The following is a 104,373-nucleotide window of genomic DNA, read 5'->3' on the forward strand; positions in this document are numbered from 1 at the left end:
AGGACATCTCACCCATCTTGGTTTCTCTAGCACCTGGTACAGTGCTCTAAAAAAGAATAAAAATACTGGTTCACGTCTGTTATCCCAGCACTTTGGGAGGCAGAGCTGGGTGGATCACTTGAGTCAGAAGTTCAAGACCAGCCTGGACAACATGGTGAAACTCCATCTCTACAAAAAATACAAAAATCAAGGCTGGGCGCGGCGGCTCACGCCTTTAATCCCAGCACATTACGAGGCTGAGGCAGGTGGATCACCTGAGGTCAGGTGTCCAAGATCCCGTCTCTACTAAAAATATAAAATTAGTTGGGCGTGGTAGTACATGCCTGTAATCCCAGCTACTTCGGAGGCTGAGGCAGGAAAATCGCTTGAACCTGGGAGGCAGAGGTTGCAATGAGCCCAGATTGTACATTGTACTCCAGGCTGAGCAACAAGAGTGAAACTCCATTAAAAAAAAAATGTGCTGGGCATTGGTGGTTTGCACCTATAGTCCCAGCTACTTGGGAGACTGAGGCTGGAGAATGGCTTGAATCCAGGAAGCAGAGGTTGCAGTGAGCCAAGATCATACCACAGCACTCCAGCTGAAGGAATAAGACCCCGTCTCAAAAACAAATAACAATGAAAACAGTTGGAGGGGCCAGGCGTGAAGGCTCACGTCTGATATCCCTCGGCCTTGGAAGGCCGAGGCAGGAAGATTGCTTGAACTCAGGACTTTGAGACTAGCCTGGCCAACATAAAAAAAATAGACCTAAAAAAAAAGAAAGATTAGGCTGCTTGTGGTGGCTCATGCCTGTAATCCTAGCAATTTGGAAGGCCGAGGTGGGTGGATCATTTGAGGTCAGGAGTTCAAGACCAGCCTGGCCAACATGGTGAAACCCCATCTCTACTAAAAATACAAAACAAATTAGCCAGGTGGTAGTGACACACGCCTGTAATCCCAGCTACTCAGGAGGCTGAGGTAGGAGAATCACTTGCGCCTGGGAGGTGGATGTGGCAGTGAACTGAGACTGTGCCACTGCACTCCAGTCTGGGTGACAGAGTGAGACTAAAAAAATTAAATAAATAAATAAAATAGAGTAGTCAGGCGTGGTGGACTAGGCCTGTGGTCCCAGCTACTCAAGAGGCTGAGGTGTGAAGATTGCTTGGGCCCAGGAGGTTGAGGCTGCAATGAGCCATGATCACACCACTGCACTCTAGCCTGGATGACAGAGCCTGACCTTGTATCAGAAAACAACAACAACAACAAAAAGACCCCAAAGAAATAGTTGGATGGTGGCCAGGACTCTAACTTCTCAAATAGAGCATCCAAAACTACAAAAAGAGTCAACATTCCAAGAAGCAAAGGAACGAAAGTTTGTAGAACAAATTCACTTTCTATCCCCAAACCATGAACTTGAAAGCAGGGAGAACTTGAGAGGTATGTCAGCACCCAGTTGAGTGCCTGGGTATTGTAAAGGTCTGATAAATATTGGCCAAATTTGTTAAAAAATCATTGAAGAACAGGCCAGGCACAGTGGTTCATGCCTGTAATCCCAGCACTTTGGGAGGCCAAGGCAGGCGGATCACCTGAGGTCAGGAGTTCGTGACCAGCCTGGCCAACATGGTGAAACCCTGTCTCTACTATAAATACAAAACTAGCCAGGCATGGGGGTGCGCGCCTGTAATCCCAGCTACTCAGGATGCTGAGGTAGAAGAATCGCTTGAACCCAGGAGGCTGAGGTTGCAGTGAGCCGAGATCATGCCACTGCACCCCAGCCTGGGCAACAGAGTGACAGTCTGTCTGTCTGTCTCTCTCTCTCTCTCTCACACACACACACACGCGCACACTCACTGAAGAACAAATGCATGCATTACCCAGCTTTTTCTCTGCCTCTTCCTTCTAGGACTGCTGTTTGCCTGGCTTTGTAACCCCTCCTCACGACAGCACTCTAGCAGCTACACAGTCCCCACCACCAGACCCTAGTCCCACACCCAGAGACCATCCTCCACCTTACAACAGTCCCCATTCAACAAGGCCTCATCCCCCAAAAGGACTTTAGTCCTTTTCTCTAATGATCGCAGCAGTCCCAAGCACAGTGGGCTGCCTTGTGAAGCAGCGTCTGTGGATCCTGGCTCGCTGACAAGTGGTAAGGGGAGGTAAACGGGACGGGGGTCTTAACACTCCTTTATTTTTCCCCACTGCAGCTGTAAGAGTCAAAGCTCCTTGCTGATTGTTATCCAGATGACAAAAACAAATCTCTTTTTTTTTTGGAGACAGAATCTCGCTCTGTCGCCCAGGCTGGAGTGCAGTGACACCTGAACCTAGGCACCTCCTGGGTTGAAGTGATTCTCCTGCTTCAGCCTCCCAAGTAGCTGGGACAACAGACATGCACCACCCCGCCCAGCTAATTTTCATATTTTTAGTAGAGATTTCACCATGTTGGCCAGGTTGGTCTTGAACTCTTGACCTCAGGTGATCCTCCTGCCTTGGCCTCCCAAAGTGCTGGGATTACAGGTGTCAGCCACTGCGCCTCACTGAAAAAACAAAACTCTTTACTGAGACTCATAGGCCCCATGTAATTGGGTTCCAGTCTTCCTTTATTATTATTTGTTGTTCGGATGGAGTCTCGTTCTGTCCCCCAGGCTGGCGTGCAGTGATGTGATCTCAGCTCACTGCAGCCTCCACCTTCCAGGTTCCAGTGATTCGCCTGCCTCAGCCTCCCAAGGAGCTGGGATTACAGGCATGTGCTACCACACCCACCTAATTTTTGTATTTTTAGTAGAGAGAGGGTTTCACCATGTTGGCTAGGCTGGTCTTGAACTCCTGACCTCAGGTGATACTCCCGCCTCGGCCCCCCAAAGTGCTGGGATTACAGGTGTGAGCCACTGTGCCTGGCCAAGCCTCCCTTTAAACTCAACTCTTTCCGTCTCTGGCTAGGAACTTTCTCTTCCCAGCCAGGTTCTGCTTTTTACATCCTCTTTCCCAGCTCAGGGCCTCTGAAGGTGCTGTCCTCTCCACACACAGATGCTCTTCTCCACCTACCTTCCTACAGCATTTAACCCCTATCCCTACAGCTTTTTCTGCCATTTATGCTTTTTTTTTTTTTCTTTTCTCAGATTGGTACAGGGAGGTCTCACTGTGTTGCCCAGGCTGGTCTCAAACTCCTGAACTCAAGTGATCTTCCCGCTGGTAGGCAGCTGGAATTACCTACCCATGCTTCCATGCCTGGCTTATACTTCTTTGCTTTTATTTGAGATACGGTCTATCTCTGTCACCCAGACTGGAATGCAGTGGCTTGATTGGGCTCACTGCAGCCTCAGCCTCCTAAGTCGCTGGGACTATAGGGTTGCGCCACCATACCTAACTTTTTAATTTTTATTTTTAGTAGAGACGAGGTCTCACTACATTGCCCAGGTTGGTCTCAAACTCCTGAGCTCAAGCAATCCTCTTGCCTCAGCCTTCTGAAGTGCTGCGATTACAGACAGGAGCCATTCCACACAGTCCTTATTTTTTGCTACTTACTTTCCCACCCCTAAATCATGAACTTGAAAGCAGGGACTGTGTCAGCACCAGGTTCATTACCCAGTTATCGTAAGGATTCAACGACAACAAAAAAGTCGTTGAATTCATTAAAAAGAAAATAGATCATCCATCTCCACCCACTCCTCTACTAACCCTTTCCCAAAAAGTCCCCGATGGTTCCCACACCAAGTTACCCCAGTTCTTCAGTGTCCTGCAAAGACATTCCTGAGTCGCATTCCCCACCACTCACCCTCCATCATCTGCCCTCAAAACTTCCCACCCATAGGCCGGTGACTTGTACCTGTAAGCCAGCACTTTGAGTGCTTGAGCCCAGGAATTCAAGACCAGCCTGGGCAACATAGTGAGACCCCAACTCTACAAAACACACAAAAAAATTAGCCGGATATGGTGGTGTGGCCCTGTGGTCCCAGCTACTCGGGAGGCTGAGGCAGGAGGATCAATTGGGCCCAGGAGGTGGAGGCTGCAGTGAGCCATAATCGCACCACTGCACTCCAGCCTGGGCCACATAGAGAGACCCTGCGTCAAACAATGACAAAAAAACTTCACACCCGCAGAAGTCCCATGAACGTACCCATTTAGTCATTCACCCGTCCGAAGTCCCATGCGTGCCCATTTCGCAGTCCTACTCCCTAAACCCCTAAACCCAACCTTCTCGTCCCAAGATAAGCTGCTGAAAACCCTTCACGCCACTGCTCAGCTGCATAATGCCCATCCAACCCCTTCCGTTTAAACCCCATACATCCCTTAGTCCTCGGGACCCCCCTCCAGTCCTCCTCAAGCACCCGTCAGCCTGGCCTCCCCGCCCCGTCCCCTGCGCCCGCCCCCCTCACTGCCGCGACCCTGCGTGGCCCCCGGCCAAGCCCGCGGGCTGCATCTGGCCTGCGCCTCGTCCAGGCTCTGGTCGGTGATGGCCATGATCTACTGCAGGATGCCGCTCGTGTCTGGGCGCGGCGGAGCCAGGCGGGCGCTGAAGAGGAGCTGTAGGGGACGTAGCGCTAGCGCGAGTGCCGCAGCCAACTGCTGCCATCTGAGCGCCGCGCGAGCTCACTCACTTTCGCGCGTAGGCCACGCCCGCCGCCGCTGCCGCCAGCCTATCCGTGTCCCGAACCGTCTACAGACACGCCCCTCCATCGCCGTCAGCCAACTGGGGACATGTACCCGCCCCGGGACACGCCCCGAACTTCTCCCCTCCACGGGCAAGGACTCGGGTAGGGGTTGCCGAGGCAACAGCACTTCTCACCCGCGCCCTCCAGCCAGAGGGAGAGCAGCGCTGGCTCAGCTCCAGCCAGAGGCCCCCATCTCCCGCGGTGCACGCCTCATTCAGCGCCACTCGCATCTCCTCAGAGCCCCCTGCTCCTCCTCAAAGCCCTCGGTCCTGAGAGATCCTCACTCCTTAGAGCACCCCAACTCTTCCGCCAAGCCCTCCCCTCCTCCACAGAAACCCACACCTCTTACAGCTTCATCGGCAGCCCCCATTCATTTCCAGAAGCCCCAAGCCCCAGACCCCTACTCAGTCCCCCTAATACTCCCCACAGCCTCAGCCTCATCAGGTGGGCCACTGGGGCCCCTGGCTCTTCCTCTAGAACTTTCCACGCCCCCTACACCTGGCCAAGGGGCGCAGGTGTGCGTGGTTGATGGCAACAAGGTCAGAATGGAATAGTTTTCTCCACTGCAGAAATCAATTCCAGTCACCTTTCAAGGCCCAGTTGAAGAGTGACCTCACTTGTTTATTGTCACAGTTCTGGGCTTAGAAAGTGCTAGCACATGGTTACCGAATAAAGGAAGGATGTTTACTGAGAGCCTCCCTTGCAGTGCACCCCAAATCAGAGCGAATCCTCCATCTTTGTTTCTAGCCCTTAGGACACAGCATCAGAGGCCCTTAGTGCACAAGAAAAGGAACTGGGTGGTAGCTCAAGCCTCAGCATTTTGGGAGACCGAGGAGGGAGGATCACTTGAGCACAGGAGTTTGAGACCAGCTTGGGCAACATAGTGAGACCCCATGGTGGCACATGCCTGTGGTCCCAGCTACTTGAGAGGCTGAAGTGGGAGGATCACTTGTGCCCAGGAGTTTGAGGCTGCAGTGAGCCATGATTGCGCCACTGCATTCCAGCCTGGGTGACAGAAGGAAACCAGATTTAAAAAAAAAAAAAACAAAAAAGGAATGGACTGGACATAAATCTCTTCTCCAAAGTCACAGAATCTCCTGGAGCCTGTTTGCTTGAGGATAGACTCCAGATGTGGGCTCAGTAAAAGGTCCTCAGCCTGCTGACCGGGCCCCTCCCAGGGGAGGCCCATGTTCTCTCCATTGCTGCTGGAGAGCAAATTCAAACACCATCTGGTATGGCTGGATTGGAGAGTGTGGGGAGACTCCAAAGAGGACGGCAGGGAGTGAAAATGAATGACTTGACCGAGTGTCTGAACAATAGGGAATGCTCTCTAATGAAGGAAACCGACCCTTGTCAGGAAGTAATAGATTGCATGGGAGCCACGGAGACCAGAGCCTGTACAAAAGGTCACCTGCAAGCGCAGTACTGCCCAGGAGGCCTGAACAGTAGTAGCCTTCAGGCTGGGTGTGATGGCTCATGCCTGTGATCATAGCACTTTGGGAGTCTGAAGTGAGAGATTACTTGATCCCAGGAGTTTGAGACCAGTCTGGAGAATATAGCAAGACTCCATCTCTACAGAAATAACATAAAAAATTAGCTGATCTGGCTGGGTGCGGTTGCTCACGCCTGTAATCCCAGCACTTTGGAAGGCCGAAGGGGGCAGATTACGAGGTCAGTAGTTCAAGACCATCCTGGCCAACATGGTGAAACCCTGTCTCTACTAAAAAGACAAAAATTAGCCGGGCATGGTGGCACGTGCCTGTAATCCCAGCTACTCGGGAGGCTGAGGCAGGAGAATCACTGGAACCTGGGAGGCGGAGGCTACAGTGAGCCGAGATGGCCCCATTGCACTCCAGCCTGGTGATGGAGCGAGACTCTGCCTGGAAAAAAAAAAAAAAAAAATTAGCTGATCATGGTCCCAGCTACTTCGGAGTCAGAGGCAGGAGTATCTGTTGGACCCAGGAGGTCGAGGCTGCAGTGAGCTGTGTTTGTGCCACTGCACTCCAGCCTGGGTGAGAGAACAGAACCCTGCCTCCAACCCCAACAAAGTAGTATCCTTCAGAGAACTTGCAGGGGTGGGCATTGAAAGCTTCAGGGACCAGCAAAGACAAAAATCTGAAGCCACTTGGTGGAGAGGAGAGATTAACGGGAAATGGAACAGAGTCTCTAAGGAAACCTGAGGGATGCAGGTTAAAACCTGGAGGAGCTGATGAGAGCAGCCAGCTCAGAGCACCTTAGAGTTGCCTCTTTTTTTTTTTTTTTTTTTGAGACAGGAGTCTTACTCTGTAGCCCAAGCTGGAGTGCAGTGTCTTGATCTCAGCTCACTGCAACCTCCCCTTCCCAGGTTCAAGCAGTTCTCCTGCGTCAGCCTCCCTAGTAGCTGAGATTACTGGTGCCCGCCAACATGCTCAACTAATTTTTGTATTTTTAGTAGAGATGGGGTTTCACCATGTTGGTCAGGCTGGTCTTGAACTCCTAACCTCAGGTGATCTGCCCACCTTGGCCTCCCAAAGTGCTGGGGTTATAGGTGTGAACCTATAACTGCACCCAGCCAAGCCTATTTAACATAGAAGGACCTGGGAGTTTTGGGTTCTTTGGCAATGCATACTTTGGTGGTTTAAGAATTTGGCCAGTCTGGCCAGGCATGGTGGTACACACTTATAATCCCAGCACTTTGGGAGGCCAAGGTGGGCGGATCACTTGCGGTCAGGAGTTCGAGACCAGCCTGACCAACATGATGAAGCCCTGTCTCTAATAAAAATACAAAAGTAGCCGGGTGTGGTGGCACATGCCTGTAATTCCAGCTACTCTGGAGGCTGAGGCAGGAGAATCGCTTTAACCCGGGAGACACAGGTTGCAGTGGAAGAGACTGCCTCATTGAACTCCAGCCTGGAAACAAGAGTCTAACTCCATCTCAAAAAACCAACAACAACAACAAAAAACAAAAAAAGAGAATTTGACCAGCTGGGCTTGGTGGCTCATGCCTGTAATCCCAGCACCTTGGGTGGCCAAGGTGGGAAGATCACCAGAGGTTAGGATTTTGAGACCAGCTTGGTCAACATGGTGAAACCCGGTCTCTACTAAAAATACAAAAATTAGCCGAGTGTGGTGGCGCATGCCTGTAATCCCAGCTACTCAGGAGGCTGAGGCAGGAGAATCACTTGAACCCAGGAGGTGGAGGTTACAGTGAGTCGAGATCACACTACTGCACTCCAGCCTGGGCAACAAGGGCGAGACTCTGTCTAGAAAAAAAAAAAAAGAATTTGGCCTCTCTAGCTGGGTGCAGTGGCTCATGCCTTCATGCCTGTAATCTCAACACTGTGGGAGTCTAAGGCAGGAGGATCACTTGAGCCTAAGAGTTCAAGACCAATCTGGACATCATAGTGAGACGCCATCTCTAAAGAAAAATATAAAAATTAGCCGGTTGTGGTGGTACACACCTGTAGTCTCACGTACTCAGCAGGCTGAGGCAGGAAAATGGCTTCAGCCTAAGTGATCGTGGTTGCAGTGAGCCAAGATCATGCCACTGCTCTCCAGCCTGGAAACAAACAGACCCTGTCTCAAAAAAAAAAAAAAAAAAGAAATTTGGTCTCTGAGTTACCTGGGTTCAAATTCAGCTGTTAGTCAGCACGGAATCAAATGTAGGGACATAACCCCATCTCCTCACTGGTGAGGTGGGAACAGAGAACAAGACCCTGGCATACATTGTGCCTTGGAGGGGCCTCCCTGAGCATCTCAGAGGAGGCTCTTCGTGGGTCTGGCACTCATGAGTTGGGTGCTGTGGGGTGAGGTAGGGAAGGCTCAGCTGAGCTTGGGACCAACTCTGGGCTTTGTAGGAATCTGAAGTCCCTTCCGCAGGGGTCTCTCTGGTCCCTCGAGGCATGTATGTGCCTTTTCCAAGCTGTGCTAATCACAGGCCAGATCTCAACCTGAGTCAGTGTTGTCACATGAAAATAAGACCGGCTGGGCGCAGTGGCTCAGCCCTGTAATCCCAGCACCTTGGGAGGCCAAGGTGGATGGATCACCTGAGGTCAGGAGTTCGAGACTAGCCTGGGCAACATGGTAAAACCCCATCTCTAATAAAATTCAAACAATTAGCTGGGCATGGTGGTGTGCATCTGTAGTCCCAGCTACTGGGGAGGCTGAGGCAGGAGAATTGCTCAAACCCAGGGTTGGAGGATGCAGTGAGCCGTGATCATGCCATTGTACTCCAGCCTGAACGACAGAGTGAGACTCTGTCTCAAAAAAAAAAAAAAAAGGCTGGGTGAGGTGGCTCATGCCTGTAATCCCAGCACTTTGGAAGGCTGAGGCAGGTGGATCATTTGAGGTGGTCAGGAGCTCGAGACCAGCCTGGCCAACACGGTGAAACCCCATCTCTACTAAAATACAGAAATTAGTCAGGCATGGTGACAGATGCCTGAAATCCCAGCTACTCTGGAGGCTGAGGCAGGAGAATCACTTGAACCCAGGAGGCAGAAGTTGCAGTGAGCCAAAATCGCACCACTGCACTCAGCCTGGGTAACAGAGCAAGACTTCCTCTCAAAAATAAATAAATAAATAAATAATAAAAATACAAAGATTAGCCGGGCATGGTGGTGCACACCTGTAATCCCAGTTTCCCCTGAAGCATGAGAATCTCAAACCTGGAGGTGGAGGTTGCAGTGAGCTGAGATTGTGCCACTGCTCTCCAGCCTGGGCTACAAAGTGAGACTGTCTAAAAAAAGAGAGATGGAGTAACAGCCGGCCAGACTGAAGAAGAGCGAGCACAGGGCCAAGGAGATACCATGCTGAAAGATACTTGCTGGACCTGAGCCAAGGTGGGCAATTCTGGGACACAGGGACAGATACACTGTCTGAACTGATAACAACAAATGCTTTGGAGACCTCAGAGTGAAAAGGTTTACTCCTTGTATCCTGCCCTCCCGGTGGACTGCTTCGATTCTAACGGGGACAGGCCAGCCCCTGGAGGCTGCAAGGAGCCACAAACCTTTCCCAGAGCTCACACTCTGCACCCCTCAGTCTCTGCTGCTAAAGAATCAGCCTCAGGAAAATGGGGTGTCCACAGTATGTCCTCATTACCCAGTCACACCAGGTAGCATGGCCCGAGAGAGCCCTCATCTCTCCCCACCTTAAAACCCTCAGCATCACGGCAGGAACCAGTCCACAGGGCTTACCAGTGGGATACGCAGTGAAAACAGAAAAATGACTGTTACAAATTCCCTAAACCTGAGATGACTGAAGAGCCAGATTCCTACACCCCATCCGACTCCCCCAGGCAGTAGGAGATGACCCCAAACCCCCGTGCCCTGGGCAGAGTGGTGTGCCTGGGGAGGGCTGGCAGTGGTGCTGTGCTGTGCCAGACCCTGGCCTGCCGTTCAGTCAGTCCCGATGGTTGGGTTAAGCCAGGAGCACCCACGAGTCATTAAGGGCTGCGGATTTGTTGCTTGCTGCATCCTGCTGAAGTCCAGGCTAGCTAAAGGGTGGAATCCATCAGTGGGTGGCCGTTCTCGGGAAGCATGATGCGAGTGCTGGCATGTCCCCGGGCAGAGGAGGCATCGTGGGCAGACTCGTGGGGGGACCGGCGGAGGCATGCGCAGCAGAGGAGGCGGCGGAAGGTGCGGCGCATCTCAGCATCTCGGCAAGAGTACACGGCAGCATTGACCAGTGAGTTGGCCTCGGCCAACAGGAGGAAGTACTTCTCCACAGCCAGGACATTGCAGGACTGGCAGCCCAGACCATCCAGGAGCAGCACCACCTGGCCTGGTGTCCAGCAGACCACAAACGCCCCTGTGGGATAGAGGCGGAGGTGAGCGGGGCAGCTGTCAGAGGCCCGGCACCCACAGCTCAGTTTGGGGTTGGTCTCCAGAGCTCAAGCAATAATGGTGTAGTTTGCAGTGCAAGAGCTGCCTGCTTTGCTGATTCTGCAGTGTCACAGGAAGACCTGCTAAAAGGTGACATCTATGCTAATTGGTACACAGTGGCCAAGGCACTGGACATTTTGTGTGTTTTTTTGAGACAGGGTCTCCTTCTGTCACCTAGGCTGGAGTGCGGTGGCAAGATCAGTCAGCACCTCGCTGCAGCTTTTGAGAGACTGAGGCAGGAGAATCACTTGAGGCCAGGAGTCTGAGACCAGGCTGTGCAATATGGTGAGACCCTGTCTCTACAAAAAATAAAAAATTATCCTGGCTGGGCACAGTGGCACATGCCTGTAGTCCCAGCTACTCGGGAGGCTGAGGTGGGAGGATTGCTTGAGTCCAGGAGTTCTGGGCTGTAGTGAGCTATGCTGATCAGGTGTTCACACTAAGTTTGGCATCAATATGGTCACCTCCCGGGAGCGGGGGACCTCCAGGTTGCCTAAGGAGGGGTGAACCAGCCCAGTTTGGAAACAGAGCAGGTCAAAACTCCCGTGCTGATCAGTAGTGGGATCCCGCTGGTGAATAGCCACTGCGCTCCAGCCTGGGCAACATAGCTAGACCCTGTCTCTAAAAAATAAAAACAAACAAAAAAGAAAATGAGCCAGGTATAGTGGTGCATGCCTGTAGTCCCAGCTACTCAGGAGGCTGAGGCAGGTGGATCGCCTGAGCTCAGAAGGTTGAGGCTGCAGTGAGCTATGATGGAGCCACTGTAATCTAGCCTGGGCAACAGAGTAAGACCCTATCTCTCTTTCTCTTTTTTTTTTTTTTTTTTGAGACAGAGTTTCACTGTTCTTACCCAGACTGGAGTGCAGTGGCATAATCTCGGCTCACCGCATCCTCAGACTCCTGGGTTCAAGCAATTCTCCTGCCTCGACCTCCTGAGTTGCTGGGACTACAGGTGCGCACCACCATGCCCAGCTAATTTTTGTATTTTTAGTAGAGACGGGGTTTCACCTTGTTGACCAGGATGGTCTCGATCTCTTGACCTCGTGATCCACCCACCTCGGCCTCCCAAAGTGCTGGGATTATAGGTGTGAGCCACCACGCCTGGCCAAGACCCTATCTCTTAAAAAAAAATTGAAATGTTCTTCCCTACTCACCCTGGAAAAAAAAAATTGAAATGAAAAAATATGTATAGATTAAAAAATAATTTAAAGGCTTTTTGTTAAACCAGGCTTAACATTGCTAAAAACGCTTAAGGGCTTCCCACAAAACTCAAAATAAAATATTACTCCTGTCGGTGCCCCTTAAGGCCTTGCTGAACCCTCCTCACAAGTCAGCTTTCCTCTTAGAGGCTCTGGCTTGGTACTGCCTTGAAGTTTTTACTTTGTGTCCCCTCTGCCTGGAACTCTCTGTTCCTATCCTCAGCATTCAGGCCTCTGCTCACAGATCACCTCCCTAAAGAACATTCCCCACCTAAGTCAGCCACCCATCACCCTCTATCAGGCAGCTTGCTTTGCTTGTTGCTTCATAGTGTCTTGTGGGAAATAGGGGGAAGCAGGGTCCCACTCACCCAGGATGATGACAACAGTCTTAACCAGGCTGAGCGTGGTCTCTCGGTATCGGGGGTGGCAGCTGACATGCTCCGCCATTCGCTGCACTCGCCGCCGCACATAGAAGAAAATGCGGGTGTAGACAGCCACCATGAGCAGGAAGACAAGCAGGCTCGACAGAGCCCAGACGGCCAAATAGGAGCGGCTGAGCAGGGGTGCCATGCGGGAGCAGCGGTCCAGGGCACAGAGGCAGTGCCAGGAGTGGGCGGGTAGCAGCCCCAGGCCCAGGGCAGCCATCCACACGCCCACAATGAGCATGACGACGCGGCCACGAGGCAGGCGGCTATGCAGCTGCACGGCCATCACGCTGCGGTGCCGCTCCACCGCGATGGCCAGCAGTGTGGCCACCGAGGCCGTGAGGCTTGTGTCCAGCAAGCCCTGCCGTAGGAACCAGCCCTCAAGGGAAAGTCGGGCTGTGCGGGGGCCAGTGTGGAACATGAGGAAGAGGTAGGCCACGCCTGCGAAGAGGTCAGCCGCGGCCAGGTTGCCCAGCAGGTAGTAGATAGGCTGGTGGAAGCGGCGGTTGGAGGTGATGGCTGCTATGACCAGCAGGTTGGTCAGCAGCACCAGCACGCTGACAGTCAGCCCCAGTGCCACCACGACTATATCCTTGGGCCGCCAGTGGGAGCTGAGCTCCTTGCCACTGTTGTTATAGAAGAAGCCAATGGTCTCGTTGTAGTAGCACTGGCCCATGGTGACCATCTGGGGACACACAGAGATCAGTGCATGTGGGCTTCTTGGAAGGGCACAGGGAGGGGTGGTAGCTGCAGAAGAGGGTCAGCACAGGAATGGGAAGGGTCTCAAATTCAGATGCCTTGGAGCAAAGTGGCAGTGGTGAGGACCAGGGTGGCCTGGAAAACGCAAGCTCCTTGGGGCTCAGGTGGGGGTTGACGAGCAGCTGTTTCTTATCTACTAATAAGACCTGTGTGCACGACATCACAGAAGTCAATGGGTTTTTTAACCAGAAGCAGCGAAACAAAACCCATCCGTGGTCCAATCCCAACTCACCTGCCGCCACTGTGTGATCCGGTTTGGGTTGTGGGGAGAGGAGGGTTAGGGCAAGACAAAGGGGTGTGAGCTGCGGGACGAGATGAGGAAGGGTCACTTTGGTGCCGGAGTGAGTGTAGGGAGCAGAGACCCCGTGGCGTGTGCGCACAAGGGTGAGGTCACTTGCTAAGACCCTGCGAGGGGGCGGTGCCGAGATGTGGAGGTGATCGGAGTGGGCAGAGAGGCGGCCCCAGAAGTTGCGCGACGGGATTTGGGCGCGAGTGCTTCCCAAACGGGCGGGGCACTGGGCTGTTCCGGGTGGGACGGAGGACATTGGCGGTCTCTGGGACAAAGACAGCGGTTGGGGAAGGGACGGCTGGCCGGGCCTCCAGGCGTCTCCAGGCTGGGGAAGGGGTAGGGGGAAAGGGATCAGGGGGCGGCGTCCTGGCCCCGCAGGCACGTGCCGCGCCCTACCCCCGGGCCCAGGCCCGCACCCGCCCGCCTCCAGTCCGTGCCGGCCTCACCTGGGCCACCCGTCACGCTGCAGACGAGGCAGGCTCGCGGGGGGTTGGGGAGGGTTCCAGGCCCATGGCCCGGTAACCTCGGCGGGAGCGGAGGAGCGTCCGGGTACGCCCGGCGCGGGCTGCAGAGAGGGCACAGGAGGCGGGGTCTCCCCCGGCGCCCCGCCCCGGCCACCTGGGGAGCCCCGCCCCGCCACCTGGGGAAGCCCCGCCTCCGCGGCCGCGTCGGGGGCGGAGTCGCCCGGAACCGCAACCCTCCAGTTTCCTCCTCGCGGCCCCTCGGTCGCCCCTCTCTATTTCCGGCGGGGACCCCCAACCCGGGTTCTTGCACACCTCACGCGCCCGCAGTTTCGAGTCTGCGGGGCTGAGTCATTCGGGCGACCCGAGAATTCCCACCGTGACCTCGCGCCGACCGGGTGTAGTTCTAGGTGGTCTAGGGTCCGCGCCCCGGGTCCGGACCCCAACCCTCGCAGCCCCACCCCGAGCTCTTCTTCGTGTCCAATCAGCCGCCGAGTTACTAGCCACTCCCTGATCCGACTCGGCTCCCACTGCCCGGACCCCCGCCCAGCCTCGGCTTTCCCAGCTTGCAGCTACCGGACGCCGCGGCCTCCCGTGCAGGGCCCATCTCTGTGGCCCCAGCTGATCCTGGGCAAGTTAGGGTTTTGCAATCCCGCCCCCGCACTCCCCCACGCTGGGACGGCGCTGCCCCCTGCACAGCCCGGCCCTGCCCTGCCCTGCGGCTTCCTCCCTCGGCCCCCCTGCAGCGGCCCAGGGCTCCCACGGTCTGGAGCACACAGCCCCATTGTCCCGGTTATCTGCACTTTGTTATACTGTATTTAGTTATGCAGGACCGGATCGGGGACGCAGAGCTCCGGGAGGGCCGGGCCGGTGTGACTCAGCCGGGTGCTGTGGCCCAGCTCCAGATGCCTTTAGGTAGGTGCACCAGCCTGTTTGACGATGTGAGAATGAGGCCTTGAGGCTGAGCGCAGTGGCTCACTCCTGTAATCCCAGCACTTTGGAAGGCCGAGGCAGGCGGATCAGATTGAGACCATCCAGGCCAACAGGGTGAAACCAGTCAATACTAAAAATACAAAAATTTAGCTAGGCCTGGTGGCACACGCCTGTCGTCCCAGCTACTAAGGAGGCTGAGGCAGGAGAATCACTTGAACTTGGGCGGCAGAGGTTACAGTGAGCCGAGATCATGCCACTGGCACTCCAGCCTGGCCAGAGTGAGACTCCATCCATCTCAATAAACAAAAAAGGAGGCCTGGATTCCCCTGATTGGTAAATAAGGGGCAAGGAGTGCTGTCTACACTGGCCTCTCCCCTGGCAGAGACGCACCCAAGGGCATCCAGGACACAGTTTATTAGAGGCCATCAGACCCCAGGCACCACCAGAATGTGGAGTCTGAGCTGCCCATCTCCTCCAAGGTCACTTGGAGTGGGAGGAGGCAGGCAGGTGTTGGGGAGTGACCACAATGAAAGTATAAAAGGCACCCCTGTCCCAGGGGTCAGAGGCTAGGGTGGACTCCAAAGATCTCATAACCTATATTGACCCTGAGTACTGACCCTGAGTGACCTCTGAGCCCGAGTGACCCTGACGCTTGGCAATGAGCTGTGTCTAGTGGGGGGATTCTGGGACATTGCCGCCAAAAGGGTTTTAGGCCTCCCCCAGGCCATGTATTAAACAGTTTTTCCTGATAAGAACCCTCTTGACCTCCCAACATTGAACTCCTGGCTGGGTGTTTGGCCTCCAGGTGGCGGGAGGTGGGAGATATGGGTCTGTCTTCTCAATCCTGGGCCTCTTCCCTGCCGGGGTGGTCAGAGATGGTCCTCGGTTTCCTCAGGCTGGATGTCTGGGCAGCAGGTGGCCCTGGGCACAGCCTCGCTGTCCAGTTTGGAGAGTAGCCGGGCTGTCTCCTGGGTGATCTCAAAATGCTTGGGCAGCGGGGTGCGGCGCAGGGGGCTACCCTCACGGGAGGTGGCTGCAGGGCTGGGCCCCCGCCCCCGCAAACTCCCTCTGGTCAATGATGTGATGGGGGTCTCTTCACACAGCTTGGAAGCCACCAGGGCCAGACTAGACAGCTGGTGGGTGACAGGCCGCACACCGCCCCGGGGATACTTCACTGGCTGTCGGCTGAAGTGGCCACGAGACTGTGTCCCCAGGAGTAAGTCCTCTGGGCCTTGGCTGGACACTGTGTGTGTGGGTGAGTGGTCAGCGCAGAGTACTCCCAAGTTCTCTGGACATCCCCCCACCAGGAATCACCTTTTAGCCAAGCCACCCTGGGGCCAGGGCAGCCTTGGAACCTCTCCCTAACATACTCACCTTCCCCTCCTCCATCTTTGATGTCTTCAGCCATTTCCTCTCTCTGGTCACTCTGTGGAGTTGGAATCTGCAGGGAGAAACCCAAGAATGAGACCCTAACACTAAAATCCCAAGATGGAGTGAGACTCCATCTCAAAATAATAATAATAGTAGTAATCCTAGCACTTTGGGAGGCCGAGGCGGGTGGATCACAAGGTCAAGAGATCGAGACCATCCTGGTCAACATGGTGAAACCCCATCTCTACTAAAAATACAAAAAATTAGCTGGGCGTGGTGGCGCATGCCTGTAGTCCCAGCTACTCAGGAGGCTGAGACAGGAGAATTGCCGGAACCCAGGAGGCAGAGGTTGCGGTGAGCCAAGATTGTGCCATTGCACTCCAGCCTGGGTAACAGGAGCGAAACTCCATCTCGAAAATAAATAAATAAATTAATTAATTAATAATAATAATAAGTATACTGCTTGCCCTTCCAGCACAGAGCAGTGTCATTCATTGAGTCTGAACTGTGAGCTCCATGAGGATGGGAAAACCCTTGTTTAGCAGAGGGCCAGCCCAGGGAGTGGCTCAGCCTTCTCCACATTAGGACCCGGTAGGGCCTCTGAACTACCATCCTGGGCTGCTCTCTGCAACCTTACCAACCTTACTGTGCCATTTTTAGCTAAATGGTTGGCAGCTTGGGTTCCTTCTACACATCAGATACTGTCCTGAGCACTTTATGAGCCATTCCAGCTCTCAGAGACCCTCAGTTCACCAGCAGCTGCTTCTCAGCTCTGGGCCACTGCAGGAGAGATCCTTGCTCTCAGGAATGGCAGGTGCAGCAGGATACCAGCAGCTCAGGCCTTGGGCATGGACTGTTCTAGCAGTCTGGAGCAGCGGGTGCTGCTGCTTCCTGGTTCACAGCTGAGCTCTGGATCCAGACTGGTGACCTTTGGTAAAGATTCTAGGCCAGGCACAGTGGCTCACATCTGTAATCCCAGCACTTTGGGAGGCCAAGGTAGGCGGATCACCTGAGGTCAGGAGTTTGAGATCAGCCTGACTAACATTATAAATTCCATCTCTACCAAAAATAAAAAAATTACTTGGGCGTGGTGGCACGTGCCTATAATCCCAGCTAGTCAGGAGGCTGAGGAAGGAGAATCGCTTGAACCTGGGAGGCAGCGGTTGCAGTGAGCCCCTGGGCAACAGAGTGAGACTCAGTCTCAAAAAAGAAAAAAAAAATTAGCCAGGCATGGTGGCGCATGCCTGTAATCCAGCTACTTGGGAGGCTGAGGCAGGAGAATCACTTGAACCCAGGTGGTGGAGGTTGCAGTGAGCCAAGATCACGCCATTGCACTCCAGCGTGGGCAACAAGAACAAAACTCTGTCCAAAAAAAAAAGATTCCAACTGCGGCCAGGCACAGTGGCTGATGCAGGTGGATTACTTGAAGTCAGGGATTCAAATAATCATGTGCCTGTAGTCCCAGCTACTCCGGGGGCTGAGGCATGAGAATCAATTGAACCTGGGAGGTGGAGGTTGTGGTGAGCCAAGATTGCTCCAGCCTGGGAAACACAGTGAGATTCTGTCTCTAAAAAAAAAAAAAAAAAAGATTCCAACTGTACAGCTCCCATTTTAGGGCCATTCATTGCTGAGAGCCTGCACTGTTTCATCTGTAAATGATTTTCACTATCAGCACCTGCTTCTCAGGATTGTGGAGAGGACAACAGGAAGCCTCTGTAGCATCCCCTGCAGAGCAGGTGCACATTCAATGGTGATCTGTGCCCGGTGCATAGGAGTGCTCCGTGGTGTTCCACATCCTGTGCATAGCAGATGCAAGGTCGGGGTGGCTGGCGGAGCCACCTGAGCCCACTCCTCTTTCGTATCACTTCCTACCACCTTCCCCTTATTCATTACAGAGTGGAGCTGCGCTCCTACCTCAGGGCCTTTGCACTGGCGATTCTCTTTGCCTGGAACACCCTCACCTGATCTTCACGTGGCTGGCTCACCCCTTCACGTCCTTCCAGTCTTTACTCAAATGCTCAAATCTACCTGCTCTATAAGACCTGCTCCTACCATCCTCCTTAGTGCTACAGACTGCCCTCTACGTTCCCACAGTGCTGCTTCCCCGTGTCCTGTGTCTAAATTTTGTTTTGTTTTGTTTTTTGGAGAGGGAGTCTGGCTCTGTTGCCCAGGCTGGAGTGCAGTGGTGCCATCTTGGCTCACTACAACCTCTGCTTCCCAGGCTCAAGCGATTCTCCTGCCTCAGCCTCCCAAGTAGCTGGGATTAACAGGTGCACACCAACACGCCTGGCTAATTTTTATATTTTCAGTAGAGGCAGGGTTTCTCCATGTTAGTCAGGCTGGTCTTGAACTCCTGACCTCAGGTGATGTGCCTGCCTCAGCCTCCCAGAGTGCTGGGATTACAGGCACGAGCCACCATGCCCAGCCATTACTCTATCTTGTAATGATCCATTACCCTTATCATCATCACCTTATGACATCCCTGATGACTGACTTAGTGTCATGTTTATTGTTGGTCTCTCCCCACTAAAACACAGGCACGGAGAGGACAAGGTCTTTGAATATTTAGCTCATGGATGTATCTGCAGTGCCTACAACAATGCCTGGCACACAATAGACGTTCAATAAATATTCTGTTGGCGGCATGAATGACCACCCATGTTAGTACCTCTGCAGGGCTGTCCCCTCTTGTTACACCATCTCTGCCCACTGCTTATTCCTCACTATTCCTTCCAGAATGAACACAAGTTAAATGAAGAAGGGAGGAGGAGAATGAAGGAAATTTTCAAATTTTCGAAGGAAGATGAAAGAGAGGATATGGGCCCAGTGGGTTCCTACCTCAGTGGGTGTAGCGGTGAGATGCTGCTCCAGGTCACTGTGGGGCTGGGGGTCCGAGCCAGGGGCCGAGGCTAGGACTGGGGGCTGGGAGTCCGGGTCAAGGTGCAGGGGTGGTGGTTGGGGGCTGGTTGTAAGGAACCCAGGGGCTGGGCTGGAGTCTCGGGGTGGAGGCTCGGTGGCCTGGGGGAGCTCATCCATCCCGAAGATCTGCTCGTAGTGCACTATGAGGAACTCCACAAGCTGGGCCTGATGCCCAGAGTCCAGCAGGCAAGTGACAGGGATGGCGCCGGCTGCCCGAGGGCCATCCGGTGGCCGCAGCAGTGTTGGCCCGAACACAATGCCCAGATTGTTGGCAGACATCTTGTTTTCCATAAACCGTGCAGCAACCCTGGGGATGGTGTGAAGAGAAAGTTCAGGGTACAAGGTGCAAGGTCATTGGTCTGAGGGCAAGGGTAGGACCTGAAGGCCAGCTTAGTGGTGACTTGCCCGTATCACAGGTGTAAGTCCTCTGAGACCAGCAGCCACATATCCAGGGTTGGGGGTCAGGGGTCAGTAGCCAAAGTTATGAATCATGGATTACGGTTCAGAGTTCAGAAAATGTGGGCCAAAGGTCAGAGGTCACTGTCAGGGGTCAGCCAGGGAAGTCAGTAGTCTGCGTCCAGGGAGGAGGGTGGCGTTTCAGGGCTCAGGGGCCTGTGCACACCTGAACAGATGGGCCACCAGGTGCCGCAGGGTGTTGTAGTTAGAGGGAGGCAGCTGCGCCAAGAGGGTCTTGAGCGAGGGGATAACCTCAGGGCTGCGGCTGGGGGTCCTGCGGTCGTCCCCAGGGTCTGCATGCAGGGTCTTAGCCAGAGAGATGAAGGCGTCGTAGAGGTGGAAGGGGATCACGGGGTCGGTGAGCTGGGGGTGGAACGGAGGGCGCGATACGAGTGTGGGTGGGCTGCGGAGGGCCCCTGCCCACGTCCCCCTCAGTGTCCTGACACCCACCTCCTGAAGAAATCGCTTGAGGACACTCGAGACGTCATGAGGCGAGTTCCCCGACAGCTCCACCAACGCTCGGCCATTCTCGAAAGCCTGGCACAGACGCTCCACACGGACCCGGGACCCGCTGACCCGGTAAATGCCCTGCAGCGTGAGGGGGAGAGACGGACGCCTGGTTCGTGATCAGTCCATTGATTTGTTCAGGTCACTTCTGGGGATGATGAAGGGTCAGGACAGCACCTGCACATCCAGGGCGCGGTGTTCTATCTCAGCTGTGCACCTCGTGACCACAAAGGGTACCTCCTCCGGGAAGTCTCTGGGGAGCTGCAGGAAGTCGACCCCAAAGATGGGTGTCCGGGCTGGGAGCCGCCTGTGTCCACAGAGAATCAGCAGAGTCTCCAGGCAGCGCTTGTGGCAGGTCAGGAAGCACTGCAGGGAAGGTCACAAGGAGGGGGGTCATTAGGGATTAGTGGGGGAAGAGGAAACAGGGATCCTCAAGGAATGGGGGCTTATGGGAGACATCAGATTAGGGTGGGTCCTGGGGGCAGAAAGGTTGTAGGAATCTCAGGTTGGGGAGGTGATCAGGGGTCAGCAGAGGTCATTTGGTCATCAGCCCAGGCCATACCTCCTCACACTCCGTCCCGCTGACCATGAAGGCTTCACACTCGCGGCACTTGGCTGGGCCCCGCAGTCGCCGCAGCCGGTGGGTCTGAGCCGCGCTGGACAGTGTCCACTTCCTAAAGGGGCTCCCCAGCCCATTCTCCAGCCCGTCTCCCAGGTCTGCAGGGAGACAGGGTCAGGGGTGGCTGATCCACCTCCTGCCCTGCGCTGTCCCATCCTGCCCTACCCTGTCTGCTTCCAGCCTCACCAGGGTCTCGCTCCTCAAAGTCATCTGAGGACTCAGTGCCTGTGGATGAAGCCTTCACCAGCCTTCGCCTGCCAGCGCCTGGGATCAGAGGAATCATGGGAGATTCCTGGGTTATGGAGGCACTTCTGCTTTATTAGGGCTTCCAGAACCACCCACTAATTCCCAAGGGGTCAGAGGTCAGGAGAGGGATTAGACAGGTCAGTGGTTAAGGGTTGGAGAATTGGGTCAGCAGCCCGGGGTGGGGGCAGGGAGTGGTTCAGAAGCTGGATCAAGAGGTTGAGGAAATAGGCTGGGCGTGGTGGCTCATGCCTGTAATACCAGGACTTTGGGAGGCCGAGGCAGGAGGATCACATGAGGCAAGGAGCTTGAGACAAGCCTGGCCAACATGGCAAAACCTCTTCTTTACCAAAACTACAAAAATTAGCCAGGCATGGTGGCGGGTACCTGTAGTCCCAGCTATTCAGGAGGCTGAGGCATGAGAATCGCTTGAACCTGGGAGGTGGAGGTTGCAGTAAGCCAAGATCGCACCACTGCACTCCAGCCTGGGCAACAAGGCAAGACTCTGTGTCAAAAAAAAATATTTAAAGGTCCCATCTCTCGGCTTTGGAGACCCCTCCGTCTCTGTACAGGGGAGCCTCTTCTTTCTTTCTTCCCCCTTCTTTTTTTTTTTAAAGATGGGGTTTCACCATATTGGTCAGGCTGGTCTTGAACTCCCAACCTCAGGTGATCCGCCCGCCTTGGTCTCCAAAGTGCTTGGATTACAGGCGTGAGCCACCACACCCAGCCTTTCTTCTCCCTTCTTTCTTGCCTATTAAACTCCCTGCTCCTTAAAACTAAAATAAATAAATAGATTAAAAGGCTGGGTGCGGTGGCTCACACCTGTAATCCCAGCACTTTAGGAGACCGAGGCAGGCAGATCACCTGAGGTCAGGAGTTTGAGATCAGCCTGGCCAACATGGTGAAACCCCATCTCTGCTAAAAAATATGAAAATTAGCTGGTGTGGTGACTCATGCCTGTAATCCCATCTACTCTGGAGGCAGAGACAGGAAAAGCGCTGGAACCTGGGAGGCAGAGGTTGCAGTGAGCTAAGATCGCACCACTGCTCTCCCCAACCTGGGCGACAGAGTGAGACTCTGTCTCTAACAAATAAAGAAATAAAAATGTAAAAAGGTGAAAAAAGAGGTTGAGGAAATAGGGGAATAGGATAGGTCAGAGGTCAAAGGATAAAGATTGAGGGTCAGAGCTTGGCCAAGGGCTGGAGGATGGTCACAGGTGGAGTGTGGGTCAGGACCGGGTCCTATCCCTACCTGGGCTGGAAGTAGGAGAGTCCAGGGACCGAGATTCACTGCCGCCGCCCACGCTGTCCACATCACTGCCCAGAGTGGGGCCTGGAGTCCCTAGGTGGGACAGGTCAATAAGAATGGTCTCCTGCTCCCAAACCCCGCTCCTGCAACCCACCTATGGTGCAACGAACTCCTGGTGCCACTCCCACCCGGCCCTCATTGCACTCACCTTGCCAGCGCCAGCCTGTGCCCGGGTCCTCCCAAGGGCCTGGCTCAGCTGAATTCTCGTCCAGCCTTGGAGGTAAAGGCCCGGAGAGCTTCTTTCTGATGTCCAGAGGGGAGCTGAGAAGACAGGGGCATGAAGGTTTGATCCCCAGGAAACGGGCCTGGGGTGATGGCACCCAGGCATCATGTTTAGGTACCAACTCCAAGCACTTAGGTCTGCAAGCCTGATAACTATGGGCATTGTGGCCCCCTGAATACAGTAACCCCAAATTCCTGCCCCTGCCCCTAGGACTGGGACAACCCATCCACGCTCCTAAGATCCCCAAGAGCCTGGAGTACTAAATTCCACTAAGGCTTTGCGTTCTCTGACCTCAGTACCCAGCCCCGCGGTGCCAACATCCTGGCATCGGGATTCCAGGGCTCATTCCTGAGACCCTGCTCCAGCGACTCACCTGTTAACGGAGTGAATGATCTCCTGGAAGGAGAAGAGGGGCGGTGGGGGCGGCGGGACCTCGGGCTGCAGCACCCGCACGAACTCCTGGTAGCGCTGGCCCGGCTCAAAGGGCGCACAGCACTCGGCCAGGGCGGCGAAGGCGCGGGGGCCACGCTCCGCCTGTGCCCCCCGCAGCCTGAAGAGACCCAGGGTCACCTGCAGGGTGGCGAAGACAGGCTGGGGAGGGGAGAGGAGCAGGCGGAACCTGGGAGCCTGGGGGTGGGGCCAGAACTAGGGCGGGGCCTTACCCTTAGAGATGCAAATGTATTTCGGATTTGGAAGGCATCTGGGCTGCTTAGGAACTAGGGCAGTCGGCCAGGGGACAGGGCATGGTCAGAGCACGGCCCGGTCATCCAGAGGACAGGACCCCATGAGGGTGGGGCCGGGACAGTGGGTCTGGGGCGGGAACTGGCTGCAGAGGGAAATGGCCTAGCCCTGGTATCCCCAGGGTGGCTTAGGGGGATGAGAAGTGGGGCACTCAGTCGGGGCCCCAACAGGGTGAGGGGAGGATGGCCTTAGGGATGGGCCTCACCCGCCTCAGCAGTTCGTCCCCCTGAAACACCAGCTTGCGCACGTGCGACACGATTCGCTGCTTGGCTGTCTCCAGGTCCTGCTGCCGCGCGTTGGCCTCGCGGATGCAGGTGTGGTACAGCACCTCGGCCTCCTGCACCTGGGGAAACGGAGGCCGGGGGCGGGGTGGGCCCAAATTCCTGCCCCTGCCCCTAAGACTGGGATGTGTGGGCGAGAGCGGAGGGCAGGGGGCGCCAAAGCACAGCAGGGGCTCGAGGCCGGCTTCCCACCTTGGCCTGGGCCTCCTCTCGTGAGCGCCGCCGCCGCTCCTGCTGCTTGCTAGGTCCCGGTGAGGCCTGGGGGGCCGGGTCCTCAGGGGACCCCTGGGAGCGCACCCGCAGGTCTTCGCTGCGTTGCACATACTGCAACTGGGCACGCCGAAGTGCCTGCACCGCCTCATTCTGGGGGATGATGAGGAGAAGGTCAGCATCCAAGCCTCGTTCTCAGCCTACCCCTCTCCCCATTCCGAGCCTCACCATCCGCTTCTGCTCCTTCATCCACTGCTCCTTGAACTCCTTCCGCCACTTCTCAATCTCAGTCCGTTTGGCGGCGAGGGGCTGGCAAGGGTTGGGATTGGGAATGGGGACGCTGCCTTAAGGCCACTCCAGAAGCACCCACCCAGTCCTTCCATTCCTGTGCCATATGCTTTGCCACCTCTGGACTCTTTTTTTATTTTATTTTTTTGAGATGGAGATTGCCCAGGCTGGAGAGCAATATGCATCTCAATTAGCAATCTCAGCTCACTGCAACCTCTGCCTCCTGGGTTCAAGCGATTCTCCTGCCTCAGCCTCGTGAGTAGCTGGGATTACAGGCATGCGCCACCATGCCCAGCTAATTTTTTGTATTTTGAGTAGAGATGGGGTTTCACCATGTTGACCAGGATGGTCTCGATCTCTTGACCTTGTGATCCACCTGCCTCGGCCTCCCAAAGTGCTGGGATTACAGGCGTGAGCCATCGCGCCTGGCCAAAACAATTTTTTTTGTAGAGACAGGGTCTCCCTATGTTGCCCAGGTTGGTCTCAAACTCCTATGCTCAAGCAAATCCTCCCTCCTTGGCCTCCAGAAGTGCTGGGATCACAGGTGTGTGCCTGGCCAGACCCTTTCCTGAGTCAGTATTCTCCTCCTGGAGTCTTCTCCAGACCTGCTCTCCCCCACCCCTGTCCCAAAGCCTCAAGTGGTCACCTCACCCTTTCCCTGGATCCAGAGACACGAAAACTTTCCTCCTGAGAACACTCAGCACCTCGTGCCCTCCCCATGAATGAAAACAGGGTTTTTGGCTGGGTGTGGTGGCTTATTCCTGTAATCCCACCACTTTGGGAGGCCAAGGTGGGTGGATCACCCGAGGTCAGGAGTTCGAGACCAGCCTGGCTAACATGGTAAAACCCTGTCTCTACTAAAAATACAAAAATTAGTCAGGAGTGGTGGCACATGACTATAATTCCAGCTACTAAGGAGGCTGAGGCAGTTGAACTGCTTGATTCTAGGAAGCAGAGGTTGCAGTGAGCCAAGATTATGTTGCACTCCAGCTTGGGTGACAGAGACTCTGTCTCAAAAAAGAAAGAAAGAAAAGCAAAGTTTTGCAATTGCACAGGAAGCCCAGCTTGAATCTTCGCTAGGTAACCTTGGGCAAGTTCCTGAGCATCCCTGGGCCTCAGCTTCCTCATCAGTGAAATGGTGATGTTGGTAGCCGGGCCTTCCTCCCAGCTTGCTGGGAACTGAAGGGATCAGGCCTGAAGGACAGCAGGACAGCAGGGTGCCCTCTGGAATATTCCACCCCTCTGCCTCACCTGGTAGTAGTCTCTTTTCTGCTGGGCCAATGTCTCCATGGCCAGGGCTCCCAGGTTGAGGTCGTGCTCCAGAAACAGAGTGTAGATGTACTGCAGAGGCATGTGGCTCTGGGGGACACAGAGTGGTACAGGATACTGAAGATCTGTGGGGGCAAAGCTGGGGTTCTGGGGGTTTGGGCCCTCTGGGGGTCTGGTCATGACTACCTGCTGTTGAATGGACATCTTGCCAGCTTCAGCGATCTTCATGGTGCTTTTGGCAAACTCCAGCTCTGGAGGAAGAGAGGAGGGCTCTGGGTCTGGCTGGGGTCTGGGGACTACCTGGTGCCTGGGGCTGGGCGGAAGGGGTCCTCACCGTAGCTGGCTCTCTTTTCAGTCCAGGCAAGCAGCTCCTTGGCATAGCGGCTCCAGGTCTTGGCATATTCCAGGGCTGCGTCTACACCCCCATTGGTCCGAATGAGCCGCAAATCCAGTTCTTCCCCTGGGGAAGATGGATGGACCTCTGACCTCTGTATCCTACTCTGCTATGGATGTCTTCTTCCCTAAGCCCCCAGACCAGACCAGTGGCCCCTAACCTACACCCTCACCGCTCCCTTAACACTGCTTTGGGATCATTTATCCTGGTTGCAATTTTACAGATTCTCTGTTTTTGTTTTTTTTTTTTAGACAGGGTCTTGCTCTGTTACTCAGGCCGGAGGGCAGTGGTGAGATCATATCTCACTGCAGCCTCAAAGTCCTGGGCTTAATTGATCCTCCAGCCTCAGCTTCCAAAGTAACTGGGACTACACGACCATACCCAGCTAATTAAAAAAACAATTTTTTTTTTTTTGAGTCAGAGTTTCGCTCTTGTTACCCAGGCTGGAGTGCAATGGCACGATCTTGGCTCACCGCAACCTCCACCTCCTGGGTTCAGGCAATTCTCCTGCCTCAGCCTCCTGAGTAGCTGGGACTACAGGTGCACACCACCATGCCCAGCTAATATTTTTTTTGTATTTTTAGTAGAGACGGGGTTTCGCCATGTTGACCAGGATGGTCTCAATCTCTTGACCTCGTGATCCACCCGACTCAGCCTCCCAAAGTGCTGGGATTACAGGCATGAGTCACCGTGCCTGGCCCTAAAAATATATATATATATATATATATTTTGGTAGGGATAGTATCTCACTGTTGCTCAGGATGGTCTCAAATTTCTCGCCTCAAGTGATCCTCCTGTCTCAGCCTCCACCCTGCCTGGCTATTTTACAGATTCTCTACCCAGGCGACGGGGGTCTCCCTAAGGGCTGGGACTGGGATCTGTTGTGTGCAGTGCCTTAGTGCCAGAACCTAAACAATGCCTGGCAAGGAAGAGAGGGTCAATGGTGACTTGCTGAAGGAAAGACTTCTTTCTATCCCCACTGTCCTGGCCTCCAAACCCCCCTACCTGTGAGGGGTGTAGGACCCTCTGGGGAGGGGCCGCTCCAACAGCTGGTTTCATTGGTCTGTGGGAAAGAGAGACAGTATCAGAAGCAAACAGGGCAGGGACCTTAGGCCCCCTGTGCCTGAGGCCTTCCTCCCTGCTCCCCTAGTCCCCACTCACGACAGTGGCTGTGGGGGTCTTGTCAGGTTCTGGGTCTTCTGAGAGTAGAGGGTCTCCAGCCAGCATCTCAAAGGTCCTGGGAGGTAAAGATGTGTCAGGATGCCACCTTATACTCGGTCTGTCCTGCAAGGGGTCTTGGGGATCCTAGGGCTGTTTGTGGCAAACATCACCGCTGTGGCATCTCTTATACTGGGAGGTCTGAGGAATGGTACTATGGGGGAATCAGGTGAGTTTTTTTAAATGGGACTTGAGAAAGAGTCTAAAGGGCCCCAGGGAACTTTGGGGTTCATAGAGTAGGATTACAGGGATCACAGATGTTTTAAGGGGTTACAAGAAGGATATGTAGGGGTTCTAGGACCACTTTGGGAATTTCCAGTCAATTTAGGGGGGCACTTATGGGATACCCAGGCATTTGGAGGGTTCCATTCCTAGATTTCTCTGGCCATTAGGTATGTGGCTCCAGATGTTACAGGATCCAAATGGGACTTCAGGGCACCTAAATGGTTAGGGGCTTGGGGCATCTTGGCAGGATATGGGGGTGACCCAGGCTCAGACTCACACGTTGCCCAGTGAGATTTCAAGATTGTCCAGGCTCCGGAAGATGTCACTGTACCTCTTCCTGCCCTCAGGAGCCGGGGGGAGGCCTGGGGGAGGGGAGTATAATACATGGGCTAACCACTGCCTCCCTTCACCCACGACATCTCAACCAGTCTCACTGGAGGGGGTGGAAGAGAAAGGGAAAGAGAGAAAGAGAAGGGTGTGGGGGCTTGGTTGGGGCCAACTTGAGGCAGGCAGATGGACTCACACACCACGAAACAGAGACCAGAGACAGCTGCTCAGGGAACAGAGACACCCACACCCTGGGTCTGCCTGGACCCAGAAGCAAACTAACAAAACAGATGCCCCAGATGCAACCACAGTGTCCCGAGAAGAGAGCAGGCCTGACAATGGAACCACATGGACTCCAGGCTAGACAGATGGAAATACACAAGGGGCAGCCAGGCAGAGCCTGAGGCAGAAACACACATGGAGAGACTGAAGCCATGAGGGACATAAAGACCGAATGACAGGACATACACAACACAGACACAAAGACGGCCGGAAACGCCAAGTTGGGCCCTGCCACATTTCTGCTGCCCCCATGCCTGCCCCTTCTCCTAGGGGGCCCAGACCAGCACTGCCCAGCTCCTGGGGGCTACAGAGGAGCCCTGCGGGGATCCTACCGCGTTGCCCTCTCCCTCAGCAGTCGTGACACCCTGCCCCCATCACAAAAATCAGAAGTAGAAGCGGCCACTTCCCCTTCCTGGGCCCCCTCCCCCAGGCATCCGGGGTGAGAGATCAGAAAAGAGAGAGGGAGCCAAGGGCTAGTGTTCCGAACCCCTCCAGGCATAGAGGTCCCCACAATGGAGGATCCCTGTGTCGTTCCCATTCAGGAACTCCTCTCCTGGCTCTCGGGACAAGTGTGTCCCCTCAATATAGGAAGCAGAGGACGGTCAGGGGAGGCCCCTCCTGAATTTCCGATCCCCTACCCGGCTCTGCTGCGTCCATGCCTGGGCCTGGGGATCGCTCTGCGGGGACCGGGATGGGGATAGGGTCTCGCGCCGGCGGGGCCGAGCCCCGATTTCCTGCCGCTGCTGCCGCCGCCCGGGTTCCGCGTTGCTCCGCCCGCGGGAGACCACGCCCCCACATCAAACCACGCCCCAAGTGGCCACACCCCCAAAGCCCAGAAGCCTTTATGGCACCCTCCTCTACCTGAGCCGCCTGAAGCTGGGTCGGGCCAGTGCACCGAGCGACCACCCAGGGCTGCAGTGCCCCGGCCTGGGCATCCTAGGACTTCATCTAGACCATAGTTTCCCTCCCAGATCTTTGTGCCGCCCCAAATCCCACGGAACCCCAGCGCCTTCCTACTCGAATGGCTGTAGAGTCCACCCATCCTGGGGAGCCTGTCCCAGGAACTCCCACAATCCACGACCGCAGTGATCCCCTTGCCCAGGGATCTCTCGGAGTCCTGAAACCACCTCGGCCTCAGTGGAGCCATGGCGCCCCGTAGTGGAGACCTGATATTCTGCCCGATTCCAACTGAAATTCTAATACTCTGGGGCTGGAGAACCCCTAGCCTGGGGAACCCCCAGTGACCCTCAAAGCTGGATCAGGCTCCAAGCCCCAATTACAGCAAAGCAGGAAGCAGCCCTTTTAGGCAGGGGGTGGAGGTTTGTCCAGAAGCGCCAGCTCTGGGGTTGCCACAAGCCGCTTGTAAATTGTAATGTTCCCATACCCAGCATTCAGTGGACTTTTGGGGCTGGAAATACAGACTTTAAAGTACGTTTATAACTTTACTTCCTCAAGGCTTTGGCTGCTAAGGAGGCAGGAATTCTCCGACTGGCTCCGTGCTGCCTGCTCTGCAATTCTTAAGTTGTGATGAGTGAGTCCATTGAAAGGAAGGACACTATTGAGCTGAGAGCCAAGCCAGGCTTCTGGGTCACATCCTAGCTGATGCTCAGCCAGAGCTCCCTGACAGTGACACGAGATGGTACAGCAGCGCAGGACCCCAAAGGCGTGACAGTCAGTACTTGTAATGATGCTGATCGTACTCCTCACGTCTCAGACACCACCAGAGAGGAAGGCATGCTGTTATCTTATGTATTATGGGAAAGAAAAAAATACCACGCATCCTAAGGCTCCTCAGCACCTGAGCTGTAAAATGTGAAATGAACCATGAAAATATGGAGATGCTATTTTTTCTTTTCTTTTTTTTTGAGATGGAGTCTCCCTCTGTTGCCCAGGCTGGACTGCAGTGGCACGATCTCCACTCACTGCCACCTCCACCTTCCATGTTCAAGTGATTCTCATGCCTCAGCCTCCTGAGTAGCTGAAATTACAGGCGCCCGCCCCCACAACTGGCTAACCTTTGTACTTTTAGTAGAGACGGGGGTTCACCATGTTGCCAGGCTGGTCTTGAACTCCTAATCTCAGGAGATCCACCCACTTGGGCCTCCCAAAGTGCTGGAATTACAGGCATAAGCCCCTGTGCCTGGCCTGGGAGTGCTTGTTAAATTAGGAAATATGCACTGAATTATCTGAGCAAGGACAAGTCCAAGTTCAACTGCTCCAAGTGCTAGAGGGTTTCACCAACATCACACACCCACACACCCTTTGGGGAGGGGGAGTGCTGGGACCTTCTTTAGTGACCCTCTGTCCCCAATCCCCCAGCAAACACTGCGTGGCGCAGATGAGGTAGAGCCAGGGCTTTAAAATCTCAGGTGCTGCTTTATTTACCAAAGGTGCTGGCTCAGGGCTGGCTCTGCCAAGCCAGCGGATGGCTGTGGGGGTCCCAGCTCAGTCTTCCAAGGGCGAGGCTGTACAGTCTTGCCATGGGGGTTTGGGGACAGGGTTCCCTCCCGGGGCCCTGGTGGGGTTCCCGCCCAGCGGCAGCCAGGGTGGACAGTGGGTACCAGCACTGCCATCTCAGGAAGGCACTTTCAGCTTCGGGGTCCCCAAGAAGAACTGCAGGACACGGTCGGCCAGGAGCGCCAGGCAGAAGTCCAGGAGCAGGACCTGGGCGATGACCAGCTTGAACTGTGAGGGCACGGAGGGATGATGAGCTGGAGACCTGCAGCCCGGCCTAGGGTCACCGCCACAGGACGGACCCATCAAGCTGAGCCCCAGGGTCACATCCACAGGGCCACTGACCTCCACAGGGATGTCCACGAGGCCAAACTGGCTGTTGAAGTCAGGCGAGGAGCCGAGGAGCAGGCCAACGATGGCCAGGAGTGACACTGCCAGACTCCACACCAGGGGCTTGTTCTCAGGCAGGCTCTCCATGAAGGGAGGGCCCTGTGGGGATGAGGGACAGATGGCTTCATGGGTGGGGCTGGATGGGCAGACAGGGAGTGTTCAGGCGGGGCCCAGGCGTCACCTTGTAGTTGATGGCGAAGGTGGCCATCTGCATGGCCATGGCCATGATGTAAACGGTGCTGTTGACCAGGCTTGGCTCAAACTCCTTGTACAAGTCCACGAACTGCTCCTGCCTGCAGGGACACATGGGGGTCAGGCCCTCATCTTCTGCTCTGGCTCACACACTCTCTGTGACTTCCTGCTGCCCTGGTACAGAGCCAGGGCCCTGCCTGTCCGGTATCCCTCCCTGGTCACCCTGGATAAGCCCCAGGCTCTCCTGCTGATGTCTGTGGAGTCACCGTCCTGCTACTCTCAGCTGTAGGGACATCACCTCCTCCGGGCAGCACTTACTTCTCAGGGCTCCGGGCCTGGGCCTCACGGTACAGGTAGACGAGGCTCAGGAAGTGCACAAAGAACTGGAGCATGACGGTGAGGATAGTGTACAGGTTGAAGATGTTGGGCAGGGGTCGTTCTCGGGAAAGGGTCTTGAGAGGCTGCAGCAGCAAGGCAGGTTGAGGGGAGGTCAGGACCTGGCTCACTCGGGCCACACTGACCACTCAGCAGGCAGTAACATCCCCTGCCTCCTGGGAGGCCTTGTGCAGAGCCGCCACCAAATCCTGGAGGAGTCCTGGGTCGGCAGCAGTCTCCCAGCCCTGTCTGCCTCTGACCCCTGAGCCCAGGGCTGCTTTCCTGGCCCAGTGGCAGCCACAGGGGCCTGAGAATCATGAAGCAGATCCTGCCCTCCCTGGAGCCCACGGGACAGGCACAACGCTGCCCAGCCAACCTCCCACTCCCTCCAGCTACCGGGGCCTCCCTGCCTCAAGCCCATGCCTGGTTGAGACCTTTCTGTCTAGTTCCGGGCCAGTGGCCCTCTGGTTCTTTATACCTCAGTCTGAGTGTCAGTGTCACACAGCTGTCCCCAGCTGTCCAACAGCCTGTCCTGTGTAGCCTGTGATCCACTTAGTTGCTTTTTAGCCTCTTGATAATTGTTCCTTGCTTGTGGGGCTCTGTACGGCCCACCCCTGGGATCCCTGTCTGTGAACAGGTGTGGGACCCCAAGCTGTGCTACCTGGAAGGGTCTGGAAGCCTCAGTCCTCACCTGCCCTGCCGGCAATTCCTGGGCCATCGCAGCTACAGCCCCTACCTCTGGGGCCCTGGGTCCTGTCTGTAACTTGGGGATGACAGTTCCCGTGCCTCTGACAGCCTGGTCCTGGCTAGCCCATGCATCCCTGACCTCCCAGCACCACTGGGGCCCACCTTGGAACGGGAGATGAAGAGGAAGCAGCCGGCTAACAGCAGCCCCTGTAGGGTGGCCTGGAAATCACTGAACTTGACCCCCTCCAGGTAGAGGACGCTCTGGCTGTAGGCCAGGATGAGGGCGTTGAGTGCCAGGATCTTGAACATCTGCAGTGTGGTCACCAGCGTGCAGCGACCCTGTTTGATCACGTGGCAGACTGCAGGGTTTCGGGGAGGCAGCTGTGGGTGTGGGTGTGCTTACCAGCACCAGCGGGGGAATGGAGGAAGGGGAGCAGGGCTCGGGGGACTCACTGCACTGGATGGACGAGAGCTTGGAGGTGAAGGGTGCTGCGATGCTGGCGTCCCCCAGCTTCACAATGGGTGTGTTCTCATCCTCGAGGTCTCGAAGCACCTGGCTCAGGCGGTCCTGCAGGGTGGGCAGCAGGGTGTCAGCCCTGGCCAGGATGGGGTACAGAGCCTCCCCTCTTGGGACTTACCCTCTGGGAGGCCAGCTGCTCCTCGGAGGGAGGGAGCCCTGACCGCTGCTTGGCTGTCCTGGAGGTGGCTCTGATGCCACTGTTGCTCAGGGTTGGGCTGTCCCGGGGCCGCCGTCGCCGCTCCACGACCCGCTCAGGGGCGTTGGCCAGGAGTGCCACACCTGCCAGGCAGGAGGGTGTTAGGTCCGGAGGAGCGGGCTCCATGGAAGGGCAGATTCGTTGGCCTCAGAGCCCCTGCTCCTGAAGCTCCACAGCTGGCTCCTGTCAGGACAGTTCCCAAACTTCCCCATTTCACTTGACCCCCTAAGGAGACCTCAGAGAGCACCCATGTTGCTTTCTACAAATTACTTTAAGAAAACAAACCACCACTAACAACTCCCACAACAAATGCAATGAAAAAACACACACTAAATGGGTCAAAACTAAACTGATTTTGGCCAGGTGAGGTGGCTCACGCCTGTAATCCCAGCACTTCAGGAAGCAGAGGCAGCCGGATCACCTGAGGTCAGGAGTTCAAGACCAGCCTGGCTGATATGGTGAAACCCCGTCTCTACTAATAATACAAAAATTAGCTGGGGTTGGTGGCATGTGCCTTTAATTCCAGCTACTCAGGAGGCTGAGGCAAGAGAATCGCTTGAACCTGGGCGGCAGAGGATGCAGTGAGCTGAGATCACACCACTGCACTCTAGCCTGTGCAACAGAGTAAGAAAGACCCAGTCTCAAAAACTAAACTGATTTCAAAAGAAATTGCCAAGGAGCATGATTCTAGGAGGCAAACAAAGCTCAAAAATTGTTCTATAGATAAAAACAGATAAATACTGGAAAAGCAAAAAAACAATGTGAGGTTGATCTTTAAAGTTCAATTAAACACCTGTGTTCTTGAAAGAAAAAAAAAACAAAAAACAGCCAGGTGAGGTGGCTCACGCCTGTAATCCCAGCAATTTGAGAGGCCAAGGAGGGCAGATCACCTGAGAGGTCAGGAGTTCGAGACCAGCCTGGCCAACATGGTGAAACCCCATCTCTACTAAAAATACAAAACTTAGCCAAGTGTGGTGGTGGGCACCTGTAATACCAGATACTTGGGAGGCTGAGGCAGGAGAATTGCTTGAACCCGGAAGATGGAGGATGCAGTGAGCTGAGATCACACTATTGTATTCTAGCCTGGGTGACAGAGCAAGGCTCCGTTAAAAAAAAAAAAAAGGGGGCCAGGTACGGTGGCTCAAGCCTGTAATCCCAGCACTTTGGGAGGCCGAGGTGGGTGGATCACGAGGTCAAGAGATCGACACCATCCTGGTCAACGTGGTGAAACCCCGTCTATACTAAAAATATAAAAAATTAGCTGGGCATGGTGGCACGTGTCTGTAATCCCAGATACTCAGGAGGCTGAGGCAGGAGAATTGCCTGAAACCAGGAGGCGGAGGTTACGGTGAGCCGAGATTGAGCTATTGCACTCCAGTCTGGGTAACAAGAGCGAAACTCTGTCTCCAAAAAAAAAAAAAAAGACAGTGTCTTGCTCTGTCACTAAGGTTAGAGTGGATCACACCACTGTCTTGACCATCTAGACTCAAGTGATTCTCCTGCCCCAGCCTCCCAAAGTGCTGCGATTCCAGGCAGGAGCCACAGTGCTCAGTCATAAGTGCTTTCAACAGAGATCCGAGGCTATGAACCGTCTGCACAGCTTCAGCTCTAGGTTTCCTGAGTCACTCTCCTAGCTTGTTGCCTCTCTCCGGGCCTCTGGCCTCCACCCTGCTCTGTTCCTAGCATTCCTTCTTGCCCTGAAAGCCCCTGACCTTGCGGCCCCCTCCCATCCCCTGCACTGCTTCCTCACAGAAATTAGTGCCCCCATGGCTGTCCCCGAGCACCAAAGGCTGTCTTTCTAGCTCAGTGATGTGTCCCCAACACCTGGTCCACAAAGGAAGGAACCACTCTAGCCCACAGCACTCACCCACATCAGCATGCTTCAGGGCGCCCACGTCATTGGTGCCATCCCCACACATGAGGGTCACATAGCCCAGCTCCTTCAGGCTGGTGATGACGAACTCCTGTGTGGGCAAAGATGGGCTGAGCAGGGGCTGTGTGCCCACCTCTGTGCCCTCAACCCCCATGGCTATACACGTACCTTCTGCTTGGGGGCCACACGGGCAAACACCTGCACATGGGGGATGAGGCAGAGTAGCTGCTGGGGGTCGGTGGCCTGCAGGTGGGCTAGACCATCACCTGTGAGGCACAGAGCGTGCTCCAGGGCCAGCGCCTTCGGGGAGCCCCGGGCCAGGGGCAGCACAATGCTACCGTCAATGGAGCGCCACTCACACGGCTGGCCTGTGGGTAGCACCCAGGGTTAGGGCTGGGAGCTTGGCTGTCCAGGCTCAGTAGCATGCTCCCTCCACTGGGACCCCAGCACCGACCAGTCTCTCCCCTCTGGAGCCCCCACCTCCCTACTGGCCTCGGTGACCCCCAGCCCTGCTCTGGGCACTCCACAGAGAATGTTCCACACATGGGCATGGTGGAACCAAGAACCCAGGCCCTGAGCTACTTGCCTGAGATCACGGGATAGAGCCAGATTAGAACTCAGGCAGCCTGACCCCAGCTAAGTCATGCCCCCACTTCATGCAAAGCCCCTTAACCTGAAACATACAAAAGGGGACTGCGGCGTTTTCCTTGGGAAGCTCCCACCCAGGACCTTACCTTGTTTCTCCCTATGCCTGGGGCCCATCTGAAATACTGTTTTCTTGGGACTAGGTACCCTCCTACCCCCCAACTCTGACAGGGCCCCCCAAGTTCTCAACTTCCTCTTGCTCCACTTCCCCTTTCTTGCCAGCTGGCCCTGGCTTGGATGCTGGGCACTCAAGATGGCTGAGGGTGGTCCACCAGCCCTCCCTGCACTGGCCTGCTCACCCTGGACCATCTCAAGCTGAAGGGCAGCCCACCTCCACCTGGCTTGTGCTGCAGCTGCAGTTAGACCAGCTTCACTTGTCAATCAACAGCCCTGCTCCTCCCCTTCAGACCACCTGCCGGTAATCCCCAGACTGTGGAATAGCATGGTAGCTGGGGCTGGGACCAGGGAGACCTGGGATCAACAGCACAGAGGGAGGGCAGGGACCTAGTCCTCTGAGAAGTGGCCCAGAGGTTCTGAAAGCTGCCCTGATCAGGACCTGTGAATGTTTGCTGCCAGAAGCCCTGTGGCAACCCCACTCCACGTGGCTCTCCTTAGGGCACTCTGTGGCCATTACGCAGGCCCTGAACTGTGCGCATCCATGGGGGCTTCACCTCCAGCCCTGGGGCAGTCAACTGGTAGACCCTACTCCTCTATTCGGGACAGGCTAGGTCTGTATGTCTGCCTCTCCATCAGTCAGAATCCGGGGCATTGTTCGAAGAGGTCACCAGGGAGAGGTTGGAGCCATGAGCTCTGGAGTGAGGCTGTCTGAGTTCCAATCCTTCCATGGTGACATCCAGTGACCTGGGCAAGTGGGTTCACTCCTGAGACCCTGTCCCTTCTCTACAAAGCAGGGGCCCCGAGAGCTGACCCAGCCAGCTTCATCCTCTGTGGTGTGGGGAAGGCAAGCCGCTCAGTGTGCAGGACAGGGTGGAGGGACCAACACAGTAACACACACAGAGCTCTCAGCCCAGGGTCTGGCCAGGCTGAGCACTGGGCAAATGGTGCCATCAACTGCGGCTGAGAACACCAGCGGTCCCTGTGCTTGGGAAGGGAACGCTTGGTTACACGGGCACCTTGCCGGGCCAAGGAGGGTGGGAGGATGAGGATGGGGAGCAAGTGTGGTCGGAGCAGCATCTGCCCGTGAGTGCACCGGAAACCGGAGATGGCAGTCACACTGTCGCCTCGTTATGGTAAATAAATAATCACCTACACGCCACAGATCCCAGGACCTGGGACCCAGTGACCACCAGCATGCTGTCTGAGGTACCTCCAGGGCTAACCGGAGTGCCAGGCATTTGAAGACACTGTGCCGCCAAGGCCTGGCACACATGTAGGCTGTGGTGATGGAACTGTTATTGGACTCAGGGTCCCCCTTCCACACTGCAGGCGGGGCTAGGGCCTCACCTCTCTCGGAGGGAGGCTGCAGGATCAGCGTGTGGGCCTTTTCAATGAAGTGCAGCTCCTGGGCTACGTGGCAGGCAGTGAGTGGGTTGTCTCCTGTGATCATAACCACCTTGGGAAGAGAAGGATGGAGGGTCAGCAGGGCAGCCTGGGGCCAAGCTCTAGGCCACAGACAAGGCTGCCAAGTCTCCTCCTAAAGCAGGCCACAGTGGAAGATCCCTGGCCTCTAACAGAGACCCTGAATAGGCTTCCAAGGGCCACAGTCCACCCCCAACTCAGGTTGTTTTACACAAATGACACGTGTATGTGTCCTTCTGAGGGCATCCTTAGCTTGAATTTGCCATACAAATTAACAACCAGCCCTGGGGGTGAACCCTGTTGGCTTGGTGGCTGCCTATGGGGGTAATATTTCAGTGATGAGGAGGATGGGACCATGATCACTGGGCCTGGTGGGGGCTAATCACATCACTTGTCTCCCCAGAGTCATCATCCTCTGAGATGACTCACATACCCTAAAAACATACCCTAAGTCCCAAAATGGAAAACATGAACCATCAGAGACAACACAGAAACCACCAAGCCAGGCAGGCACTGCCCCACACCCCTGGACTCCCCAGCCTCGGCTTCCTTCTCTCCAGGATGGCAGTGGACTGAGGAGGTGGAGAGAAGCGGCCCCACCTTCCCATGATGCGAGGGGCAAGGGGAAGGTCTGTGGGGGAGAGAGGAGCCAGCACAGGCAAGTCCCCGAGCGTCCTTGGGCCAGGGGCAATGTTAGCACCCGAGCTATGATCTTGCTCAGCCAAAATGTGCAGCCTGTGACACCTGGGTGCCCACCCCCACCACAAAGCTGGAATTGACCTCTCCTGTCACCTCCTCGCCTCTATTTCCCATGCAGAGGGTGGAGCCAAGCCCCGTCCCATACCCGGTGGGACGCATTCTGGATCTCCCGGATGACGGCCTTGGAGTCAGCCTTGAGCGGACAGGAGACCACGATGAAGCCAACGAACTTGAGACTGCACTCCAGGGCCTCCCGCTTGACCTCCCGGGCCTGTGGACAGACACGGACACCCTCACCATTTGTCCCTCTCTCTACTCCCACTCTGCATTTCCTGAGCTCTGACCATGCGCTAGGAGCCAGGGGACAATGGAAGGCCCTGTTCCCATAGTGGGGACATGCAAGGGTTGGGAGAAATGCCAGGGGGGTACCAAGCACACTCAAGGGGTGGGATCTGGCAGTGACTGGGGGCTCTGGGTCCCCCAAATGTGGCTCTATGTCCTGGTTGTGGACATGGACACACCTCAGAGCCCCTTGTGGCTCAGCTGCCTAGTCAATCAAGTAGGGACTCTCCCAATAATGTTGGAGTTTAGCCATGAACCCTTACTCACTAGGGCTCCACCACATACCAGAGACTGGCCACATATCCCTGGCCTTAGGGAGCTCACACAGCACCAGGGGAGACGCAGATCAAGAAAGTTACAGAAATCAGAGAGCTGAGTGCCGTGAGAGAGGAGGTGAGGATGGAATCTAGAAGGGGGTGGAAAGGCCTCAGAGATGGCCACTCTGAAGGCAGTGAGAACCTGTGCCACTGGCGAGGGGCTCCAGATGCAGGAACGGGGCACAGTGAGTAGGCTGTGAGCTGTGGTCTGGGCTCTGCACACAGCACTGCAACCTGACACTAAATTCCAGAAGGATCTGCAGCTGCAGGGTGCCAGCAGACTGAACAAGAGCCCAGGAAGAAGCCAGCAAAGTGGCAGATATGCTGGCAGTGGAGGTGGAGGGTGGGATTTGTGGATGATGGATGGGTGAGAGGGCTGAGGATGCCACCAAGCCCTGCCTGAGACCATGGCAGAAGAGTAGTGCTAGAGTCACACCAGGACTGCGGGGGTGAGGCCTGCCTGTGCTCTGTGTGAGCCAGGACTGAGCGGGTCCCCACAGCAGGAGACTCAGGACTGAGCACCACTGGGGTCTCCAAAGGTAGAAGCTGGAGGTGCGGCAAGGAGGACAAAATCGCGACCACTTGACCTGGCACTGTAGGGGACAGGAGGTGACTAAGGGAGGAGCTGGCGGGCCAGGCACATAGTAAGGGCGGGCGGGGGAGACCTGGGTCCATACCTGTTGGTGGGTGAGGTGTCCCAACTCCTTGTACCCCAGCGCAAGGACTCGGGCTCCTTCCCGGGAGATCTCGGTGTGGATGTGGTGGTAGTCGGGTGGGCACTGGGAGAACTGCAGGGAACGCAGGGGGACGTCATGGGCCGCCCAGAGCCCCTGCCCCTTGCCCCAGGCTGGGGCCAGCTCACCATGGAGTGCAGAGTTTCGGGGGCCCCCTTCACAGCCGCGATGTAGCAGAGGTCGGTGGAGCCCAGCTTCTCATACGAGGCAAGCACGGACATTCGCTTCAGGGCACTGGCAAAATGAAAGCGCTGGTGAATTTTCAGCCCCTGAGTTTTAATACTTCGGGGGAATACTTTCTCATCTGGAAACAAATAAGTACGAGTCCTGAGGGGCTTCGCTCCAAAGAGGCAGCCAAGCCCCCGCCTCTCCCCCCGGCCTCCCCCACCTCCCTCCTGCCTCCCCCAGGGCCTGATCAGGGGCTCTCGGATAGAACAGGGGCGCATCCAGAGCTGGAAGACCTGGACTCAGAAGATCCCGGCACTGTGGCTTCAGCCAGGGCAAGGTGGATTCCAACCCTGGGGGACCCCAAGGATGTTGCCTGTCTTGGGTCTAAGGTGAGCCTGTGACCGCCCACCTCAGAGAGCATCAATCAGTTGCAGGCCTGCCTGTCCCCAAGTTCCTCTGAGGGGTGCAGCCCACCTGCCTAGGACTGTGAGAGCCAGTGGCTCCCCCTTGCTGTGCCTGAGGCCAGAGCCCCTCACCTTTGGTCAGCGTCCAGTCCACAGCCGTCAGCATGGCCTTCTCTAGGGGGTCACCCACGAGGGTGCCATCATCCAGCTGCATGAGTGAATGGCATGAGGCCAGGGCCCGGTGTGTTTCTACAGGGATGCTGGACACAGGGGTCACCTCCTTCCCGTCTCTGTAAGGATGGGGAACAGATGGTTACAGGGTGCAGGCAGACGGGGTGAAGCTGCGCCTCCACTAGTGGAAGGATCCCTATCAGAATTCATTCTGCGCCAGTCACTGGGGGCCTTGGGTGCCAGGTGACCCACACCTGCCTCACAGTTGCCCCCAGAAGCCAGGCATTGTGTGTGGGGTCATGTGGCTCAAGGCTGATGCGGGATGCTCCAGGCCTGAGCTGAGCCGCCGTGCTGCCACCATGGCTCACACCCATGACTTTGAGGGGAACTCCTGAGGCAAGGCCTCTCACGGGCCCTCACTGTCCGTGAGTGAGGGCTCGGGCTCGATGGGCTACCTGCCCTTCGACCTCCCAGAAACCCCAGCTGGGTGACCCTTAGCCCAGGGCCCCTGACGCTCACCTCAGCCCAGCCACACCACGAACCACCAGGCTGTCACTGGTCAAAGTCCCCGTCTTGTCAAAGCAGCACACCTCAACCTTGCCAGCAAAGGGGATCCGGAAGGGCTCTGTGCAGTACATGTCTAGGGGTGGGAGTGGGGTCAGGGGTCCTGCCTGGCCCCACCCTGCTCGGCACCCCACCCCATTCAACACACTCACAGAGCTTGGCCAGGGCGATGAGGGAGGTGTTGACAGCCAGGGACAGCTCGATGGGGAGCTCAGGGGGCACCACTGAGGTAAGGATCAGGGTGCACTCCAAAAACAGCTTGTAGCGGTTCCGGCTGGGGTCTTTGGTGCCTGCGAAAAAGGGCCTGCCAGCCTGGGGCCTCTTGGGGCGGGTGCAGGGGACTTTGGGGGCCATGGCGCTTACCTTCAATCCACACATAGGCGGCTGCAGCAATGGCAAACACCAGGAGGAAGAGGATGAAGATGAAGGTCTCCAGGTTGTTTGCAGTCACCCTCTTGACCCCGAAGAGGATGGTGCGCAACAGCTTGCCCTGGAAGGATGGAGGGATAGCCTTTTTGCTGTCTGGGCTCCCTCCAGCAGCTCAGGCCTGAGAGCGTCAGCCTGGCCTCAGGGTGGCCTGTGTACCGTGGCCCATGTCCAGGGCTGTGCTGCCAGAGTTAGCTCATGGGGCAGATGTTCTGGGGTCTGAAAGGGCTAATGCCTTGGCTGTCCAATTGCCCCGGGGCCTGCCCTCCCCAGACCTGGCCCTGTACCTGGGATGTATTGAATCCGGTTCGTAGGACATAGGCCACGCACCCGTTGTCAACCGCTGGGGAGAGAAGCAGAGCCACCGTCATGCCTGTCTCCTCATCCTAACTCTCTCATGATCAAGCAGACGGGGGAGGGTGTGGGAGCCTGGACACCCCCAGACACCCATGAGGCACCTACGCTTCAGGCCCGTGGTGGCTTTCTGCGGGGGGATGTGCTGCACCACCTTGGTACCCCCGAAGATGATGTGGAGCCGGGAGTCGGTCTGGAGATCCAGTACCCGGTCTGGGCTGAGGTCTTCGATGGGCTCCTGGGGAGGCAGATCGTGAACCTGGACGGCCAGGACCACCTTGCCTGCTTCTCTGTCCGAGTTCCTGGACACCTGGACCTTGACGCTAGAATGAGCCAGCCTGACTGTGTGGGCTCCCCACCTGACCAGCACATCCCACCCAGCTCCCGGGTCCCCACCCTTACCCCGTCCTGTCTTCTTCCCACTGCACTCACAGTGCCCACTCCCTGGGGCCTGCACCTGGCCTCGTCCAGGACTCACCCCCTCCAGGCTGCTCCCAGCCCACCTTGGTCTGACATCGCAGGGCACCAATGTATGCTGGATGCCCTTGCCCCTCTCACCTCCTTCCTTGCCCCCAGCACCCTGCTCCCCGGTCCACAGCACTCAATGGTGCCTCCTCTGCCTGTGCCTGGGGGGTATCCCGGACACCCCCTGGTCCTCCACTTCCTGGCCTGTTTCCTCCCGAGCAGCTAAGGACACCCAGCCTCTGCCAAGCACCTTCATCTGTGGCACAGACTCCCCCGTGAGCATGGCCTCATCCACAATGCAGCGGCCTCGCAGCAGAAGCACGTCACACGGCACTAGGTTCTCCTGCGGGGAGCGGCCTGCAGGGCAGAGGCAGGAGGGTTGGCCAGAGGCCCTGAGGCTGGGGCTCCCCCTGGGACTGAGCAGAACCCGGTCTCACCGATGGAGACGATGTCCCCCGGTACGATCTCATCGCTGGCAACGGGCCTCCACTTGCGGCTTCGGTAGACCTGGGCAGGGCACAGGAATGTCAGCACAGATGCCAGCTCTGCCGCGCTCCCCACCCGGGTCTCCCCAGTGTCCGCACCTGGATCATGTGAGGTTTGTTGCCCATCTTCCGTATCTCTGACATGTTCCGCATCTGCTGCTGCACCAGCGAGGCCTCGAATGCCACCAGCATGGACAGCGTGAAGACGCTGTAGTACCAGTACTCGTCCAGGCACCAGAGCCCCACACAGAACACCTGTGGGATGCCAGCCTGTCTGTCTTTGCCCTACCTCCCCTGTTCCCAGGAGCTCCTTCTACCCACGGACTCTGACCCATGAGGACAGGGAGCAGCTTTCAGGTTTAGAAGTGGGGGGCAGACTTACTCCGGCTAGGAAAGCCCCGGGGAGGAAATGGGGAGACGAGCCAGAGCTGCTGCCTTACCTGAAACACAAAGAAGGGGGCTGTGGCTCTCTCCTTGAAAAGCTCCGAGAAGTCAGGCACCACCATCTCAGCCCTGAAAAAGACAAGGCCCCTCCTGTTCCCAGGGCAAGGCCTCTGGGGTGTGGAGCCTCCACCCTGACCCCTTCAACCTGAGCATGACAGGCCTCCCTCAAGAAACCAAGAGCCACATGTGGGTGTTGGGAGCCGTGGCAAGTTTCCAGATGGGAGGATCCATTTGACTGTGGCTCTCCCTCATCCTGGCTGCGCCTGGGGTAGACACGCTGCCCGCCCACAGTCCTCGGATCTGCAGAAGCCAGATGAAGCTCCTGAGTCTGCAATATGCTCTTCCCAGCAGCCTGGGGCTAGTATGAGACCGTCATCTCGTCAGGTGACACAGCAAGTAGAGAAGGAACCTCCGATTGAAGGATGGGGGCCTTGAAGCTGCACAGACCGTAGAGGACACTGAGCTCCAGCCCCACCAGAGCTGAGATTTTCTAAAAGATTCCTGAATTAAAGCCCCAGAATGGGTCGAGTATAGTGGCTCACAGCTGTAATCCCAGCAGTTTGGGAGGCTGAGGCAGGAGGAGCGCTTGAGCCCAGCAGTTGGAGACCAGCCTGGGCAACAAAGCAAGATTTTCTCTTTACCAAAAATTTGGGTGTGGTGGTGCATGAGCCTGTGGTCCCAGCTACTTGGGAGGCTGAGGTGGGACAAATGCTTGAGCCCAGGAGTTCAAGGCTACAGTTAGCCATGATAACACCACCGCACTCATGCCTGGGTAACAGAGTGAGACCCTGTCTCCAAAAAAACAAACAAAAAAAGCTCTAGAATGCAAAGAGTCAGGCCTCCAGGTGCGTTCTGCAGCACTGCGTGCCATGGCCCAATCTGATCAGGGCGCCAGTCACATCAGCTAGGGCCATCCTCACTCTGCCCTTTAACTGGATGGACGTCTTCTGCACAGGATGTGAGAAGAGGAAACCAAAGAGCAACCCTACTGCTAGAAAACAATAATCCTGGCCGGGCGCAGTGGCTCACGCCTGTAATCTCACCACTTTGGGAGGCTGAGGTGGGCAGATCATTTGAGGGCAGGAGTTTGAGACCAGCCTGGCCAACACAGTGAAACCCTGTCTCTACTAAAAATACAAAAACTAGCCAGGTGTGGTGGCATGTGCCTGTAGTCCCAGCTACTCGGGAGGCTGAGGCAGGACAATCACTCCAACCCAGGAGGTGGAGACTGCAGTGAGCCAAGATCGTACCATCACACTCCAGCCTAGGTGATAGAGCAAGACTCTGTCTCAAAACAAAAACACAAGAAAAAACAACAATAAGCCCTTCCCTTGAATCTTGCTGGGCACCACTGCATGAGTTAAAAACAGCATGAAAGGGAACACAGCTGCCACTGGCCATTAATGTGACTGGAGTAGAAGTTGCTAAACGTTTCTTATAAATCCTTGTATTAGATTGATAGTTGCGGTCGACATATTTGTAATCTCTGAATAGTGACTAAGTCAGGAAAGTGCTCCCTGGGTGTTCTCTGGGTTTCTGGGTTGAGCACCATTGTCACAAGGCCATGACGGGGTTTGGAGCCCATTTCTCCTGCTCCCAGCTATGTGTCACATTCATAGTTTCGGTGAAGATGAAAGGACAGGGTGTGCACTGCACATTGGCCATTCTACTCGGTACAAAAAAATGCAGACACGGTCACTGTCTTCATCGCCATTCTTAAAGTGCTGAGATATGTGGAAGTGAAACAGCGAGAACTGAAATGTTTAGCGCAAGTGCAGTGACTCATGCCTGGAATCCCAGCACTTTGGGAGGCTGATGGAGGATAGCTTGAGGCCAGGAGTTAGAGACCAGCCTGGGCAACATGGCGAGACCCCATCTCTACACAAATAAACAACTAAAAGAATTTAAAACGAAGCTGCTGCTGTGGATGGGACAAGGGCCAGGTTCCTGTGAAGAGCTTTATACTCAGCGTCTCACACCCCATGGCTGGGCCTTCAAGCTGCAGGCCCTCTGGGGTTCCTGTCAGCAGGCAAGTTCAGGGGAGACTGGACTAGAGCACACTGCTCCAACAGTGTCACAGTTATCTGGCACGTTTGACTAAAAGGGAAGATTTGGCTGGGCGCGGTGGCTCACGCCTGCAATTTCACACTTTGGGAGGCCAAGGTTGTCGGATCACCTGAAATCAGGAGTTCAAGGCCAGTCTGACCAACACGGAGAAACCCCATCTCTACTAAAAATATAAAAACTAGCTGGGCGTGGTGGTGGGTGCCTGTACTCTCAGCAACTCAGGAGGCTAAGGCAGGAGAATCACTTGAACCCAGGAGGCAGAGGTTGCAGTGAGCAGGGATCATGCCACTGCACTCCAGCCTGGGCAACAGAGTGAGACTCAGTCTCAAAAATAGAAAATAAAATAAAATGAATAAAAGGGCAGATTCCTCTGTCCTGCTTCCTAGGTACCCTGAATCAGGAGGGAAGCAGGACAGAAAGGCACAGGTGTTATAGGCAAATCAAGGGCTCACTTGTTGCTTCCAAATTTCTTCTCAGCTGCTCGGATCTCTGAGTCTTCTTGGAAGCCTCTGTTACTCTGATAGTAAGAGAAGGAGTTTCCCACAGGAAAGGCCACGGGGAGAAACTGCTTCTTCTCCAGGGCATCGTAGGAATACTTGATCTTCTGGAATTCGAAAGACAGCACCTCGAGCCCATCTTCACCCTGTGGCAGAAGGTGTGTTTGTGGCAGAGGCCCCAACCTTGGGGTGTCAGGGCCTGGGAATCCCATTCAAGCCCCTCCTTCAGGAGCCCAGCAGGCAGTCCCTACCTTGTCGCGGTGCAGGGCCACGAGTTCCGTGGAGCCATTGTTGGGGGTCGGCACCACCTTCACGAAGGTCGCTTTGCTGGGGTCATACTCCTGACAGAGACAAAGCATTGTGGCTGAGCTCTTCTCAACCCACAGGTCCAAGACCCCCTGGGAGGTTTTGGGTGCAGCAGCTCTACGGGTACGTTCTGAAACACGCCACTGGAGTCTGGTGCTGCCTCGGTCACTCCCTCATCTGTCATCAGGACAAGGGAGACCACTCTGCAGTGCCTCTGGTGCCGTATCTTAAAACTGGGAGCACAAGACCGGGCACAGTGACTCATGCCTATAATCCCAGCACTTTGGGAGGCCAAGGAGGGAGGATCACTTGAGGTCACGAGTTTGAGACCAGCCTGGCCAACGTGGCTAAACCCTGTCTCTACTAAAAATACTAAAATTAGCCGGGTGTGGTGGCACACACCTGTAATCCTCAGGAGGCTGAGGCAGGAGAATCCATTGAACCTGGGAGGCGGAGGTTTCAGTGAACCGAGATCGTACCACTGCACTCCAGCCTGGGTGATAGAGTGAGACCCCATCTCAATTAAAACAACAAACAAAAACAAAAAAGCTGGGAAGCTGGGTGCTCAGACAGCTTCCAATGCCCAGGGCTCTGCTCTGCTGATGGTGACGTGAACTCAGGAGGAATGCTGCCAGGCACCCATCGAGTACGCCCTCAATTCGCGTGAGCCAAGCCCCCATCACAAGCCCCCGGTCTCCTGCTCAGCACCCCCTCCTCCACCAACCCTGCTCACTCCACTCCATGAGTGCACACGCATATGAGGCTCAACCGTGCCTCAGCAAAGGGCCTTGGCATGTGCTGTTTTCTCTGCCCGGAATACGCATTCACACAACCAGTTCCCTTGCTACCTCAGGCCTTTGCTGAAACATCACCTTCTCAGGAGTCCCTCCCTGGCTGCCCCATCTAAAGTTCCCTGGCAATGTCCCATCCTGTCCTGATGTTAGATGTCATCTCTCTTTACCATCAATTGCTGACTCTGAGTTCTCCTGCCCAGTAATACCACAAAGGCAGCGGAATTTGCTGTTTTGTTCACTGCTGTTTCCCCAGCACCTAAGACACAGAAATGCTGAATGGCGATTGTTTAATGCGCCCTGGACCCCGTGAGCCACAGCCTTCCCTCTGTGGCTCTGCTAGAAAGAGCTGCACAGAAAAGGAGGAGCACAACAGTGACCTGCAGAAACAAAGCACCACCCCACAGGTAGTTCATGGGCCTCCAAAGCAGGCAGCAAATAACAACAATCAAGTAACTACAAATTCTGGTGACGTCATGGAAGAAAGGTACAAGAGGCTATACACCGTGCTGACCCCAGGGCAGGCGCTTTGCAGATATCATCCCAGCTTCTCACAATGGCATCCAAAGTAGGTGTTACAGTTCTCACTTTACAGAAAAGGGAAACTGCAACCAAGAGAGCAGAAGCTGCCCTTTCTGAGATCTGAATCAAACCCAGATCTGCCTCTCCTGTCTGACAGCTGTTTGGCTCCTCCCACTTCTCCATCCCTGGAGGGGAAGTTAACAGCTAAGCTGTTTAGGTACAGGTCAAAAGGCCACTGAAGTTTGAGTGGTGTCACAGTCCCTCAACATCTCCTTTATTTTGTCCCTCGTTGGGGTCTTTCATTGTACTAACTCAAAGCTACCAAGTTGAGTTTCTCCCCTGGGATAAGACTCTTTGAAGGAAAGAACAAGCTCAGTCTCTCAGGAGAGGAGAATGAGGATTCAACCCTCATTCAGAGCCAGACAGGGTGGGGGGGCTTCTGTTTTTCTGTACCCCTTGATGCTGTTGTTTTCATCTTCTTGAGGCAAACACACTCCTGGGATCAGAGGGGAAGCTTCCTGATCTACATCAGTGTCCATGGTTCCAAACCTACTGGTATCACCTGAGGCAGGCCCAGAGAGAAGTGACACAGTCACTGCTTCCGGGCCAGGACAGCTCGCAGTCACCAACTTCTCTGGCGACACTTGCTCATTCAGAACTCTAAACTTTGGGTCAGGAATGTGACCTTGCTTGCTGTTCTATCCTGAGTAGAACATCATCACCATCATCTTGCAGACAGACATCATGTAAGTGACCCGCTTATAAACACCTCCTGCCTCTCTTAAACATTGTAATTAACTGCATTTCATGCGCCTTTCAGTCACAGTATGGAAGACCACTGAGCACCGCACAGCAAGACTTGGTTCAGTCTAAGAACCACGTAAAGTTTCACAGATGGGGGAATCTACCCCAGTGGTCTCGCCTTACACTTTGAAAACCAAGGTAGGATAGAGATGAGAAGGAAGGTAGGGCGGTTTCCAGAGGAACAAGAGTAGTCGCTAAGATGGTAACTAGCATGAACAAGTCCTACCTGACCTGGGCGACGTATGCTGGGCCCTGCGCTAGGCTTTTTAGAGGTTTTACACTACTGAATCTAAATGACCATACTAAGGAGGACTTCAGAGAAAGGAAATAACCCGCACCAGGGTTGCACAGCAAGTCAGCAGCGGGGTCGTAATTAAGCCTGCGCCAAAGTGTAGAGAACGCCCCTGGGAACCCAGGCCCAGCAGATGAGTGATCCAGATTGGGATGGAGACTGACAAGAAAGCCGCAGCTGGGACCCACGGCGAGGCCCGAACGTGCTGGGGGGTCGGGCTCGCGCGTGCACACTTACCGGGGTGCAGGTGAGCGCGCAATGCGCGTGCACGGACCAATGCCCGGAGAGGACAGTGAGCGCGTGCGCGAGGCAGACGGTGGCAAGCACAAGCAGCGCGGCCTCGGGGATCTGCACCCAACTGCTGCCCCAGCCCCAGCAGCCAGTGGCTGCGGCGCCCAGCCAGGCCGGGTAGAGCAGCCCGGCGAATGGCAGCACTGTGAGGCGCCGCAGCAGCGCCAACCGCCGGTACGGCCATACAGCAGCGACCAGCTCGTCACCGCTCGCTATGAGCGCCGGCCCGGCGGCAAGGAGCGCGCGCGGCTGGGGCCCGGGATTGGGCTGCCCGCCAGGCCGGGCCCCGCAGGGCCGGGCCCCGCAAGGCACCGCGTTGCCAACCGCCGCCGCTGCCGCCATCTTTCCCAGCGCCGCGCTCACTTCCGGGCAGAGGCACGCCTCACTTCTGAAGCTTTACTTCCGGTAAGCCCAGGGCGCCGCCATGGCAACCTGGACTAGGAAGAGCCAGGGCAACAGAGCAGGCTGGGCCTGACAGGGACGACCGCGGGTGCCGCCATGACAGACTGTGGCCGGAAAAAGAGGCAGGGCGCCGCCATGACAAAGAGGGACTGAAAGACCTAACAGTGCCTGCCTCCACTGCCACGCCGGACTGAGACCGGAAAAGACGAGGCCAGGGCGGGCTGGGCGCCACCATGAGAACCTGAATCGAAAGAAACGAGCCCTCCTCCTTGGATACACTGGTCTCACCTGCCACGAGAGGCGGAGCCTGGACTCTGCAGAGGCGGGGTCAGGGGAGCGCCGGAGTTCAGGAGGCGGGGCCTGCTGCGAGGGCGGAGCTTGTGAGGGTCGGGGTCGGGGACCGGCCCGCAACACGGTCACAAGGGACAAGAGCCTTAATGTAATAGATAAGAATTACAAAAACTTACCACTTCAATATAAAAAATGAAAAATTGCTGTTTACTTGAAATTATATAGTTCTATATTATTAACTGTACTGTTGCATAAATGCTGTTTGAACAAAACCACAATAGGATTACTTAAGAGTAACAATTAGTAGGACTAAACAATTAGTATGTGTGAGAAACAGTAACAATATTTTATAATATTTCTATTTGTCCTCTGATAAAGTGAATTTAGTCCAACTTAAAAAAAATATTTATTGTGGCCGGGCGCGGTGGCTCATGCCTGTAATCCCAGCACTTTAGGAGGCCGAGGCAAAACTCCATCTCAAAAAAATATATATTTATTGGATATTTAAATTTAGTAGATTATATTGTTGCATATTCTTTTAATTTTTTTTTTTTTTTTGAGACGTAGTTTCACTCTTGTTACCCAGACTGGAGTGCAATGGAACGAGGCTCACCGCAACCTCCGCCTCCTGGGTTCAAGCAATTCTCCTGTCTCAGCCTCCCGAGTAGCTGGGACTACAGGCACGCACCACCATGCCCAGCTAATTTTTGTATTTTTAGTAGAGACGGGGTTTCACCTTGTTGACCAGGATAGTCTCGATCTCTTGACCTGTGATCCACCCGCCTCGGCCTCCCAAAGTGCTGGGATTACAGGCTTGAGCCACCGCGCCCGGCCTCTTTTAATTTTTTTGAGATGGAGTATCATTCTGTCACCCAGGCCGGAGTGTAGTGGCGCAATCTCGGCTCACTGCAACCTCCGCCTCCTGGGTTCAACTGATGCTCCCATTTCAGCCTCCGGAGTAACTGGGATTACAGGCCCCCGCCACCACACCCAGCTAATTTTTTGTATGTTTAGTAGAGATGGGGTTACACCATGTTGGCCAGTCTGGTCTCAACTCCTGACCTCGTGATCCGCCTGCCTCCGCCTCCCAAAGTGCTGGGATTATAGATGTGAGCTGCAGCGTCCCGCCCATATTCTTTTGTTTTGAAGGAGCCTCACTCTGCCCCAGGCTGGAGTGCAGTGACATGATCTCGGCTCACTTGCAAACTGTTCCTCCCAAGCTCAAGCGATTGTCCTGCCTCACTCTCCCAAGTAGCTGGGATTGCAGGCATGAGCCACCATGCTGGCTAATTTTTGTATTTTTAGGAGAGATGGGGTTTCACCATGTTGGCCAGTCTGGTCTGAACTCCTGGCCTCAAGAGATCCGCCTTCCTTGGCTTCCCAAGGGGATTACAGGCGTGAGCTGCTGTGCCCAGCCACTGCATATATATTTTTAATTATTTATTTATTTATTTTTTTGAGATGAAGTCTTGCTCTGTCTCCCAGGCTGAAGTGCAATGGCATGATCTCAGCTCACTGCAACTTCTGCCTCCTGGATTAAAGCAATTCTTCTGCCTCAGCTTCCTGAGTAGCTAGGATTACAGGCATGCACCACCATGACTGGCTAATTTTTGTATTTTCAGTAGAGACGGAGTTTCACCAAGTTGGCCATGTTGGTCTCGAACTCCTAACCTTGTGATCTGCCTGCCTTGGCCTCCCAAAGTGCTAGGATTACAGGTGTGAGCCACCAGGCCCAGTTGCCTATTCTTAAGATACGTGAATATTCTTGGTAAAAGGAGAAAGAAAATGTAATAGGACTTAATAATCAGATCACAATATTTACTAAGATAATCTTCAGTAAAAATAGGAATGACATGTTTCCTTCTGTCCCATTAAATAGTGCGGTATACTTACTTTTTCAGTTTTTTCTCCAATATTCTTTCCCATCCAAGGTCCAAGAATCTGCTCATGGAGTCTGGGACTGGACCCCTTTCTGGTAACAATACCTTTATAAAATATTTATTCCAGTTTTTCCCTGCATTTAATAATTTCGTTCCCTTTCAGGTGTGACATGGTAAAAGCCCCATAAAACCGCATACCTCAACCGTACCTCGGCTTTCTATTGAAACTGCTCTCTGTAACCCAAATGTGACAGGCAAGCAGTCCAAACTCATGCCATCTTGGCGCCTGCGACTTGTAATAAGTAATTAAGGACTGTAATTTCCACCCTACCCAGACAATGTGTAAACTAACGCTCATCTTGACTTCCGTAAACCACTTAAGTAACAATCAGATTGACAAAAGTCCCCTGGCCCTTGGAATGTCCGGAGTCCCCCACCCTCATCTCTGCCCCGGAGGTGATTTACAGAATCCACTAGCCCTTGGACTGTCTGAAACCCCTCATCTTCATTCCCGTTTTTCACCCTTACCCCCGAGGTGGTTTTAGGGGTATAAGAGGTCTTGACACCCTCCTTTTGGGGCCACGGGTTGGAGACGCGAGTCCTCCCTGGCCGACAGCAATAAAGACCCTGCAATTTGGCATACTTTCGTCTTGGTGTTGACTTTCTATGCTCGGGCCAGTACAACACAGGCAAGTTTTTATTTTCTTGGCTGAAAACGAGTAGCCTGAGAAGTAAGCAGTAGGAATCCTTGGCCATGAGACCAACAGCCTCATCCCAAATTCCTGCTTTGTGGAGGACATCAGGCCCTCCTTGTTCCAGTGTGACTTGGGAGTCTCCCCAGCTCCAACGCAAGGGAATGGCTTTATTGAACACGGAGTCTAGAATTTTTTTTTTTTTTTTAAGAGAGGGTTTTGCCATGTTGCCCAGGCTGCTCTCGAACTCCTGAGATTGCCCAGGCAATCCACCCACCTCGGCCTCCCAAAGTGCTAGGTGTCCGATAAGTCCGACCACCCCTTACTGCTCGTGTTCCCCTTGGGACGGCCGAATGAGTAGACCAGGCGAATTAGGCGTTCAGGCTTTATTGGGAGGGCTCCCGGCGGACCGAACACGGGGTAGAGAGTAGATCGGCCGCGCGCGGACAATTGGAGACAGGCTTTTTATACTGTGGTAGAAGATGCTGCAGTAATTTTCCACTGCCGTTGAGCAAGAGAGGGGACGTACTCTTTCTCAGGCGGAGTTTCTTGCGGCTTATCGGCTATCTCCTAACAAAGGAGGGTTTCGAGGCCTGCCGCGATAAGGGAAGGAGGGGGATGGGGTCTTGCAACCAGCTCATATGGGAACCTAGCTAAACATTAATGGTAGTACTTTTCCACTGTCGTTGGGGTTTTTCCAGTTGACTGTGGTAGGGGGAAGGGAAGGCCGGTCCTAACACTAGGATTACAGGCGTGAGCCACTGCGCCCGGCTCGGAGTCTGGAATTTCATGCACACTCCTGTGACCAGTGTTCTGGAAAAAGAGCAGAGAGGACCCACGGAGTACAGGAAGCTGACAGTGCCTACTCTGGAAAGCCAAGAGCAAGTTCTGCTTCCACGCAAGTCCAAGGTCCCAGAGATAAGCCCGGTTACGAGAGGCTGCCGGTAGCACCTGTCACTCAAACCCCACACTGCCAGGATTCGGATCACTTCTGTTGCTCAAGCCCCGGGGAGGGAGGGGCTCTGGGACATCATCCAATCAGAGGCAATGTGGTGCAAACTGTCCAATCAGGTGCGCGGAGAGGAGGGGCAATTTCCGAATCCCGAAGCGGTCTCTTCTCGCGGGGATCAGCTTGGTTCCGGGTTTTAGTTGGTCCCGGAGGCCTCAGGTTCTTGGATACTGCAGCTTCTGTCGCGTGGAACCGACTCTGGCTGCTGGAGCCCCAGGGAGGACCCAGGACATCCGGAAGCCAGAAATGGTGAGCGTGCGGAGCCCGGGCGTCCGGAGACCTGAGGAGGGGCTGGTCGGAACCGGCTGTGATGGGTCCCGCATCCCCCTGGCGCAGCTCGGCCCTTGGTCCCCTCGACCTCAGGATTGGGCTGGGACCGGCAGCCGGGACCCCGAGCGTCCTGACCCGTCCCTGCCCGCGACTGCAGCCCCGGCTCCGGCGCCCTCTCATAACAGCTGCGCGTCCGTAGCCCCGCGTCTCCCCAGGTTGTGCGGGGGACAAGGGAGAGTCATGGGGGCATCCCGCCTCGGGTATGGGATGCGGGCGGGAGGAGCCATGGCCTGTGGGGTCCCCAGTTCATTTTTTCTCCTTTAGGCTGCCCCCGTTTCCCTTTGAGTAAAGGTGTGGGAAGACCCGACTGGGTCTCGAACTTGCGACCCCATCCCCCAGCCTTGCTCCTCCTAGGGCTGCAGTAAATCCCTGAATTTCCAGTTCTCTCCCCGCATTCGCCAACCCCAGCCTCCCCTCTCTACTTCACATGATTATTGTTATTATTATTATTATTATTGAGGCAGAGTATCGCTCTGTCCCCCAGGCTGGAGTGCAGTGGCGTGATCTCCTCTCACTGCAACCTCGGCGTCCCGGGTTCTAGTGATTTTCCTGCCTCAGCCCCCTAAGTAGCTGGGATTACAGGCGTGCGCCACCACACCCGGCTAATTTTTGTATTTTTAGTAGAGCTGGGGTTTTACCATGTGTCGGGGTCCGGCACGTCTGCCGGGGGACTACCGACCTGCGGGAGTCCCCGAGACCGCCAACGTAGATGTCTCGTTCAACCTGAGAGAGAGAGAGTGCGCGGAAAAGAAAGAATACAGAAAAGTAGAGTCTGGAGGGCTGCGTGAAGATTATGGCCAAAACGCAGCAAATTTATTTTTGTGGGTTACAGCTTTTATACCTTTTTTCTTGTTTACATTTACCTTATCTCAGCAGAAAGAAAGAAAGGGGTAGACAGAAAGGAAACAGAAACTCCATAAAAAATAGTTATCAGGGGCTTGTGATATCCGCTCAGAAAGCAGTTTAAGGGGGCTAGTGATAGTAGTTTACATTTCAAAGATTTTACATTTCAAAGATACAATGGCGCCCTTAAGGTGGCTGGTTAAACCTGTTTTTCACCAGGAGCTAAAACAAAGGTTTGGCTCCAGGGAAAATATGGGCAGAGGTCTCTGCCCCTCTTAGGCATCTCAATTGCAGCAAGTTTATTGCTTACACAGAGACTGAAGGGGGACATGGAAGCAGACAGCACAATGTCCTCATAAACTGCAGGCCTTTGCTTTGCATTCTATTGTTGCTTTTAGTGAGTCAGCTCATGGCCCTGTCTCACTCGACAGCCCTCGAGGTGGGGAAATGCAGACAGGTCCAGCAGCCAAACTGGGGCGAGTCAACTAGCTGTCTCGAGCCCTTGGCGTGAACACCACAACCATGCTGGCCTGGCTGGCCTCAAACTCCTGACCTCAGGTGATTACAGGTGGGAGCTACCACGCCCGGCCATTTCACATTAACTGTTCCCCATGCTACATTTCAAACAGACACAGTGTTTTAATTGTCACCTTTTCCACCTAGCCCTAGATTGCAATTTCGTGAAAGGCTTGTTTTCTGTTTGTGAACATTTCACATGTGAAACTGGATGTTGGGTTGTCAGCCCACCCTCCTATTTTTCTGTTCCTGGGTTTCGAAACTGTCCAGGGATTTCTCCCAGCTGCCTTTGGAAGAATGGGTGAAAAGTCTTTTCTGGCCTGGTTAATCTTTCCTGGTCATTTGATGAGCTTCCTAGGGAGGGGTTCTTGTCTGAAAGAAGGAAGACGTTTTCTTAGTTCTTTAGGAAATTCTACAGGGAATCCCTGCTGGCGATGGGGTGGGGAAAAAACAATGGAAAGAAACTTCTTCCTTCTGAAGCAGCTTCATTTTCACTCCTGTTAGAGTGCATTGACCACTGATGACTCACTGTAGTCTCAACCCTTGGGACCCAAGTGATCCTCCCGCCTCAGCCTCCCAAGAAGCAGGGACCACAGGCGCATGCTACTGTAAGGGTTATTGCCGAGTTTAAAATGAGAAAACTGAGGCCGGTATAAGAAAATTAAATGCCAATTTATTCAGCTCTCAGGCGAGGTTCTATGGTCTGGGGAAAGGGGGCCAGAGAAGTCGCGCTGACTTCCTGGGGCATGGGGTTTTTATGGCTGTGAGGATCGAGCAACATCTGGGTGCTCTGATTGGCTCCAGGGGAGCGGGATTGGGATGGGGCCGGCCGCTATTGGTTGGCGGGTTGTTGGGTGGCTTTTCCCGTGCGAGAGCCGTCCAGGGTTGCATCAGCCGGAGCCTTCCAGGGGAGCCATGCGGCAGAGCTAGGTACTGGGTGCAGAGTCAGGTGCTGAGTGCAGAGGTAGGTGTGTCCAGCCTCCCAGCGAGGCAGCCGGCCTTACAGCTACCACACCCTATTCATATATATATATATATATTTGAGATGGAATCTTGCTCTCTCAGCCAGGCTAGAGTGCATTGGTGCTATCTTGCCTCCCGGGTTCAAGCGATTCTCCTGTTTCAGCCTGCTGAGTAGTTTCATCTACAGGTGTGTGCCACCACACCCGGCTAATTTTTTGTATTTTTAGTAGAAATGAGGTTTCACTGTATTGCGCAAGCTGGTCTAGAACTTGTGACCTTGTGATCTACCCACCTTGGCCTCCCAAAGTGCTGGGATTCCAGGCGTGAGCCACCATGCCCAGCTGAGGTCAATTCTCTGTTAGCAAAGAGCAGCCTGAGAGAGATCAGGATGCAAACACAGGTAAGGAAGGCAAGCTCTAACACAGAAAGAAGCCTCCTTGTAACATGCAGATGCACAGTGTGCCCCAGGAGGCACAGTCTCCTCCCTTCTTGGAAATACTCAAAAGAGGCTTATGTAGGGAGAGAGCCTGCAGCAGCACGGATAAGAAGAGCTGCCCTAGCTGGGTGTGGTGGCTCATGACTGTAATCCCAGCACTTTGGGAGGTTGAGGTGGGCAGATCACCTGAGGTCAGGAGTTCGAGACCAACATGGCGAAAACCCTGTCACTACTTAAAATACAAAAAGTAGCCAGGCACGGTGGTGGGCATCTGTAATCCCACCTACTCAGGAGGCTAAGGCAGGAGAATCGATCGCTCGAACTAGGGAGGCAGAGGTTGCAGTGAGCTGAGATCTCGCCATGGCACTCCAGCTTATGACAGAGTGAGACTCTGTCTCAAAAAAAAAAAAAAAAAAGAGCTACCCTGAGCCAGGCACATCCACCTTGGACTGTTCTGCCAGCGCCCCCCAGCTGCTGCTCCCAGCCCTCCGCCATTTTTATATATGCACGGTAGGAAGAGATACACAACAGGAAGTAATTTAGGATGAGAACCCCGCCTGTGGGCACTAGAAAGGGTGGGGTGAGGACTCAGAAATTCACGTCTTATGGAAAAGAAGCACCCCTCCTCTCCGACTTGTCTATAAAAACTCTCGTATTTCACTGTAAAACCTCAACCCATCTTTCTGTGACCCCTGTCTGCCCCAGAGAGCTTTCTTCCTTTTGCTTATTAAACTTCTGCTCTAACCTCACCTTTGGTATGTCTGCTGTAAAGTTGACTGAAAGAAGGGAGAGGCAGCCCCAGGGTCAGGTTTAGCAAATGTATTCAGTCTGCTGGGCTGCCTCACCACAGGCAGTGAAGGCAGCAGCCCAGCTCTCACACTATGGGAGTTACATAGGGGGTTTGCAGGTCTAGTCTAAGAAAAACTGAATCTTGGTTTTCAGGGGCCGACATCCTGTTTAACTGGGTCAGCATTCTGGGTCTGAGAACCAAGTGTGACCGCATCCTGGAACCTGGGTACCCTGTTCACAAGGCCTGAGGTTGTTTCTGTTATAAGCTTTGGCTTAGCAGGAGGGAACAGGGGTGGGGTGGGGGACATCTGTGGGCCCGTTTTGTTGTGACCCTAACATCCATGTCCTTGATTTCCTTGGCCATTGAGACCCAGAACTTCAGGTGACATCTCAGCAAGGCAGTGGCAGAAGGAAAGCATGCCAACCCCCCTACTCCTGGGAAGTGAATTCTCACCATGGCTTCCTCCCTGTCCTCAGTAAAATACCCATGCAGGGTGCTCTCTTTGCTCTCTCAACCCATGTCAGATTATCTTAGAGGCCAGCCCTGTGCTCCTCACGGATGTCCATTATGTGTATAATAGTTTTTGTTCTCTCTTTGAAAAAAAATTTGGCCCGGTGCAGTGGCTCATGCCTGTAATCCCAGCACTTTGAGAGGCCGAGGTGGGCGGATCACCTGCGATCAGAAGTTTGAGACCAACCTGTCCAACATGGAGAAACTCTGTCTCTACTAAAAATACAAAATTAGCTGGGTGTGGTGGCGCGTGCCTGTAATCCCAGCTACTCAGGAGGCTGAGGCAAGAGAATCGCTTGAACCCAGGAGGCGAAGGTTGCAGTGAGCCAAGATAGTGCCACTGCACTCCTCCCTGGGCAGTAAGAGCAAAACTCAGACTCAAAAAAATTTAATTGATTAATTATTTGGAGATGGACTTTCACTGTGGTGCCCTGGGTGGTCTACCTCTGGCCTTAACCAATCTTACCATGTTAGCCTCCCAGTAGCTGGGATTAACGGTGTGAGGTCCAGTGGCAAATCTTTCTTGCAACCACATATCCACCGTGACTGAAACAGCTGGGGCTGTAAGCAGGGTGTGCAGGCATTGCCCACCATCAGTGGATCTGTCTTCATTTGCCCCGACTGGCTGACCGGCTTTGCATCCTGATGTCTGGCATGCACTTCTACCTGCTGCTTGTGCAGGAGTTTGAGCTTTGCTTAAGCTGTGTTGCTCTGGTTGGTTGGTTGGTTTTGAGACAGAATCTTGCTTTTGTCACCCAGGCTAGAGTGCAGTGGCATGATCTCGGCTCACCGCAACCTCCATCTCCCAGATTCAAGTGATTCTCCTGTCTCACTCTCCTGAGTAGCTGGGATTAAATGTGCCCACCACTACACCTGGCTAATTTTAGTATTTTTCTTACAGATGGGGTTTCCCCAGGTTGGCCAGGCTGGTCTCGAACTCCTGAATTTAAGGGATCCCCCTGCCTCTGCCTCCCAAAGTGCCGGGATTATGGGTGTGAGCCACTGCACCCAGCCATGTTGCTCTGTTTTGTTTTGTGTTTTCCTTGCAAATCTGTAACTAAAACCTTAGTTTGGGCTGGGCATGGTGTCTCACGCCTGTAATCCCAGCACTTTGGGAAGCCAAGGTGGGCAGATCACCTGAGGTCTGAGTTTGAGACCAGCCTGGCCAACATGGAGAAACACTGTCTCTACTAAAAATACAAAATTAGCCAGGCGTACTGTTGTAACAGGAGCAGCCACGGGAAACGGATCTCTCGGACACCAAATACAGGAGGAAGGAGTTTATTCGGCCAGGAGCAAGGTGGCATAGTTACCCACAGCCAAGCTTGCCTAACAAAGGAAGGTTCCATCTTTATATAGGCTTATACTTTAGATGTTACACGTGGAAGAATCGTAGGTTTATAGCTTAACATATAAAAAGGGTCTCGGTTTACAGTCTCTCGAGAATTACATATGAAAAGGATCTCAGTTTGCAGTCTCAGGAATTACATATGAAAAGGGCTTCGGTTTACAGTCTTAGGAATGAAAAAGGGAAGTTGATCTGAGATGCCTGGGTCTCCCTCTTCATCGGCAGGTGCCTATAATCCCAGCTACTTGGGAGGCTGAGGCAGGAGAATTGCTTGAACCTGGAAGGCAGAGGTTGCGGTGAGCTGAGATCGTGCCATTGAACTCCAGCCTGGGGAACAAGAGCAAGACTCTGTCTAAAAACAAAACAAAACACCTCAGATCGTGGCCAGGTGTGGTGGTGGTTCACGTCTATAATCCCAGCACTTTGGGAGGCTGCTGCAGGAGGATTGCTTGAGCTAAAAAATTTGAGACCAGCCTAGGTAACATAGGGAGATCCTGTCTCTACAAAGAATTTTAAAAATTAGCCAGGTGGGCTGGGCATGGTGGCTCAAGCCTGTAATCCCAGCACTTTGGAAGGCCGAGGCGGGTGGATCACGAGGTCAAGAGATCGAGACCATCCTGGTCAACATGGTGAAACCCCGTCTCTACTCAAAATACAAAAAATTAGCTGGGCATGGTGGCATGTGCCTGTAATCCTGGCTACTCAGGAGGCTGAGGCAGGAGAATTGCCTGAACCCAGGAGGTGGAGGTTGCGGTGAGCCGAGATCGCCCCATTGCACTCCAGCCTGGGTAACAAGAGCAAAACTCCATCTCAAAAAAAAAAAAAAAAAATTAGCCAGGTGTGGTGTTACCACCTGTAGTCCCAGCTACTTAGGAGGCTGAGATGGGAGGATGGCTTGAGTTCTGGAGATAAAGGCTACAGTGAGCTGTGATTGCACCACTACATTCCAGCCTGGGTGACAGAGCGAAAAGCCATCTAAATAAACAGAAAATGTGACTGGGCATGGTGGCTTATGCATGTAATCCCAGCACTTTGGGAGGCCGTGGTGGGTAGATCACCTCAGGTCAGGAGTTCGAAACCAGCCTGCCCAATATGGTGAAACCCCATTTTACAAAAAAATTAAAAAATTAGCCAGGTGTGGTGGTATGTACCTTTAGTCCCAGATGCTTGGGAGGATGAGATAGGAGAATTACTTGAACCTGGGAGGCCGAGGTTGCAGTGAGCCAAGATCACACTACTGCACTCCAGCCTGGGTGACACAGCGAGACTCCATCTCAAAAAGAAAAGGAAAGAAAAAGAAAACTCATTATAAAGTATATTCACAGAAGAATGAAGAAAATATTTGTCATAAGTTGTAGTACTAATGACTGCATCTTTGGAATCATCATTGAGGTGGCTGACCGGGTCCTGGGCTTCACGTTAAGTTCCTGATGGTCCCCTCCCAGACTCATCTCTGTCTTTCCTCTTTGGTGACGACTGCCCTGATTCTTTGGCTATTTTTCATGTTTCTACTATTTGTTTTTTGTTTTTGAGATGGAGTCTCACTCTTGCCTAGGCTGAAGTTCAGTGATGCAATCTCAGCTCACTGTAACCTCTACCTCCTGAATTCAACCGATTCTCCTGCCTCAGCCTCCCGAGTAGCTGGGATTACAGGCACCCTCCAGCGTACCTGGCACATTTTTTTTTTTATTTTGGTATTTTTAGTAGAGATGGGTTTTACCGTATTACCCAGCCAGGCTGGTCTTGAACTCCTGACCTCAAGTGATCCACCCCTCCCCCTTGATTTCCCAAAGTGCTGGGATTACAGATATGAGTCACCACACCTGGTCCCATGTGTTATTTTTCATGACCCATTGTTTTTTAGCTTTGCCTTCTTTGAACTTTGATAAATGAGTACTGATGGAGTTAAAATTCGAGGGTGTTCTGGTGGTTTCTTTGCCTAGGCACATTTCACACGTGCTCATGTCTCCGGCTGTGGGCTGTCCAGTTCACTCATTCATTCTGGTGGCTCTAGTTTCCGGGTTTTTTTCAAGTTTCATTTTGCTTGGGAAAAATACTGCTATCATCATCTGATAGCAGTCGCCAAGTGCAAATGCATCCTGAAGACTCTGGACATGAGACAGAACACTGGGATTTAGATTATGGTGAAGTGCAAGGGCATAGCAGTTGAGCGTATCCTAGAATCCTTCATCTCTGCATAACTTTGTTTGCTGTGATCACCATTACCTGGGACTCTCAGTAGAGTAATTTTTGCCCCTGTCAACATGAAATCATCTATTTGACATTTTTTTGTGGCTAATTTCTCACTGGCAAAAGAATGGACCTTGTGGCCTGGGTACAGTGGCTCACACCTGTCACCCCAGCACTTTGGGAGGCTGAGGCAGGTGAATCACCTGAGGTTAGAAGTTTAAGACTGGACTGGCCAACTTGGTGAAACCCCGCCTCTACTAAAAATAAACAATTAGCTGGGTGTGGTGGCATGCTTCTGTAATCCCAGCTACTCGGGAGGCTGAGGCAGGGGAATCACTTGAATTCACAAGGCGGAGTTTGCAGTGAGCTGAGATCTTGCCACTGCACTCCCTCCTGGGCAACAGAGCAAGACTTCGTTTCAAAATAATAATAAAAGAATGGATCTTCTTTTCACATATGGTATTTCATCTTCTGTTAAGCATGTTTTAAAATTTGTCCCATTGTGATCAGGTGCGATGGCTCACACCTATAATCCCAGCACTTTTGGAGACTGAGGCCGGTGGATCACCTGAGGTCTGGAGTTTGAGAGCAGCCTGGATAACATGGTAAAACCCTGTCTTTATTAAAAATACAAAAATTAGCCGGGCATGGTGGTGGGTGCCTGTAATCCCAGCTACTTGGGAGGTTGAGGCAGGAGAATTGCTTGAGCCCAGGAGGTAGAGGTTGCATTGAGTCAAGATTGTACCATTGCACTCCAGCCTGGGTGACAAGAGTGAAACTCAATCTCAAAAAAAAAAAAAAAAAAATTCCCATTGTTTAATCATGAGTTCGTTTATTTTTACTCTGCATGTTCATTTTTAAAAAATATTGTTGGCTGGGCGCAGTGGCCCACGCCTATAATCCCAGCACTTTGGGAGGCCAAGGCAGGTGGATCATGAGGTCAAGAGATCAAGACCATCCTCGACAACATGGTGAAACCCCGTCTCTACTAAAAATATAAAAAGTAGCTGGGCATGGTGGCACACGCCTGTAGTCCCAGCTACTTGGGAGGCTGAGGCAGGAGAATTGCCTGAACCCAGGAGGTAGAGGTTTCGGTGAGCCGACATCGAGCCATTGCACTCCAGCCTGGGTAACAAGAGCAAAACTGTCTCAAAAAAAAAAAAAACAAAAATGTATACACATATATATATATTTAAGGGGTACATGTGCAAGTCTGTTACGTGGATATATCGTGCTGTGAGGTATGACTTGCTAGCATTTATTTGAGGATTTTTTACATCGATAGTCATAAAGGCCATTTGTAGCTTTCTTTCTTGTAATGTCTGTCTTTGGTGTTAGCATAATTTTGACCTCATAGAAGGAGTTTTTGGAGTGTCCCCTCTTAAGTTTTGGAAGAGTTTGAGGAGGATTGACAGTAATACTTCTTTAAATATTTGGTGGATTTCAGCAGTGAAACTATTTGGTGTCCTGGGTTTTTGCTGTTTTTTTTTCTCCTATTACTATGTCAATCTCCTACTGCTATAGTTCTGTTCAGATTTTCTATTTTTCATGCCTCACTCTTTTTTTTTTTTTTAATTTAATTTTATTTTTTTTAAGACAATGTTTTACCATGTTGGTCGAGCTGGTCTTAAACTCCCGACCTTGAACTCCTTGGCCTCCAAAGTGCTTGGATTACAGGCGTGAGCCACCACGCCCGGCCCCTACTCTTGGTATATTGTGTATGCGTAGACATTTGTCCATGTAATCAGCTATCCCATTTGCTGAAGTATTCTAATGGACTTCTGTAATTAAGCCTGAGTTGTACAGTTCTTTGTGCACTGCTGTTACGTAGGTATTCTGCTGCTGTTGTGAGTCTAAGAGGTGAGGTGAGGGGAAGCATTCTATTGACCTGTGATTTAGCCTCACTTAAAAATAATAGGCCAAGCACAGTGGCTCATGCATGTAGTCCCAGCACTTTCAGAGGCTAAGGTGGGCAGATAGCTTTAGCCCAGGAGTTTGAGAGCAGCCTGGGCAACACAGGGAGATCCTATCTCTACAAAAAAAACAAAAACTAGCTGCGTGTGGTAGTGCCCACACGCAGAATAAGGGATGAGGTGGAAGGATCACTTAAACCTGGGAGATTAAGACTACAGGAGCCACGATTATACCACTGCACTCTAGCCTGGGCAACAGTGAGATCCTGTCTCAAAAGAAAAATATTATGTTAATCTTTATTTATTTATTTATTTGGAGAGAGTCTCACTCTGTCACCCAGGATGGAATGCAGTAACACAATCCTAGCTCACTACAGCCTTGAATTCCTGGGCTCAAGCAATCCTCCTGCCTTAGTTTCCCAAGTAACTAGGACCACAGGTACCTGCCAACATACCTTGCTAATGTTTTAAACAATTTTTTCTAGAGATGGGGTCTCACTATGTTGCCCGATCTGGTCTTGAACTCTTGGCCTGAAGAAGCCTTCTGCCTATGTATGCCTCCCAGAGCCACTGGGATCATAGGTATAAGCCACTGTGCTTGGCCATAACATTTAATTTTTTAATTTTTTTTTTTTTTAGACAGAGTTTCGCTCTTGTTACCCAGGCTGGAGTGCAATGGCGCGATCTCAGCTCACCGCAACCTCCACCTGCTGGGATTACAGGCACGCGCCACCGTGCCCAGCTAATTTTTTGTATTTTTAGTAGAGACGGGGTTTCACCATATTGACCAGGATGGTCTCGATCTCTTGACCTTGTGATCCACCCGCCTCGGCCTCCCAAAGTGCTTGGATTACAGGCTTGAGCCACCGCGCCTGGCTAATTTTTTGAGGTAGAGTCTTGCTCTGTTGCCCAGGCTCACCGTGCCCAGCTAATTTTTTTTTTTTTTTTTTTTTTTTGAGATGGAGTTTCACTCTTGTTGCCCAGGCTGGAGTGCAATGGCACTATCTTGGCTCACTGCAACCTCTGCCTCCCAGGTTCAAGTGATTCTCTTGCCTCAGCCTCCTGAGTAGCTGGGATTACAGTCATGCGCCACCATACCCAGCTAATTTTGTATTTTTAGTAGAGACAGGGTTTCTCCATGTTGCTCAGGCTGGTCTTTAACTTCCAACCTCAGGTGATTCACCCACCTTGGCCTCCCAAAGTGCTGGCATTACCTGCATGAGCCATCACGCCTGGCCCTAATTTTTGTATTTTTAATAGAGATTGGTTTTTACTGTTTAGGCCAGGCTGATCTTGAACTCCTGACCTCAGGTGTCTGCCCTACTACTATACAATGCCTGCTCTATTACTAACCAAGTTTTCATATAAATACTGATCCATTGAAGACTCTCTTCTTTTCCCTTGATCTATCTGTTTATCTCCTAATAGTATGCTGTCCTGAATGTGATGGTTTGGAAATCGCTGGTGTGTGTTTGTTTGTTTGTTTGAGACAGTTTCACTCTTATTGCCCAGGCTGGAGTGCAACGGCACAATCTCAGCTCACCGCAACCTCCACCTCCTGGGTTCAAGCGGTTCTCTGGCCTCAGCAGCCTGAGTAGCCTGGATTTATAGGCATGTGCCACCATACCCGGCTAATTTTGTAGTAGAGATGGGGTTTCTCCATGTTGGTCATGCTGGTCTCGAACTCCCAACCTCAGGTGATCCGCCTGCCTCTGCCTCCCAACGTACTGGGATGCTGGGATTATAGGCGTTAGCCACCTCCCCTGCTGGAAATCCCTGGTGTTTGTTAGGCAAGCCATCCACCTGCTCTTCAGAAAGCTTCAACAATTATTACATGTTAATTCCTATTAGGTTTGGAAAAGTAGTTTTTGTTGACCTAAAATACCTGTTTTGGGGACTTTTTTTTTTTTTTTTGACAGAGTCTCGCTCTGTTGCCCAGGCTGGAATACAGTGGTGTGATCTCAGCTCACTATAACGTCTGCTTCCTGGGTTCAAATGATTCTTCTGCCACAGCCTCCTGAGTAGCTGGGACTACAGGAATGCGCTATTATGCCTGGCTAATTTTTTGTATTTTCAGTAGAGACGAGGTTTCACTATGTTGGCCAGGCTAGTCTCGAACGCCCGTTCTTTTATTTTTTTTTTTTTTTGAGACAGAGTTTTGCTCTTGTTACCCAGGCTGGAGTGCAATGGCGCGATCTTGGCTCACTGCAACCTCTGCCTCCTGGGTTCGGGCAATTCTCCTGCCTCAGCCTCCCAAGTAGCTGGGATTACAGGCACGCACCACCATGCCCAGCTAATTTCTTGTATTTTGAGTAGAGACGGGGTTTCACTATGTTGACCAGGATGGTCTCGATCTCTTGACCTCGTGATCCACCCGCCTCGGCCTCCCAAAGTGCTGGGATTGCAGGCTTGAGCCACCGCCCCCAGCCCCGGAACGCCTCTTCCTAAGTGATCCACCCACCTCGGCCTCCCAAAGTGCTGGGATTACAGGTGTGAGTCACCGCACTTGGCTGTATTGGGTATTTATGGAATTTTATAAAGATACCATTTGGAAGAAGTGACATCTTAGAGACATTGAGTTTTTTCTTGAAACACGTGTCATCTTTCCACTTACTCCACTCTGCTTTGGCATTAACTCATAGAAATTTAAAAATTCTTCCATTAGGGTGATTCAATATTGATGATGAGTCTTACTACTTGATGAAATTTGGTTGAGAGTAAACTGCTTGCAAGCTTCCAGATGTTCTCTCTTGATGTAAATACATGGGATGAGCTCATTGCCCCAGTGGACACGTTGTACAACATATGTGATCTGTTGTCTACCAGGAAAGCGCATTTGAGACTCAGTGGCTGGAGGGCTTTTTGGGGGCTGGTCCCCTAGGCACTGCTTGTAGTAGGGAATAAAATAGGCTTTCAGAAGGAAAATGATTCAGTCAGTACCATCCTGTTTGTCACTGTCAGAAACCATTTAGCCACAGCCAGCCCTCTGTCACTTAGGTTGATGGGATCCCTCTTGTAAGTTCCCTGATGGTAGCGAAGGTCAAACTTGGCAAACAGACCTTTTTAAGGATTCCCAGCCCCAGGACTACTAAAATGAGTGCTGTCTGCACACCAGGTTGTAGGAGTTTGTGGTGACAGGTACTAGAGAGCCACTCTGCAATGAGCATTCAGGGCAACGCAGCAGCACGACTGCCTCCCTGGACCCACCATGGAGAGGGTGTTCCTTTCTGCGGCTGCCTCTCTGAGTAGGTCAGTTCTAACACCGGAACTGCTGTGAGGGAGGAAGCGTGTGTGGTGACTCAGTCTTGAAGCGAGTGTTTGGAGAGCTGGCGTCATAAGACCACTTGTGTATTGAGTAGAGATCCCCAACAGTGCTGAGTCTCATCCCTCCTCCTCCACACTTGTGGGATATTTCAGGACTCAGTGGCCTTTGAGGATGTGGCTGTGAACTTCACCCAGGAGGAGTGGGCTTTGCTGAGTCCTTCCCGGAAGCAGCTCTACAGAGATGTGATGCTGGAAACCTTCAAGAACCTGGCCTCTGTGGGTAAGAAGGACAACATTTCCTTTCTTAGTCAATTAGAAGACAGGTGCGCTTTGATCACCCGCACGGTCCCACAATTTGGAATATGGAAAGAGAGTAGGTTGCTGAATAAATGGGGCATCATGGGCCAGGTACAGTGGCTCACCCCTGTAATCCTAGTGCTTTGGGAAGGATTGCTTGAGTCCAGGAGTTTGAGACCAGCCTAGGCAACATGATGCGACCCTGTCTCTTTTTTTAAAAAAAAGGCCAAGCACGGTGGTTCACGCCTGCAGTCCCAGCCCTTTGGGAGCCCAAGGCGGGTAGATTACAAGGTCAACATGGTGAAACCCTGTCGCTACTAAAAATACAAAAATTAGCTGCGTGTGGTGACATGTGCCCTTAGTCCCAGCTACTCAGGAAACTGAGGTAGCTACTCTGGAGGCTGAGGCAGGAGGATTGCTAGAACTCAGGAGGCAGAGGCTGCAGTGAGCAGAGATCATGTCACTGCACTCCAGCCTGGGTGACAGAGTGAGACTTTGTCACCCCCCCCCCAAAAAAAAAAAATCAGGCATGGTGGCAGTGTTTAATAGAACCTAGTTATTTTTCTGTAATTTTAAATAATTCATAATGATTTCTCTGGGTCTACATTTTAGGAATCCGATGGAAGGACCAGGACATGGAGAATCTGTACCAAAATCTGGGGATTGAGCCAAGGTAATTTGCACTCCCAAGAGGAAGCAGTGTCTCTTAAGGGAATCTTCGCTTGTCAGGAAAATTCTAAAAAGAAACAAGACAAATAAGTACAACCTTATGTTTTGTTTTGTTTTTGAGACAGTCTTTTTTTTATTTTATTTTTTTTGAGATGGAGTTTTGCTTTGTTACCCAGGCTGGAGTACAATGGCGCGATCTCTGCTCACTGCAACCTTCGCCTCCTGGGTTCAGGCAATTCTCCTGCCTCAGCCTCCCAAGTAGCTGGGATTACAGGTGCACACCACCATGCCCAGCTAATTTTTGTATTTTTAGTAGAGACGGGGTTTCACCTTGTTGACCAGCATGGTCTCAATCTCTTGACCTCGTGATCCTTTTGTATTTTTTTAGTAGAGACGGGGTTTCACCATGTTGGCCAGGATGGTCTCCATCTCTTGACCTCGTGATCCGCCCACCTCGGCCTCCCAAAGTGCTGGGATTACAGGCGTGAGCCACTGCACCTGGCTCAAACTTAACATTTTTAACTGATTATTAGAAGATTTTCACTAAAAATCCTTCTTTCAATGTAATATAGATGTTGGGTGTCTGGACAGGGTACTAAGAATCTGTGACATGGAAGTCATAGGGAGCTGGGCAGCAGAATCATCAATACACTTCCTTTCAAATAATTCTGACCCAGCAGAAAACCTCCACTCTTCTGATTTTGGCAGCAGCGTAAGGCTTAAGACAACATACCAATTAATAAACCAAGCACTGATAATGCGCTTGTCATTTTTCATAGAAGCCTGGTGGAGAGACTCTGTGGACGTAAAGAAGGGAGTGACCACAGAGAAACCTTCGGCCAGTTTCCAGATTGTCACCTGAACAAGGAAAGTCACACTGGAGTGAAACCATGCAAATGCAGCATGTGTGAGAAAGTCTTCCTCCGGCATTCATTCCCTGACAGGCACATGAGAGCTCACGCCGGACAGAAGCGACATGAGTGTGGTGCGGCATGGGGAGAGAAGCCCGGTACACAGAAGCAACGTGGGAAAGCCTCAGTTTCTCCTAGGAGTGGTCCACAGCACGCAGTAACACCAACTCCACAGAGACCTTATGAATGCAGGGTGTGCGGGAAAGCCTTTCATTCTCCCAATTTATTTCAAATCCATCAACAAACTCACACTGGAAAGAGGCGCTATAAATGTAGGGAAATTGTGAGAGCCTTCACTGTTTCCAGTTTCTTTCAAAAACATGGAAAAATGCACACTGGAGAAAAACGCTATGAATGTAAATACTGTGGAAAACCTTTTGATTATCCCAGTTTATTTCAAATTCATGTTAGAACTCACACGGGAGAAAAACCTTACAAATGTAAACAGTGTGGTAAGGGCTTCATTTCTGCCACTTACGTTCATACACATGAAATCAGAACCCACATGCTGGAGAAATCGCACCAGTGTCAGGAGTGCGGGAAGAAACTCAGCTGTTCCAATTCCCTTCGCAGACACGAACAAACGCATCGTGGAGGGAAACTCTACTGTTGTCAAAAATGTGACAAAGTCTTCAGATGTCCCTCGTCCCTTCGAGCACATGAACGAGCTCACACTGGAGAGAGACCTTATGGATGTAATAAATGTGGTAAAACCTTCAATTATGCCAGTTGTTTTCGAAGACATGAGAAAACTCATAGTGGAGAAAAGCCGTATGAATGTAAGAGGTGTGGCAAAGCCTTCGGGTGGCGCAGCTCCCTACGGATACATGAAATGACCCACACTGGAGAAAAGCCCTTTGACTGTAAACAGTGTGGTAAAGGCTTCACTTGTTCAAAATACCTTAGAGTTCATGAAAGAACTCATTTGGCCGGGCATAGGCAGCCCTTAAGCAGGCTAGGCAGGGGAAATCACCTGAGCCCAGGAGTTTCAGACCAGTCTGGGCAACATGAGAAGGAACCATATCTCAAAAAAAAAAAAAAATTTTAACTGGGTGGGGTGGTGCACACCTGTAGTTCCAGCTACTCAGAAAGCTGAGGAAGGAGGATCACATGAGCCTGGGAGGTTGAGGCTGCAGTGAGCTGAGATCGCGCCACCATACTCCAGTCTGGGTGTCAAAGTAAGACTCTGCCTCAAAAAAAAAAAAAAAAAACTGGGCGCGGTGGTGCGTGCCTGTAGTCCCAGCTATTCAGGAGGCTGAGGTGGGAGGATCGCTTGAGCCCAGGAGTTCTGGGCTGTAGTGCTATGCCGATCGGGTGTCCACACCAAGTTCAGCATCAATATGGTGACCTCCTGGGAGCGGGGGACCACCAGGTTGCCTAAGGAAGGGTGAACCGGCCCAGATCGGAAATGGAGCAGGTCAAAACTCCTGTGCTGATCAGTAGTGGGATCACGCCTGTGAATAGCCACTGCATTCCAGCCTGGGCAACATAGCAAGACCCCATCTCTTAAAAAAAAAAAAAGAAGAGAGAGAAATAACTCACTTATACAGGAGAGATCCTATGAATGTAAGGAATATGAGAATGCATTTGGTTTCCAAAGACACAAAAGACTCACTGGAAAAAAATCCAAAGAATGTAGTCAAGTCCTCAGATAACCCCGTCTCTACTCAAAATACAAAAAATTAGCTGGGCGTGGTGGCACGTGCCTGTAATCCCAGCTACTCAGGAGGCTGAGGCAGGAGAATTGCCTGAACCCAGGAGGCGGAGGTTGCGGTGAGCCAAGATCACGCCATTGCACTCCAGCCTGAGTAACGAGCGAAACTCCATCTCAAAAAAAAAAAAAATTAAATCGTGAAAACTCCCACTCAGAAGAAGTCCTGTAAATGTAAGTAATTTTGAAGGCCTGATGCAAATTAATTATTGTATAATGCTCAACGACTTATGAATGAGTCATACAAAGTTATAAACATATTCCATTTATCAGTGGCTCATTCTTTTTTCTTTTTTCTTTTTTTTTTTTTTGAGATGGAGTCTTGCTCTGTTGCCCAGGCTGGAGTCTTGACTCATTGCAACCTCCACCTCTTGGATTCAAGCGATTCTCCTGGCTCAGCCTCCTGAGTAGCTGGGATTACAGGCATGGGCCACCATGCCGGGCTAATTTTTTTTGTATTTTTACTCGAGACAGGGTTTCACCATGTTGGTCAGGCTGGTCTCAAACTCCTGACCTGATGATCTGCCCTGCCTACCTCCCAAAGTGCTGGGATTACAGGCATGAGCCACCAGGCCCGGCCTTTTTTTTTTTTTATTTGGGACAGAGTCTTGCTCTATCGCCCAGGCTGGAGTGCAGTGGTGCCACCATGCCTGGCTAATTTTTTTGTATTTTTAGTAGAGAGGGTTTTACTATCTTGGGTCAGGCTACTCTTGAACTCCTGACCTCATGATCCACCTGCCTCAGCCTCCCAACTTGCTGGGATTACAATTTTTTGGTATTTTTGTAGAGATGGGGTTTTATACATTGTTGGCCAGCCTTACCTTGAACTCCTGACCTCACGTAATCCACCCTCCTTGGCCTCCCAAAGCGCTGGGATTACAGGCATGAGAAACCAGGCCCGGGACCATGGAACCTTGCCTGGGAGCTGAATAAATTGGCATTTAATCTTTTTGTGCTGGCCTCAGTTTCCTCATTTTTAACTCGGCAATAAACCTTGCAAAAGAATCAACCTTACACCAACATGGTGAAACTCTGTCTATACTAAAACTGCAAAACTTAGCTGGGCGTGGTTGTGTGTGCCTGTAATCCCAGCTACTCAGGAGGCTCATACAAGAGAATTGATTGAACCTGAGAGGCAGAGGTTACAGTGAGCTGAGATTGTGCCTCTGCACTCTAGCCTGGGCAACAGAGCGAGACCCAGTCTCAAAAAAAAAAAAAAAACTCCCAAAAATTAGCCAGGTATAGTGGCATATGACTGTAATCCCAGCTACTTGGGAGGCTGAGGCATGAGAATTTCTTGAACTTGGGATGCAGAGGTTGCAGTGAGCCAAGATTGTACCATTGCACTCCAGCCTGGACAAGAGTGAAACTATCTCAAAAAAAAAAAAAAAAAAAGAAAAATCTTCCACAGACCAGGCATGGTGGTTCACACCTGTATTCCCAGCACTTTGGGAGGCCGAGGCGGGTGGGTCATGATGTCAGGAGTTCGAGACCAGCCTGGCCAACATGGTGAAACCCTGTCTCCACTAAAAATCCAAAAATTAGCCAGGTATGGTGGCAGGCACCTGTAATTCCAGCTACTTGAGAGGCTGAGTCAGGAGAATTGCTTGAACCTGGGAGGCAGAGTGTGCAGTGAGCCGAGATTGTGCCATTGCACTCCAGCCTGGGGGACAAGAGCAAGACTCCGTCTAAAAATAAGTAAACGATTCACATTTTCCTATGGGAACAAGAAGGAATATCCCATCTTTATGCTACAGAGTCTTCTCCCCACATCCCTGTCTATTCTCTGTGCTCCCAAGTGCAATTCCTCTGTGGGCCTGCCTAGCCACAGTACACTCCTCTTGCCTGTGGGTGAGTGTAACTACTAAAACGCTGTCAGTCTTAGTTGACCAGTGATGGTGACCGGAGTTAGCTAGCTTGCCTCAGGTAGACAGCAAGGGAGAGGTCCCCTGAGAGCCCCCAACCCACAGGTCAGTACATCATCCCCAAATAATAAAAAGCAGCCTGGGAAAAAAATCAAGCTGCAGGCACCCATAAGGAATTAGCACAGGGGATTGATTGTACCTGGAGACTTGCCCGCGGCGGCACAGATAGAAGTTCTTGCCCGTTCTGATAAAAACTTGCACAAACATCTGGCTCACTCAGATAAGAGAACATGGCCTGACATAGAAACGGCTTTCACCAGGCTCCCAGGAGAGTTTCTTTTGTGGGCATGAGCACGGTGAGCTCTGGTGGGTACTTTGCTTTCCTTTTTGACTGTGAGCCTGGCCTTTATGAATCATCACTTCAGCCTCTGATTGCTCCTGGGCTAAGGTCCTCAGCCAAGCTTTCATTTCAGCTCCTGATAGGTCCTGGGCCAAGCTGAGCAGCCTCTGTGAATCATTACTTTAGCCCCTGATTGGTCCTGGGCCAACGTCCCAGGATAGGGTCCCCGGATAAACTTTCTGATTGGTCCCGGGCCAACCTGAGTCACAAGTTCTCCAAGACAGCCTGCAAACTAAGCATATTTCTTCCCCTTCCCAATCCATAAAAACCCTGGACCCCAGCCTTGTAGTGGGCAACCCATTCGGGCTTCCCTCTGGTGGCAGAGAGCTTTCTTCATTCACTTATTAAACTTTTACTCCGACCTCACCCTGTATTTGTGCGAGACTCTCTTAAAAAATAAAAAGGCGGGGGTGGAGGGGGGCGGACGCGGTGGCTCACGCCTGTAATCCCAGCACTTTGGGAGGCCGAGGCGGGTGGATCACGAGGTCAAGAGATCGAGACCATCCTAGTCAACAAGGTGAAACCCCGTCTCCACTAAAAATACAAAAATTAGCTGGGCATGGTGGTGTGCGCCTGTAGTCCCAGCTACTCGGGAGGCTGAGGCAGGAGAATTGCCTGAACCCAGGAGGTGGAGGTTGCGGTGAGGCGGGATCACGCCGTTGCACTCCAGTCTGGGTAACAACAGTGAAACTCCGTCTCAAAAAAAGAAAAAAAGACTACAAAGCAGGAAGTCAACTGAAATCTAATTAATCCCTGTAGGGCGGATCACGAGGTCAGGAGTTCAAGACCAGCCTGCCCAATATGGTGAAACCGTACCTCTACTAAAAATACATAAAGGCTGGGCTCAGTGGCTCACGCCAAAACTTCGGGAGGCCAAGGTGGGCAGATCACAAGGTCAGGAGTTTGAGACCAGCCTGGTCAACATAGTGAAACCCTATCTCTACTAAAAATACAAAAAGTAGCAGGGTGTGGTGGCAAGCACCTGTGGTCTCAGCTACTCGGAAGGTTGAAGCAAGATAATCGCTTAAACCTGGGAGGCGAAGGTTGCAGTGAGCCGAGATTGCGCCACTGCACTCCAGCCTGGGTGACAGAGCAGGACTTCATCTTAAAAGAAAAAAATTAGCCAGGCGTGATGGTGCCGCCTGTAGTCCCAGCTACTCAGGAGGCTGAGGCAGGAGAATCACTTGAACCCAGGAGGCAGAGTTTGCAGTGGGCCAAGATTGCACCACTGCACTCCAGTCTGGGTGACGAGAATTCGTCTCAAAGAAAAAAAGGGAACAAAGGATATATAAAACAATGAGAAAACAATTAAAATTGGAATAGTAAGTCTTAGCAACAATTTTTATTTATTTGTTTGTTTGTTTATTTATTTATTTTTGAGACAGGGTCTCTCTCTATTGCCCAGTGCTGGGATTACAGATGTGAGCCACCATACCTGGCCAACCATCACTTTAAATGTATATAGATTAAATCTCCAATCAAAATATATGGAGTGGCTGAATAGATTTTTAAAACACAGCCGGGCATGGTGGCTCACACCTGTAATCCCAGCACTTTGAGAGGCTGAGGTGGGCAGATCACGAGGTCAGGAGTTCCAGGCCAGCCTGACCAACATGGTGAACTGTGTCTCTAATACAAGTACAAAAATTAGCTGGGCGTGGTGGTGTGCTCCTGTAGTCCCAGCTACTCAGGAGGCTGAGGCAGAAGAATTGCTTGAACCCGGGAGGCAGAGGTTGCAGTGAGCCAAGATTGAGCCACTGAACTCTAGCCTGGGCAACAGAGCGAGACTCCATCCCCCCCCAAAAAAAAGATTTTTAAAACCTATTTAAAAAAATACTGAATTTGAGACTGAACATAATCGGGAGAGAAACTTAAAAGAAAAAAAAAATGGGCCGGGCGCGGTGGCTCACGCCTGTAATCCCAGCACTTTGGGAGGCCAAGGCAGGTGGATCACGAGGTCAAGAGATTGAGACCATCCTGGTCAACATGGTGAAACCCCGTCTCTACTCAAAATACAAAAAATTAGCTGGGCATGGTGGCGCGTGCCTGTAATCCCAGCTACTCGGGAGGCTGAGGCAGGAGAATTGCCTGAACCCAGGAGGCGGAGGTGGCGGTGAGCCGAGATCACGCCATTGCCCTTCAGCCTGGGTAACAAGAGCGAAATTCCGGCTCAAAAAAAAAAAAAATACTGAATTATAAGCTGCCTACAAGAGACTCCATTATTATTATTATTTTGAGGTAGAGTCTTTCTCTGTCACCCAGGTTGGAGCGCAGTGGCACAATCTCGGCTCCCTGCAACCTCTGCCTCCCAGGTTTAAGTGATTCTCCTGCCTCAGGCTCCTGAGTAGTTAGGATTACAGGTGCGCACCACCAGTGCTCCATCCAGCTAATTTTTTGTATTTTTAGTAGAAGCGGTGTTTCACCATGTTGGCCAGGCTGCTCTCAAACCCCTGACCTCATGATCCACCTGCCTCAGCCTCCCAGGTGCTGATAATACATGTGTGAGCCACCATGATCGGCCGAGACTCTCTTTATTTTTTTTTTTTTTCAAAACGGGAGTCTTGCTCTGTTGCCCAGGCTGGAGTGCCATGGTGTGATCTTGGCTTACTGCAACCTCTGCCTCCTGGGTACGAGCAATTCTCTTGCCTCTGGCTCCTGAGTAGCTGGGATTGCAGATTCGTGCCACCACCCCTGGCTAATTTTTTTGTATTTTTAGTAGAGACGGGGTTTCACTATGTTGGCCAGGCTGGTCTTGAACTTCTGACCTTGTGCCTCAGTCTCCCAAGTAACTGAGATTACAGGTGTAATCTCAACACTTTGGGCAGCCAAGACAGGTAGATCACTTGAGCCCAGGAGGTTGAGGCTGCAGTGAGCTGTGATTGCACCACTGCACTCCAGCCTGGGTGATGGAGTGAGACCCTGCCTCAAGAAGAAAAAAAAGAAAAAAGAAAAAAAAAGGGTATATGCTTACAATGTAATATTCATTCGCCTTATAAAAGGATATCCTCTCACATGCTACAACATGGATGAACCTTGAGGACGTTATGCAGAAATAAGCCAGTCCCAAAAAGATAAATAATGTGTGATCCTACACCGATGATTCATGGAAAATTGTCCAATTCATAGAATCACAAACTGGAATGTTAGTTGCTAGGAGCTGAGGAGGAGAGGGCTAAGTGAGGAGCTGTTATTCGGTGGGTACAGAGTTTCAGTTTCTCAAGATGGAAACTTTCCGGAGACTGGTTGCATCCCCAGGTTAGTATAGTTGATACTACTGATCTTTAGGCTTGAAAATGGTTAACAGCCGGGCGTGGTGGCTCACACCTGCAATCCCAGCACTTTGGGAAGCTGAGGCGGGTGGATCATGTGAGGTCAGGAGTTTGAGACCAGCCTGGCCAGCATGGTGAAAGCCTGTCTCTACTAAAAATGCAAAAATTAGTCAGGTGTTGTGACATATACCTATAATCCCAGCTACTCGGAGGCTGACAAGGAAAATACAAAAATTGGCTAGGTGTGGTGGCACACAACTGTAATCGCAGCCACTCAGGAGGCTGAGGCACGAGAATCACTTGAACTTGGGGGTCAGAGGCTGCAGTGAGCCAAGATGGAGCCACTGCACTCCAGCCTGGGTAACAGAGAAATAGTACCTCTCAAAAATAGTAACAGTAATGAAGTGTGTCCAGTTGACTGATTTTGAATTTTGACCAAGACTTTGTGTCAAAAAAATTTTTTTTTGGTGGGGGGATATGCTGGGTGTGGTGGCTCACACCTGTAATCCTAGCACTTTAGGAGGCTGAGATGGATGGACTAGTTGAGATCAAGAGTTCGAGACCAGCCTGGCCAACATGGTGAAACCCTGTCTCTACTAAAAACACAAAAAAATTACCCAGTTGTGGTGATGTGCGCCTATAATCCCAGCTACTCAAGAGACTGAGACAAGAGAATTGCTTGAACCCGGGAGGCAGAGGTGGCAGTGAACCAAGATCATGCCACTGCACTCCAGCCTGGGCAACAGAGCAAGACTGCATCTCAAAAAAAAAAAAAAAAGGGGTGGGGAGATATAGCCAAAACAGTGCTTAGAGATAAATTTAGAGCATTGGATGCATACATCAGAAAAGAAGAAACATTTAAATCAATAATGTAATCTTCCAGCTTAAGAAACTAGAGAGAAAAAGAGCAGTATAAACTTATATCTGGCCGGGCGCCGTGGCTCCTGCCTGTAATTCCAACACTTTGGGAGGCCAAGGTGGGTGAATCACTTGAGGATAGGAGTTCAAGACCAACCTAACCCATGTATCAAAACCCCATGTCTACTAAAAATACAATTAGCTGGGAGTGGTGGCTCAAACCTGTAATCCCAGCTACACGGGAGGCTAAAGCATGAGAATTGCTTGAACCCGGGAGGCGGAAGTTGCAGTCAGCCGAGATCACGTCATTGCACTCCAGCCTGGGCGACAAGAGTGAAACGCCTTCTAAATAATAAACAAAAAGTACTGAGCCCCATGTGGTAGTTAGAGCCTGTGGTCCTAGTTGCTTGGAAGTCTGATGATCACTTAAGGCCAGTATGAGGCTACATCACCCACCAGACTACAGACAGAGTGAGGTCATCTCTAAAATAAGAAATAAGTTCCAATCCTTCAACACCCAACTTACATTGGGACATGTAAACTTATTTAAACTGGTGGGGTCCCAGGCTGGAGTGCAATGGCACCATCTCTGCTCACTGCAACCTCCGCCTCCCAGGTTCAAGCAATTCTCCTGCCTCAGCTTCCTGAGTAGCTGGGATTACGGGCACCTGCCACCACGCCCAGCCACTAATTTTTAAAATTTTTTTAAGATATGGGGTCTCTGGTCCGGGTGTGGTGGCTGATGCCTGCTATTCCAGCACTTTGGGAGGCTGAGGCAGGCAGATCACCTGATGTCAGGAGTTCGAGACCAGCCTGACCAACAGGGCAAAATCCCGTCTCTACTAAAAATACAAAACTTAACCAGGAGTTGTGGCAAGTGCCTGTAATCCCAACTACTCAGGAGGCTGTGGCATGAGAATCGCTTGAACCTAGGAGGAAGAGGTTGTCGTGAGCTGAGATCATGCCACTACACTCCAGCCTGGGCAACAGAGTAAGACTCTGTCTCAAAAAAAAAAAAAAAAAAAAAAAGATATGGGGTCTCATTATGTTGCCTGGGCTGGTCTCAAACTCCTAGCTTCAAGCGATCCTTCCTCCTCAGCTTTCCAGACTACTGGGATTACAAGCATGAGCCAACACACCTGGCCACGACCGCCTTTTCTCTGTGAAAACACACTGAATAGTTTGGATTTCTAGTCACATAAAGTGGCAGGTTTCGGGTTCTGTCTCTGTCCAACCATCTATAGTGTGGATCATTTGGGTGGTTATAGGGAAAACTTAAGGGGACCACCTCAGCCTCCAGAGGAAGCCACTTGATCTTGCTGGGTTAGGAGCCACAGGCAGTAAGGTCACTCAGTCTACATGTGGCGCTGTGACCTCATGATGAGCCCTCTTATGTACTAGTAAGCAGCAGTGCTGAGGAAGGCCTGGGCACACTGGCTGGGGTTTGGCATTGGGAGAGCAGTTGAGTTACATTCTCTGCTTTGGAGGGGTTAATACCAAATGCTCCTTGTCCCCCTCCCCTTCCCCTTCCCTCTGCTCCCTCCTCTCCCTTTTTCCGTTCCTCCCCTTCCCTTTCCCCTTCCCCTTCCTTTCCTTTCCTTTTCCCCTCCCCTCCCTTCCACTCTCTCTCTCTCTCTCTTTCTCTCCCTCCCCTCCCCTCCCTTCCTTTCCCCTTCCCTTTTCTTCTCTCTCTCTCTCTTTTTTTTTTGAGATGGAGTCTCACTCTGTGGCCCAGGCTGCAGTGCAGTGGTGTGATCTCAGCTCACTGCAACCTCTGCCTCCGGGTTTCAAGTGATTCTCCTGCCTCAGCCTCCTGAGTAGCTGGGATTACAGGTGCCCACCACCACACCCAGCTAATTTTTGTATTTTTAGTAGAGACGGGGTTTCCTCATGTTGGCCAGGCTGGTCTCGAACTCCTGACCTCATGGTCCGCCTGCCTCTGCCTCCCAAAGTGCTGGGATTACAGGCGTGAGCCACCATACCCTGTCTCATCTCTCTTTTTTTGACAGAGTCTTGCTCCACTGCCCAGGCTGGAGTGCAGTGGCTCAGTCACCGCTCACTGCAACCTCAACCTCCTGGACTCAAGCGATTCTCCTGCCTCAGCCTCCCAACAAGCTGGGACTACAGACACGCATCCCCACATCTGGCTAATTTTTGTTTTTTTTTGTTTTTTTTTTTCAGAGGGAGGCAGGGGTGAGGGTGGGAGGCTAATTTTTGTATGTTTTGTAAAAACAGGGTATCGCTATGTTGCCCAGGCTGGTCTCAAACTTGTGAGCTCAAGCAATCTGCCCACCTCAGCCTCCCAAAGCACTGGGATTACAGGAGCCACTGTGCCTGGCCTCAGGTGGCCCTTTTTTAGTGGCATAGCTGCGGGCCTCCCCCATGCAAGCTTCCAGCTTGCTTATCTGTGTTTGCAGCTCCATTTCTTCAGGCTGCTTTTTGTTAGAAAAGAAATGACTTGGGAGCCTGCCTTTTGTTAAAAGGGAAGCTCTGCAGAGGACTTTTTTTTTTTTTAGACGGAGTTTCGCTCTTCTTACCCAGGCTGGAGTGCAATGTCGTGATCTCGGCTCACGGCAACCTCCGCCTCCTGGGTTCAGGCAATTCTCCTGCCTCAGCCTCCTGAGTAGCTGGGATTACAGGCAGGCGCCACCATGCCCAGCTAATTTTTCTTATTTTTAGTAGAGATGGGGTTTCACCTTGTTGACCAGGATAGTCTTGATCTCGACCTCATGATCCACCCACCTCGGCCTCCCAAAGTGCTGGGATTACAGGCATGAGCCACCGCGCCCAGCCCGAGGGCTCTCTTATCCTCACTGTCTGCCTAAATAATTTCTTTCCACTTCCTGTATCATAGGGGATGAGAGTGTACCAGGTAAGAAGAGAAGGCCCAGCTCGACAAAGAGCTGTGGGGGCCGAGGTGTAAGCCCCCAGAAATGGAAGCTTCTGTCCTAGGTGGCCCTCCATGTGTTATGGAACCAGTTAGTCAGCCAGCAACAGTTTGTTAAAGCTTCCTGGATGTCCTGGTCCTTATTAGGACATCCTGTGTGTGTGTGCCAATTGTTCCAGTAATCTCCCATTCACCCAACTGTTGAGGGAGGGATTAGCACCCTTGCATTATAGGAGGGACAGCAGAACACGTGACACACAACGCTGGACAGGAGAGACTGACAGTTGTTTATTAGTTGCATACATTCACAGCCCAGAGGAGGAGGTACCTGTCATATTCAGGGGTCCCCGTGATTCCAGTTAACCAATTTCCTCAGGGGAGACATGTCCCCCTTCAGTCAATTCCAGTTAAACATGAGTCTTGGTGGAGTGAGGTAGCTCAGGCCTGTAATCCCAGCACTTTGGGAGGCCAAGATGGGTGGATCACCTCAGGTGAGGAGTTCAAGACCAGCCTGACCAATGTGGTGCAACCCTGTTTCTACTAAAAAACAAAAATTAGCTGGGCATGGTGGTGGGTGCCTGTAGTCCCAGCTACTTGGGAGGCTGAGAGAGGAGGATTGCTTGAAGCCGAGTGTCAGAGGTTGCAGTGAGCCAAGATTGCACCACTGAACTCCAGCCTGGGCTGGAGACTCTGTATTAAAATAAAAAAAGGGCCTTACACACCATCTGAGTTTCAAATTTTGGGCTGGGTGCGGCGGCTCATGCCTGTAATCCCAGCACTTTGGGAGGAGGAGATGGGAGGATCACCTGAGATCAGGAGTTTGAGGCCAGCCTAGCCAAGATAGTGGAACCCCATCTGTAATAAAAATACGAAAACAAATAGCCGGGAGTGGTGGCATATGCCTGTAGTCCCAGCTACTCGGGAGGCTGAGGCAGGAGACTCACGTAAACCTGGGAGGTGGAAGTTGCAGTGAGCTGAGATTGCACCACTGCACTCCAGCAGGTGTGACAAAGCGAGACTCCATCTTGAAAAAAAAAAAAAAAAAGAGTTTCAAGTTTTGGAGCATTTCACATTTTGGATTTTCAGATTAGGGATGTTCAACTTGTAATTATATAAACATGTTAATTATAACCCTGTGGTATACCATGTATACCATATATGTAATAAAGTACATAAACTAGGCTTATACACTATATACTAAATATATTTATATCTATGTATACTGATGCACCCCAGAACACATATACACACAATAGCAGTCATCCCCTGGTAAAGCTGGGGTGTTGGTTCCAGGACCCCAACAGTACACACCAAAATCCACACATACTCAAGTCTCGCCATCATCCCTGTGGAATCCACTTAAAAGAAAAGTTGGGGCCGGGCATAGTGGCTGATGCTTGTAATCCCAGCACTTTGGGAGGCCAAGGTGGGTGGACGGCTTGAGTTCATGAGTTCAAGACCAGCCTGAGCAACACGGTGAAACCCGTCTCTACAAAAAAGTACTAAAGGCTGGGTGTGGTGGCTCACGCCTGTAATCCCAGCACTTTTGGAGGCTGAGGCAGGTGGATGATGAGGTCAGGAGTTCGAAACCAGCCTGGCCAACATAGTGAACCCTCATCTCTACTAGAAATACAAAAAATTAGCCGGGCTTGGTAGCAGGTGCCTATAATCCTAGCTATTCAGGAGGCTGAGATAGGAGAATCCCTTGAACCCAGGAGGCAGAGGTTGCAGTGAGCCAAGATTGTTCCATTGCACTCCAGCCTGGGTCACAGTGCAAGACTCCCCATCTCAAAAAAAAACAAAACAACCAAAACTTAGACAGTCATGGTGGTGCACGTCTGTGGTCCCAACTACTCAGGAGGCTGAGGTGGGAGGATTGCTTGAGCCCAGGAGGCAGAGGTTGCAGTAAGCTGAGTTCAAGCCACTGGGCAATAGAGCCAAACCTTGTCTCAAAAAAAAAAAAAAAAAAAAAGCCTTTTATACTCTTGGGTTTTGCATCATGTTAATATTGTATTTTCCTTTCTTTTTTTTTTAAGACGGGGTTTCACCATGTTGGTCAGGCTGGTCTTCAACTCGCGACCTCATGTGATCCGCCCACCTTGGCCTCCAAAGTGCTTGGATTACCGGTGTGAGCCACCACGCCCGGCCCCGAATACTGTATTTTCAATTGGAATTTAGTTGAAAAATAATCTATGTATAAGTGGACCCACACAGTTCAAACTTATGTTATCTGAGGGTCAACTCCATGCTATATTGTGTAATACACTAATACATGAGTATCTCTTCTGAATGGAGATGCAAGAAGCCTCAGCAAATAAGAGCAAACCAAATTCAGCAGTCTGTACCTGCGAACCATGACCACTGGAATTCTACCCAGGAAAGCAACATTAGTTTCACTTGTGAAAAATAATCAATGTGGGCCGGGCGCGGTGGCTCACACCTGTAATCCCAGCACTTTGGGAGGCCGAGGCGGGTGGATCACGAGGTCAAGATTGAGACCATCCTGGTCAACAAGGTGAAACCCTGTCTCTACTAAAAATACAAAAATTAGCTGGGCATGGTGGCGCGTGCCTGTAATCCCAGCTACTCAGGAGGCTGAGGCAGGAGAACTGCCTGCACCCAGGAGGCAGAGGTTGTGGTGAGCCGAGATCGCGCCATTGCACTCCAGCCTGGGTAACAAGAGTGAGACTCTGCCTCAAAAGAAAAAAAAAATAATCAATGTAAACTGGGCATGGTGGCCTGCTCTTGTAATCCCACGCTGAGGCGGGCAGATCACTTGAAGCCAGAAGTTTGAGACCAGCCTGGCCACCATGGCAAAACCCCATCTCTACTAAAAATACAAAAATTAGCTTGGCATGGTGGTGCATGCCTGTAATCCCAGCTACTTGGGAGGCTGAGGCACGAGAATCGCTTGAATTCAGCAGGATGAGGTTGCAGTGAGCCGAGATTGAACCAGTGCACTTCAGCCTGGGTGACAGAGGGAGACTGTCTCAAAAAAAAAAAGGGGGGGGGGAATAATTAATGTAGCAGATCGCGGTGGCTCACACCTGTACAAAATTAGCCAGTCATGGTGGTGCATGCCTGTAATCCCAGCTTGGTCAAGGACTGAATCTTTTGCCAGTATGTACATGTTATATACAGCACGTGACATATACAGGTATCTATGTATATTGGAGACTGTGTTAAGGGGATTCTGCACAACTGAAACCCTGATGTGTGGACAAGAATTTGGATGGTCACTCTTGAGGATTTGGGATGTTGCTGATGCTAGGAGACCTAGGGCAGCTCTTGCCTCTGAAAGGACCATTGAATTCAATCCCTGGAATCCACCCAGACCTTGAAGGTACTTTCTCCTTACACAGCATCACTCCCCCAGGACTCACCAGGTGCAGCTGTGTTCACTCCTCTGCGTCCTCTGCCTTATGTCCTCCCGAGCACTTGGCATTTCTACTTTGGTGACAAAAGGTCCCAATCTCAAGTCTCCTCCCAGGTAGTGCAGTGGCTCATGCCTCTAATCCCAGGACTTCAGTAGGCTGAGGTGGCCAGATCGCTTGAGGTCAGGAGTTTGAGACCAGCCTGGGCAACATGGTGAAACCCCCCATCTCTATAAAAAAAATACAAAAATTAACCAGGTGTAGTGGTACACACCTGTAGTCCCAGCTACTTGGGAGGCTGAGGCAGGAGGATCACTTGAGCCCAGGAGGTCAAGGTTGCAGTGAATATGATCTCACCACTGCACTCCAGCCTGGGTGACAGAGTGAGACTGTCGCAAAAAAAAAAAAAAAAAAAAAGTGCTTTTCTGTAAATGTAGAAAATGGGAGTTCAAGGATGCGAAAGTAAGGGCTGGAAATGGATTGATGCTGCTGCTCCAGCCCCTCAGCTGTTATCATAGTAGATGCTTCCAGAAACATCCCTCAGGACTTCACCTTTTATCAGTTTGCTTTTCCAGTGAGCACACAGTGAGGGCAGCAAGGCATGGCTCTCATGGCTCAGATGCATGCTGTCCTCTGAGCGCTTCCTGGTAGTCCTCACTTCCACTGAGGCACATCTGCCACAGAACTACCCCTAGATGGCCTCACGGGACCCCACCATGCTCAAGGCTGCCCCTGACGCATGTCTGCTGTTGGGGTAGGATGGAGGCCTACAAAACTCAGACTAAAAGTCTTGAAGTGAGAGAAATGTCACTTCTGGTACCCAGGGAAAGACAGGAAGTTGTGAGATTGGATGGTGAGCTGGCTTCCCTCATTCTTGTCACGTCCCTGGCAGGACACTGTGACTTGCTATCCAGGTAACAGTGGGCACTGCCTCCACCAAAGGAAGGGGCTGACACCTACCATGGCTGCACAGCTCAGCAAAGGAGGAACTCTTCGGTGGTGTCAGAACAGTTTCATGGGAGTTCAGTTCACCTTGTGTTCTGGGAGTGACATGAAGCAAGTCGCCTCCATGGCCGGTGGCGCTTCTCTGACATGGTGACTTCCTGTACACCACAGGCTGGAGTTCTGCAGGGTGCGTCTTGTTCCATGAAGCATAAGTGCTGGCCTTGGAGGCATGGCTACAAAACCAGCCCCACAGCAGCACACACGACACGCGCTGAAGAGAGCAGGCCTCGTCACGGTCGGGGCCCAAGCCAGGTGGAATGTGCCAGAAAATCTGGGGTGGGCCAGCTAGGGAAAGTAAGAAGTTTGGTTGTGTCCTGCAGTCTGGGGTCATACCACCCTGAATGTGCCTGATCTCGTCTATGTCCTGTAGCTGGAACATGGTAGGGCATGTCTCTGTGGTACCACTGTTGGTTTTGAGACTTCTGTGGAGATTGGTACAGAGCTGGTGGTTATGGGACAGTGGATCTTATATGGCCAAAGGGCATGTGTCCCATGACACAGGTTCTGCCTCGGCTTCTCCAGCCCTCTCACTTTAGAGCTACCTGGGCTGTCATAGAGAGATGTTCTGGTGTGAACTTTTAAACACATTTACCAGCAAGAATCTACAGTGTGGGTTTGGATGGGAAACGGAGCTAGAGATGACCTCCAGATGGCCTTGGAAAGACATGATGCTGACAGCTGTGAAATAGGGTGTCCACAGGCAGATGCCGCTGGAGAACTGTGGGACACACCTTTGTTTTCAGAAACTCAACATTCCCAAAGGTCTGAACCAAGGACACTGATGGGAACTTAAAGGCAGATTGTGGGCGCCCTCTTAATTCTGTGCAGTCATGTGTGTGAGCTAACAGCTGAGACTGTTTCTTAACTTCAGACTGGATTCCAAGAAAGGCCTATTGGGTCCCCGGTCCTTTCTCCTCAGTCCTTCAGTTTGTCCTAAGATGGTGGAAAGAGTTGCATATGTAATTGAAGACATTTCCATATCGCTTACACTCAAGAAGCTGCTCTTAAATTTGTGAGTGGTTTCATGGTCTTGAACTAAGATGTACAAGAAACTCTTAGAAATGACAGAAAAAGGCTGGGCGCAGTGGCTCATGCCTGTAATCCCAGCACTTTGGGAGGCCGAGGCGGGTGGATCACGAGGTCAAGAGATCGAGACCATCCTGGTCAACATGGTGAAACTCTGTCTCTACTAAAAATATAAAAAATTGGCTGGGCATGGTGGCGCGTGCCTGTAATCCCAGCTACTCGGGAGGCTGAGGCAGGAGAATTGCCTGAACCCAGGAGGCGGAGGTTGCGGTGAGCCGAGATCGCGCCATTGCACTCCAGCCTGGGTAACAAGAGCGAAACTCCATCTCAGAAACAAAACAAAGAAATGACAGAAAAGAAGTTAAATGAATACGAAACTGAAGAGTTTAGTTTCCACAGAGATTTAAAAAGTACTCAACTTGAGGCTGCTCCTCTGGGCACACTGCTTGTGGGGTGGCCCTGCTCTGCAAGGAGCAGCCCTTTAAAAAAAAACAAAAATGAGTCAACTTGAAATAGATATTCAGATTAATAAGATAAAACACAAGATTGATAATCTTACAGCAGAACTGAAAGCTGCATCTTCAAAATGCCTATATCTAGATAAAAACAATCAAGTTCTGCAACAGGAATTATTATCTATGAAAACGATACCACAGAAATGTAAGGAATTTGAGAAGAATAAAAAGGTGTTGGAACAAGAAGTGAGAAGAATTGGCTAGCTTGGCTTAGGTACATAGCAAGGGAAGGGTGTCTGGAAAGCCCCCAAGCCACTGGTCATGCCTTGGCTTGATATGTGATTCCCACATATCACAAGTGCTCTGATTGCATTAAAAATAATAATAATTAACACAGGGATTTGTGCCTGGAGACATGCCTGCAGCTGCACAGATAGAATTTGTAGCCCACTCAAGATAAGAAAACTTGCACAAACCTTTGGCTCACTTAAATAAAGAAACAAGGCCCAACACAGAAATGCCTTTGTCCTTTGCATAACTAGCAGGCTCCCAGGAAACAGCCTCTACTCCTTTGGTGGGCATTTACTTGGTGGGCTCTGGTGGGTTCCAGCGAGCACTTTCTTTTTTCTTTTTCTTTTTCTTTTTTTTTTTTTTGGAGACGGAGTTTCTCTCTTGTTACCCAGGCTGGGGTGCAGTGGCATGATCTCAGCTCACTACAACCTCTGCCTCCCGGGTTCAAGCAATTCTCCTGCCTCAGCCTCCTGAGGAGCTGAGATTACAGATATGCACTACCATGCCTGGATAATTTTTTGGTAATTTTTAGTAGAGATGGGGTTTCACCATGTTGGCCAAACTTGTTTCAAACTGACCTCAAATGATCTGTCTGCCTCGGCCTCCCAAAGTGCTGGGATTACAGGCGTGAGCCACCGTGCCTGGCCCATTTTTTTTTAAACAGATTTCACTGCAGCAGGAGTCTTGTCTTTGAAACGAATTAGGTCAACTGAAGGCTTAATCACAATGTTTACATTCATGTAGTTTTTCACCAGTGGGAATTCTTTCATGTGTTCAAAAGAAACTGGAACAATCAAGGGCTTCAAAGCAATGTTTGTATTCACACAGCTTCTGTCCAGTATGAACTCTTTCATGTATTCAGAAGGAACTGGAACAACTAAAGGCTTTAGAATGCTGCTTACATTCTTAGGCTTTCTCTCCAGTATGAGTCCGTTCATGCAGTCGAAAGTGACTGGAAGAAATGAAGGCTTTTCCACATTGTTTGCATTCATAAGGTTTCTCTCCAGTGTGAGATCTTTCATGAATTCGAACAGAACTTGAAAATCTGAAGGCTTTCCCACATTGTTTACATCGATAGGGTTTCTCTCCTGTGTGAGTTCTCTCATGCATTCGAAATTTACTGGAAGAAATGAATGCTTTTCCACACTGTTTACACTGATACGGTTTCTCTCCAGTGTGAGTCCTTTCATGCAATCGAACTTGACTGGAACGAAGGAAGGCTTTACCACATTGTTTACATTCAAAAGGTTTATTCCCGGTGTGAATTTTTTCATGTTCTCGAAGGGAACTTGAAAAACTGAAGGTTTTCCCACATTGTTTACATTCATAGGGTTTCTCTCCGGTGTGTGTTCTTTCATGCAGTCGAAAGGAACTGGAACGAATGAAAACTTTTCCACACTGTTTACATTCATAGGGTTTCTCTCCAGTGTGAGATCGTTCATGAATTCGAAAATAACTTGAACACCTGAAGGCTTTTCCACACAGTTTACATTCATAGGGCTTCTCTGCATTGTGAGTCCTTTCATGTCTTTGAAGGGAACTTGAAAAACTGAAGGTTTTCCCACATTGTTTACATTCATAGGGTTTCTCTCCAGTGTGAGTTGTTTCATGTTCCCGAAGGGAACTTGAGAAACTGAAGGCTTTTTGACACTGTTTACATTCATAAGGTTTCTCTCCAGTATGAGTTCTTTCATGCATTCGAAGAGAAATGGACCAACTGAATGATTTGCTGCATTGTTTACATTCATATGGTTTTTCTCCAATGTGATTTCTTTCATGCACTCGACAGGAATGAGAAGAGTTGAAGGCTTTCCCACATTCTTTACACTTATAAGGTCGTGCTCCACTGTGTGTTATTATATGTGCTCGAAAGCTTGCAGAATAAAAGAAGGCTTTTCCACATTCTTTACATTCATACGGTTTCTCTCCACTATGAGTCCTTTTATGCCTTCGAAAAGAACTGAGAAAACTGAAGGCTTTACCACATTCTTTACATTTATAGGGTTTTTCTCCAGTGTGAGTTCTTTCATGAGTTCGAAAGTAAGTGGGACAACTGAAGGCCTTACCACACTGTTTACATTCATAGGGTTTCTCTCCAGTGTGGGTCCTTTCGTGTCTTTGAAAAGACTGGTAACATATAAAGGCTTTCCCACACTGTTTACATTCATAGGGCTTCTTTCCAATATGAGCATGTTTTTGAAAAGACTGGTAATATACAAAGGTTTTTCCACATTGTTTACATTGATAGGGTTTCTCTCCAGTATGAGTCCTTTCATGTCTCTGAAAAGGTTGGTAATAAATAAAGGCTTTCCCACACTGTTTACATTCATAGGGCTTCCCTCCAGTGTGAGTTCTTTCATGTTTCTGAAAACAGTGGCGATAACTGAAGGCTTTCCCAGGCACTTTACGTTCACACGGTTGCTTTTCATATTCCTGATACTCATTTGGTTTCTGACCAGTGTGAGATCTCATGTGCTTATTAAGGGATGACTGATGCACGAAGTCTTTCCCACAAAAGCTGCGTTCACGTCGTTTTGCTCCAGTAAAAGTTTCCTTGTTGATGTTAACGTTTGGCATCTGGCTGGTGGTTTCTCTACATTTGCTACCTTTTCCACTTTCACAGAGTCTCTCAACCATATGACCTCTGTAAAGAATGAGCAGCACATTATTAGTGGCTTTTTAATTAATTATTTTATATTTATTAGTAGGTAGGAGAATTACATTTTAACCATTTTCAGAGAAAGTGTAGGATATTTGCCCTGTCTGAATTGTTTTGAAAGTTAATATATTCGATGATCTGAAAGAAGACTCAACCATAGTTATGATCAAGTCAATTTCTTTTTTAAATAAAAATGAGATGAGATGGAGTCTCATTCTCTCACCCTGGTTGGAGTGCAGTGGCACGATCATAGCTCACTGAAGCCTTGAATTCCTGGGCTCAACTGATCCTCCCACCTCAGCCTCCTGAGCAGCTGGGACTACAGATGCATGCCACCATGCTCGGCTAATTTTTTTTTTCTTTTTAGATGAGGCCTTGCTATGTTACCCAGGCTGGTCTTGAATTTCTGGCCTCAAGTGATCATTCTACCTCAGCCTCCCAAACTGCTGCGATTACCAGCATGAACTACTATGCCTGGCCAAGAGTCATATTTATAGAAGGGGTTTCTAAATGCTGTTTCAAAGTGATTTATTTTTCACATCCTGAACATCTATGATGTTTTTAAGAAAACATTCAGTGGAAATTTTCTAGGAGTAAGTAAATTTGAAACTGTGCTTATTGTTTTGTTTGCTTTCTTGTGAAATTTCCCCACAGGCCACTATTCTTCTGTGGCTGCAACTCACCTTCGATTTCTCCCCAGGTTTCTGTGGTCATCCTCAATGTGCTGGTCTTCCCACCTTTTCCCTAAAATGCACACCCAGAAACATCATTATAAACTATTAGAAATTACAGAAAATTGTTACAGTCTCATTTCATGACGAGTTGTGACTCTGTCTGATTCAATCACCGAAGGATTCCCTTTCCACATTTCAGATTTTGGAACACAGCTGTGGAGCAAGGAACACTTGTTCTGTGTTCTGTATATAACTAAGGAGAGAAATGTTGATATCCTTACCTAGACAGACCAGGTTCTTGAAGGTCTCCCGCATCACATCTTTGTAGAGCTTTTTCTGTGAAGAATCCAGCAAAGCCCACTCCTCCAGGGTGAAGTTCACAGCCACATCCTCAAAGGAGACTGAGTTCTGAAACATTCCACATGTGTTTACAGGAGGATGGGTGAGACTGGTGGTACTGGGGATCTGTACTCAATCTGTAAGAAGCTCACATGTGGCCGGGTGCGGTGGCTCACACCTGTAATCCGAGCACTTTGGGAGCCCGAAGCAGGCAGATCACCTAAGATTGGGAGTTTGAAACCAGCCTGACTGACATGCAGACACCCCGTCTCTACTAAAAATACAAAATTAGGCCAGGCATGGTGGCTCACACCTGTAATCCTAGCACTTTGAGAGGCCGAGGCGGGTGAATCACAAGGTCAGGAGCTCAAGACCAGCCTTGCCAATATGGTGAAACACCGTTTCTACTAAAAATACAAAAATTAGCTAGGCATGGTGGCGTGCACCTGTGGTCCCAGCTACCTGGGAGGCTGAGACAGGAGAATTGCTTGAACCCGGGAGGCAGAGGTTGTAGTGAGCTGAGATTGTGCCACTGCACTCCAGCCTGGGCAACAGAGCAAAACTCTGTCTCAAAAAAAAAAAAAGTAGTTCACATACAATTCTGTGTTCTCCAGACATTTGGTGTGTGACTTGGCTGTCAGAACTATAACTGTCCACACTCACTTCCTCATAAAATTCACACTATCATGAACACACAGAAATTACTTCCATTTTTTTCTTTCTGAGACAGAGTCTTGCTTTATTGCCCAGGCTGGAGTTCGGTGGCGTGATCTTGGCTCATTGCAACCTCCACCTCCTGAGCTCAAATGATTCTTATGCCTTAGCCTTCTGAGTAGCTGGGACTACAGGTGTGTGCCACCATGCCTGGCAAATCTTTTGTATTTTTAGTAGAGATAGGTTTTCACCATGTGGGCCAGGCTGGTCTCAAACTCCTAAGCTCAGGCAATTTGCCTTCCTCGGCCTCCCAAAGTGCTAGGATTACAGGCGTGAGCCACTGTGCCTGGTCAATTACTTCTATATTTTTACTGTGATCCTTTGAAACCTTATTGTTCTCTAAAGGCAGACTCAAGCTCACCTTGGAAAAGTAAGAGAAATGCTATACAAATGAAACAAATTTTAAGACCATCAATCCCTTGCGAGAAAAACTCATTTCCTACCTTATTATATAACTTATCACTCAGCATTTCATTAAACGTGGGATCAAATCCGGATAAGGTTTTAATAAATAAATACACCTTCAAGAACTGTAGACTTTTTCTTTTATTTCCATGAACGAACAAGAGGCCAGGAGGCTTGTGGAAAGTTACATTGTTCCAAGAATCTGCTGGCCATATCCTGAAGTTTCTAGGTCACTACAAGTACTCCAATTCAGCTGGTTGAATGAAAATATTCCTTTGCAGAAGTATTAATTTCAACTTCTTTGTGTAATATTTATTACAGTCTCCATTCTTCCTTTTTCTCTCTCCACATTTCTTTTTCTTTTTTTTTTTTTTGAGACAGTCTCGCTCTGTCACCAGGTGCCAGGCTGGTGACAATGGCACAATCTCGGCTCACTGCAACTTCTGCCTCCCAGGTTCAAGCAATTCTCCTGCCTCAGCCTCCCGAGTAGCTGGGACTACAGGTACACACCACCATGCCCAGCTAATTTTTATATATTTTTTTAGTAGAGACGGGGTTTCACTGTGTTGGCCAGGATGGTCTCGATCTCTTGACCTTGTGATCCGCCTGCCTCGGCCTCCCAAAGTGCTGGGATTACAGGAGTAAGCCACCACGCCCAGTCTTCTCTCACACACATTTCATGGGTCTAGAAGGTTACTGGGAAGTTAGAGCTCAGACCTGAGGAGGAGCACATGGCAACTTAGACCTCCACAAAATCCCTATACCCAGGAGAGGGTTTATTACGCATAGACTTGAGACCCTGGGAAGAGCAGGGTGGGTTGGCTGGGGATTTTCACTGAGGTTAGCAAGTGGGCTAGCCAGCACCAAATGAGGGTGACCTGGCACCAAATGAGGGTGACCCAGGTTCTCTTCCTACCACATCTGGATGTGGGGTACACAGTGGAAAAGGAAGAATGAGATTTTATTTTATTTAATTTTTTCTTTTTGAGACCGTGTTTCGCTCTGTCTGGAGTACAGTGGTGCGATCTCAGCTCACTGCAACCTTTGCCTCTCGGGTTCAAGCAATTCTCGTGCCTCAGCCTCCTGAGCAGCTGGGATTACAGGTGTGCACCACCTAATTTTTGTGTTTTTAGTAGATACAGGGTTTGCCATGTTGGCCAGGGTGGTCTTGAACTCCTGGACTCAAGTGATCTCCCTGCCTCCGCTTCCCAAAGTGCTAGGGTTACAGGCGTGAGCCCCTGTGCCTGGCAAGAATGAGATTTTAAAGATATCATCCATCAAACATCACAAAAAAATGAAGTCAGAGACTTCCAATTTCTGGTCTTACAAGTAAGGAACATAGAATTTGTCATTCCCAGATGTGCCAGTAACAAATAAACAAACATCAAATCGACGACTCTTCTTAGATCCACTAAATAATTGAAGGTCATAAGGCAAAGTTTTCTCCAAAATTTGAGACACAAATAGGAAAAGTAACAATTTTGTAATAATCCCAGAACATAATGTTCTTCCTAAGAAAGTCTCTTCTCAAAAAACTGTATCTCAACAAAAGCCTAACCTACTAGGAGTTTGCCAAAGCCTACGTGACCTGGGGCAGGGACAGGAAAGCATGTGTGAGGGTGACCCATCTTTTGTCTTCCCAACACCAATACAAGGTGCCTTTTCCAATACCACTCTCCAACTCTCTGACATTGACCATGTGTCCTAAAATTTAATTCAATTCTAAGTACCCAGAATTAGTTACACTCCACAGGTTAAGGCCTCAGTCCCACAAGACTGTCCTCATGTCAGATGCAAGCCACAAAGTGGGGTACCCAGGCGCCCAGGCTTCTACATGCCAACTACAAGTCTGGAGTTCCCACACCACCCTTTATGTTTAATAATTCACTAAAGCTTCCCTCTGAAGTCAGGAGAGTAATTTACTTAGCATCAGTTTATTATAAAATATACAACTCAGGAACAGCCAAGTGGAAGAGGCGCATTGGTCAGTATGGGGAGGAGGTGGGATGTTTCCATGCATTTTCTGGGTGTGCCACCCTCACAGCACCTTGATATGTTCACCAACATGGAAGTCCTCAGAACCCCAATATATGACGGTCCCATCACATAGATATGACTGATGAAATCATTGCACACTAATCATTAATTCAGTCTCCAGCTCCTCTTTTCTCCTTTGAGTTTGGGGGCTAGGGCTGAAAGTTCAAGGGCGGTCTTTCTGGACACCGGTCCTAATCCTCAAATCGTCTAGGATCTCCTGAGTGCTACTTTGCAAACAAAGAGGATCCTTTAACCCTTTTCACTTGTGAAATTCAAGGGATTTAGGAGGTCGGTGCAAGGAATCACATACAAAGACTAAGTGTGTTTCTTATCATATCACAGAACATCACAGCTCGGGGGTATAAACTCACTAAAAGACTGAGGGCTTGGCCGGTCATTGTGGCTCACACCTGTAATCCAAGCACTTTGGAGGCCAAAGTGGGTGGATCACCTGAGGTTGGGAGTTCAAGACCAGCCTGACCAACAAGGTGAAACCCGTCTTAAAAAAAAAAAAAAAAGACTGAGGGCTGGACCAGTGGTGGCTCAGACCTGTAATCCGAGAACTTTGGGAGGTTAAGGCAGGCAGATCACCTGAGCTCAGGAGTTCAAGACCAGCCTGGCCAACATGGAGAAACCCTATCTCTACTAAAAATACAAAATTAGCCAAGTGTGGTAGCATGCACCTGTAATCCCAGCTACTTGGGAGGCTGAGGTTGCAGTGAGCTGAGATCTCCCCATTGCACTCCAGCCTGGGCAACAAGAGCAAAACTCTATCTCAAAAAAAACACAAAAAATAAAAACAAAAAAAATTAGCTGGGCATGGTGGTGCATGCTGTAATCCCAGCTACTCGGGAGGCTGAGGCAGGAGAATTGCTTGAACCCAGAAGGCAGAGGTTGCAGTGAGCCGTGATCGTGCCACTGCACTACTGCCTGGTGACAGAGCGAGATTCCGTCTCAAAAATAAAAAACAAAAAAAAGACTGAGATCAAATCATTGGACTATAACATGTTTCCACCCTTCTCACATCTTACCAGTATTGTCATTAGGGCTTCTGTGTAAAAACAGACGACTACATTGCACTGTTTATTTCTGCATGTTTCAGACTTATTTAACAAGTGTCTAGAGAACCCTAAAGATGACAGGAGAGAGAAAAGCAAGGACACCAGGGACACCAAAGGAAATTTTATCCTCTGACATCTACAGTAAACACAGACAAAACCCAGTAGGATAAACCGAAAACCTCACACTCAAGGGCTGTTTACCTCCGTTTCTTTTTCCCAGTACATCTTGTCCAGTTTTCAACAAAAATTATATGAAATATCAAAAGCCTTTAAGAACAGAGTCAGAAGACAGAGGTCAAGCACCAGAACCAGATTAGGTGTAGAAGAGATGTTGGAATTGTCAGATCGGAAATTTAAACCAAACATGATTAATATACTAAGGGTTCTCATGGAAATAGTGAACAATAACATGAAAGGAAAAACAGACAATTTAAGTGAAGATATAGAAATTTTTTTTTTTTAAGATGGAGTTTTGCTCTTGTTGCCCAAGCTGGAGTGCAATGCATAATCATGGCTCACCACGACCTACGCTTCAGGGGTTCAAGCGGTTCTCCTGCCTCAGCCACCTGAGTAGCTGGGATTACAGGCAGGTGCCATCACACTGGGCTAATTTTGTATTTTTAGTAGAGACGGGGTTTCTCCATGTTGATCAGGCTGGTCTCGATCTCCCGACCTCAGGTGATCCCCCTGCCTCAGCCTCCCAAAGTGGTAGGATTACAGGGGTGAGCCACTGCGCCTGGCCGAGATATAGAAATTCTAACAAAGAATCAAAAGGTAATGAAGGACAGAAAATACGCTGCAACAGAAATGAAGGGCAGCTTTAGAGGTTCGTCAATACAGTGCAAATGTCTGAAGAGATGATCAGTGATTTCTAAGAACTTTCAGTAAAACCTGCCAAACTGAAAAGGAGAAATAAAGACATCACAAGACCCAAAACCTGTCAGAAAATTACAAAATTGGAACATACATGTAATTGTACTAACTAAAGAAGAGAAAGAAACTGAAGAAATAATTGAAGCAATAATGACTGATAATTTCCCAAAATGAACGATATAAGTCACAGGACATATCCAGAAACGCCAAGCAACATAAATACCCCAAAATCCACTCCTGGGGTATATCATAGTCAAGGAAAAAATTAAAAGACAAAGATAAACCTTGAAAGAGGGCCGGGCGTGGTGGCTCAAGCCTGTAATCCCAGCACTTTGGGAGGCCGAGGCGGGTGGATCACGAGGTCAAGATATCGGGACCATCCTGGTCACCATGGTGAAACCCCGTCTCTACTAAAAATACAAAAAATCAGCTGGGCATGGTGGCGCGTGCCTGTAATCCCAGCTACTCAGGAGGCTGAGTCAGGAGAATTGCCTGAACCAGGAGGGGGAGGTTGCTGGTGAGCCGAGATTGCGCCACTGCACTCCAGTCTGGGTAACAAGAGCAAAACTCCGTCTCAAAAAAATAAAGAAAGAAAAGAGGAAAGAGGAAAGAGAAAAGAAAGAAAGAAAGAGAGAGAGAGAGAGAGAGAGAGAGAGAGAGAGGAAGGAAGGAAGGAAGGAAGGAAGGAAGGAAGGAAGGAAGGAAGGAAGGAAGGAAAGAAAGAAAGAAATGTATTAGAGAAGAAATAAATGCAAGAAAATACAATCTGCAGGAGGCTGAGGCAGGAGAATTGCCTGAACCCAGGAGGCGGAGGTTGCGGTGAGCCGAGATCGCGCCATTGCATTCCAGCCTGGGTAACAAGAGCGAAACTCCGTCTCAAAAAAAAAAAAAAAATACAATCTGTTTTGTTTTTTTTTTAATCTGACATATAAGTTTCTCCAAAACACAACAGGAACAATATATATGGTAAGTCCAGCTTATGGATAAATGATACATATGGGAGCAATGTTACAGAGGACAGGAAAGGCAGAATTGGGAATACTTTTTCATGGGGTACTTGGGCAACCATTGAGGTAGTGCAGTGTTCTTTAAAAGAGGACTTGGGTCATTTGTAAGCATGTACTACAAACTCAAAGGCAATCACTAAAACTGTTAAAAAAACAACGAACTATAATTGGTGTGCTAAGTAGGGAGAAAAATGCCATCAGGTACAATCCTTAATGAATGCAGCTAATGGCAGAAAAAGAATGAAAGATAGGAAAGGAAGAACAACAACAAATAGAAAAACATAAAAGGCCGGGCATGGTGGCTCACACCTGTAATCCAAGCACTTTGAAGCCAAGGTGGGCGGATCACCTGAGGTCGGGAGTTCAAGACCAGCCTGATCAACACGGTGAAACCCCGTCTTTATAAAAAGAAGAAAAACATAAAAGGAAAAAGGGAGACATTAACACAACAAAATCAATAACGTGTTAAACATCAATGGTCTAAACACAACAAACGGTGGACAGATACTGTCAATAACGAATCAAATATATGGTGTTGAAAAGGAACACACTTTAAATACCCAGACACAGATACATTAAAAATAAAGGAATAAAGAAAGATATGCCATGCTAACACTAAGAAAAAGTGATCATAGCTATGTTAATTTCAAACAAAGCTGACTTCATATCCTGGAAGTCTCCATAATAACAAAGTGATTAATTCACAGAGAAGACAGGGCAATCCTTAGTGTGTACGTGCACAAAAACAGAGTGGCAAAATAATGAGGCAAAACCGATAGAACTGCAGGAGAACTGCATGGAGCCATGAAGCATAGCTGGAGACTTTACACCTCTCTATCAGCAATAGGAGATCCGGCAGCAGAAAATCAGGAAGGACACTGTTGAACTGAACAGAACCATCAAACAACCAGATGAAAAGCAAAACGCTTAGACCAGCAATAGCAGGATATATACTCTTCTCAAGTTCACATGGAACATTCACCAAGAGAGCCCACATTCTGGAACATAAAACATACATTTTTTTTTTCTCTTTTTTTGAGACAGAGTCTCGCTCTTATCACCCAGGCTGAAGTGCAATGACGCAATCTTGGGTCACTGCAACCTCTGTTTCTTGGGTTCAAGTGATTCTCCTATCTCAGCCTCCTGAGTAGCTGGGATTACAGGTGTTAACCACCACACCCAGCTAATTTTTGTATTTGTAGTAGAGATGGGCTTTCTCCATGTTGGCCAGACTGGTCTTGAACTCCTGACCTCAGGTAATCTGCCTGCCTTGGCCTCCCAAAGTACTGAGGTTACAGGAGTGAGCCATCGAATACGGCCTTTTTTTCTTTTTTTGGACACAGAGTGTTACTCTGTCACCCGTCACTTAGGCTGGAGTGCAATGGAGTGATCCTGGCTCACTGCAACCTCTGCTTCCCAAGTTCAAGTGATTCTCCTGCCTCAGCCTCCTGAGTAGCTGAGACTATAGGCATGGTGCCACCACACCCGGCTAATTTTTTGTGTGTTTTTAGTAGAGACGGGGTTTTGCCACATTGGCCTGGCTAGTCTCAAACTCCTGACCTCAAGTGATCCACCCATCTCGGCCTCCCAAAGTACTGGAATTACAGGTGTGAGGCACCATGCCCTGCCAGGAAATTGGGTAGCTCAATTTTCTAAGAGCCCCTAAAATAATTGGAAGCCCCTAAAGTTGAAAGTAATCAGGGAACTCATTTTACACCAAGGACTACATAAGTGACATCAGATCAATGAGATACACGACAGAATTTCCACCTACCCTATAATCCCATAGCAGCAAGATGTATATAGAGATTTAACAGGCTACTAAAATGAGAATTGAAAACTTTAGACAAAATGAGCACACTCCAAGAAGCTCTTAACCTGGCATGTTTTTTCTTTATTGCATTTTAGGTTTTGGGGTACATGTGAAGAACATGCAAGATTGTTGCATACGTACACACGTGGCAGTGTGATTTGCTGCCTTCCTCCCCAACACCTGTATTTGGCATTTCTCCCCATGCTATCTCTCCCCATCTCCCCACCCCGTACTGTCCCTCCCCTATTCCCCCCAACAGACCCCAGTGTGTAGTGCTCCCCTCCCTGTGTCCATGTGTTCTCATTATTCAACACCCGTCTATGAGTGAGAACATGCGGTGTTTGATTTTCTGTTCTTGTGTCAATTTGCTGAGAATGATGGTTTCCAGGTTCATCCATGTCCCTACAAAGGACACGAACTCGTCGTTTTTGATGGCTGCATAATATTCCATGGTGTATACGTGCCACATTTTCCCTGTCCAGTCAGTCTATCATCGATGGGCATTTGGGTTGGTTCCAGGTCTTTGCTATTGTAAACTGTGCTGCAATGAACATTCGTGTGCATATGTCCTTTGCACATGAATTTAGATTTATAATTAGTAGAACGATTTATAATCCTTTGGATATACACCCAGTAATGGGATTGCTGGGTCAAATGGAATTTCTATTTCTAGGTCCTTAAGGAATTGCCATACTGTGTTCCACAATGGTTGAACTAATTTACACTCCCACCCACAGTGTAAAAGTGTTCCTATTTCTCCACATCCTCTCCAGCATCTGTTGTCTCCAGATTTTTTAATAATCGAACCTGGCATGTTTTCATTTAAATCAAAGAGAAAGGGTTTGGCGGGGCACGATGGCTCACGCCTGTAATCCTAGCACTTTGGGAGGCTGAGGCGGGGGATGATGAGGTCAGGAGTTCGAGACCAGCCTGACAAATGTGGTGAAACACCATCTGTACTAAAAATACAAAAATTAGCCAGGAGTGGTGGCGCACACCTGTAATCCCAGCTACTCAGGAGGCTGAGGCAGTAGAATCACTTGAACCTGTAGGTGGAGGTTGCAGTGAGCCGAGACCATACCACCACACTCCAGCCTGAGCAACAGAGAGAGACTCCATCTCCAAAAACAAAAAAAAGAGAGAAAGAGTTTATAAGAACAACCTCCTATTCTTACTTTAATCAACCAATCTTAGCAATGATAGAAAGATCATACCTTACAAGGTGAGCTTTTGACTAAATGACAACACGATCTCCCAGCAGGAGATCTTGGCCCATGGACACGGAAATACTTATTGGCTACAGGAAAAAGAGGAGACTCAGAATTACATAGACTCTCCAACTTTTCAGCAAATTCTCACTAGACCGAGATTTGTTACATCTTCTGCAATGTAGCCACTACACTGTCTTCTTCAAATCGCTGATTGCATCATTATTTCTGTAAGAATCATTACGGTACCCTTTAATCCAGTTTTGCTTGCCACTCACCTAGTATTTTTAACTTCAACATCACCTGTAGCCATCCCTGGAATAACTAGTTTACTTGCTTATCCCAGCACTTTGGGAGGCCAAGGCAGGTGGATCACGAGGTCAAGAGATCGATACCATCCTGGTCAACATGTTGAAACCCCGTCTCTACTCAAAACACAAAAAAATTAGCTGGACATGGTGGCATGTGCCTATAATCCCAGCTACTCAGGAGGCTGAGGCAGGAGAATTGCCTGAACCCAGGAGGCGGAGGTTGCGGTGAGCCGAGATCGCGCCATTGCACTCCAGCCTGGGTAACTAGAGCAAAACTCTGTCTCAAAAAAAAAAACAACAACCTGGGGCTGGGTGCAGTGGCTCATGCCTGTAATCCCAAAACTTTGGGAGGCTGAGGCGAATCACAAGGTCAGGAGGTCGAGACCAGCCAGGCCAATATGGTGAGACCCTGTCTCTACTAAAAATACAAAAATTAGCTGGGTTTGGTGGCGGACACCTGTAGTCTCAGCTACTCAGGAGGCTGAGGCAGAATTGCTTGATTCTGGCCGATCAGGCTCAGAACGAACGTCAGACCAGCCCTGGTAGAACCTAGGTGCCACAGCCAGGTTTCTGTTCCTTACATTTGTGAACTAAGTGCAGCATTAGGAACCATTCGAGGCTTAGCTGAACCTCCAGACTCCAAGGACGGCGGTGGTCTGGCTTGGCTACTAACCTGTTATATAAGTCGTATTGCTTAACTGCTTAATGAGAGAGGAGAAAACAAATACTTTGCTTGATACATACTGCTGCTAGAAGCAACTCTCTACTATGCTGCTTAAGGAAGAGTTTAAGTTGAAACTTACCCGTTGAGTATTGTCAGTCGTTACAGTGTGTTTAATTAGATACATATTACAGATCTGATACTTAATATCAAACATTGACACAAATAGACTAAAATAGTTAATTCTTTTTTTGTAGTGATAGGGTCTTTCTATGTTGCTGGTCTCAAACTCCTGGCCTCATGCCATCCTCCCACTTTGGCCTCCCAAAGCGCTGGGATTATAGGTGTGAGCACATGCATGCAGCCTAAAATATTTTAGAATATAAAAGGGATAGGCCAAGCTTGGTGGCTCATGCCTGTAATGCCAGCACTTTGTGAGGCAGAGGCGGGGGGATCACCTGAGGTCAGGAGTTCAAGACCAGCCGGCAAACGTGGTGAAACTTGGTCTGTAATAAAAATACAAAAATTGGCCGGGCATAGTGACTGATGCCTATAATCCAAGCACTTTGGAGGCCAAGGCAGGCGGATCACCTGAGGTCGGGAGTTCAAGACCAGCCTGACCAACATGGTGAAACCCCATCTTAAAAAAAAAAAAAAAAAAAAAAGAATATGAAAGGGATATAACAGATACCTACCCCTACTCCTAAAGCCACGAGAAAAATTCCCAAGCCTCGAATACATCGCCAACTCATACCTAAAATCACATATGCTAAATTCACATTGGATGGCAAACAGTATATGCAACTACCTTTATTTATTTATTTATTTATTTAATTTTTTTGAGACAGTCATAAGGCTAGAGTGCAATGGCATGATCTTGGCTCACTGCAACCTCTGCCTCCTGGGTTCAAGCAATTCTAATTCTCCTGCCTCCGCCTCCCGAGTAGCTGAGATTACAGGTGTGCACCACCATGCCTGGCTAATTTTTTTCTGAATTTTTAGTAGAGACATGTTTTGCCATACTGGTCAGGCTGGTCTTGAACTCCTGACCTCAGGTGATCTGCCCACCTCGGCCTCCCAAAGTGCTGGGATTACCAGTGTGAGCCACCTTGACCAGCCTACAGTTTTATTTCTTAAGAGCAAGGTTTGATTTTAAACACAAACTTAACTCCCACGTGTCAACTACCACTTCCATACTCTCCTCTATCTCACAGACACTTAATGAAATACAATCAATGATGACTCATATATGTGACCTCACAGAATATCAAAAGATGTTTAATTATAATACCAATGACAAGGTAGGCATCTTAAAAACCAATCTATTTACATTAAGAAACTTGATGATGAAAGACTGACTGCAAGCCGAGCACGGTGGCTCACACCTGTAATCCCAGCACTTTGGGAGGCCGAGGCGGGTGGATCACGAGGTCAAGAGATCGAGACCATCCTGGTCAATGAGGTGAAACCCCATCTCTACTAAAAATACAAAAATTAGCTGGGCATGGTGGTGCGCGCCTGTAATCCCAGCTACTCAGGAGGTTGAGGCAGGAGAATTGCTTGAACCCAGAAGGCGGAGGTTGCAGTGAGCCGAGATCGTGCCATTGCACTCCAGTCTGGGTAACAACAGCGAAACTCCATCTCAAAAAAAAAAAACAAAAACAAAGAAACACAACACAATCAGGAAAATTATTTACAAAGCATTGGCATACAGCAGCTATGGTTCAACTGGATACATCCAAACCATCAGGATGTGAAGAGTCAAGGCAATGTATATTAAGCCTACTTGAATTAAGACAAGGAGACTTACTACTAGCTTTTGACCAAAGCGCAGCTACAGATAAATGATCTACAAATACCCACCTTAGAAAAACCAGTATTTATGGATGAGATTTTACACAAAAATCATTAGTATTCCAAAAACAAACAAACAAACAAAAATTAGTATTCTAATGATGAAATGCTATATACTACATCTTTCAGGATATGGTACCCAAACTACATACTCACCTAACAGTCTCAAAAAAATACCCACAATCAGTCAGGTGCGGTGGCTCATGCCTGTAATCCCAGCACTTTGGGAGCCTGAGGCAAGTGGATCACCTGAGGTCAGGAGTTCAAGACCAGCCTGGCTAAGATGCTGAAACCCCATCTCTACTAAAAAATACAAGCCTTGCCGGTCGCGGTGGCTCAGGCCTGTAATCCCAGCACTTTGGGAGGCCGAGGCGGGTGGTTCACCAGGTCAAGAGATCGAGACCATCCTGGTCAACATGGTGAAACCCCGTCTCTACTAAAAATACAAAAAAATTATCTGGGTATGGTGGCGCATGCCTGTAATCCCAGCCACTCAGGAGGCTGAGGCAGGAGAATTGCCTGAACCCAGGAGGCAGAGGTTGTGGTGAGCCAAGATCTCGCCATTGCAGTCCAGCCTGGGTAACAAGAGCGAAACTCCGTCTCAAAAAAAAAAAAGCAAGACTTAACCAGGTGTTGTTGCAGGCATTTGTAATCCCAGCTATTCAGGATTCTGCTGACGCAGAATTACTTGAACCACGGAGGCAGAGGTTGCAGTGAGCTGTGATCATGCCATTGCACTTCAGCCTGAGTGACAGAGAGAATCTCCATCTCAAACAAAAAAACAAAAACCCCAAAATGACTCTAGACTTAGGAAACTTCCACAGGATAACTGCTCAGAGAAAAACACCCTGACCTATTACAACCACACGTGGAAAGAAAATCACAACATATTCTTACAATCGGAATGTATCAAAATGGTATATGTCATAAACATCACTCTCACAAACACCTCAAAACTAACCACTTACATAAAAGAAACGACATCCAGAGATTTTCCATCATCATGGCACTCCAACATAGGAGAAATCCCTTGTATAGAAACCACGCAGATAAACACACACAAACAAGAAAATTTAAAAGAACCTGAACAAGCTCACAAGAAACTCCATCCACAAACCAAAGAAACTAAAAATCGTACACATTCACACAAGGGAACAAAATTACCTGGAGCGAAAAGAGACTAGAATTAAGGGTGGCTAGAATTAATATTTTATCAAGGCGTCTAAAGGGAAGAAACTCAAACTTTCTGATCAGTTAAGATAAGGAGTCCCCTTCCCCGCAGTTCAAAAAGAAAGCCCACATGCAGGTCAAAAACACTCCCAGGCTTAAGTGCTGGGAGCACTAGAGGGGGTCAGTCCCTGGTTCCCTGGTGATGAGGGCAGGGGCATCTGAGCAGCCACAGGAACCTCTGGGAGCTCCTCTTGTCCTCCTGACCCTGGCAGGCTTCGGTTCCCACAAGTGAGGAGACCCCAGGACCTCCCCAGGCTTCAGTTCTCACAAGTGAGGAAACGCGCCCGTGGATTCATCGTTAGGTTTCCAGCCAAGTGGATTCTTAAACGCACAGACTGAGATGGGATCTCCCCAAGACCCTCCCGCTGTCACCGGACAATCCGGGGAGACGCGGGGCTGCGGGCGCGGAGCTGTCCAGTGAGGGGCTCCAGGGCCGGGGGCCGAGGTCGCGGCGGGACAGGACAGGGGATCCCGGGGACGGGACAGGACAGGGGATCCCGGGGACGGGACAGGACGCTGGGGATCCCGGCTGCCGGTCCAGCCGAGGCCGATCGGCGCCCGAAGTGGCCCCGAGTCTGCAGACCCCGGAGTTGACTGCAAGGAGGTCCCCGGCCTCGGCCACAGACGGTTCCAACGAGAAACCTTCCCTCGGTCACAGGCCCCGCACACTCACCATTTCCCAGCGTTCGGGAAGTCCCGGTGTCCTCCCTACTGATGTCAGTATCTACAGGTCACGGCGCGACAAAGGATGCACCAGAGCCACCTACAGCCCTCAGGAGCAGGTGAGACGCAGTTTTACCACGGGCCAGGAATGGCGACGTCCGCAATACGCATGCGCAACGTGGCCCCGCCCTTTTGTCACTGAGTGACAGCCGAGCAGAAAGAGGCGTGGTTGAGCTGGCCAGGCTTCAGTCAGCCTTGTCTCTGCCAGGACTTTTGCATTTCAGCCAAATGTTTTATTTGCCTCCCATCCATTTCATGTGTTCTCTTCAGTACTGTTACGTACATTCACATTGTGAAACCAATTTCCAGAATTGTTTTCATCTTGCAAAACTGAAACTCCGTCTCGTTACACAACTCTCTGTGCACCCCTTCCCTCAGGGTCTTTTGCAACCTCCATTCCACTTTCTGAATCGGCGAATTTGATTGTGGGAATTTCTTTTCTTTTTTTCTTTTTTCTGGAGACGGAGTTTCGCTCTCGTTACCCAGGCTGGAGTGCAATGGCGCGATCTCGGCTCACCGCAACCTCCGCCTCCTGGGTTCAGGCAATTCTCCTGCCTCAGCCTCCTGAGTAGCTGGGACTACAGGCACGCGCCACCATGCCCAGCTAATTTTTTGTATTTTTAGTAGAGACGGGGTTTCACCATGTTGACCAGGATGGTCTTGATCTCTTGACCTCGTGATCCACCCGCCTCGGCCTCCCAAAGTGCTGGGATTACAGGCGTGAGCCGCTGCACCCGGCGACTGTGGGAATTTCGTGTAAATGGCATCATTAAGTATTTTTCCTTTTCTGACAGGCTTATTTCATTTAGCATAATGTCATCGACTTTCACCCTGTAGTATGTATCAGGATTTGTTTCTTCTTCCTCCTCCTCCTCCTCCTTCTTCTTCTTCCTCCTCCTCCTCCTGATTCTTCTGACTGGAGTCTCCCTCTGTCGCCAAGGCTGGAGTGCAGTAGCACGATCTCGGCTCACTGCAACCTTTGCCTCCCCCGTTCAAGTGATTCTCGTGCCTCAGCCTCCTGAGCAGCTGGGATTATAGGCTCACGCCACTACATCCAGCTAATTTTTTTTTTTTAGTAGAGATGGGGTTTCACTATATTGGTCAGACTGGTCTCAAGCTCCCAACCTCAGGTGATCTGCCTGCCTCGGCCTCCCAAAGTGCTGGGATTACAGGCTTGAGCCACCTCACCCAGCCTTCTTCTTCATTTTTTTTTTTTTTTTAAAGAGACAGGGTTTTGCTCTGTTGCCCAGGCTGGAGTGTAGTGGCATGATCATAGTTCGCTGCAGCCTTCAACTCCTGGACTCAAGCAAGCCTCCTACTTGAGCCTTCTAAGTAGTTTGGACTACAAGGACGCACCACCAAGCCTGGCTAATTAATTGTTTTATTTTTAATTTTTATTTTTTGTAGAGATGTGAGTCTCCTTATTTTGCCCAGGCTGGTCTCGAACTCCTGGGCTCAAGTGATCCTCCTGCCTCAAACTCTCAAAGTGCTGGGATTACAGGTGTCAGCCACTGCCATCAGCCAATTTACTTTTTCTTTTGAGATGGACTGGGTGCTTGTTACCCAGGCTGGCATGCAATAGTGTGGTCTTGGCTCACTGCACTCCACCTCCTGGGCTCAAGCAATCGTCATGCCTCAGCCTCCTGAGTAGCTGGGATCACAGGCATGTGACACTATGCCCAGCTAATTTTCATAATTTTAGTAGAGATGGGGTTTCACCATGTTGCCCAGACTAGTCTCGAACTCCTGGGGTCAAGCATTCTGCCCACCTTGGCCTCCAAAAGTCCTAGGATTACAGGCATGAGCCACCACACCTGGCCTTATTTATCCTTTCATAGACACTTAGGTTGCTTCCGCCTTTCATAATATGCCTATAAATATGGATGAACAAATATATAAGTTGCTGCCTTCAGGCTTTTTTTTTTTTAGATTATAGAAACTTCCTCTTTAATCAAGGCTTTTAACATGATCAGATTTCTTGAATAAAAGTTTCCAGTTCACTGAAACGTAAATCCACACGTCACCCTCCATACAACACCCGGCAGGAAAAACAAAAACAGCAAGTTTACACGATCCCTGTAACAGCCATGGTCTTAATTTCAGATGTTTCCTCCATCTGCCAAGTGTGTTCTGGAAACAGAGTACACCGTGGCTTCTGGGGTCACACCCAGCTGAAGCTGTGGGTCCACAGATCACTCATCAGGCTGAACTATGGGGGTGGTAACTCTACTCGAGAAGCAAAGCAGTTACCAGCACATTCACACAGTGTATTGAACATCTTTTAAATATCAAAGCGAGAAACAAGAAGGCAGCATGATGTCATCAGAAAGATGTCAGGAAGTAAGGACAGCTGTGTAAAGCTTGAGGCTGAAAAGTGGCTTGCCAGCTTCATTTCTTCCGCTTCTTGGGTAGTGGGCGCCAGAACAATAAGATGTGAGGTTCTGGTTCATGGATCATATAATGGACCCATTCCTGATTCTGCTGAGCGCCAAGATTCCTCCATTCAGATTCAGACATCAAATGGGTTTTAGGGACTGGCTCGGCTATGTCCTTGGGCAACTTGGAACGCCGATACTCAAACTCCTCATCGTCGGATTTCTCTGATTCGCAAGTTTGGTTGTACGACGTGATCGCTCCGTCTGCTAGCCTTGAGCCCCGTGCCGCCAACCTCCAAGCAACTCCGCTGCTTTCGGTTTTTTAGGGTATGCTCAGAAGCGGACTTCCTGCATCATATGATTACTTTGTATTTATTATTTATTTAAGGAATGGCCGTACCCTTTTTCCTAGCAGCCATAGCATTTTTCATTCGCACCAACGGTGCGCAAGAATCCCAAAAGATGTTTTCACTTTTTGGATGGTGTCCTTCAAACCACAAAAGTTATCAATTTTGCCGGCCATGGAGGTGCATGCCTGTAGTTCCACCACTTTGGAAGGCTGAGGTGGGAGGATTGCTTGAGGCCA

The 104,373-nt window shown here is 50.9% G+C and overlaps 5 protein-coding genes across 22 annotated transcripts; 1 reads left to right on the forward strand and 4 right to left on the reverse strand.

The window, feature by feature from the left end:
* Nucleotides 1-9,511: 9,511 nt before the first annotated feature.
* On the reverse strand, nucleotides 9,512-13,746 carry LPAR2 (lysophosphatidic acid receptor 2). Of its 4 annotated transcripts, XM_078361914.1 has the most exons (4): nucleotides 13,606-13,746; nucleotides 13,103-13,484; nucleotides 12,055-13,016; nucleotides 9,512-10,413 (listed from the first exon to the last, which is right to left on the reverse strand). In XM_078361914.1, the coding sequence occupies exons 3-4, from the start codon at nucleotides 12,794-12,796 to the stop codon at nucleotides 10,100-10,102; spliced, it is 1,056 nt and encodes a 351-aa protein (XP_078218040.1). In that variant the 5' UTR covers nucleotides 12,797-13,016; nucleotides 13,103-13,484; nucleotides 13,606-13,746; the 3' UTR covers nucleotides 9,512-10,099. The 4 variants fall into 4 exon arrangements, with proteins under 4 accessions (XP_078218040.1, XP_008988848.1, XP_078218041.1 ...); XM_008990600.5 differs by lacking the exon at nucleotides 13,103-13,484 and having other exon boundaries at nucleotides 12,055-12,796; XM_078361915.1 differs by lacking the exon at nucleotides 13,103-13,484.
* Nucleotides 13,747-14,952: 1,206 nt separating this feature from the next.
* GMIP (GEM interacting protein) lies at nucleotides 14,953-28,206 on the reverse strand. 3 transcript variants are annotated; one of them, XM_035284288.3, is made up of 21 exons: nucleotides 28,073-28,206; nucleotides 27,103-27,187; nucleotides 26,544-26,619; nucleotides 26,388-26,445; nucleotides 25,323-25,448; nucleotides 25,175-25,239; nucleotides 24,971-25,078; nucleotides 23,660-23,740; nucleotides 23,414-23,584; nucleotides 23,146-23,283; nucleotides 22,573-22,769; nucleotides 22,125-22,237; nucleotides 21,920-22,000; nucleotides 20,612-20,689; nucleotides 20,369-20,523; nucleotides 19,984-20,172; nucleotides 19,750-19,887; nucleotides 19,466-19,662; nucleotides 18,763-19,150; nucleotides 15,928-15,994; nucleotides 14,953-15,796 (listed from the first exon to the last, which is right to left on the reverse strand). In XM_035284288.3, the coding sequence occupies exons 1-21, from the start codon at nucleotides 28,089-28,091 to the stop codon at nucleotides 15,423-15,425; spliced, it is 2,904 nt and encodes a 967-aa protein (XP_035140179.3). In that variant the 5' UTR covers nucleotides 28,092-28,206; the 3' UTR covers nucleotides 14,953-15,422. The 3 variants fall into 3 exon arrangements, with proteins under 3 accessions (XP_035140179.3, XP_035140178.3, XP_078218035.1); XM_035284287.3 differs by having other exon boundaries at nucleotides 21,920-22,009; XM_078361909.1 differs by having other exon boundaries at nucleotides 21,920-22,009; nucleotides 27,103-27,258.
* A 1,584-nt stretch (nucleotides 28,207-29,790) lies between these two features.
* ATP13A1 (ATPase 13A1) lies at nucleotides 29,791-48,198 on the reverse strand. 4 transcript variants are annotated; one of them, XR_013531300.1, is made up of 26 exons: nucleotides 47,395-47,803; nucleotides 44,694-44,783; nucleotides 44,398-44,588; nucleotides 41,875-41,947; nucleotides 41,534-41,689; nucleotides 41,387-41,456; nucleotides 41,200-41,306; nucleotides 40,593-40,722; nucleotides 40,418-40,473; nucleotides 40,068-40,194; nucleotides 39,857-39,994; nucleotides 39,660-39,780; nucleotides 39,102-39,259; nucleotides 38,526-38,701; nucleotides 38,341-38,451; nucleotides 37,150-37,275; nucleotides 36,231-36,339; nucleotides 34,290-34,489; nucleotides 34,116-34,212; nucleotides 32,171-32,331; nucleotides 31,986-32,100; nucleotides 31,695-31,913; nucleotides 30,789-30,931; nucleotides 30,460-30,571; nucleotides 30,234-30,377; nucleotides 29,791-30,119 (listed from the first exon to the last, which is right to left on the reverse strand). XR_013531300.1 is itself a non-coding variant. In XM_078361907.1 (26 exons), the coding sequence occupies exons 4-26, from the start codon at nucleotides 41,938-41,940 to the stop codon at nucleotides 30,009-30,011; spliced, it is 2,931 nt and encodes a 976-aa protein (XP_078218033.1). In that variant the 5' UTR covers nucleotides 41,941-41,947; nucleotides 44,398-44,588; nucleotides 44,694-44,783; nucleotides 48,139-48,198; the 3' UTR covers nucleotides 29,791-30,008. The 4 variants fall into 4 exon arrangements, 3 of the variants coding, with proteins under 3 accessions (XP_078218033.1, XP_002807985.4, XP_078218034.1); XM_078361907.1 differs by lacking the exon at nucleotides 47,395-47,803 and adding an exon at nucleotides 48,139-48,198 and having other exon boundaries at nucleotides 31,695-31,891; XM_002807939.6 differs by having other exon boundaries at nucleotides 31,695-31,891.
* A 3,649-nt stretch (nucleotides 48,199-51,847) lies between these two features.
* Nucleotides 51,848-68,551, forward strand: ZNF101 (zinc finger protein 101). 4 transcript variants are annotated; one of them, XM_035287538.3, is made up of 5 exons: nucleotides 51,848-51,971; nucleotides 60,159-60,253; nucleotides 64,979-65,105; nucleotides 65,735-65,795; nucleotides 66,571-68,551. In XM_035287538.3, the coding sequence occupies exons 2-5, from the start codon at nucleotides 60,251-60,253 to the stop codon at nucleotides 67,748-67,750; spliced, it is 1,371 nt and encodes a 456-aa protein (XP_035143429.2). In that variant the 5' UTR covers nucleotides 51,848-51,971; nucleotides 60,159-60,250; the 3' UTR covers nucleotides 67,751-68,551. The 4 variants fall into 4 exon arrangements, with proteins under 4 accessions (XP_035143429.2, XP_078218039.1, XP_008988849.3 ...); XM_078361913.1 differs by lacking the exon at nucleotides 64,979-65,105; XM_008990601.5 differs by lacking the exon at nucleotides 60,159-60,253.
* Nucleotides 57,376-101,519, reverse strand: ZNF14 (zinc finger protein 14). 7 transcript variants are annotated; one of them, XM_054249672.2, is made up of 6 exons: nucleotides 101,363-101,519; nucleotides 87,458-87,584; nucleotides 87,186-87,246; nucleotides 84,422-86,487; nucleotides 81,076-81,296; nucleotides 57,376-65,099 (listed from the first exon to the last, which is right to left on the reverse strand). In XM_054249672.2, the coding sequence occupies exons 1-4, from the start codon at nucleotides 101,363-101,365 to the stop codon at nucleotides 84,750-84,752; spliced, it is 1,929 nt and encodes a 642-aa protein (XP_054105647.1). In that variant the 5' UTR covers nucleotides 101,366-101,519; the 3' UTR covers nucleotides 57,376-65,099; nucleotides 81,076-81,296; nucleotides 84,422-84,749. The 7 variants fall into 7 exon arrangements, with proteins under 7 accessions (XP_054105647.1, XP_078218038.1, XP_054105646.1 ...); XM_078361912.1 differs by having other exon boundaries at nucleotides 81,076-83,004; XM_054249671.2 differs by having other exon boundaries at nucleotides 81,076-83,004; nucleotides 84,029-86,487.
* Nucleotides 101,520-104,373: the final 2,854 nt, after the last annotated feature.

The sequence above is a fragment of the Callithrix jacchus genome, chromosome 22 (assembly GCF_049354715.1).
Source record: "Callithrix jacchus isolate 240 chromosome 22, calJac240_pri, whole genome shotgun sequence".
Classification (NCBI taxonomy): domain Eukaryota; kingdom Metazoa; phylum Chordata; class Mammalia; order Primates; family Cebidae; genus Callithrix; species Callithrix jacchus.

Excerpts from the sequence above, each read along its gene's own strand:
- GMIP (XM_035284287.3), bottom strand. Across the intron at positions 22,770-23,145 it reads GGGACGAACTGCTGAGGCGG|GTGACCCTGGGTCTCTTCAG; the intron begins GTGAGGCCCATC and ends GCCACCCTGCAG. Across the intron at positions 22,010-22,124 it reads CACAGGCTGGCGCTGGCAAG|GGACTCCAGGCCCCACTCTG; the intron begins GTGAGTGCAATG and ends TGTCCCACCTAG.
- LPAR2 (XM_008990600.5), bottom strand. The coding sequence starts at position 12,796 with ATGGTCACCATGGGCCAGTGCTACTACAACGAGACCATTGGCTTCTTC. Across the intron at positions 10,414-12,054 it reads GACTGTTGTCATCATCCTGG|GGGCGTTTGTGGTCTGCTGG; the intron begins GTGAGTGGGACC and ends TCTATCCCACAG.
- ZNF101 (XM_035287538.3), top strand. Across the intron at positions 65,106-65,734 it reads CAAGAACCTGGCCTCTGTGG|GAATCCGATGGAAGGACCAG; the intron begins GTAAGAAGGACA and ends TCTACATTTTAG. Across the intron at positions 65,796-66,570 it reads AATCTGGGGATTGAGCCAAG|AAGCCTGGTGGAGAGACTCT; the intron begins GTAATTTGCACT and ends CATTTTTCATAG.
- ATP13A1 (XM_002807939.6), bottom strand. The coding sequence starts at position 47,790 with ATGGCGGCAGCGGCGGCGGTTGGCAACGCGGTGCCTTGCGGGGCCCGG. Across the intron at positions 44,589-44,693 it reads TGGCCCTGCACCGCGACAAG|GGTGAAGATGGGCTCGAGGT; the intron begins GTAGGGACTGCC and ends CTTCTGCCACAG. Across the intron at positions 34,490-36,230 it reads GCAGCCTCCCTCCGAGAGAG|GCCAGCCGTGTGAGTGGCGC; the intron begins GTGAGGCCCTAG and ends TGCTACCCACAG.
- ZNF14 (XM_054249672.2), bottom strand. Across the intron at positions 87,247-87,457 it reads CAAGAACCTGGTCTGTCTAG|GGAAAAGGTGGGAAGACCAG; the intron begins GTAAGGATATCA and ends TGTGCATTTTAG. Across the intron at positions 86,488-87,185 it reads AACCTGGGGAGAAATCGAAG|AGGTCATATGGTTGAGAGAC; the intron begins GTGAGTTGCAGC and ends CATTCTTTACAG.